This window comes from Malus domestica, chromosome 13, assembly GCF_042453785.1.
Source record: "Malus domestica chromosome 13, GDT2T_hap1".
Lineage (NCBI taxonomy): Eukaryota > Viridiplantae > Streptophyta > Magnoliopsida > Rosales > Rosaceae > Malus > Malus domestica.
This window is the reverse complement of record NC_091673.1, coordinates 11290884-11432186: the sequence shown is the minus strand read 5'-3', so window position 1 is coordinate 11432186 and position 141303 is coordinate 11290884. Positions and strand designations below refer to the sequence as shown.

Genomic DNA, 141303 nt, shown 5'->3' with positions numbered 1-141303 from the left:
TTTTCTTTCCATCTTGTACATTTCCTTACTTCTAGATGTACTTCCTCCACTCTAATACAAAATCTAAAATAAAAATTATTGAACAATATACCGAAAAACATAGCTTTTATTGAATGAATTAATCAGAAACAAAACAAAGAGGTCTTTATATAGAGAAAGACCAAAGCAAACCCTAGACTAAAACCCTAAACCAAATCCTAAACAAACTCAAATACTTAATGGGCAAGTAACTAATCCTTGGCCCGCAAGATAACAACCTAAATTCCAAACTAAATTCCAACACCCCCCGTCAAACTCATGGCGGAACACAGTCATGAGTTTGCAAGGTAGATGTGGATACAAGACTCCAAATTCTAGTGCTAATGCCAATGCGAAAAACACAACCATGCTAATGCCGATGCCAACTTCAAAACACAACCATGTTAATGCTGATGCCAACTTCAAACTACCATGTCCAATCATCCTTCCTAGATTCAGATTTTGAATCAGTTCCAATATGCAAAACAGCAGCTGCTCCTCCTTTCTGTGGAAGTTCATGTTGCTGAGACAACTTAGGACATTGGGATTTCCAATGCCCTTTCCCTTTACAATAAGAACACTCATCCATAGCAACCCTACGAGACCTTGCTGCAGCAAATGCTGAAGTATTTGACGACGATGAAGAGAGCCTATGCGACTGCACACGAACTTCTTCTGCTTGTAACTCATTAAGAACAGAATCAACAGATGGAAGAGGAGTTCGATGAAGGATGGAGCTACGGAGTGTCTCGAACTCATCCCGAAGAGGCATTAGAAACTGAACAAGACGTTGTTCTTCTCTATATTTACAATAGAGCTTGACAATGCCGAGTTCTTCAGGCTCAGTTAATGCAAGTTGATCCCAAAGATTAGTCAGTTCATTGTAAAACACTTGAATACTCTTATCACCTTGCTGGATTGTACGAATCTCCATTTCCAATTGATACCTCTTAGCAAAATTGGCCTTGGTATACAACTTTGCCAAGTGATCCCAAACTTCCTTAGACGTTGAGAACTTAGCCAGTTGCATTCCAATAGCCAAATCAACAGAATTATTAATCCACGTAATAATCTTTGCATTATTCATCTCCCATGCAGCAACCAATTCAACATGTTTCTCATCTTTAGGGTTATTTGGAATAGAAATCATTCCAGAAACATAGCCCCACAAACCTTTTCCAATCAAAAAATTCTTCATCACATATGCCCAATACACATAATTATTTCCATTCAATTTCACACCAATAGCTTGTAAGGAATCATCCTTTGCAAATGCCATGACAATACTGAGGAACAAGGAGCACGATACCTGGTGCAGATGCGACTGATGCAAACTGATGCAGATTGATGCAGATTGAAGCAGTGCGGCAGATGGTGGGTGCGGTGTGGCGGTGGTCCAGTTGGCTGGATGATTGCAGCGATCTGAGCAGATGCAAATTCAAGTCGGTGCAGCAGGTTGCAGTCAAATAAATTCCAGTCGGTGTAGCAGGTTGCAGTCGGAAGCGTCCAGTGGTGCAAGGTGATCCGGTGCTGGTGGTAGACTCACGAGTTCATGAATCACTCAGACAGACGGCACCGAGACAGGTCCAGCTAACCCGCTCTTGATACCATATTGAACAATATACCGAAAAAACATAGCTTTTATTGAATGAATTAATCGGAAACAAAACAAAGAGGTCTTTATATAGAGAAAGACCAAAGCAAACCCTAGACTAAAACCCTAAACCAAATCCTAAACAAACTCAAATACTTAATGGGCAAGTAACTAATCCTTGGCCCGCAAGATAACAACCTAAATTCCAAACTAAATTCCAACGAAACAAACAAAGAGGAATGAATGAAAAACAATCTTGAAAGTGAAACCAATTAGTTTAATACAGTTTTTTCTTTCCATCTTGTACATTTCCTTACTTCTAGATGTACTTCCTCCACTCTAATACAAAATCTAAAATAAAAATAAAATGATTATCAAACGAATTCTTTAAGGGTTAGGTTTCATGTCCCCTTTCCCTCATCTCTTACTTGTATCTTTTTTATTTTCGTTTCTAGAAGGTTAAGGTGACTCTTAAAGTTTAAATACATCGATCCGCATATAATAACAAGTGAAAAATGAAAACACATAGCATTGGTTAATTTTCATACCATAATTTCTTCTAATATATTGTATGATTCTGTTAGGATGCGTTTGTTTGGCTTCCTTAGGATTCACTGGATTGGACTGGCTTATAAGTCCATGTTTGGTGCAGAAAGGGATTAAGTTTAATGGGACTAAGTCGGACTCGTGCCGACTAAGTCCTTCGCTAGCTGTTCTTAGCGAGACCCTCTACAAACTAGGGGATTTCTAATCCCATCTTCACCACCAACGTCTCACCAGTCACCAAAATCCTTCTTTCTTGCCGATCTCCATCATCCCGCAAACCTAGTCACCAAAATCCTACTTTCTCACTGATCTCCATCATCCTGTGAACCCAATCCCTAATTTGCTTCCCAACAAACCCACAACCCAAATTTCTCCTTTTTGCTTCACGAAAGAACACCTGATCTCCACTTGAAAGACTTAGGATCTGTGAACGATCTTCGCTACTCTGCTGCTTCAGCTCCCGCGCCAGGCGTTTCCTTTGAGGCGAAACAAAATAAATACAAAGGGACAAGAGAGGGGACAGTGGTACAAAGGTGAAATGGGAGAAGAAAAGAAGGGGATGGAGACACTGGTACAGAGAAAATGAAGGAGAAAAGAGGTAGATGGGAGGGATGCAGTGGGCGGAGAGAAAAATGGAGGTATAGAGAGAAGATGAGGCGGAGGAGGGATGAAGTGGGCGGAGAGAAGAGGTATACACGAGATGATTCTTGAAATTATAAGTAATAATAAAATATTAATTCATATAGATTAAAAAAATATTTTGGGCTCTAAAATAATTTTAGTCCATAAATTAGTCCGACATTGCACCAAACGCTTCATTAAGCTATTCCAACTTAGTCTAGTCTAAGCCAATCTAGCTTAGTCCCTGCAGCTAATCCAGTCCGAGACAGTCCGGTGCAACAAACGCACCCTTAGAATTTGAGCTCACATTTTTATTTTATAGAGAAGACCCTATATATATATATTCACCAGGAATTAGTGATATTTTTCTTCAATTTATAGTATTCAATCTGGATTATTGGGATCGCCAATTGATTTCGGAATTATTAAAGGAATAAAACAAGAGAAGAATGTTCCTAGCTAGAAATGATGAATTTATTAAAGGGAATTTTATCGAAACATTTCTGGTACTGTTCACTTTTAACGTAAAACCACATTTTTACCTTTTCTTGGTACTATTCACTACACCTTAATTTGTCATTTTTCATTAAAACTAAATTTTTTTTGGACTTTTCATTAGTTTTACTTTTATTAAACCCATATGGCGATGATTAATTACTAAAACTATACTAAATAGTAACTCCAATTATTGTATATGGAGTATGGAGGGCAATTTCTTGTAAATTAGAGCACTTCTAATAGGGTCGACAATCGAGTAGACAAATTTATTTTGATGAGCTACATACGCAAAAACTACGTTTAATGGTATAGGCAATTAAGTTTGCAAATGGATAGTGATTTTAACACACTCTTTTTATTTTATACACACCCCTTGTTAATCATAATTATTGAATTTACTTTAATTGTTCAATCTAACGGCTACAAAACATGTATATGAGGTGAGAAAATGTGTGTAAAAAGCACTAACCTTCATAGATTTTGCCTATTCTCCCAAAGTACGTAGGCAATGTTGCCTACAATACCATGAGCAGGCAAATGGGGCCTCACATATCCTTTTATAGTAAAATATTCTATCACAAAACTAAAAGGTAAAAATTATAGATGAAAGAAAATAATAAATATAATTTTGCCTATTTGGTTTGTCTAAACTATTGGAGTGACAAACTTTTTCAATGAAGCAATTGAGTATGCAACATGTCACGTAAGCCTTTATAATACAAGTTTGCCTACTTTCATTGCATATACCATTGGAGATGCAATTAGGATTGGCCACATTAATAATATCGACCATGGAAATAAGCTCAAGTTGAGGAGAAAGATTTAACTAATACATGTACATTGTCATCATAGTTTCTCGTGCTATATAAAGATATATTTAAAATTTTCTTCATATAACGTTGACAAAAAATGCCACGATAACGGGATTTCCATATCATACATAAGTTGCTTCCCAAGTTGAGAAGCTGGTTGTACTCTTCTTTTATCTGGTGCAGGGCTACATTAATTTAGGTGACCTTTTATATTGTCTATGTCATATTACTAATTGATTGGATTTGACAAGTCTTTTTCTTTAGTGGGTGACAAGTTTTTTCACAAGCTTTCAAAGGTTTATGCATTCCGCTCAATTAATACAATGTGCTAGAAACTAAAAACTGATCATGCATGGCTTATGATTTGATCGATATTGGGCATGAAGATGCCAATTTGGCTTAACATCTCAAAAGCTAATAATACTATTAATCTTCCGAGATTAGCTAACTAATGTGTGGTTTTAGACTTTTATTAGTTTATGAATTATCACAGTATAGTTAATAAACTAAATCCAACGAAAAATTGCTAACAGAGCAATTTAGTTTTAAAGGAAAAAAAATAAGGACAAAAAGGAGTATGATGAGGGTTTTCATCTAGCTAGCAGTAGCAAGAGCAGCCATGCAAAGCACGTATGTTTTGATGAGGAAATTTCATTTGCTTTTCGTAAATGGATGCATCATGCATGCATGCACAGATCTGCCAAATTGTTTTTTACCTTCGGAATTCGGATACAAGAAAGATGGGTGGGTGATTCACTTAAATGGATCGGGGACCAAGCTAGACATTTCTGCAGGTATCATATGCATGTATAATTAAGTCACATTTTTCTGCCAAAATATGTCAAACTTTAAAGCATGTATATATGTACGAGATATCGAGTCTCCATATTTAGGCTTTGTGCATTTATTTGCATTTTATTCTATCTACGTCATTATATCAAATCTAACGATTTAAAACTTGACACACTAGATATATATATAGGTTAAAATTTTAACCGTAATTTTGTATAACGGGAAAATATTTCTCTTTTAATGTGTGTTTCACTGATCTGTCTTAGAAGAAAGAAGGTATGCTGTTTTCATTGAAAAGCATTCGTTCACGTCAGGGGCCGAAGGGCTTGTACTTAATTTTGTCGAGATTTAGTTGGTGATATGGCTCTTTATTTTACTTACCAAACATCTATTTGAAAAAATAAAATAAAATAAATAAAGAGATGACAATGATCGATGCCGATTGCAATGCATAATTTAATTCGAATATCTGAGCCCCAAAAAAGATCTCCGCTCATTCAACTTGGTAGGTGCTTGCCACTCCTCAAGGGCTATGATTGCCTATACTCTATAGTCTCTGGTTCTCTGTGTGTGTAGTTTGTCATTTGGCCTGCTGGAATTTTTCTATATATCTTATTAGTTTCGGACTTGGATCCCCTCCAGATCTTTTGTACGGAGCCTGCAGACCAACTAATCTCATCCATTGACGTTAATCGTGCAGTTCTATATAAGCTCACGCCAAACAACACCTACACCGGAAAAACATAGCTTTATTGATGGATAATCAGAAACAAAACAAAGAGGTCTTTATATAGAGAAAGACCAAAGCAAACCCTAGACTAAAACCCTAATACTAATCCGAGACAAACTCAAATACTTAATGGGCAAGTAACTAATCCTTGGCCCGCAAGATAACTAATAACAATCTAAATTCCAACACCCCCCGTCAAACTCATGGCGGAACACAGACATGAGTTTGCCAAAGAAGATGTGGATGCAAGACTCCAAATTCCAGTGCTAATGCTAATGCGAATGCCACTACCATGTTGATGCCGATGCCAACTTCAAACTACCATGCCAATGCAGATGCCAACTTCAAACTACCACGTCCAATCATCCTTCCTAGATTCAGATTTTGAATCAGTTTCAATATGCAAAACAGCAGCTGTTCCTCCTTTCTGTGGAAGTTCATGTTGCTGAGACAACTTAGGGCATTGGGATTTCCAATGCCCTTTCCCTTTACAATAAGAACACTCATCCATAGCAACCCTACGAAACCTTGCCGCAGAACCCATCCATAGCAATCCATAGCATCCCTTTACAATAAGAACACTCATCCATAGCAATCCTTGGCCCATAAGATAACTAATAACAAACTAAATTCCAACAGTTTCCTCTCCCTCACCATGCGTGCTGTATCTCCCCTTCTCTCTCGAGGGCTCTGATGCCCTTTCCCTTTACTAGATATCTTATTAGTTTCATGTTATGGGTAAAAGTAAAAAAGAATTGTTTTCTTACGAGTAGTTTTCGCATGGTCTAATTGCGGTCAAACATAACATCAACAATAATTGGAGTAATGTTGTCGTAATTAATCGGTTTAGTTGTCATGCACATAGATAATTATATTCAATATCTTCTTGCGGGGACCAAACAAGTGTGTGATACAGTGACACAGCAGCTACCTTGTCAAAGAGATGAGAGAACGCTCAAGAAACGATGCCAAATTTTCTCGCTTTTAAACTCTCATCTTATAAATTAGTCTTCAGTTGAAAAGAATCTGGACTGGAAATTTGAGTTTAATTCCTACAAATTGTAACCAAGTTCGCATAGTAAGTTGGAGAATCTGAGTTCTACAGGGGTTGAGTCTGATTGTTTAGATACAAAATATATTGTTTAGTTTAAACTCATATAAACCGTTGTTAAAGACTTTAATGAGGAGATAATTTAACCATCTCAACTCTTCAAAGGCTATATATACATATCATTAGTATCTTCTTTTTTTCTTTTCCAATTTAAGTTTTTTTTTATGCATCTATGTTGCATAAACCAATCCTATTACATTGCATGCAACGATAGCCGATAAATGAATATTGTGCAAACAATTCTATGGTGCTTCAGAGTATATTACTTCAAACATTTTAATCATTGAATACTCCAAAATACCAGAAAAATTCCTCTAATGCGTTATCAAAGTGCCCTAGCTGCCGTTGACCAATATATATGATATTGTTACGTAGTCTTCCGGTTGAGCCAACTTTGACTTACTTCGAAGCTTTGAGAAAATTAGAAAGTAAGACAATGTCACAAGCAAAGAATGTTATTGTTCTATCATGACCACATATATATAAACTAAACCCACCATACGATTCTAAGACTAGTGTCGTATTCTAGTTATCCCCAATTCATTCAAACTACACACACACACACACACACACACAATATATATATATATATATATATATATATATTCACTAAATTTGATAAAAGATGGGAATAATCTATCTTGTCTTCGATGCTTTACAAAAATCTCTAGTATTAAGCTTGCGGAGCTCATGCATTTCATCTCCATTTTTCTTCACTTGGAACGCTTCAAGTAGATTTTTTCACCTTGAAGTTTATGTCACATTTGACGAAATGGAACTCTTAACCTATATATCATCAATGGTCAAAGGTAGTTTTAAGCTGGCATGGGTTGTATCCCAATGCAACTTTATATATGGAAAATAAAATTACCCTTTCGCTCGATCTAGCATAAATTATCCCACTCTACACTAGCCTCTATCGTGACAAAACTCAAGTCAATCATCCACACACTATGAACCAGGAAAAGAAAAAAAATCCCTCCTTTAAAAGTTCCCTCGTCGTAAATTGTCCTACTCATGTCCTTCTCTCTCATAATTCGGGCTGGTTCAGAGGACTATGCATTTATTTAGAGTTTTGATATTGGAGGAAAGTCAAAAGTTCCCTACAAAAAGAAGTTCGGAAATTAGGGGAAATGACAAATCCTCATTATCGATCAAATATTGACAACATAAACATATCAACAGAATCTGAAAAATGGTCATTTTAATAAAGGAAAACTAATGAAAATGGCTTGAAAACTTTGAGTTTTAACGATAAAGATAAAATAAAGGGTAAAGTGAATGGTACCAAGATTGACTTTTTAGTGTAAAAATATGGTTTTTCGTTAAAATGAACAGTACCAGGAGCTTTTCGTTGAAGTTTCTTTTTAATAACTGAAATTTTCCAAATGGGCTTAGAATTGGAATGTCTTTCGGGTGCTGCAACATGCAATAAGTAAGATGATTGGATAGAGCCGCAAATGCAAAATCCTCTCAAGTTGGCCCAATATCTTTTAAACCCTACTAACGGGCTTTTGAAATATTGAATTATGGACTTTTTGTTTACTAATCCCACCGGCCCACACTCGACTCGAAGATTGCAGTCCAATAACACACACCCTAAACCAAAAGTGACGTCGTTTTTCGGTCTCCCTCTCCATCCCTGCACTTGTTCTCAGCTCGGTCAAAACTGTGGAGGCATCCACAACTACAAGTCGTTTCTCCGTCTGAAATTGCAATTATCCTGAGAGTGAGAGAGAGAGAAGAGAGAGAGGGAATGGCTACGGAATCGCCATCATCGTCGTCTGCGGCGGTGACAGAGCGGAGAGGAATACCAGGAGCGCAGTTCGTAGAGGACGTGCAGACCTATCTCACCCAGTTAGGCCTCGACGTCAACTCTGCCCTCGCCTTTCTCCAAGAAAGGTTCTGCCCATTTCGATTCACTCCTTTTTCTATTGACCCTTTAAAGTAATTTTAATTCTGTGATCGGATTTTTGATTCGTACGTTTTAAATTTGGATTGAAATATATGGAAAGAGCTATTTTTCCGGTACTTTTTTGCTTCAAGGAATAAAAACTGTTAAAATGGATGCTTGTTAATGTTTTTTTTCCCTGTGTGATTGTTGCTTGCAGACTTCAGCAGTACAAATTGGTTGAAATGAAGCTTCAAGCTCAGCAGAGAGATCTTCAGGTTTTGTCGGCAAAGCCCTTTCTTTAGATCATAGCATTGTGTTCTTTGTTATTCGATTAGTCTACGTGGCTCGTGTGTTGTTTCGAAAAGCACCCAGCTACAAGTGATTATTAGACAGTCTGTCTACAGACTCAACACCATTGTATCTGACTTTGTTTTTACCCCATTTATAGCTTTCGCCGGTACTTATGAAATTTGATGCTACTTGGCACAGTGGCACGTTGGAGTTTGCCTTTAGACCTTGAGTCTAATCTGCAGCTATATTGGACTTTGGCTCTAAAAAACAAAAAAAACCAAGTTTTCGTAGTTAACTTGACCCCAATTCTAGGTGTGAGAGAAAATGATTGTAGTGATTTTTCATATTCTGTTTATATAAATACATGTTATGGAATTGCTTCACTCATGATTGTACCTGACCTGTGACTTCAGTATCTGAAAAATCGGATTGATGTGTTTTATATCAACTTATACTGTTTCTCCAATGTTTTTTTTTCCCATGTAGTAATATTGGATTCCTTCCTTTTGATTATTAGGCAAAGATCCCTGATATTGAGAAGTGCTTAGACGTTGTTGCCACGTTGCAAGCCAAGAAGGGTACTGGTGAGGTTCGTTTTTTGAGATTCTCCACCCTTTGCAGTATGTGTAATACTATACTTGTTCTATCTCTATTTGTATTTGATGGACCTGTTTAGCAGCATGATTTTCCCTAGTGATGTCCCATTTGCGAAGCATGTTTTCTCGTAACACATGCAGTTTTACTCAATTCATGGTTTGAATTTTACTCTCATACATGAGCTTAGTGATGGTAAAAATTAAATTATTGGCGTATGATTAATTCTTTTTCTTTTTTCCATCTCCTATAACTTACTTATCTTCTTCCATTTCCGCTTGTTTCTCATTTCTTTCTTTCTCAGTGAGGATCTACCTTGCAATTCCTGTTTAGGACTAAATGGTTTAAATATTTTTTCCTTCCTTACTGTGAATTTTGTACGGTCCCTTTAGGTTCTCAAAAAGGTGTTATTGTTTAATTAACTACAAACTATGCTATGTAATTGAGAAGTTTATAGGTTTTTCTTACATCTTTTAGGATTGGAGTTGTGTTTAGACTTAGTAAAAGTGCTTTAGAGACTTTGTGTGTGAATGTGTTTTGAGAGGTGGGTGGGTTCTGGGGGTTAGGAGAGGAATGATATTTCCATACTTTATGTAACCAGCAGTTAAAGCAGTATCTCAATATGGCAGATTCTGTGTGTCTTACTGAAATACAAGATAATTAGTTCTAAAATTACAGATTACAGAATACCGTTGCACTCTGCCTTGTGATTGCGATTACCATCGGGATAGTTGAAGTTGTAGTCATGGGTCATTAAACATAAAATTAGGCGTCTACTCAGGTAACATGTTGATGATGCCAACTGATCACAAATGTAGAGTACACACCATTTGCCCATATATCAAAATTTCAGCTTTGAATTACTTGGATCATGTTTTTTCTTCACACTGTATTCGGGATGCAGGAACTTATTACAGATTTTGAGGTATCTGAAGGGATATATTCACGAGCTAGCATTGACGATACTGAGTCAGTCTGTTTATGGCTGGGTGCAAATGTCATGTTGGAGTATTCTTGTGAAGAGGTAAGCCACTTCTTATATTAGCTGCTTTTTGCTTTCGAGTTTAGAATACTTGCATCAGTTCTGTAATATTTTGATGCAGGCTACTGCTCTTCTCCGAAAGAATTTAGACAATGCTAGAGCCAGTTTAGAAGTTCTTCTTGCTGATCTACAATTCTTGAGAGATCAAGTGACAATAACCCAGGTACTGAATTTGAAAGAATAAGTTCATGGATTCTGTGCTTTTTATGTGTGGATGCTGTACATTGTTTAATTATTGGCATTAAAGAGTATGAAACTTGCTAAAGTCTAAGGTCTATAATTACCAAAAGAACAAATGTGAAGGAAAAAATCTAAGGTCTATAACAGCGGTAGTGGCTGATGAAAGCAATTACTTCTCTAACTTGTAATGCTTATATGTCTCTGTTTAGTAACCAGTATATATTACTCATTGCTGGAAAGCATAACGCTTTGACTACTATTAATCAGGTAACAATTGCTCGGGTGTACAACTGGGATGTTCATCAGCGCAGACTTCGACAATCTTCCCCTAAAGATTCGTGAAATGAATTTTCACCACCAGCCGGTTGGGAATATGGTTCAGTTTTAAGTTCTCTAGTGACTATTTATTTGCGAGAATCATACACGCTCTCTTCATATTCGTGCTTCAAGTTCGTGTTCTGCTTAGTTAGAGAACATTTGTTCGTGGCAGAGGATGTTATATTTATTTAGGACCAGTTTTGATACGTGATGGAATATTTGTGCTTGTTCTGTAACGTGTGAAATTGCTACAACATTAAATTGATAGGGCGTGCTTTGTTGTGAAATACATATTCAGTACCTTGATTAACTCTTTTAAGTTTTGTTTTGATGTTATGGAACTCGGGTGCACTCGTAAATGAATGCTCTTAATTAACGGGCAGGAATCTATGATTTAAATTTGAAACTTTGGGAAGGAAAATTATGTTATGGACCCACGGAAACTTCGATGTGAAAGAAATTTGTCTGCAGACCGCAAAAATTGAGGTGCTATGTGTTGCTGGGTCTGGGTGATGTCAGTGCCCATCTTATCCTTTCTCAAAAGGGTCAGAGATCTGGATGGTTGCTGATATAATATTCGCAGTCCTACACTTTTAGTCAGAAATGACATGATGTTAACACCTTAATGTGTGATTAAGTCAACTAATACAATGATTTGATTTTTGAACAAGACCCTAGTTGTTGCCTTTGAAAGGGGGATAATTATCTTCCTGTTTGTATATTGTAGGAAATGTTATATTTTCGAGCAATTCCAGTTTAATTATCGAGTTAATACCGTTTCTGTTCTTGACCGAGTTCGATTAAGTTGGTGGGATTGCACTTAATGATCGCTTAGCTTGACACAATCAAAGAAAGTTCGAATATAAAAGATTTGTGTTAGTATCAATCGTAGTGCAATATTTGCCATTAATTTGCGTGGGACTCACATTAATTAATAGTAAATACGGTACACCGTGCTTTTATGTGCGACTGCTGCTAGCATATTTTGCAATGTAGTATTTCTCAGTGATTTGTGTGAGAGTCGTATTAACTAACAGTAAACATTTCACTGCACTTCTAAACGCGAATAATGCTAGCATCTTTCATCATGAAATAGGGAGGCGGAAGCCAGACTGCTGTTCTTTTTGACCTTCGTGAAGCATACAATATAAGCATGTCATTAAGCACCTAATGTAAAAAGCATTAGCAGTTCTTTTTATTTTTTGGCAAATCAAGCCACACTTCAGTTACTGTTTTATACATGAGAGTTTGAGATGGGATTTTTTCTCTTTTATATGGGTTTGAGTTTTTGCACTTTGCGTAAAGAGTTGGCTAATAATAAGCCCATAAAGTTCATTGCCCATCTTTTTTGTCAAACAAGTTCATTGCCTATCTGGGGTTTTTCTGTTCATATTGTAATTCTCCAACATTTCGAAGTCCTTGTAATAGAGGATTAGAATTTGAAAAGCCAAACTATTTCAAACATGGTGTGTTCCGTAATGCTTTTAAAATCAATAAAAGCGTTTTTAGATAATGAAAAGCGTTTATAACAATATTTTGCAGAATCAACCAAAAAGATTAATTCTCAATTGTAAAACATCTTCCATCACAAAACAAAAAGAGTTTAGGAAGCAATTCCAAATATTTTTTAATAAGCATTATTTTTGTTGTGTTTCTTATTAAAATGGCACATGAGTCATTTCTTACAAAAAAAAACAATCATACACAAGTCAGTGGAGATTTTTTAAATTAATTAACACGACTTAGCTTGTACTCAGCAGTGATCAACCAACAAGAAAAGTTTATTGCTATACTAATACAAAGATATCAGAAAAAACTTTTGGTGGTCTTGTGGATTAGTTTAGTTTAGGTTGAGGATAAACAAAACCAAGAGGACCTACACAAAATCCAACGGATCACACAGTTTAGTTCCCGTGAACCACCACCACCACCACTTACAACTCAAATTAAACAACCTTCATATGTTTATTTAGTCCAAGTCAAGATTCCATGTCCATATAACTAAGAACTTAATTAAATTTGATTTTTCTTTCATTTTTTAGGGTGACAAATTAACTAATAAATTGATCGTTTCCGGTTGATCAGAATAATCCACCAACCAACTAACAACACAAATCTCACATTTTTCTTCTAACATTCTCATCCATATATCCACCTCCTTGCTTAATTGTATTTATGTTTCTATTGTTTATAAGAAACTCTATATATAATAAATATAGATGGTCCATTCATTGGACTAAAACACAAGTTGATCCTTTAATTGGTTTTGACTCCATCAAAATAGCATTGCGGCACGGCTTAAAAGTTTTCCTTCTCTTTCCTTTTTCAGGAAAACAAGTTGCAAGTTAATGGATTGTTCTTGCGAGACTTTCGTTTTCTATCATGACTTTGACTTTTTATATCAATTAATCCTTGTTTCATTTATTATTATATCAGAAATTTGAAATCACATTAGAATTAATGCAAGGTGGACTCTAACATGAATATTGTGAAATAGAAGTTAGATATATAACCAATAATGCAAAAAAAAAAAAAAGGTTAAGATATATAACCTAATCACACTGTTCTAAAAGTCTCCTAGGCGCTAGACGGCTATCCACCACTCCGATTAATCCTTATATGTTTGAAAATTAAGAAATGATGCCTAGACCTACTTAAGCGCTCGCTAAGCCTATCTAGGTGCCCGCTTAGGTCACGACTCTCACTTATACAAAAAATAGATAACTTTCATTTTGCATTCTATTTTCTCAATAAATTGTAAGAGACTTGTTGAATACTTGGATGAACACTCATTATATGTTTGTTCTCCATGTTTTCAATATGTTCTAATACTTTATAATCTACATGCCATTTTAATTTTGCAAATTTATATACAGTTATTTATTTATTTTTACTATAAGTAGACATTTATTTATATATTATATAACAAATTTAATTAAAACTTAAAAAATCACCTAGACCTCTGCCTAGACGCCTAGGCGCTAGGTCCCCTACCCACTGTCCGACTAGCACCTAACGCCTTTTAGAACCTTGCCTAATCATACAAATTTATTCACAGTGCAAAACAAGCACCTCAAGTTTCACCCACAAATAAATTAAAGGCCACTCATAGATAAAAATCTCAAGATCTCATCAAGTAAAAATGATGGAGAATATATACATGGAGAAATGGACCAAAGAACAACTTGACATAGTAAAAATAACTTAATATATTTAGTTTATAGTTTAAACTCTAATCAAATACATAGCTATACTATTAAATTATTATGTTTACTAGGTCAAAATGTATTTTTAGGTTTTAGGCGTATATTTGGAACTTGGATGTATATTATGGTATTTTTCTTTGAGGAATCTTATCGAGTCTAGAGTTGAGATAGGTAGGTATAAAAGGATATTTTATCATACCAACAAGTTTTGAGGTTCTCATATTTTATAGTGAACTGGAGACTTTGGTTCTTATAAAATCATCCTTTTAAAATCATCGTTAGATTATATATATATATATCCATGTTATCATAAATTTAAGAAATTATGCACAATTACGCAGTTTATACCAGTAGCAATTGCCCAGAGTAAAATATCTTTCATACCCTAGTTAGTTTTTTATTAACTTTTTTTGTGGTCAATAACCTTAAAAATCTAATTTCCAATATCATTTGGTCTGTAGTTTTTATATTTTTCTGGGTTAATTTCCGAGTTGAAAATTTGGAACCAAGTGTAAAAAGAAATTTACAAGAAGATAGAAAAAGAGCGGGAAAACAAGTAGGGTTTTACGTGAGGGTGCGTAAATATGCAATCATGGCTCGAAAAGGAAAAGGAATCACACACAAATATTTTATAGAGCCGTGCACGCAAATCCATGCGGGTTTGTCTTTATTGCCTAGTAATTAAAGTCACTTTGTCGTTTTGTTTCTTTAAACGCGTTTTAGCATTGTTGCAATTAGAATAACTTAATACATTTAGTTTATAGTTAAACAAAGAAAACTGTTGACTTTGACCTCCCATGTGCGGCCAAGATGTTAAAATCACAAGATGGAGTCTAAAAATAATGTTATTAAAAATTGGGTCTCAAAGTGAGTGATTAAAAAAATAGCAAAGAGGGATTAGAGTAACTTTAATTCGCCGCAATCATCGTTGGGGTGTTCACTCATCAAACGTCTAGAAGTATTAGACAGTCAAGGGCTTGGAATTGGCTACACACACGGTATATGTCACCCAATCATATAACTATACATGATATATTAGATAGATTATGATATAAATATGGTAATATTTGTTAAAATTTAGCTTGCATTAGCTTCAATGGTTTTTCTTTGCAGTATTTTCCGCTGCATTAGCTTCAATGGTTGAGTTGAACACTTTGTACTTTGTACTATTCGTTGGGCAAAATCTACTACGACGATGTTTGTATGACGAACATTGCCTGATGGAATATTGTCGAGCAAGATTATTGGCGACGAAACTTTATTTGGTCTGACAAAATAATTTCGTCTGAAAATGATCTTCTTTTGTAGTGAATATGAGTTTAACTTACATCATTTGTCTTTTTCAGCATTTTTTATCAAGCTTAAAAACATGATCACTTTTTTATACATTTATAATAAGAGTTTGACTCTCGTTATTCTTCTTTTTCACCATTTCATATCAAGCTTAAAAGAGTAATGCTATTCATACCATGTTTTTATACCACATTTCTATACCACCTTAGGTAACATTTGATGTGGACAGCCACATCATTTGAAAATTTTACAAAACCCAAGGAAATGAAGGAGAAAGACTTTTCATATACCACAATCGTCATTTAATTAACTAGTTTTTCTTCATTATTAGTTTATTAAATAATGAACTAAATTCAAAAATATGATTAATTCAAATGATGTGGCTGTCCACATCAAATGCCACCTAAGGTGGTATAAAAATGTGGTATAAAAACGTAGTATGAATAACATTACTCAGCTTAAAAATACAATGTTTTTTAGCCATTTATGCAATTTAATAGAGGTTTTGAGTCTATTTCTTAATTCGATATATAATGCACTAAGAAGAGTTTTTGTATGATATACAACTAAAAGAAGGGTATTTCTCTTCTACAATGTTCAAAAGGTCTCAAGTTAGAATAATTCACCCTGCTTAATGAAAACAGAAAAATGAGGGTTTTCTATTACCATCGATGATTAATTTGTTATATATATATATATATATATATATATATGGCTTTTAAATATGATATGTACTGTGTCTTTTAGTATGATCTTAGCATCTTAATTTCTCAACGGTTTTAAATTTTAACATTGCATCACCGTTGGTCCCAAAAAATGGAGATAACTTATTTGTGGATGTCTACAGAAAAAAATATTATATTGTTGGTCAAGGGTCATTAGGTCGACCATCAAGACCTTTAAACGTCTTATTGTGGTATTGGAGGGATTGGAGAAGAGAGACTTCTAACTTCTAAGAAGGTATTGACCTAGTGAAAGGATAAGTTCAGGGGTCCACAACTATGACTTTAATATTCGTAATAATTAAATTAAAATATAATATGTTTTTTTTTAACGAAAGGGTTAATAGGTTTAACCTTTTGAGTTGAAGGTTAAATTGTTAGTTGTTAGGGAAGAGGAGGATTGGTGATGATCGAACTTGTACCAGAGTGCATTGACATCATTATTTTATCCACTATGGTAAAATGTCACCTGTATATATAATATATATATGTTAATTAATAAAAGAAAATCTTTCAGGATCCTGCTTAAGCTTAACTAATCAATATATATAATGAAGGAAGAATAAATGGTAGTTCGCTATATAGTTTTTAAAAATTGCTTTCTGTAGAACCTAAGCTCCAATTTCATTTTGCACCATATAATATTAATAAATGATGTCAACATTAATCTAGAAAACGAATCCTAGAAAGCGACTTCTAAACCAAATAAATTTGATTTGCGTTATGCTAATTAAATGATCAGCATTAGTCATATTTAAACTTGTTTTTGAAGCACCAAAATGATTTTACTTTCACATTTTTTTATTCTGTCAAAATGGGAATCAAATGGGCATTCAGAAAATTCTAAACTAATTTGATAGACGTCGACATAGTAAACCTAATTTAGTAAGCCGATTCCAAACATTTGGTTTTGAAGTTTGCTTTGTGACTGTTTACCAGAAAAATCCAAAGGCAATAGAAATGTCGAATGCATGCACCAGAAGGTCCACAACCATTCATTATTTCCAAAATATATTTTGTTTGTAAAATAATTATAAAGATATTCAAACTGTAGGTTGACTATATGCATGTCAATAATTCGGTCCAATCTATCTGCATACCTAAAATTTTAGAAGACAGTTGAAGCCATCTAAAACTTATGAAAATTCACACTTTAGATTCTGAAACATATATGTAAAAATATGAAGTATATAATAAAGTGGTCGGTGATAAGATATATATATATATATATATATGTGTGCGCGCGCGCGCGTGTGCTAGCAGGCTTGATAGAGCTCGAATAGGGCAGTTGGAAGTTGTAATTTTTAGGGTTTGATCGGTCGATGCTGCCTATAATAAAGCAAGTTTGCACCAAGACAGCAGCCACTAATGATTCCTCTGCTTTTATAAGCAATAATGTGGAAGAGAAGAGAATCTTAGCCCTTTTAGTTTATTGAGAATGCACTATAAAAGGTGCTACCGAATCGTTCTTATTCAAACGGCCAACTGCATGAAATATCTTGATGCCTTTTAGTTCAAGATATTAAAAAGAATTTTCTGAAAAAAAATTAGGGTTTGTTAATTTATTGAAGTTGCATTCATTCAAGGTACAATGAATTATATACCCTGTGTATCAATTAATTTATACGTGAACATTGTTCATGGTATATATTCAGGTTTGAATTTATAATTTTATTGTTGGAGGTATTAATTAAGTAAAAAACATACATACAAGGCTATATTGGGCAATTTGGGCTGCCACATAATCTAAAAATATAATTTTCCTTCAAGACTGTCCTTTGTATCACATCCTATTGCATTATACATGCATGCAATCGAATGAACAAATTAAATGATGTCACATCAACTTTTAGAGGTTTATCTCTCCTTTTCATGTCTGATGTGGAACAAATTTTAATCACACAAACAAATATTATGAACACTATTAGAAGATGCATTATTCTTATTCGTTTGTTTCAAAATTTTCTCTTTTTTTTCTAAAACTTAAGTTGTATTTGGAGCATTTTGTTTCATGGAATGCAAAATCATTTTCATGCACTTTTATTGTCCTTCAACACATCCTTGGTTATTTATTTTTTATTGATTTTCTGTTAATTTATTCAATTGTAAAGCTAAAAATAAACATGAGTATGCATAGAAGAAAGTGTTGCGTAGATAAAATTTCTCAAACTAATTAACATTACTAAATATGTGTAATTAATCATGTTGGATAATTTTTTTTTTTTGACAAATCATGTTGGATAACTTGACACTATCAAAATGCTTTAACTTACCAACTCCGTATTGGTTTTGAGACGTCATATAATAAAATGTGGTCACCACTAACTTTATATTCCTCAACCTCTTTCATTTTCCTAGTAACTTGCTCATTGACTTCTGGTTTAAAAACAAACCAAAAGAATACAATGCAACAGAGATGTAAAAGGCATGCAATATTGTTATCCCCATCAATGCATATTAGAAGCCTTTTAAGTTTTAAGGAAAGTTTAAGCCACCCCAAACCCCACATGTAATTAAAAGGGCTCGCAACCAAAGCTGTTTTGAGTGTATTCTGTGCAGCAAACAAGAAAAATTAAAAAGGAAAAGATAAAACTTCGCTGTTTTGGTGTCGTTGAAGAAACAAATATTCAAAGATTTGACTATTGACCTATGCGTTTTGAGTTTTTCAGATCCCCACACACGACATGCATATCGGCCGGTACAGCATCTGACTCGGAAACCCTTTAGTCAAACGTAAATTATGGGTCACCTTCGATGTGTCCTAGGGAGTCTAATACGAACATGTATCAGATCATCATCCGTCAGTCACCACGCCCCCAATGCATATCGTGCTTTACACGGTCTCCAAATAGTAGGGTTTGTGTTTATTTGGTGCTGTTGAATGCATGTGAAAGGAATATATGTGAAAACCCTGGCTACGCTTTAGGAATTTACCCTTTGTTTTTCGGTCTGATCTCACGTTCTCCCAAAAGCTTACCTACTAAGCAAAACAGAGTCAACTAGGTCTCGAATACGAAGTAGGATTCTCGTTATTTCTCTTTCTATTTTTTGCTCTCACATTTTGTTTTATGTCTTTATAAGAAATTAATATAAAATGTAACTTAACTGTAGCCGTTCATATAGGAGGGGAGGGAAGGAGAAAGAAATTAGGATGAGAAAGAATCTTCCACCCTATAAAATATAACTTTTCACAATGGTGTGATGTACTTCTGAAAAAACATTGTACAATTAGCAAGATAATCTTACTTGCAACAGATATTATATAAACTAGCCTTCATACACACGCTCACGCGTGCATAAAACATTTTTTGAATCACGGCGTGCTACGTGTGACTTACACGTTTTGAATGTATTTATATTAGGGATGGGCATGGGTCGAGTTGGGCCTAAATTTGGAGGAACCTGGCCCTACCCGTTTTAAAATGTAACAAGCTAGGCTGGGTTAGGTAGAAGGATTTTGAGTTTGGGAACCGGACCTAAACGGGTTGGTTTGGGACTGGTCCACGGGTCCAATTACTTTTTTTTTTTACGGTTTTGGAACAGCGCCAATCTGCTGAGCAAAAGCAGAAGCAAAACCAACCATTTTAGACACTCATTTGCAGTTTGCACTACTCATAACACGGAAAAACAAATCCTACAAACATTTCTGCACTGCATGTGTTTAAACACAACCAAATCAATGTATATACTCCGCACATGTTAACGATTCTTCCATGCATGTCTCGAAATAAGTAAACCATGAAATCCCATATCCATAGTTTCTAATAGAACCCATTACTCTTACACACAAAACTACATCAAATCAATCTCACAAATAACCAAATTGTTCAAATCGGCAAATTGAACCAGAGACGTCGTCTTCCTCACAGATCCAAGACCTCCACCCTCGTCTTACACTAGTTGATGAATCAAAACAAAATCAGAAACCTACAAAATTCCTAAATCATAAACCCTAATTCATAAATTACCTAGGGATTTGTTGGATGATGGTGGTGTTCGGCGAGGACGATAGTGATGGTAGTTGGCTGCTGTGATGTCGACACATTCGAGGTCGACTCAATCACTACGGGTGGGAGGGAGAACGAGAAAGTGTGGAGAGTCGATGTACCGCGTACAAAGATGGAATCCTGGGCTTGAGATTGAGGTCTGAGACGAGAGAGGAAAGGAGATTCAAAGGAGGAGAGATCGAGGGAGGAGACTCGGAGTGGTGTTGGAGAGATCAAAGGTAAGGGCAGAGTTGACAGTTGAGTGAATGGGTAGAGAGATAGAGGGTTATTCATTTAGGTAGGCAATGAACGGTCCGGGCCGGGGGCTCGTTTTCTCCAATTTTTATAACCAGCTCGCCCCGCCCTGTTTGTATTTATAATTTTTGGACCCGCCCATAACCTCATGGATCCGCCCCGACCTGCGGGTCCAAGATACGTTTGCCCACCCCTAATTTATATGCGTAAATTGACAAAAGGAAAGTCAATTAAATGAAGTAAATGAATAATTTTATATCATGCTAGAAGAAACCATTCTTAAACCAATTAAAGTAGCTGAATTCATATAATAAAATCGGTCTCTATAAAATTTACATTAAGAATAGAGAAAATAATGTTTAATAAACAATTGATTGAATCACTTATTGCTAACCCATTATGAAGGTAAGTCCACCCCTCCCCCTAATATAGTTTGTTAAAAAAAAAAACAATCATTTGACAATTAATTTAATCACATTATTATCCGCATGCGAAAGACATTTTTTATAACCAGCATTACACGCTTCTTAAGATTTTTAACGTGTTTAAAAATAGAGAAAATATAATAAACAACTGATTGAATCACATTATTGTTAGCCCATTGTGAGGCTAAGCCCACCCTCTCCCCTTTAGTGTAGATTATATCGTTTGTTAAAAAAAATCATTGGACAACTTATTTAATCACATTATTATCCGCGTGTGAAATACTTTTTTTTATAACTGGCATTACACGCCTCTTAAGATGTTTTGAACGTGTTTAAAAATACAGCAATTAAATCACATTATTGCTAGCCTATTGTGAGATACTAATTTTAAAAAAAATTGTACCAAAAATTAATTATTAAAAAATGCACTGTTAAAATGAAAAAAATGCCCATGCCTTATTTGATGCATTATTTTAGGACGCCCTTGAAGTGTTTTGTCTTGGGGGCATTTTTGTTCAAATGTTTTTGCTTGGTGACACCAAAAGCACTGTTCACATTTTGTGTTCTCTCTTAACGAAGTTAAGGAGAGTTATGTTTATTAACATGGATCAATTAAGAATAGAGACTACACATAAAATGAACGCAAAAGATTTAAACTCGTTTGTGTCAACCCCAAACTTGAAAACACACAAAGCGATAGAAAAATATAATAATTCAATAACTCATATTTTATATTTATACGAGAAATGTGATCTTTTGTTGATACAATATTAGTAAAAGTGTTAATCGTGTTGTAGTATTCTGTAAATTGAGTTTTATGTTTATGCAAGTTTCAAGTCATATAATGTGTTATAAAAGAAAATGTCGGAGCTTCCACCTATGAACATGGAAGGAAGGATCACGTTGGAGTGTAATCTTTGCCGTCCATTAATGTTAAAAAAAAAAATCATTTGATAACTAATTTAATCACATTATTATCCGAGTGCGAAAAACTTTTTTTAGAACCGGCATTACACGCATCTTAAGATATTTTAAACGTGTTTAAAATAGAGAAAATAATATTTAATAAACAACTGATTGAATCACATTATTGCTAGTCCATTATGAGGCTAAGCTCACCCCCTCCCCCTTAGTATAGATAATATAATTTGTTAAAATAAAAAAAAAACAAAAAAAAACAATCATTTGACAACTAATTTAATCACATTATTATCCACGTGCGAATAACCTTTTTTATAACCGGCATTACACGCCTCTTAAGATGTTCTGAATGTGTTTAAAAATAGAGAAATTGAATCACATTATTACTAGCCTATTGTGAGGTACTAATTAAAAAAACCCACAAAAAAATTAATTATTAAAAAAATACTATTAAAATAACGAAAATGCCCTTGCCTTATTTGATGCATTATTTTTGGGATGCCTTTGAAGTTTTTTGTCTTGGGGGCATTTCTATCCAATTTTTTTTGTTGACGCTTGGTGACATCAAAATCACTATTCATCTTTTCCATTGGCTTTATATATAGAAGATTTGTGATTGTTTAACGTATCACGCAGTCACATAAAAAAAAGATAAATACAAACTGTTAAACAACTCGTTGCGGTAAAGTTATTCGTAGCAGCTCCTTGCTCCTTAGCAAGACACCACAAAAGGAGGAAAAGAGCGCGCACACATATTACCCAATAGTTTTATGATATGCATACCTCAAATCTCGTGGAATATTGCAAGTTTGGAAAACTTGTTCAGTAAACTAGGTGGTATATAGTGAGGGTACATATCTTAGCTAGCTATATTTCAATCGTAATATCGACCTTTTTGTTGCATGAAGCCCCAAGAAAGCACCACACCTTTTCTATCTCATGTGTTAACTTTTGAGCTTAGCCAAAAAGATGGCATGCATGAAGAACCTCGCAATCATTTACAACTGAAATTAATCCACCATAAAAGGTTTGTTTTTGGAGTGTCTTTGTACATATCAATTTTTCTTGGTCAGGTGTGTTTTAACAGGTATGTTTTAGGTGTTTATTTGTCAATGTAAAATGTTCATCTTAATGTAAACATCAATCTTATTACAGTATTACCATTGTCATTCTATGTTGTTAACTTTAACATTTTTATTACCATATAACATTTTGCGATCGTAGAGTTGTGTAATATTACATTTATTGTAATTCATATATTGATGTTAAACATGAAAGTATTGAATCCAGAAGTAAATAATGATTATAACGTCCTCTAATAAACAAAGGTACCAATACCTTCTTTTTTTCTGTAAATGATCCAATGAAAAATAATGCTTTTTTGGTTATTTCTAAACTTCCAAAACACACCCTAAGTCGAATTAGCAATCTAAGATAAGTGTTTCTAGGAAGCTTAACACAACAAGTCACTCGAATATGCACATGAGAATAAACATTATTTAATTACATAATAATAAGTTAATAGGAAAATTCTAACAACGGTCAGTTAATTTGAGGAAAGGATGATGCATCATTAAATATTAATGACATTTGAGATAGATCCATTACTTCCAAAACGTAGCTGGACCATAAAGAAAACCACAATAGTCATTGGTGTAATATTGCTACGAAATTGATGTACGGAAAAGAAATTTCCCAGAAGACCAAGAACAACAAGAAAATATATGACATTTCAGATAGATCCATTACTACCATTTGATGTGATAAATGATGTTTACATATCATGTTAATTAATAAATTTATATGATTAAATGTTGGCTGTATGCATCACTTATTAGTATATGAGATAATATACCAATATGGTAAGAGAAATGCTAAGAAGACTCTCGCAAAATGAGACTCTCCATGAATTCTCTGCATCTAAAATATTATGCAAAAAAACATAAAGTAATAAAAAGTTAATCACTGTTTAGAGTTTTCTTAAAATTTCTCATACACTAAAAATATGATCTTTCTAATATCAAAAAAGAAAAGAAATGAATAAAATAATAAAATAATAAAAATAAAGTAAAATAAAAAAAGGAAAAGACAGTGTAGACAATAGAGGGCGTGTAATGGAAGCAATCGTAGAATATATTTTACTGAAACCGCGTAAAGTGCATGTGCTTTGAAACTCGAAAGCCTGATCAGATAAAGGTGAACCTTTCGATTTGACACGTGGGATCCCTTAGCTTCCCCTCGATTTCCTTATTATTTATGCTCCACAACTTTAATATACATAAAGAAATAAGTTGTTTTTTACTTGCATAAATAAATAAGTACGTATGAATCGTTACATGTATTCTGTGTTTTACATTTGATAAATTTAAATCTCTGTGTCAAAGAAAATCCAATATATCTTAAAACTTGCTTTATTCTGCTTATTCATGTAATTAATTCACATATGAAGAGGCAGAACTGGCCTCCATTGTCCCACATCGAGTTCTGGAAAAATGAGGACTTGGGTGCCAATGTCGTAGCAAAGGTGGGTTATATGAAAATAAATTACAGTAAATTCCTTTTTTTTTTAGAGTATGATTACAGTAATATTTTTTTTGCCGAAGTATGATTACAGTAATTAATTTCAGTTAAAATTCAAAATTGTCTTTAACAAAATTAATTGTGACGTCCAGTAAGTGTGAGGTTGAAGAGAAATTTATTTTGTTTCGAGAGACCTTCATAGATGGAATCATGTTGAGGCTGAATGATTGTTTAATACTTTTGTTTCTAATGTAAACGTTCATGCTTCAACAATTTGCTCGGATAAAAATATACATATCCTTTTCATTTGAAAAAAAGTAAGCGTGAGGTTGAAGAGAAATTTTTATCAAGTTACAAACTTCAACAATTTGCTGGAATAAAAATATACATATCCTTTTCGATAAAAATCTACATATCCTTTTCATTGAGATTACGACACTTTTTGAAGCTCCAGCTATTTCATTGCAGGACGATATATATGTCCAAAGGATACACTTATCTTGATGAAAAGAATTTATTGACTGAAACAAATTATGGAAAATATTTTCTCCTTCAAATAAAATGAAAAAATGGTCGCATACAGAAAACAAAACAATCTTCAACTTTGTCTTTTAATAAACTAGACAACAAATGGATTCATATAAAAAAGTTACAGGTTTTCATTTTGTCATAAATGTCATATAAACAAAATAATTTCACGTTTACTGTATTATTGACAGTCTGTTTAAATTTGAAAATTTTCCACACCACTTCAGATATTAACGGTGATAAATACATAAATTTAAGAGAAAAATAATTTCCGAAGTATAAAGAGAAAAAAGAAAAACTTACTTTGTCTTGTAGTCAGCGGCAATCTCTGTTTGACCTTTTTTTTGTTGTGAGGATGTGAAGGTAAAAGAGTTTAAGAGGTTGGATTACTCTTCATATTGCCAATTAGTTTTATGGTGAAACTTCAACCTTCTTTATTTCTCTCTTTCCTTTCATGTTTTTTCTTTCCTCTAATCATCTTGATCCACCGTTATGTCAATCTTTTTACTCCCGCGAGAAGAGTTTCGATCGTTCTCTCACTTTGTTGAGAAGAGCTTTTGTATAACGGCTCTGACTTGGTAGTCATAATCGAAGCTTTGAGGGGTGATTGTTGTTCAAAGTTGAGGTGGTGGATTAAGTTTTTCTTGTGGTTTGGTGCATGAAAAATGACTATGAGGATTTCTTCGAGTCGACTTATTGTAGTGCATCAAAGGGTAGTGTGGTCTTTTCCTCGTGTTGCCTTTTCGATGGTTTTCGATGGTTCTACAACTTGCAACTTGCAAGTTTCTTTAGATATGGGCCGTGATTGGAATTGCATCGTGCTTTAATGAGTTTTTACTTGTTAATTTATGTTGTTTCTTTTGATCTATGCGATCGCTTAGTTCTTTTTGACCTTCTTACTCTATATATATTATGGATCGTTACTACTAAAATTACATTTTATTTCTAAGAAAATAAATCAATTTCAAATTTTAAAGTATGATATCTTTAAATCTTAAAGTGTAAGTTTAGGTTTTTTATCGTACATTTTGATTTGTGGGGAGAGATGAGAGACACATGGCCCATGCGGTTTATATAAAAGATACATAACAATTGATGGCGTGAGCCATGAAGAAAGTGACATTCATCGAAAATAATTATTCAAAACAACTCCATAACGAAAAAGACATGCATATATTAATAAAAATATTTTTACCAAAAATAAGGAAGTCATTTTACTTCATTCGTTAATTTCTCACAAGCGATCATTTAGTGAATGTGCAAAAGCAGGGTATCAACCATTGAGTCTAAATACAAAGCTTAACATTAACCCCAAAAAGACATATGCTAATAAATTGAACTTGAACTTAAGTTTAATATCGATCATTAGATTACTTTTATATAATGATCAACGGTGATGGATTCTTGTGATCAGGTGATTCGAACTTATCACATAAGGCTGCTTATTGAGCAAAAAGAAAAGACAAGAAAAACTCATATGGTTTCTTTAAGCTTAAAGATTCGAAAGTAATTTTAGCAATCCAATTTTATTTTCATGCACTCTTCTTTTTTTCTACCTCTTACAATCTTACTTGGTTCAGCATGTTGTGCACGTCCATAACATACTGTTGAAATTATTTTTTAATACAAGTAACTTGATAAAAAAAAGGAGTTTTCTGTTTCATTTTTTGTTGTTAGAGTAGGTTTTGCCGATTGAAAGTTAAAACCTAAAAGGCAAAAGCCGCGAAAGAAACTTGAAAATGGTTTCGAGATAGCTGCACATGCATGCAGAGAAGTGAAGCCTTTTTGATAGCCCACGTGTACCTGCAGAGGCCAAAGCCCCCGTCCACATTCCTACGGACTCGGCCGGTTTCCCACCAGTCAAAATCCCGCGTTAAGAAACGACTGTGGGCCCTCCTCCGCTCCGAAGGGGTCCACGCAGCATCCATTAATGCTCGGCCACCGTCCCGTCGACAAGCTCCGTCCGCTCTAAACCCACCGACACGTGTCGGTTTGGGTGGGAAAGGTCTCCGAGCCAAGCTGTTCTCCAAAATCCCTGCCCAAGTCCTTTCACACTTTAAAAAATAAGAAAAACATTTCTTTTTTTTCTTCTTTTATATTTTGGTTTTTATATAATAAAGCAAATAAAAATCACTTTCTCTCTATCCTCCTTTCGACATTTCTCTCTCTCTCTCTCTCTCTCTCTCCTCTTCCCTCTCTCTCTATATCTCAATATCTGAGAGACTTGGAGAACAAGTTCAAATGGGGAATATGTGCTTCTGATTTTTAAAAACAATCCATGGATGGTAGAGAAGAAGAACTAAAGACCACCGATCGTAGCCACAGCATGGCAAATTCGGCAGTTTTCTCCGACGAGATTCCGACCAACTTTCCTTCCTTTTCCGGCATATTCGACATGCCATCTTCGTGCGAAGATCAGAAGGGTTCTCTTGGAGGGTTCATGGACTTGCTCGTAATCCCAGACTACGCTCCTTCTCTATTCGATTTCCCTCAAACTACGTCGTCGCTCATGATGATGCCACCTCACCACAATCAGCAACGATCACTTCCCGCTCCAGCATCTACTTCTACAGTAGTAGCGATGCCGGAGAGGGAGAGTGCTACTACTACTAATACAACCTCGGAGGTTTTGAACAGCAGTACGGCTCCGACGACGCCGAACTCGTCTTCGATCTCTTCGTCGTCGAATGAAGCTGCGGCGAATAATAATGAGGGCCAAATGAAAAAAGTGCAGGAAGAGGAAGCCGATGAGCAAGATCCGGAGAAAACCCAGAAACAGTATGACCTACTTGCTAATTATTCATTTGATTTTTTCTAAGGTTTTTTGTGTATGTTTTGTCCTGTCTAATATAGTGCAGACAGCTAACATATAGCAAGTATAGTTTCTGATTTTTTTAATTTCTTTTTATAATCAACTTTTTTTGTAAGATTTTTCTTTGTTGATGGGTCATTGGAAGTTGTTGTTTCCTTTTCTGATTTTTGTGATGGGAAAGTTGAGTACTAACAAGTTGATTGATGATGTAAATACAGATTGAAACCGAAAAAGAAGAACCAAAAAAGGCAGAGGGAGCCGAGATTTGCGTTCATGACAAAGAGTGAGGTTGATAACCTAGATGATGGCTACCGATGGCGAAAATACGGCCAAAAAGCTGTCAAAAATAGTCCTTATCCCAGGTATACATATTTTCTCAAAACCCTCGACGGAAATCAGGCAACTTGAGCTTAGTCAAGTTGACTAAAAATTTGTGCTTTACATCCAAGTTTGAAATTTAGATTAATTTGAGAGTAGACTACCGGTTGTTTAAAACAAAAATCTCTCCAAACCCCTCACCTTCATTCTCAACCCCCGATTTCAATCATTCACTCATTTGTTCAGTATACTTATAGGTACTATACATGCATTTGTGTATCAATTGAATTTCACCCTCAATTTCTTATGGGGCACGTAATGAGTAATAATGTTAATTAATTTATAATGTATGTATGTCTACGCAGGAGCTATTATCGTTGCACCACTGCGGGCTGTGGTGTGAAGAAGAGGGTGGAGAGGTCGTCCGACGACCCGTCCACTGTGGTCACCACATACGAAGGCCAACACACGCATCCAAGTCCCATTACACCGCGTGGCACAATGGGAATTGCACCACTGCCGCATCAGTCTACTGGGTTTATATCTGCTGCGGAGGCATCATCAAATCCCTTTGGAGTTCAGCAGTTTTTACCTCATCATCATCACTATCAACAACAGCAGCAACAGCAATATGCCTATATGTATCAATCCTCCCCTTCTTTGAATATCAGCTCTTCCACCTACGGTGGTGGTGCTGGTGGCGGTCCTTTTAATCCCTCCTCATTTTCTACTAGTTTACTTCAAGAGAGATATAATTTTGAAGGACCCCCTTCTTCTTCGGCTACCAATTTTCTTAGAGACCATGGACTTCTTCAGGATATCGTGCCGCAGATTCGAAAGGAGCCCAAAGAAGAAGATCATCATCATCAACATCAATAGAATGGATCATAATATTGATTATTGTTTTATGTGTTAATTGCTGCCATGGTATTTAATTCGATCTCTAACTGAATAGCTAGCTAGTGTACCTTCAGATTCTCAGTCGTACGTGCTTGAACTTTTAATGTTATTCTTTGGACTTAGAGAGAGATTTATATCGTCGTGGAGATATTACTTTAATTTATTATGTATTTATATGCTTTTGTACATAATTTTTCTTTTTGTTTCTCTTCTCATTAGCTTTTCATCATCTTCTTCTTCCTCTTCTTCCTAGTCTTCGTTTTCTTTCGTGTTTAATTTCGTAGGACCTTTGCATCCGTATAATGAAGGGGACGGAGGTGGAGGGTGAATTTATAACAATTATAAATAACTAGGTTTTGGTTTTCATATTAATCAGCAAAGTGATCAGGTTTGGAAATCTTTACCTTGTATTTCCATGCCTACTATCCGTAGGACTTTATGGGGAAAAGGTGGAATCTAGAATGAACATGGGAACTTGATCCTATACTTTTCGGTCAGTAATGGTAGGAAACCCTAAAAGGTTATAGTATACATTGGTTATGAAAATTCATTCTACATAGCCAATTAAATGCAATACCTTAGGGCATGCATTGATAGATATATGAGAAATGATTTTCAAACACTTATTTTCTTACTCTTGTTTGTTTTTGTCTAGTGATTCTCTTTTGATTTATTCAATTCAATAGCCAACAATTAATAAAGGTGTGTAAGGAGAGAAAAAGATTGTGTGGAAATTACTTCCGTAGATGAATGGATGTGTAATATATGTGTGTATCATTAACATTACTTGACTGCCATACACCAGTACTAACTTTTTTCTTAGTGACATTCTCTTCCTCTTTGAGTAGGCGATCGATATGGGGTTTGTTTTTCATTTAAGAATGGAGTGAGCTTCTTGGCAAGGAAATAGGATTGGGTTCTTGATTTTAGAGGATGGTGTAAGATTTTGGTGTGCAAGTGCAATGTGGATTGCTTTTAGGATTGTTGAAGATAATATGGGTTTTCTTACCCATTGGAGATCATGAAGTCTTCCATATCGTGCTGTTTTCGCTAGCTAGGGGATGGTATTAAATTCTTGTGCCACTTAAAGCCATACAGGACTTTAAGCCACATAATCTATGTGTAAGCTATATATATATATGAGAGATAAGCATTAGATGCAAGCTTTCAGAATTGCACCATGCATGCATGTGTAGCTAGCCATATCCCTATTATTCCTCGGATATACTTTTATGAGTTTAAGTATTTATGTATGTGTAATACATAGATTAAATTCCACTTATCTGATGAAAATCAATATGGTGATGAATTGAGGATGCTCACTACTAATTTAGGACGGTCTGCAAAATTGCACTGCTAATGTTTTCTATTTTGGTACTACGTACCAATTAACTATCAATACAAGTGATTCTGAATAAAACTATATAAAAATGTATATATAGTAATAAGTAAATGTAAGAAGGATTAAGAGTATGTTTTAAACTTAACCTTTTCTTAGTAGGATTAGTGCATCAGATAAACTGGGGAACCGTACGTGTGTAGCAGGATTCATGTTGAAAATTTGTAAAGTTCTTGGAGGTAAGTTCTTGGCGGTCGTTTTGTGCACAATGTCTTGCTCGTGCTTTTCTCAGTGTCCACACCAAAGGGATCTAATAACCATGGAAAAAGTTTGTCAAATTAACTATAGCTTTTCTACCATTTCAAGTTTCGAGTTTTTGTTTCTTCAACAACTGCATTTTGCACTAGATTGTCTGCACGCATTTGTTCATATATACAGGGATTTCGTGGGTCCAAAAGTAGAATCAAATCTAATATTTATAGAAGTAAACCAACAACTGTATATATTCTGTGTTTGCAATTGCGAGATATGGGTGGATTGCTTAATGTACAATGTATACATATATATAGTATGTTGAAAGGTTTTTGTTAATTTGTTTGTTACATTCGAGGGTTACAAATCCTGGACTTATCACCCCACCACTTGGCTAACCCTAGTGGCTTAAATAGGTTTTTCAGTCAAACGGAAATTATGAAACATGTGGCCAAATTGCAATTTCAAATTAACCGTTGAGCACATAAACTACATATATATATATATATATATATATATATATATTCAGAAAAGTTTAAATATTGGTTCCACATGCAGCAGTGCAGTAAGTTTAATGCTACCCAGATAATCAGATGCCTAAAGGATCGAACTCCAAAAGTGTCTCTATATAATCAGAAAAAAGGCGTAATAATATTTGGAGATTCTTCGTGTAAATTTGATTCAAACAGCAGAGAAATATGCTTTTAAATATGACTGGTTCGATTCCCATTAATTCACTGCTGCATGCCACCTTACTGTTAGACCAAAGTCTTTCTAGCTGTACAAAATCTCTGTAAAAAGGGGAGCCAATATCATATCAGATGCCCGTCATGCATGACATTCTTTTAATTTCATAAGAGTTAGAAATTAGGGAAAAGGAAACAAATTATAATGCTTTTCAAGTTACCAATTAGTCAAAAGTAGATCCCTTATGCAAAATTGGTTTGCAGTTTATTATTAATTTTGAAAATAGACGAGGACCAATATATACACCTGCAGCGATATAGCAACAAAAGGCAGCTGTGCTCCATCACTTGATGTTTGTGATAAACATATAATCTAGGTCTAGGTTACATATATAATATTTGTGCTTTATGGTGCAGCATGACAAAGAGAAGAATAAATAACATTATTCTTGAAAGAACATAAACTACGAAATCCACCGGAAATATGAGAAACTTCAAAATTATAATTGAATAATATGAAAGATTGTCAAAATACAACCCTAAAAGTTGTTTATATAATCTTAGAAAACCCTAACTTCAAAAGGAAAATAAAATAGGAAATAATTAAAAACCAAAGATTTCCTAAAACATGAAAAAATGTGAAATAAAGATTTCTGCCAAAAAGGTCTCAAGGCTTGGGGGGTATTCAATTGAGATTTTAAGGGATTTTAATTCTTTTAATGAATCTACTGGTATTCAATCAAGATTTTAAGTGATTTTCTGAAATTCAAGGTGTATTCAATTAGAATTTTAAGATAGTTTATTAAAATACTTAGAAATTCGGATGTATTTAATTAGAATTTTAAAAAAGTTTATAACATTCCAGGTGTATTGAATTAGAAATTGATTTTAAAGAATTTGAGAAAGTTGAGGAATTAGAGGGAATTGGAGAGATTTCGTAGTGTATTTTAAACATCCATAAATCTCACCTCTCCCCATGAGATTTCGAGGGAATTAAATCAAAATTTTATATGAAATCTCTACAAATAAATTAAGGTGGGTGTATTCAATTGAGAATTTTAGAGACTTTAATGGATTTATAAATCCACGAATTTTTATGGAGTTTAATTGATTTGTAGAGATTTCATATAAAATTTTGATTAAATTCCCTCGAAATCCCATGTGGAGAGGTGAGATTTATGGATGCTTAAAATACACTACGAAATCTCTCAAATTCCCTCTAATTCCTCAACTTTCTCAAATTCTTTAAAATTAATTTCTAATTAAATACACCTGGAATGTTATAAACTTCTTTAAAATCCTAATCGAATACATCCGGATTTCTAAGGATTTTAATAAACTATCTTAAAATTCTAATTGAATACACCTTGAATTTCAAAAACTCACTTAAAATCCTGATTGAATACCCCTATATTCATTAAAAGAATTAAAATCCCTCAAAATCTCAATTGAATACACTCCCCTAAACTTCATAAAAATCCATGGATTTATAAATCCGTTAAAGTCTTTCAAATTCTCAATTGAATACACCCCCCTTAAGGTAACGGAATTAGACCCCTATTTTTTGGAAAACGAGTCTCAAAATCATTAATACAAAACTAGATCCCTAGTTTCTGGAAAACGAGCTTGAGGCTAAAATAGCATAACTTCGTCAAGACCGAGTTTTCTTGGATTTACGCTTGTCAAGTTGCTCCATGAATGCCTGTGCTAGCTATTCTACATCTATCTCCTCCACTTCAGAAGAACTTAACCTGATGCTATCATCTAGATTCAATGACTCATCATTAAACATATGAAGATCTACAACACTAAAGGTCTAGGAAATTCCCATAACATTTGCCAAATCCACAACATAAGCATTATCGTTGATCTTCTTCATAATTTTGTAAGGGCCATACTTTCGTGGCAATTTGTTGTAGGTACCAACTGGGAACCTTTCTTTCCGCATAAACACCATGATTAAGTCATCCTTGAAAACCTATGTTTGTCAGCAGCAACCTTGTACCTTGCATTTATTAACCATAGTGACATATGTCAATCTAGAAACGGTTTGAGTTATCATAAGGTTGTTATAAGTGTAGTGACATGTGTCAACATTAGAGTTGTTAAGGTAGTTATAAGGAATAAGTTGGTTAAAGAGTAATATAGTAAATACATCATGTATTGGTTACTATATAACCAAAGTTCTCAAGACATATTGTACTAAGGTGTAATAATTTCATTTCAAAGATATCAAAAACTCTCTTATCTCCCGCTCATTACTTTCAGCTTCTTCTTTCTCTTAAGCGTTTCAGTTCAGAGTTTTAGTATAGTTAATATGGTATCATCGTTGGCAAAGGCTAGCTACCATTTCTGATCCTTGGAGTATTCCGCTGTACAATTCCGCTTTTGGGGTCTTCGATCTTGGATGAGCTTTCGGTTGTTGAGTTTCTACAAAAAGGGTTTTCAGATGATTCTCTCAACAAGTCTGAGATTAAAAAGCGAAGCAGTTTTCAGGTGAAATTGTTCTTGTTTTCTTCAGTATTCATGTAGCAATTGATGTGATTCTTGATTTGGGAAAATTCTAATTGGTTGTTCAAAGATTAAAGATGTTAAATTTCATGTGCAAATTTAGAGGTTTTGCAGTTTCCAGCTCATTTACATGATTTCCTATTAATTTCTGATTTAGAATTGATTTGTGAAAGAAGTATTTTCAAGAAAGTGTCAATCCTTCTTAGAATATAAGAAAGTGTCAATCTTTCTTGATCAATCGGCAAGTGTCATTCTTTCGAGATAGTAAACAGTTTCTGTGAGAAAGTATCAATCTTTCTTAAATTTTGAATTTTCTTGAAAGTGTCATTGTTTCTTGAATTTCTTTGTGTTAATCTGAAAGCAATTTGATCATGGCTACTATAAATATCAAAGTTGAGAGTCTTTTGGGTATGCTCACTATAAAGCTGAGGGATGATAACTTTGCAAAATAGGCATGTCAGTTTCAGTCAATTTTGAAAGGTTATAAGATGTTTGGTCACTTTGATGGAATACCGTTTGTCCACTTTGATGGAATACTGTTTGTCTACCAAAGTGTGTAATTGAAACTAAAAAAGGTGTTACTGCTAAGATTACTTTTGCATATATTGAATGAAAGTCTACAGATATGGCATTACTAAGTTTATTGTTGGCTATACTTTCTGATGAAGCTATTGAATATGTTCTTGGATGTAAAATTGCATTTGAAGCAAATCTTATGGATCGATATGCTTATGTGTCTAAGTCTAAAGTAAACAATTTGAAAACTGAATTGCATACAATACAAAAAGGGAGTGATTTAATTAGTAAGTATCTGTTAAAGTTGAAAAGCATCAAGGATAGTTAACTGCAGCAAGGAAATCTGTGTCAGATAATGATATGATCATAGCAAGTCTTGTAGGATTACCAAAAGAGTATGTCCTAATTAGAACTGTAATCTTGGCTAGGGAATCATCCATAACTCTTAAAGAGTTTAGAGCTCAGTTCTTAGGTGTTGAAGAGATAGGAGAAATAAATGTAATGTCTCATAATTTATTTGCATTGTATATTCAAGGTTCTAACTCTTATCAAGGATCATCTTCTGCTTCTGGATCCGATCTTGGACACAATCATTTGTCAACCACTATGGGAGGTACTATTGCTCCATCACCATATAACAATTCATCCCAATTTCAGTATCCACATGAGCCTTACAATTCATAATTCCCTCAACAACATCATTCTGCACAGCCTTCCTTTTATCCTTGATCACCCTATGATTTTGGATTCTTGGGAAACATTTCTAATTCAGATGCAAGACCTCAATTTGGACAAAATGATGGTAACAACTACAAATCAAATTATGGTAACAAATCAAATGGTGGCAACAACTACAGATCCAATGGTGGTTTCAAATGGAAGAATTTCAATGTAGGGTCTTCTGGTTTCTCATCTAGTAATTCAAGACAAAATGGTTATGGTATATGGTCTAGCAACACTAAGAACAGGTCTAATGTGGTAATAGAGTGTCAAATATGCAATAAAAGAGTTAACACAACTGTGAATTGTTTCCATAAGAACTCAAATTCTCCATCTACTGGTTATATGCTTGAGTGCCAAATCTATGAAAAAAGAAGGCATTCAGCTCTTGAGTGCTATCATATGGGAATTATGCACTTCAAGGTCAACCTCCACCTCCATCTCTGAATGTAACGGCTGCATAGCAAACATCCTAATATGTACCTTGGGATTTTTGGATAGTTGATAATAATGCATCACACCATATTACTGCAGATGTGGATGCTTTGAATCATGGCATACATTTTGAAGGTTCTGAAAGAATTACAATTGGAAATGGCACAGGTTTAAACATTGAAAATATTGGTTTTACAACTCTCAAAACCAATTTTCAAGCTCTTATTCTTAAAAATGTGATGCATGTTCCTAAAATTGCAAGAAGCTTATTATTTGTGCAATAGTTATGTACTGACAACCATAGCTGGTTTATCTATGATGAAAATGAATTCTTTGTGCAGGACAAGAAGACAATTGAGGTTTTGTAACAAGGAAAGGGTAGGCCTAAAACACTATTTCAAATTCCAGTAGTCAAGAGTTCAAAAGGAATGCAATTTATGGTTTAAAGTTCAGCTGCTTATCTTGGACAAATGGTAAAATCAAGTCTACGGCATCAAAGATTAGGCCATCCAACTACTGAAATAATGCATGTCATGTTGAAGCAATCTTGGTTAGACAATCAACATAGTATATGTACTCAATGTATCAAAGGGAAGATGTCTAGGGTTCATTTTCCTTCTAGGATTGATAGGTCTTCTTTACCTTTTGAGAAGGTTCATGCTGATATATGAGGACCATCTCCTGTAAAGTCTCTAGAAGGGCACATATACTATATATGTAACCATTGTTGATGAATATAAAAGATATGTTTGGATATTTCCAATGTGCAATAAATCGGATGTCTATGCAATCTTTGTGAAATTCTATGCCTTTGTAATTCAGTTTGGTATCTCTATTAAGTGTTTGCAATCTGATGGTGGTGGTGAATATACAAGTCATTCACTTAAGTCATTTCTTGCTGCAAAAGGAATACAATAGTTGATTTCATGTCTATGCACTCCACAACAGAATGGATTGGTTGAAAGAAAACACAGACATATTGTAGAAACTGCAATCACTTTGCTTACCACAACTGGATTACCAAGTTATTTTTGGTACTTGTCACCGACCACGAACAGCCCCTTTGCATACGCCGAAGATGAAACCCAACCAAGCCCCGCAACAAAAAAAGAAGCAAACTCCCACCATATTATCTAACAATCCAAACATTTGATCAGTCATGTACATTGGAGGGAAATAAATCTACGAGTCATATACCCATTTTTACCCAAATACATACATACACATATAATGGCCTTTTGGGACATGCTGAGGTGACAAATCCTTAAATCATTTATCCTTAACTCATCAAATTAAAACCCCTCATAAAACCCCTCATAAAATGGCATCAGAGAAATATAAAATGGCATATCCCTCATAAAACCCCACCATATCCCTCGGGTTTACAATACTAATTAAAACCCCTCATAAAATGGCATCAGAGAAATATAAACACCATGGGCATGCATGGATCATTTAAATCATTGAGTACAAGCGAACAGTCACTTTCTTTGCTCATGGAACATTATTCTACACCTGCCTTTAAGGCCTTAAGCTAAGAAATTGCACAAAATTATTCCACCTATCCAATTGGAATGCATGATTTACAACAAAATCTATCGTTTGAAAAAAAAAAAAAAACATGATTTCTTTCTAGTTAATGATATTAATTCTATCAATGGGATTAGAATGATCTACACTCAAATACCATATTCGTTAAATTGAAAACCAAAATATGGTATATTTCTAGGTAATGCTAGGGAGACTAAATTTGTAAACAAAATTTGCAAACTAAATGATGTGTTACTAATAGGAATAAGTATGTTTATCAACACTTAAGTAATAATTCAATCATCAACTTCCAAGTCATTTAATTTACAAAATTTAGTCCACAAATTTAGTCTCTCTAGCATTACCCATATTTCTATTATCCCAAATATTGCTAAGCAAATGGTCCAATTACAAAATTCATACTAAAATCTAAATGAGTGCATGTTTGCTCACCATTCTAAAGTGGTGATGATGCTCACCACCATATTAATTATCAATTGATTAATGTAAATTTCGTGATTTTGTATTGTAGATAGATCAAATCAAATTCATCCAACGATAATTAATGGGGTTGTAAGCATCACCATCACTTTAGGATGGTGAGCAAAAATATTTCATTCTAAACAAACCCACTTAGACGATTAAGGAAACTCTTACCACACTTAGTGTAATGATCATATCTATGAATGTCACAGAGAGGCCGAAAAGAGTGAAGAAGCACATGGTATTAGGTAGCATATATGTGCTCATCAAACAATGATATCTTCTAAAAGCATTTAATTGACTATGTCTCTTATTAACTACCCTCTGAACATGATTGATTCTTTATATGCAAAGAACCATTATTCTTTATCTGCGAGTCACAATTTGACACATAAAAATCAGAATATTGTTTGACTCTGTCTTAGGAAGGCAACAATCCTCACATTTCTGCAAATCACAGTCTAACACATATGCAAAAATACTCATCAAAACACAAAATAGAAATTTTCCGCACACATGCCAAACTATGATTGAAATGTTTTGGAATGACTACTTCCAATGGAATAAGCCAAGTGTCAACCTAAAAACTAACTCATATAAAATCACAAAAGAAAAGATTATGCACATATCAAACCAATGAGGAACGAATCTTTACACTTAAACAGCCAATTACCCCTTTTTGCCCATTAGACCTCTTTCACATGCTCAAACACCAAACCTCAGTGACCAAGTCTGCTCATTGTTACTAAACCACTCCAATCGAACTTCTATATAATAGAGAAACTTCTACCACCCAACTCACTTCTTCACTGCATGCCAAGAGACGAGAGTAGAGAATAGAACACGAGAGATGGCCATGAACTTAGCTTTGTTTTCACTATTTCTGGGCGTTGCGATTGTTTTTGCAATCGTACCGACAATCATAGGAGGAGGATATGGTGATGAGGATTGTGGTGACCTCTTGGGAAACGATGTGTACAAAGATAGATGCCCAGAGACGGAGGCCATAATATATGCCGGGGTCAGGCTGGCTGTGTTTGAAGACCCAAGAATGGCAGCCTCTCTCCTTCGTCTCCATTTCCACGACTGCTTTGTTAATGCACGTCATTTATTTTTCACTATTTATATGTGTGTGTGTGTGTGTGTTTGTGTGTGTGTGTTACGTTATTTTTCACTATTTATATATATAATATGATGTGAACTGTTCAGGGCTGCGATGCTTCAGTGTTGCTAGATGACAATGATAACTTTGTTGGGGAAAAAACAGCAGCGCCTAACTTAAACTCTCTGAGAGGTTTTGAAGTGATTGATGCAATAAAACAGGATCTTGAAATTGTTTGCCCTCAAACAGTTTCCTGTGCTGACATTCTTGCAGTTGCTGCCCGAGACTCCGTTGTTGTGGTGTGTGTGCTAAGAGCTACATAGTTCTTTCTTTTTTCATTGTTAACAAGAAGGGGATGCAACATGAAGACTTCTCGGGAGGTCTAAATATACTTCATTCGAATTTTGACTAATAATTTGATTTTTAATCTGCAGTCTGGTGGACCTAGCTGGGATGTTCAAATGGGAAGGAAGGACAGCTTCACTGCTAGCAAATCGTTAGCAAATAACAACATTCCAGGCCCAAATTCTACTGTTGCAACACTGGTTTCCAAGTTCCAAAATGTAAACCTTAGCTTGAAGGACATGGTTGCACTCTCTGGTACTCTCAACTTTGCTTCCACTGATGTCTTGTATTGTGCTTGATTAGAGTGAGACTTAAGACTAATAATTTGCTCTCCTCTCCGGCAGGTGCACACACGATGGGAAAAGCACGCTGCACCACCTTCACTGCCCGCCTACAAGGCTCCACTAATCCAAATGGTCCGGAGGCGTCTCTTGAATACGTTCAGTCGCTGCAGCAGCTGTGCTCAGATTCTGATGGCAACACGCTGGCAAACCTTGACCTAGCAACCCCAGCAACGTTTGATAACCAGTACTATCTTAACCTTCTCTCCGGGGAGGGTTTGCTTCTGTCCGACCAGAATCTCGCAACCGGAGATGATCAAACGCGTGAACTGGTAGAAACCTACGCACAAGACCCGTCCGCCTTCTTCGAAGACTTCAAAGATTCCATGGTAAAAATGGGAAGCTTGGGAGCAGTTACCGCGATGAATGGAGAGATTCGCAGGGACTGTCGAAGTGTCAATTGATCTTTTAGCCTAATGTGGTAAGCCACTTTCCAACGGTGGAGTGGAAGGCTCAATTAGGAAGCTTTGTATTGCTAATTATGGATGGCAATGCTAATAACATATTACTTTAGGTTTTAATACAAGCTAAACTAATATTTATCTGATAATTATCGGATTTCTATGTTTTACAATTATATCGTACAACTCGATTTTAGGCAATTGGTTGCCCGGTCCTAATGGTACTGAAAATGCTCACAAAAAAGGAACTAAGAGCTGAAGAACGTTTCCACTACACATCCTACTGAGCATTTTCAAGCTCTAGCAAGGACCATTGGCTGCGTCGTGATCAAAATTGATAGAAATACACTAACGTTTGGCTTCCTCCCAGCATCTGTTCTTTTGCTGATGACGTGCCACCTTACACTCTACCACTTCAAGCCCCTGGAGATTGAAAAAATGTTCAATTTAGAAAGGGGTAAATACAGTAGACAAATGCCAAGTGCATACGAAGCGAACTGAGTGTCGGTTTGTGACCATGCACAAGACCATACAGCCATGAAGGAACATTTGACATTTCTTCTCATTCTAAACAAACCCAAACCGACATCAGAATTTGAACGAAAATAATTGATTAGAACCTGTTGGTTTATTCTTCCACGTCCACTCCTGAGCAGCCTGAAGCCCCTTGGCCGAAAAGGAGAACTAAATTTAATTCGTGATACTTAAAACTTTAATAAACTGAGCAGCCGAATTTAAAAATTGAATACCTGTTGGAAGCGTGAAGGATCACCAACTGAACTAGGTGTAGGTAATTGTGAATAACTTCCATCCTGGAGACACAGATGACGAAAATAACCAATTAAAAATGGACTGGTTAGGGAAAACATTATATATTTTTAATTTTATTGTGAATCTGAATTATCTGGGTACTAGTGAGTGCGAAATTTACCTGAACATTTTGGTGACCCATAATTCCAGAGGCCAGATACTGTAATTCAAATTAATGAGTTAGTAACCACAATCAAATCATTAACATACCAGGAACCATTAGGAAACACTGACCGATGAAGAAAATGAGGGCTGTTGTAACTGCAAGTTGTTCCGGAACTGTGGTTGAAGCTGAGATTGATGATGCAGTTGTTGGGTTTGAGAAATTTGCTGCACAGACCGATTTGGAGGGAGTGATTGGGCATGAGGCTGCTGAACTGATGCTTTTTGTTGCTGCTGCTGTTGCTCAAACAATATAAGTTCGGCAGGTTTCTCCCACTACAAGTTCACATAAGCAGCATTAATCAAGTTGAAGACAAAAGGCCAAAACGAGGGAATCTGAGTGACAAAATCTTTACCCTGCTTTCACCAGTTGCATTATTATAATAGTACTTGTATCCATCGGGTGAGGTGTGCTCTGTCCAAATGCATTTTGCAGGAGCTATAGCCTGGGTTCCAGGAACAGCTGGAGCAACAGATGTGACTGAAGGCACATCCACCGCTGGTGTGGGAGCAGTGGTGCTGGCAACTGTATGTGGTGCAACACCAGTCCACTGGGACTGCAGGAACAAAAATAATATTCAGCTTACAAGGTAAGGGTTGGTAAAGACAACTAGAACTAGAAACAATAGAGCATCACAGACAAATCCACTTGATAGGCAACCAACATCCACGTCTGGGACAAACGCATGCAGAAGCTAAAATGCACGGCTTACTAACCACAGTTACAAATACGACCAAATCAAAAAACAGAATGGCTAAAAAAAGGCGTGTGTGTGTGTGGGTGGACCGTGGAATGAACCACACAAAAAACAGAATGCATCCCAACCTAAGGCCAACGCTGTGAATGCACAATAAATTCGACTTCCAAATTATCGTCTAATTAATTAGTCATATTTTGGCAATCAAAACATGGTTTCTACAGTTCTAGAGCCACAAGTCGTGCAATTGATCCATTTAGCAACTAAAGTTACATCCTCACGGTAGCCCATCCGGCACTTCCAATTACGACATACTCCTACAAGATAACAATTGACTAATCTTCAAATACCTGTTGCTGTTTGGTAGCCAGGGGATTCTGATGCACTGCCAAACCCTGATTTGATGGTTGCATTTGCTGCAATTGTTGTTGGAGCTGGGAGAACGCCTGCTGAGATGATTGAAAGCTCGCTTGCAGAGTTTGTGTCTGCTGCGACAGCATCTGAGCTAATGGAGAGGGTGACTGCTGAAGAGGCTGAATCAGTTGTTGCTGACCAGGAGCAGAACCAAGCTGCTGTTGATTTGCTGCGGTGGGCATGGATCGAGGTTGTAAGCTGATATTCAAAGGGGCTGGTAGTGCTGTAGCAGAAGATGAACTTTTCTGAACCTCAGGCTGAGGAACAGACAACTGTCCACCCAAGCCAATAAACTGTTGTGACGGTAATGCTTGACTAAATGGTGCTTGACCAGCAGAATGAGGAAGTTGAGCCTGACCAAGCTCCCGCACTGTTTGTGTGTGTGAGTTTGATGCCGAAGTTTGAGGGTGCTGTTCAAGGGATGGTGGCAAATGCTGAGGTGACGGAAAACACTTCTGTAATGGAGATATCTGCTGGCCGACATGTGGCATAGAATGGTTAAAACTCTGAAACATATCCAATCAAGCTATTATTTTCACTGTGAAATACGGGTAAATAAGAAATAATTGTTTCGACTTTAGACTACCATGTGATTAAAACAAAGTTAGAGCACCTTGTACCTTTTGTGATGTTAAAGAAGATGAAACTTGCATTCCAGGAAGAGGACCCTCTGCAGAGCCGCCATGGCCACCCTTAAATTTAAGGAGCAAATCATTAGACTTTTAAAGGCATAAAACACACTTATAACAAAAAACCCTAATAAGAAACTAGAAAATATGGATCATAAAATAAACAATAAAAGCACAATGCCCCTGCAGCCACCCTTTCATCTTCAGCTGCAGACGACGTGACAAGGTTACGGTAAAACCATCCAATCAAGAATCATTACAGATGCACTAACTACAGCATCTGCATGCCTTTCATGGATGTCTTACATGAACACAGGAAAAGGGACATTTCTTACTGGAGCAATGTTGCAAAATAGCTGAACTATTCTTACCGAATTCAAGGGCAACGACATGTCTCCTGACCTAGGAAGCAAATTGCCCACCAAGCCAGGACTGGGGGATGGTCCTAAGTTTGCTGGACTCATTGGATGCCAAACATTAGTTGGAATTTGATCACGTATAGTATTGCCAAAGTTAGGCATTGGTCTGTTTGGAGTAAGTTACAAACAGAGAATGTAAATGACTACAACGAAGAAAACTCCAGACAAAAAACTTCATAGAAATATTCAGAAAATGGTGGGAATTACCTTGCCCCTGGGGCTTGAAATCGAGGACCAAAACCTGGACCCCCAAATGAAGGACCCCTAAACAGAACAGTGTCAAAAACATTTAGGAATCTGTAACAAAAATTTATACTTCAAGAAGATTAAACCACAGCGGCCAAAGAAAATAAGAAGGCACAATGAGGAAGAAACCTTGAATCTCCAAGCCTAGGCCTTTTGGGATCAGCAAACCGGACAGTTAGTGGTTGATCACAACCCTGATGTGCAGGAAAAGAAATATGTGTGATATAATTGGATAGCATTTGATAACAGGATATTACACTAAAGTTAATCCCAAGGAAAAAAAAGACAACAAAACACTCACTCTCATTTTATAGAACCCATTAAGACCATTTATAGCTGCCAATGCCATATCTCTCTGAGAGTACTTTACAAATCCACATCCTAAACATGAATGGTTCAAAGAATGCATAAATCTCATATAGAGCACTTTCCTTATATTTCGAAATTTTAAATATGAATGAGAAACACACCACGACTCTGCTTCAATTCATCACGCATGAGGTAAACATCTTCAACTCGACCATATGGTGAAAAAATCTGCAAACAGAAAACAGTAATTGGAACATTTTCCTTTTTCCAGCTGCATTTACAACTTCAAACAGTAAATTTGCACTATACTATAATAAACAGAAGTTAAGAGTTTTATGCTTTAAGTTAAGAGTATATATATATCTCCTCTGAATTACAAAAGAACGTGTCTATAAAGGAAAAGTAAGATTGTGGTTCTAAAATAAAGAGAACAGCTAATTTGTTTCCAGATGAGATAAGAAGACTGAAAAATACTAATCCTAGAAGATAACAGATAATTGGGTTACAACATACTTCCTCAACTTCCTTTTCAGTAGCTTGTTTGTTCAGTGATCCCACAAATAATTTGTACTCAACCGCACCTACCATAAAAAAGGGTTGGCATCAACAATGGAAAAACTATATATTAATTAGACATGTGCGTTGAAATACAGAGGATTGAAATACAAAAGTCCCCCCCCCCCCCGCCACCCTCTTCCCCCAAATGGATACCGCCCCATTCACACTATGGTCTTGATGAAAAAATATAAAACGAAAGGTACGAGCATAATTGGTTGAGGACCACTCATAGGTGAATAAGGGCTTAAGAGATCAAGGAAAATCAAGCACAAGATTACTGTCTGTTGAATGAGGTTTTTTCTCACATATCATGTCCTCTCATAAATGGCTCCAACTCAAGCCAAGATTTGACTGACCATTGAACCAGCAGTATATCTAATCTTTTGGAAAGAGTTGTAAAAAAGGCTATACACATGTCATGATACAATTTGCACATAAAATGGAACAATCAAACATTCACGCTGAGATGAAAATTACCAAGGCGTTCTCGTTCCCCATCAGCATATCTGACTTGGATAGGACCTGCTCCCTGGAGTAAAAAGAGTGAAACAACAATAAATTAGTTACATGACAATTGAAAATCAAACAGTAAAACAAACTCACCCCAGGAAGAGTATGTTGATTATGCAGAGCTCTAATTGCCCTACCAGCTTCTTCTGAGGTTGCATATTTTATAAAACAACAACCTGCATATGCAACTTATACCCTTGTAAAAAAACAACGATAGGCAGCTTGGTCCATATCCATAATAAACTCACATTAAAAGTTTCTCAAACCAGACAAACACACATGAAACCTCGTATTTACAAACTAATATGCTAGCAAAACAAACTTTTTCAAAAGAAACAACTAAAAATAAAATGATAAATCACACACATCGTATTCCTTAGTGCATGTACAAGCAAAGGGAGAGCATTGACTAGAAAAATGGTGCGAGCACCCATAACCTTAAGCCACACATCTAGGAACAGCCCCAAAACATAAACATTCCATGGTTGTGGCGTCTCAAAACTATATCAGTATAAAAGAAAGGTATTTGTCAAACCCTTTCTTGCCAAATAACATAAGTTTTCAGTACGCTTCTCATAAATTTGGCACATACTGGTGGGAAGCTTGAGGAGCCAAAAGAAACCATAACATCAAAAAGGGACAACAATTCAAACTTGATTTCAGGATCATTGTCCTGTAATTGGAATAAAAGCACAAAAATGAACATCAAAGTAACATGCATATGCCATCAAAATACACCATTCATCAAAAGTTTCGTAAATCCCAGAGATGGATGAATATCAAATCCCAAGCATTCCACATCACATAGCTTCCTACAAAGAAATATCCTGAAAAAACAGCCACCACACTAGCCATCCCCAGCAGCTTGGCTGTCTCAAAAGTAAACTCTTTCATCTGACACACCTTTCAGATTTAGTTAAATTTCAACAAATCAACAAAAAGTTGATTTCAGAAGTATCCTATATAAGAAATATCACTGCTTATTCAACATCCTATTTAGTCATTATAAACAAGTATTTAAACGCCCCTATTTAGTACACCATAAACTATCTGCCAATGTAAAGTCCCCTACTTAGTATATAATGAACTGACAGACGTCCAGGAAAAATCAAACCTGAGGAACTTTCCATAGAATAGTTCAGAACAATCAATCACAAGTCTAGAACGAATATACGCACGTGTTCATACCATGACAGTTCATTACAATTGGGGACTTCAGAGGCCACAAATACCACCTTCAGAAGCCAAACCATGGAAATTATATGAGGTTTGCATAAAAACTAGTTGAGTTTGCCCTTGTTACTATGATTCTGGATGTGAAAACTTGGATTAAGTTCCACCTCCCAGGCCACACTACAAGTCAAATCTCAAGACAAGCCAAGAGTCCACTATACTAATATTGTGTGTGCTAAACATCAGCACATTAAAGGATGATCAGATCATTCAAGCAAACCAATAATTGAAGGAAAAAGTAACTATTTTTCTGCCATAGACAACACTGTATTCTATGATACCACCAATCCTAGAGAAAGACTGTTTAGCTGCACCATAACCAAAGACATATATCATAAGTCTACCATTGCATCACAAACTTCACCAAATACATGATGAACTTTCACCTTATCAAAAAGTCGATGAATGAGATTGTATTGCCCAATGCAAATCTTGATATTTAGAACCACATAGATACATAAAACAAAACAAAAAATCAGCCTGATTGATGGCTGAATTTTCACAAACTCAAAAAATAACTCATATTCACCCACACAAACAGAAAGGGAAAACTGTCAACTCAAGATACCATAGCATCTGAAAGTGTAGAAGATTTGACGCAATATTCCTAGATACCAAAACTTCAGAGTTGTTTCTCCAACACTTTCATGCATTTACAAGGGAGGTATGTTTCAATATAAAACTAAGGAAATTATAGATATTACTAATCTATGAAGATACAAAACAAAGGCAATACTTGCTCAGCGCCCCCTATCACTGGGGAGTGGGAACAAGATCAGCTCTAAAGTTGAAAACCCCCAGCTAGAGATGGAATTCCATAACCAAAAGCTCAGTTGAACTTCACAATAAGATCCCTGAATTCTACAAAGTAAACTTACTACAAGGACAGATAAAACTAATATAAAAATCCACAAGGCCAAACAAAATACTTGCCCTAGAAATATTACATATCTCAACCACACATAACCTCACAAGCATTAAACATCAGTCCGGTACTGAACACTACTCAAAACATGAGCCTACTCCAGATTACCAACTTCAAATAAGATAACAAAATAAGATAACAACACACAACCACATCTTCCTTATGGTGACACATTAGCATCATAAAGAGACAAATGAGTCAACTTTTCAACTAACACATCCAAATGCAAATCAGACCCTATGCTCCAAAGAGGTATTAGCCATGCAGACAACGATCCTGAGACCGTACAAGGAATAAACAAATAAAAAAAGCTCGTTCCACCACATTTTGATAGCTTAAAATGTGTACAAAGATAGGGGCATAAACACCATATCAAAATATCCAGCCCCATGAACACATCATGATAATACGCGAAACTTAAAGTGAGAGTCATAAAACCAACAAACTCACTCAAGCCATCCAACAATTATCCATCTCTCTCAGAACATCTAACTTCACATCCATGACATCCTGTCAATCTTATAAAGTGACACATGACATTCCAAGTCATTCACACAAAGCACTCCAGCATTCACCAAGATAAGATAAACCAAAGGAATCCTCCATATTACATTGTGATTAAAACTATTCAAAAGCAAGAATCCATGTATGTCTGAGTAAATTTTCTGTACAAAAGTTGCACTTCTAAAACTCCTAATATAAAGAAGCTACAGTTATGGCTACAGACACTCCCATTACAAATAATTTGTTGGGTAATGCCCCCACTGCTGCAGCCACTATCAGAAGCGCAGGACCTAAGTGTCTTCCAAGATCCCAACTGCTATTCAGAAACTGGTTTTTAGTTGGTTTACATGTCTTGCCTTCTTCTTCTTTGAAAGGACGGACATGAATAAAAGGTTGCAAGCAAAACCAACAAGTGTTAAACTTGTTGCGAAAACAAAGTGAGATGAAAGATGAGCTTTGGCATGCTCCCATCTGCCTCTCAGAGCACCTGAAATAAGACATTCCTGATAACAATTATATCATAAAATTAGTGCGCACGTACCCTGCTGCTGTCCTGTTTTCTTATCTTTGATCAGAGCAACCTCTATCACTTCTCCATGTTCTTCAAACACAGGGCGAATCTAACATCATATAAAACTAACATGCATAAACACCATGACATAAATGTTTCAATTTAAACCAGCACCATTTCATGGATGAAAAAGGTCCAACAACATACATCTAGCATTTGTGTACAGTAATAATTAGGCTGACTTACATCTTCCTCGGTAGCTGTCCTAGGAACTGATCCAATAAATAGTTTGGCAAAGCTGCCTCTATCGAAACAATCTGAAAGATAATCAAACTCATGATCAACGCAGAAAGTAACCACAGCATAATCGAAACAAAAAGATATTGCCTTTTAGCCAAAAGTTTACTTGGGGTAAGATTTAAGGCAAACACCAAAATATTAATTGCTATTGACTAACATTACAATCTATCTTCCTACGAATGAAGTACATTGAAACTGCTTAAATGACTTAGCTCAAGCAAAACACAACATAACTGCAACAAAATTCATCAAAGCTGCAGTAAATGAATTTCATTTTCATAAGCTATATGAAATCCCAATTAAAGAAAATCACAACAGCGCACCTGGAGAACCTCGTTTCTGACCCGATATCGGGGGCGGGTCCTGGTAGTTCGGACCAAACCCTCCACCACCGGCACCGGCACCGGCACCGGCACCCCCAAATGGCCGGAACCCACCGGGAGTCTCCCGCGGCGGGATGTCGAAGCCACGGTGTGGACCGCGACCACCACCTCCACCATGATAGTTAGGGGGGCTGCGGCGAGTGTGGTGGCTCTGCTGGTTCATGGGCGCGTCGGAGAAACGAGAGGGTCGACGGTAGGGGACCGAGTCGTAGTGGTCGTCTCCGTCGTCGTCGTTGTTGCCGTAGCGGTCTATTCTGTAGCTATCCAGCTTTGCGAAGTTTTAGGTGCCGTCCCCGAACCCTAAACCTAACCCTAGCTCGCGCCAAGACTGGAGCTTGAATTTTCGGAAGAGGAAGACTTGGAGGTTGACGAAGACAAAGTGGAGTCCCTTCGCTGCGACAGCGTAATAAGTAAAACTCGGAGGGAAGTACCAAGCAAAGAGAATCAATTTCCTGTTTGCTGCCTCGAGGCGTCCGACTTTCAGTTCTAATCGGATCCAAACGGACTTACGCGGGTATGATTGGGCCGCATTGGCGGGCTTCCCCTGGCCTTTTATTACTTTAGCCATTTGATTTTTTTTTTTTTAACTAATGAAAAAGATTTGAAAATTTTGAATTTTAACGATCAAGAAAATAAAGGATAAGGTGAATAGTACCAAGATTGACTTTTTAGTTTAAAATTGTAGTTTTTCGTTAAAATGAATGATATCGGGAGTTTTTCGTTAAAATTCCTTTTTTTATAGTTAATTTTGTAGCTACAAGATAATTGATCTAAAGGGATTTAATGGCTCTAATTAACTTAAATGTGCACTTTTAATATGCATCGGAGAAATTGCACAATGTTTAAGTTGATGTTTCCTTGAAGACTTTGTATTTATGGAGCTGGTTTTATGGGTTTTTTTCTCGATTCAGTGTGAGAGTATCGAGGCGTTTCATTTTTTATTCAACATAGAGCTTTTGTTTCTAATATTTCACGCTTAGGTAGATCGTGATAGACCGCTTTGGGCTATCTTTTGTATTATCATAATCATATTGTGTGTTAATAAAGCATCGTATCATAATCATGTAGCCATTTTTTTTTCTTTTTTTTTTTCGACAAAAAAAACCCCAAGGATTTGGTCATTGGAAAGCTAGGTTTGAAACCTACAACTTCAGTTCAACTCACATGGATGCATTTTTTGGGGTCACCAGTTTTGCTTGTATCGTTTAACTCGAGGAAGCCAAAAGTACAATGTCGTCTCATGTGGTACCAGGACAATTTAAAAAATTTGAATTAGTATATCATCAATGTATGGTGGGATACTAGGCACAATCACTACCATATTAATATCAGTCAACACTCATGTGATTTTATTTAATTTATTCAATACAAGTGATATTTTATAATTTTTTTTTCCCATTAGATGATAAAAAATAAAAAGGAAACGAAGGGAGCTGATAATGGATATAATGTGTGAGAGTAATACCCTATATATTGTAAACATTTTCTATTCAACATCTCCGGATCCTTCTCGGTAATTTACGTTTCTTGTAGTATAGGGTATTCCTACCACTTATGAGCCAAGTAATACCCTATATACTGTAAACATTGTATACGCACATTCGTTTAAGGAATAAAATTTCTACAATATCCCACATTAAAACAAAAATATTTCATATTTTTTAGAAGAATAATACTTCATATTTGGCAGGACCCATTAATTTTATGTTAAATGAGAATTAATGGACCAAACCCTAATTCTATACCGTTTCATATAAATGTGCTCACACCCAGTGGCGGATCTACAGAGGGACCTGGGAGGTCCCAGGACCCCTCGGCGATCCTAAATTGCTGCTAGAAATTTTCCGGAGGACCCCTCGTACTCGACATGAGGTCTGTGCTGCGGGTTGGAGTTGCAGGTTCTAATGGAGAAGAAGACAGCGGGGAGGGGAAGAAGAAAGAAAACAGGGCCTTTTAACAATTGGTCCAAACCGGCATAGTTTTGGCCAATTGTTTTAATTTAAAAAAAAAAATCAATGAGACAAACTCTGCCGTTTGTCCATGATGTTCCATATTCTTTTACAGCCTAGCCCCACATGGGCCACATCTTTCCCGAGAGTCCCTCCCGTTTCCTTTCCCCACTCCTCTGCTTTTTCCCCCTAATCCCCATCTTTCTTATATTCACCCAAAACCCAATTTCTAATCCCACCCAATTCCATATTATAATTACATTACTCCAATATCATACATCCACTTGTTTCAATTCACCAAGCCACCACTATTTGGTTCAAAGTTCAAGTATGTTTTTGGGTATTCTAATCTAATCTCAATTAAATTATATTAGATATTGGTAGAGATTTTTAGTCTATTATTGATATGGTTGTTGATATGTTTTATGTTTGTATACTCATTTTATCATTGCAATTTAGATGGAATTTTTGTTTATTGGTTGATTGGTATATATTTTGTGTTTTTGGTTAAATGTGTAGTTTAGAAATGAGAAATATGGAAAGATTTTTCAAGCCAAAGCAAATAGCACCATCTAATTTTTGAATGAAGTGTATTATATTTAACTTTTCAATGTTATTTTTATCTATAAATTTTTTTACCTTTATTATTGGGACACCCTGAATTTAAAATCCTGGATCCGCCACTGCTCACACCTTAGCGAATATGCATATCATTTACAAAATATGAACAACTCAACATGTCACATTCTACTAGTTTGTCTAATTCTAGTCTTTCTTCCACTAAGCCATTGCAGCAGGGCTGCGAAGATCTTGCAAATGGAAGTTGATCTCATCGACCAAACCTGCAAAGTAACACCAAACTACGATCTCTGCGTCTCCTCTCTCGAATCAGACCCTCGAAGCGCGTACGCCGACGTTGCAGGCTTAGGCCTCATTATAGTTAACGTAGCCACTGTTAAGGCAACAGATGTTGTGAACAAAATCGAGGAGCTGCTTAAGCAGAACCCTGAAGAAAAACCCTTAAAGTATTGTACTCGCTATTACCGTAAAGTTTTGGAAGCTGACATCCCGGAAGCCAGTCAAGGTTTTCGTTCGGGTAACCCTAAGTTTGCAGAGGAAGGCATGATCGGCGCCACTGGCGAGGCTGAATCATGTCAGAGTAGTTTTTCTGGCAAGTCTCCTTTGACAGATATGAACAAAGGTTTCCAGGATGTTTCGAATATAGCTGCAGCAATTGCTAGAATTTTGATTTAATATATTAATGGACATGTTCTTGTTGTTTTACCTTCGAAGTTATAACACAGTTTGAATTGCAAGTGAATGTTTGTTTCAAATCATTTATATTGTGGACGCTAAAGTTGTCATATTTTAAAATTGCAAGTGAATGTTTGTTTCAAATCATTTCATTTTATAGTATGTTTGGAATGCCATTTAAATGAGAAAAGGTGTCATGTTGTTATTATATATCCTATCTTTTTACCTCGCTAAAACGTTTATTTGTTGTAGAGGTGAACTCGAAAGACCGAAAAACGGAACCAAAACAAAAAAAAAAAAAAAATCCAAATTGAACCAAAAACCATTGTTCGGTTTTGATTTGGTGGTTCAAAAACCAAACATAACCGAACCTAATGAGATATAAATTAATATTTTATTTACTTATCTATCTTGGGTATTCAATTTCCAAGCTCAATTCTGAGTAAATTATTAGCCAAATTTTAATCCAAAACTAGGTAAACCTAACTTAAAGCCCAAAAATGTTAAAGTCTTATTCACTATATTTTTTTTTTCTTCATTTTCTTTCCAATGTATAGGTTATCAAATAAAAAACAAAATGAAAAAAAAAAAAACTGAAACTGAACCAAATGAAAAAATAAAAAAATAAACCAAAATAATTCGGTTTCTCCATTACAAATTGAAAAACCAAACCGAATAGTACTTTCAGTTTTGGCAAAAAACCTAGACCACCCCTCATTTGTTGTAACGGGCAAAGCATGTAGCTTTTATTTACGGTAATTTCATTTAATTTGTTTGCAACATGTGCTGTGGCTATTGCAATGAGATTTTTAGTAGTGTGTTTCCAAACGGTAAGTTTTTTGTTTTTTAGTTACAGGAAGTGAGATTGACAATGAGTTAGTAATAATATGGTTTAGATTTGTCTTTGGCGAAAATCGAACATAAGACCTCTCACTTACAAGTGAAGAGGAATATCATTAGACTACAGTACTAAGTGATTCCAAACAGTAAGTTAAGAAGCAACATAAAGTTTAACCAGCCTCATCAACTAGTAATATTTCAGTGTGATCGTAGCGCGAATAGAGATTTGAACTTCATGTCTACTTAATTGAGGACGAAGTAAGGAAAGCATGGTTAATATGGTAGCAACATCTAATCTTTTTTGTTAATGAAATTAACTGATTTTTTGCATAAAAAAAATGTAAAATCAAATTGGTTTATTAAAAATGGAATGTTAGGCAGGATTTTGATTTCTTTATATGTATTGGACTATATTAGAATCAAATCGTAGGTACATCGTATGTATAGTTCATCCCTCAATATTTATCTTAAATATAGAAGTACAATGATAAATAAAAAGGATTACTCGTTTTTGGTAAGTTATCTGCGAAAGAAAGTTAGCAATATATACTCGCGTCATGATCTCTTTGTCATGGTCATCAAACATTGAATTTGATATCAAGGGTGAAGAATGAATGAACACACTTTTAATGTTTTAATCTCAACCCTTAATATCAAATTCAAAAATAATAATTATACATTTTTTCATGACCTGGTGACCAAAAGAACATTTTGGATACCTATCCATTTATCATTTATTGTTTTAGCTAGGTCACTTACCATTTACGTCCATTTACCAAATTTCACCCGTAATTTCCCATTAATTCCTTTCCACATAATGAAACGGGGCCTAGAAGTGAGTTGGAGACAACCATTCAACTCTGTCTAGTCTTGTATAAATAAGTTCACACCTTGTTAGCATATATTAGTGGTCAGGATTGTGACATGTGTCACTGGATTGTATAAGTTGAGTTAGTTATGCTGACATGTATTTATAGTGAAATAAACCCTTGTAATAATTCATTAATGGTAATGAGAAAAGTTTGTTGCAGATTTTCTTTCTCTCTCTCCGAGCTATCTCTCTAGATTTCTAAGTTTTCATCTTCCATAGCTAGTGTTGACATGGTATCATCACCAATCACGGGTAACACCATTGGTTGACGATCCTCTGCTTCCGATCACTAGTATCTCTATACTGATTGTTGTCGTCGTTGTTGGTGTTGAAGCTCATCGTTGTTGTCTGTGGTTGAAGTTTGTCGGTGTTGTCGTTCGTCAGTGATCGTCGCGAACCCTAATTTTTGGGATTCTTCATTTCATAGCTGGTTTTCGGCTGTGCTCATTCATCTTTGTGCTTCAGGAAGGTGATATTGTTCATCCTCATATCTCACATATTGTTGTTGTGATCTTGATTTCTTGATAAAATCTTGTCTGAAACCCTAGCTTTTGGGAATTTGTTCTCTTGGAAATTGTTGTTAATTAAAAGATTGTAGCATAATTTGTGGTGTGAATTGTTCTACTCCGCTGTAGTCTGTGGATTGATTCCGTTTGTGAATTCTTTATATTTGCGTTGCATGGATTGTGATTTTTCTCTTTGAAAATGGTTACCTCTTCTCAATTAGCACTTACACAATTGCCAATTTCGTCTCTAATTCCTACTATGGGTAATAATGTTACTGTCAAACTTAATGACTCTAACTATGTGACTTGGAATTTCCAAATGGAGTTACTACTTGATGAAAATGGCATTTTTGGGTTTCTTGATGGTTCCATTCTATGTCCTGATAAGCCTGAGTTGGATTTTGATGCCTATACTGTTTGGAAGATACATGATAAGGCATTAATGACACTCATTACTGCTACTTTGTCAACTACTGTGTTGTCCTGTGTTATTGGCTGCAAAAGTTCTAAAGAAATGTGGACTAGTCTTCGAGAAAGGTTTGCAACTATGACTAGGACTAGTATTGTTCAGATGAAGATTGATCTTCAAATATTAGAAAATGACATGAATCCATTGATGCATATCTTCAGAGGATTAAAGATGCTATGGATCATTTAGCTATTGTTGGGGTTGTTATTTCTGATGAAGACATTGCTATTGTTGCATTGCGGGGTTTACCTCCTGAATATAACATTATCAAGTCTATCATTCGTGGAAGAGAAACTTTGGTGTTTTTAAAGGAACTGAGATCTCAATTGAAAGCTAAAGAAGACTCATTGAATGAAGTCACTAAACAAGTTCCTCTAATGTATGCTATGATGGCTCATAGTTCTCCTTTTACATATGACACTGGTGGTACCTGTGGTACAAAGGCAAATTCTTTTGGAAATGACTCAGGTGATTATTTTGGACACACTTCTAGTCCTCAGTTATCCTATTCCCCTATATGCAATTTCATCAAGTTCCTCAGTTCTCACCTATACAATTTCCACAACCCTTTTCCACAACAACAACTACCCTTTCCTCCGTCTCAACAACTTCCTTTTCCTGGACCATTGGCTTTTGTCTCTCAAAGTGGTTCTGATACATACAATAATTTCAAAGGAAATAATTCAAACAAAAGGGTAAAGGCAAGAAGTTCTTTTCTAGTAATCAAGGACAGTATCCACAACAGTTCTCATATGGTGGAAATCAATTTTCACCATAGTCACAACCTTATTCAGCACCAGGACAACAACAAATGATATCTCCACAGAGTTATCAACCATTGCATAAATGTCAACTCTGTGACAAAAATGGACACTCTACTATCAATTGCTTTCAACATGGCTGTCAAATATGTCATAGAGTAGGACATACGGCTGCTAATTGTTTTGACATAAATAATTCTTCATCTCAAGGTTATCAGCCATCATAGTCTTATTAAAGTTATCAGCCACCACAGTCTTATCAACAACAATTCTCATAGTCCTATCATCAACAATCTCAGGCTTCACGACAACTTATCAATTCAAATGGTCAACCATCTGGCATGTCTTATCAGAATTCAAGTAGTGTGCTTCCTCCATTTAATTCCTCTGTTGATATGACTGCTCAAGCTAATACAAGTCCATCTGCACCTCAGCATAAGTATTGGCTTCTTGACTCATGAGCTACTCATCATATGACTTTGGATATTTCTAATCTTCAGATGTCATCTCCTTATCCTAATATAGATATTGTCACTGGTGCTAGTGGTAAAGGTTTGATCATTGCTCGTATTGGCAAATCTAACCTTCCTAAAATGTCTCACAATTTTAAACTTAATTTTATACTGCATGTATCTCGATTGTCACAACACTTGTTGTCTATGTATCACTTATATAAAGACAATAATTGTAGATGTATCATTGATGAGTTGTCTCTCTGTATACATGACAAGGTCATTGAGAGAATATTGTTTAAATGATTGAGTAATCATCCAATTTATCCCCTACCTGTGCTCAAACAACAAAAGACCTTACCAGCAGCATTTATTGGTCAAAAGGTGTCTTGTACATTGTGGCATTGTCAAATGGGTCACAACACTTAGTAAGTCTTCAATTCCTTATCATTGTAACTCACAACCTCAGTATTGTGCTCCTTGTTTAGAAGGCAAATTCACCAAACTTCCATTCCCTTTACATGCTTCAAATTTTGTAATTACATTCGAAATAATACATACAGATGTATGGGGGCCAGCACTTGTATGTCAATTAAGGGGTATAGATATTGTGTCTTTTTCATAGACAAATGTACTAGGTATACATGGATTTTTCCAATAACCAATAAAGCTGTTGTGTTTGGTCACTTTGTTCCATTTCATTCCTTTGTACTAAACTCTTTTGTTGCTCACATTAAGATTCTACAGAATGCTGGGGGTGGGGAATACATTGGTGACATTTTTCAATCTTTTCTTAGGGAGAAAGGTATAACACATAAAAAATCTTGCCTTATACCCCTGAGCAAAATAGGTTAGCAGAGAGAAAAAACAGGCATATTGTAGAAACTGTAATTACTTTATTGCAACAAACTTCCTTACCTTTTAAGTTTTGGTACCATGCATGTGCTACTGCCACTCATCTCATAAATAGGATGCCAACCTCTACATTACTAATGAGATCTCATTTTGAAACTTTGTATCAATCAGCTACAAGACTTGATCACTTACTAATGTTTGGCTGTGCTTGTTTTCCATCTTTAAAACCCCATAGAACAACCAAACTTGATCCCTAGACCATTGTTTGCATTTTTTTAGGTTATGCATCTCAGTACAAAGGTTATATTTTTTACTCTGTCAAAGATAACAAATTAATTGTGTCAAGGCATGTATTATTTGATAAAAGTCAATTCCTTGGTTCAACTAAGCTACAACACATAAAGTCTAGTTCATCTTTGTCCTCAGTTGTACCAACATTTGTGTCTTATACAAATTCATTTGAGCATCCTTCCATAGTTCCAATTCCATTATCAAGTGTCTTTGTACCTGCATCCACACCCATTACCAGTCATGTTACTCAATCCATTATTCTCAATCAAGGTGATTTTGTCTCCACATCTCCTACATCTCTAATTCAACCTCAGATTCTTCCATGAGTTTAGATTCATCAATGGGTTCGGTTTCAAATTTTTCCATGGGTTCAGACTTGCATCCAGATACTACTACTTCTCAAGCCACTAAGTTATAACTTGTACCACTACAGTCTCAGAATTTACACCCAATGCAGACACAATCTAAATCTGGTATCTCTAAGAAGAAGTAGGTCTTTTATACTACAATTCATTCTGATTCCATTAAAGAACCACCGTCTTATACTGCAACTTCTAAGTCTCCACAGTAGAAAACAGCTATGCAGGAAGAAATGGATGCATTAGTGCAGCAACGCACATGGCAACTTGTTCCATTGCTTGCAAATAAAAATCCGGTGGGTTGTAAATGGATATAAAAGGTCAAAAGACATCCAGATGAGTCGGTTGCAAGATATAAGGCTAGATTAGTGGCCAAAGAATTTTCTCAAGAGGCTGGATTAGATTATTATGAAACATTTAGTCCAGTGGTGAAACCAACCACTGTGAGACTCATACTATCTTTAGCAGCAACTCAGAGATGAAAACTTAAGCAACTTGAGGTCAAGAATGCATTTTTACATGGGTTTCTTGAGGAAAAGGTATATATGTCCCAGCCCCAAGGTTTTGTTGACAAGATCCACCCAGAGTATGTTTGCAAATTAGAAAGGTCACTTTATGGTCTCAAACAAGCTCCTAGAGCTTGGAATGAAAGGTTCACTACTTTCTTACTTTCAAATTAAATTATCTTATGTCGATCTTTCATTGTTTATCAAGCATGATGGTAAATAGTTATGTTTCTTTTATATGTGGATGATATCATCCTTACTGGAGATAATGATACTTGTGTTCAATCTATTATATCTCAGTTAACCACAAAGTTTGACATGAAGGATTTGGGGATTTTACACTATTTTCTTGGCTTGGAAAGTAACTATCAGTCTCAAAGGCTATTTGTACACCAGTCAAAGTATGTCCAAGATTTGTTACAAAAGATAGATATGCTATAATGTAAGCCTTGTATCACACAATGTTATCCTAATCTAAAACTCTTGAACCATGGTAGCCCTAGTTACTCGAATCCTACAAATTACAAGAGCATTGTAAGAGCCCTATAATACTAACCTTTACAAGACCTGACATTGCCTATTCTGTGAATCAAGTGTGCCAATTTATGCATTTTCCTCTGGAATCTCATTATGTTGATGTCAAGAGAATTTTACAACATCTCAGAGGTACTTTAGGCTGGGGCATTTCTTTTAGACCTGGTTCATTAGTTTTAAAAGCATACACAGATGCTGATTGGGCTGGTGATCCCAATGATAAGCATTCTACTACATGTTTTGTTGTATTCTTAGGCTTCAATCCAGTTTCATGGAGTTCTAAGAAACAACACACAATTAGCAGATCCTCGACAAAGGCTGAATACATGGCTATGCCAACCACCACTGCCGAAATTGTTTGGCTTCAACAACTTCTAAAAGACCTTCATATTAACACTTCTTCTCATCCATTCTTACATATTAACAACATCTCAGCCATGGCTTTAGCTACTAATCCTATCTTGCACTTTAAAACCAAACACATAGAGGTGGATTGTCATTTTGTTAGAGAAAGAGTTCAACAAGGTGTCATTTCTTTGCAATTTGTTTCTTTAACAGACCAATATGCAGACATTTTCACAAAAGGCTTATGTTCTCCTTTGTTTACAACACAGTGTTCCAATCTTATGCTTGGTTCCACTAAGACATAAGATTGAGGGGGAATGTTAGCATATATTAGTGGTCAGGATTATGACATGTGTCACTGGATTGTATAAGTTGAGTTAGTTATGCTGACATGTACTTATAGTGAAATAAACCCTTGTAATAATTCATTAATGGTAATGAGAAAAGTTTGTTGCAGATTTTCTTTCTCTCTCTTCGAGCTCTCTCTCTCTCTTTAGATTTCTAAGCTTTCATCTTCCAAAGCTAGTGTTGACACACCTTACTAGATGTACTCTCTTAAATAAGCATCAACAAACTTCTTAAACCCTTTTGTCTTTGCCAAGATGAAGAACTCAACGTGTCTCATTCAACTAGTTTGTCTAGTTCTAGTAGTCTTTCTTCCCCTAAGCCATTGCAGCAGGGATGTGATCTTCCCAATGGATGCCAATATCATTGACCAAATCTGCAAAAAAACACCAGACTACAATCTCTGCGTCTCTTCTCTCAACTCAGACCCTCGAAGCGCGATAGCAGACGTTGCAGTCTTAGGGCTCGTAATGGTTGACATAGCCAAGACTAAAGCAACTGACGTTGCGAAGAAAATTAACGAGCTGCTTAAGCAGAGCCCTAGTGACCCCTGCACTCACTTTTACAAAACAATTCTGGAAGCTGATATCCCAGAAGCCGCTAAGGCTTTTATAGGTAACCCCAAGTTTGCAGAACAAGGCATGAACAACGCTGCCGGCGAGGCCCAAACATGTGAGGATGGTTTCTCTGGCAAATCTCCTCTGATTAATGAAAACAAAGCTGCCATGATGTTTGTGAAATAGTTGTAGCAATTGCTAGAATTTTGCTTTGATACATTAATTAATGTGTCTTGTTGTTTTATTTCTGAAAAAAATCATGTTACTTGATAATCAATAAGTATTTTAGTTTAATTACTTATCATCCAATCTTCATGTTGTTATACTTGTTGGACTATAGCATTGCCATACTAAATTACGTTGTCCATTGTGTGGTTTAACCGAACTCCTCAAATGTTTTATTCCTTTAGTGTAAAAATATATCATTGTACTAAAAATAAAAAAGTTATATTCTACCCAATTGTTTAACATACAACAATATTTTATTACACACTAATATTTTACATTAAGAGATAAAGAATAAATTGGTACGAACTCTTGTCATCCATGAGATTAATTTTCATGAGATTTGATTTATTTGAACTTAAAACCTCTCACTTACTAATTACTAGATTGTAGTATGTGTATATTAAGTGATAGTATACATGGTTGATGACTGTTGGTATACATTTGCGACTTATTCTCTTTCAACACAAATCATATATGATCATCTACCATTAAATTTGATATGATCCATATGATACTACAGACGAAAAATGAATTAATGCACTTTAATATTTTAATATTAACTCTTAGTATTAAATTTAAAGATAAATAGCCATGCCCAGGTACTTTATGCAAAGGGATTTCCATTTTTTCAAAAAAAAAATGGGGACTAGATATGGGGCTCACTTCACATCGAACTTGAACGATCTGAACCGTCTAGTTTGTAAGTTTCGATTCATAGATCATTCTTACAAAACTTCAATTCAATCCAAAATCATTTGTCTATTTAATTATCAAGATAAAATTTCATTGTTTCTTGTATAACAAAGTATTTATTTATTTTTTAACCCAATTATATGTCTTAAATATTTTCGATTTGGTTGATATTTTGCAAGGACGATTTATGAGGTGCAACTTGAAAAATAAACGGTTCAGATCGTTAAAATTCGATGTCGTGTGAATCTTACAACTAATCCCTATTTTTATGAAAAAATGAAAATCTGTTCTCTTAAAGGCTTCCTAGCCATCCGTATATAACAATTTTGATGTATATTCATTTACCATTAATTGTTTTAATGAGGTCACTTGTCATTTACACCATCGACCAAATTCCGCACTTGATTTATCATCAATTCCTTTATGCGAATCGAACGGCCTAGGATTGAGTTAGAGATAAGCATCCAAATTAAACTCTGGACAATCTTATCTAAATGAGGTCACACAGTAGCATATATGTGTGCACCTTTCAGTTTCTCAACATCATCAACTCTTACATAAGCATCAACAAACTTCTGAAAACATTTTTTGTCTTGCGAAAAATGAGGTACTCAGCATGTCTCATCCAACTAATTTGTCTAGTTCTAGTGTTTCTTCCCCTAAGCCATTGCAGAAGGGCTGTGATCTTTCCAATGGATGCCAATCTAATCGATCAAACCTGCAAAAAAACACCAAACTACAATCTCTGCGTCTCTTCTCTCAAATCGGACCCTCGAAGTGTGAAAGCGGACGTGGCTGGATTAGGGTTCATAACGGTTGACATAGCCAAGGATAAAGCAACTGACACGGCGAACAGAATCAACGAGCTGCTTAAGCAAAGCCCTAGTGACCAACGTTTAAAAACTTGCGCTACCTTTTACCATACAATTCTGGTTGCTGATGTCCCAGAAGCCAGTCAAGGTTTTAAGTTGGGTAACCCTAAGTTTGCAGAGCAAGGCATGAACGACGCTGCCGATGCGACTGAAGCATGTGAAAAGGAATTTTCCAGCAAATCTCCTCTGACCGATAAGAACAAAGTTGTCCATGACCTTAGCAGTATAGCTGCAGCAATTGCTAGGCTTTTGCTTTGATATATTAACAAAAATCATGTTACCTTGATAATCAATCATTTGTTCTGGCTTTATATTCTAAATTTGATTCTCGTTCGTTTGAGAAGCTGCCGTTTTATCTTATCATTCTTCAGTATATGCATATATATATAGACGAGTGAAATCTCCCATACACGCACAAATTAGAAAACTCCCTGTTCCTATGTAATTACATCTCAATTTTTTCTCCTTTTTGCACAAAATTATTTGGATGTAACGACAATACAAAAGGGGGGTTGCATTTGGGAAAATGTGTATTGCTCTGTCAAGGGACAAAAAGAGAACAACAATGATCACATTCTCATCTCCAAGGGTATGGTGGGATTTATTAGATGTGTGAGCGTGACTGTGAATACATGAGTGATGACCGTTGGGATTAAAAGATGATATTGAAACTCCTAAAAGATTATCACACACTATTTGATTTGGAGGTCAGAAAGTATGTTTTCGCTTCAGGTGATAGTGGATCACATGAAGAGTTAAATTAATCTGTCATCAATGTGTGATGGGATTTTTCTATATTCAAAATAAAATAAAATTAGCTAGCTATTTTAACTTTTGCAATCATAAGCTATTTTAGCAAAAATTGAACTTCATTGTTGGAGATGCTCTTTGGAGAATCTTTAAAAACATGAGTCACTAATTCAAAGTCACAATCCATCTTTACAAACTTATTCGGGGTTTTTTTATTGAAGTTTTTGTATTGAATCGTTGTTCTATAACTTGTTTGATTAAATTGGGCATTTATTTTTTGGATTAAGTTGGGATTTGATTGATTTTGTTCTGAAGAGTAAGGGCAAAGAAGACTAGAAACTTACTAACTCGATGAAGAAAATGCAAGTTGAGGAATCATCGTCAAGGTAGTCCGGGACAATTTCAAGAGAAAACCTGTTATTGTATTTGTTGTGGACATGGCAAGTAATTTCATTGAATTTAATCGGGTTTTCTTTGTTTATTGTAGCAATGTGGTTGTTCTACTTGATTCATTTCATTGATGATTGAAATGTGGTGTGGATTTTGATTAGGAAGTGGTAAAACAACCTTTATGCGGCAGTTGGTTTCACACACTTACGAATCTCACATTCGTGGCTATGTGATGAACCTCGACTCAGCTGTGATGACTTTACCGTTTGATGCAAATATTGACATAAGGGATACCGTTCGGTACAAGGAAGTGATGAAACAGATCAATCTTGGACCAAATGAGGGGACGCTTGCCTGTGAATCTGTACCTTGATCATTTCATTCTGCTGGTGCTTAATGTATCGGATTAATTATTACGAGTACTGATTCTATACGTTCAATTTGTTTCCAAATGCATGGCAATTTTGGCTTGATCCACTTGACTAAGCTCTCTCAATGTGGTTATTGTCGCTCATGCTTTGTGTTGTATCCTTCTTTGTTTTCCCCACTTTATTCAGAACAAACCTATCATGATAATCTCCAATTTCAGGTTGTCTCAGTCATTGGGAAGTGAGCGCATCAACTTGATTATGTTCTCGTATACGTGGATACTCCCGGTCAGATTGAGATATTCTCTTGATCCGTCTCTGGTGCTATCATCACAGAAGCATTTGCATCCACATTTCCTACTGTAATCGCTTACGTGGTACATACACCTCGTTCAGCTAGCCCAGGTACTTTCATGAGTAATATGCTGTATGCTTGTGGTATTCTTTACAAGACATGGTTGCCTTTTGTGTTTGCAATGTTTTAAAAAACACGCCCCAAGGCGCACCTAGGCGGCTTTGGAGGCGGAGCTGGGGTGAAAACGCCTCTGCTCAGTGGGAGAAGGCGAAACATTTAGACGTGGTTGATGCGCACCTAGGCAGTTGAGGCGTGCCTTAGGTCATTCTGTGCCTTTTTTTATATACAACTTCTCCACAGCCTTCTTTATTCGACACTCAAGTCCTCGACAACCCCACATTCTTCTTCTTCTGTGTGAAACACTGAAACCCTCCTTTCTCTTCTTCGTGCGACACTACCAACTGAGCAGGACCGCCACCACCCAGCAAAAAGGAAAGTGAGAGTGAGAAAGAAGAGGGAAAGTGAGGGAGAGTGTACCGAGTGAAACAGAGTGGGTGGGGATGTATGTTTGACTATTTTAATGTTCAAATTAATGGATATTAGAGAGAGAGAGAGAGAGAGAGAGAGAGAGAGAGAGAGGGAGAGAAGAGGGAAAGTGAGAGTGCATGGAGGGAAAAAGAATAAGTGGGTCATGTATATGGATCATATTAATGTCGTAAAATGAGTAGATATTAACGAGGAATTATCATTTTATTATTTTTTGATGTATGTGGACCACATTTGGATGAGTGATTTCCTTTTTGTTTGTATGCTTGTGAGTTAAAATTGTTTGTCTTGTGCAATTTTGAATGACAAAGGATATTTAAAGTACTATATATTACACACACAAGTATATGTATATATTAAATATTAAAAATTTTAGATCATGTCAAATTTTGTCTCATGTCTTAAGGCTTCCGCCTAAGCGAGGATATCTAAAACATGTCTCGCGTATAAAATATTGGTTTGCATTCAACAAGATTGACGTTGCTCAACATCAGTTTGTTTGGAGGTATGCCTTTATAAATTGTAATATGTGTGTGAATGCAGGCACAGGCCGACACACATTTTCATTAGCACTTTGCTGACATACACACACGTCGTTGAATATACTTCCTAACCATTTTGATTGTGATCATCTAAATTACGGTCACGGACTCAAAATGCAGCAGTTTTACCCTTATCTTGAGTTTTATAATTTTCCCCTTTTCACTGTAAACTCCAATATGTAATACGCACTTTGAGGTTTTTCCTTTAATCCGTTGTCTTGAAAACTGCTGTTTATGCAGTGGATGAAAGATTTTGAGACATTTCAAGCAGCAGTGAGTAGAGATATAGTTCATACTCTTCAAATTTAGCTCAGAGCCTCTTCCTTGTGTTGGATGAATTCTATAAAAACTTGCGGTCTGTTGGAGTGTCTTCGGTTTCTGGTGCTGGAATGAAGGATTTCTTTAAAGCCGTTGAAGCAAGTGCTGAAGAGTACATGGAAAGCTATAAGTAATGCCTGAATTCCAACAAATCTATATATATTGAAATGCTACTGAATAGGGATGTGTATACTTGATCTAGTCTTCACAATTTTCTGCTTCTTGTTGCTTTTGTAGGGTTGATCTGGACAAGAGACCGGCGGAGAAGCAACGTTTAGAGGAGGAACACAGAAGGGAGAACATGGAGAAGTTGAGGAAGGATATGGAGAAGTCTGGGGGAGAAACTGTGGTCGTGAGCACTGGTTTGAAGGACAAAATAAGAGGGGCAAAGCCATGATGGATGAGGACGATGAAGATGAATAAGTCGGCACGTTTGCATTTTAGTGATGCTTTGTTAAGTATTAACTCACTAGTTACCAAAAGGGGCTTGGAAGATATCACTCGGGGCGGGCATCGATGAAGATTAGAGTAATTTGATCTACGTGTTTGGATGGATTATGAATCGTAGTTTTCGGATATATTCTTAATCAGAAGAAAAAAAAAAAAAGGTTTGTGTGTCGTCCTATTAAGTTTGAGTGCTACTGCTAGCAGTCTTGTTAATATGAAATTTATAAATTTTTACGTAAATTCATACATGTAGCAGCTGACAATTAAGTGCTACGCATTAATCATTCCAATTTGGGGTTGCAAAGCTAATGATAAGAGTAAGTAATTTCCTCCTAAACTTTTAATTACAAGTAAAAAAGAGACTGGCAAACAAAAGAGAAGCTTACTAGTTATCACTGGTACTCTTAAGTCTTGACCAACTAATGGTCGCGTCAGTACTTATCAACATCAAATTTTTATTCTGGAATATCATGAAAGCGAAGGTGTATGACCTAGACCGCCAGGTCCACCACCCAACCTCAATAAAAAAAAAAAAAAAAAAAACTTCGGAATTTATTCTCCTTAGCTTCTAGCCACTACGTGATTGGATTAGTGAACATAAGTTTAGTCAAGTTAGGTAGAGCAGTGTGTTACCTATCCTTTTATGCATTCAATCTCAAATTCCTCTTCCGTCTCACGTTGTAATTAATTTTGTGTTCCACGTCTATTGTACTAAAAAAAAGATTAATATGAATAAATGCGTTATTAACAATTTATCCAGTTAGAGATACATTTAAAATATGTTATATAGTTACTCTTATCAAATGCATTTAGCTAACTTGCAGACTCGCAACTTTGTAAACAAATTAACATGAGATCGTATACAGATTATTGGATCTAACTTGTTTATCAATGGTAGATAAACATCTAATCAAACTCGGAATGAGATCGAAATGAATCGAATTTAAAAGACTATATTATCATATGCATTTAACTTTACGAATAAGATAATTCATTAGTTTCACCAACTATATTTACGTTTAATTATTATCATCACGCTTGTTTTTTGCCCGCCACTCCTCTGCGCCACCGCACTGGCCGCGCCTCACCGCCCACAAAGCATACCGGCAGCAGTTACACTTAACCCACGTACTGTAACTGTAAGTCTGTAACTGCAAAATAAAATATAAAAAAAAATCTAAATAAATTCAGAAAACGAGTAAACCAATCCAAAACGACAACGCACACTCCTGTATCTGAATTCGAATTATCCAACGTCGAACGTAACTACCTACCACGTCTCGGATTCCCGCTGTAAAATCCGTTGTAAAGGTAAAAACGAAGTGGATAGAAAGTAGATAGAAAGAGGTTTATCGGAATCTTAATCCTACTAGGATGTTCTCCTTCCTTAATTCTCGTAAAAAAATATATATAAGTTCTTCCTTAATTTGCTGTTTAATTTATAAAACTCTCTCCTCCGACTCCTCTAATTTCTTTATCGAAACAGTGTCCTAAATTATTGTCTAATTATTTAGGATTCGACAATAATTGAAGAAGATCAGATTTTGTTCGCTTGCGTCAACGTCACCGTCACGGGGGCTTTGAGTTTTCTTTTAAGTAGTTGCAGAGGGTTCAGTTAATCCAGCAGATGGTACAAATGGCAAAACACGAAGAACTTCCGATTCCAATCCACGACACCCTCGACGCCGTCTACGGCAACTCCTCCCAACTCGACGAGGCCCAGCTCCGATTCAACCGCCTGAAGTCCAAGTTCCAGCAGGTTTTCGGTCACCCCCCTCAACTCTTCGCTCGCTCTCCAGGTGGGTCCCTCTCTCTCTCTCTCTGGGATTTTTCAAGTTTCGATTTTGTGCTCGTGTTTGAATTTGTGATCGGACAGGGAGGGTGAACTTGGTCGGAGAGCACATAGACTACGAGGGCTACTCGGTGCTGCCGATGGCCATACGACAGGACACCATTGTCGCAATTCGGAAGCACGACGACGGAGACGCCGAGAAAGTTCTCAGAATTGCCAATGTCAACGACAAGTACCAAATTTGTACTTACCCCGCCGACCCGACCCAGGTACCAAATTGTTTGACTTGATCATCATTCGTTTAACTACAACGTTATCCAGTTGCTATCGGAGTTCAATTTCGGTCAAAGTTTTTGACTTTTTTTTTGGTTGAAGGAAATTGACTTGAAGAATCACAAATGGGGGCATTATTTCATTTGTGGGTAAGACATAAAAATCCATGCTTTGATCTGTATGTTGACTAAATTTTAGATTTTTTTTTTGTTTCTTTTTGTTTGATGATGAAACATTTGGATAGTCAAACGTTAAAACTATGGATTTCTGATGTACGGCAGAAAGTGATGGATTATGTTGTTGTTCAGGTACAAAGGTTTTTATGAGTTTGCCAAATCCAAGGGAGAAAATGTTGGACCAGTTGGACTTGATGTTCTTATTGATGGAACAGTTCCTACAGGTGTAGTTCCCACCAATTAATATCAAATAAAACAACCTTAATGTTGTCAATTTTAAGGTTAATTAGTTTGGTATTAACTATTTATAAGTACAGAGGCAACTAGTTTATCATATGGTGGAGTAAAATCCGAGACGCTACTTATTGATTTTTTTGTTGTTTCGTTTAGGCTCTGGACTATCTAGCTCTGCTGCATTAGTTTGTGCTTCTACGATTGCGATAATGGCTGCTTTTGGTTTGAATTTCCCCAAGGTATATTATATGTCTGTGTTCCGGTGATCTACAGATTGTATAGATAAGTTTCAAATGCTGACATTCCTTATTGTGAGCAGAAAGAAATTGCCCAACTTACATGCGAGTGTGAGCGACACATTGGCACACAATCTGGTGGAATGGATCAGGTCCGATTATTTTCTCATTCCTGATTAATTTGAGTTTGATAGCCAACTGCCTGTTTGTCCTGATATTGGTTTAAATTGCAGGCAATCTCGGTGATGGCCAAGCCTGGGTTTGCAGAACTTATTGATTTCAACCCAATTCGTGCTACTGATGTGCAACTTCCGGCTGGTGGAACTTTTGTTGTGGCCCATTCTTTGGCAGATTCTCAGAAAGCAGTAACTGCTGCCACAAATTACAATAACCGAGTTGTTGAGTGTCGCCTGGCTGCTGTAAGTTTCGAATCCTAAATCCAATTTCCGAGCTACTAATGCAGGGGATAAGTATCAACCTGAGAAGGGTTTAGTAATTTTATGGTCGGAAATATTATGTACTCACAACGTGGGCTTGGAAAATTTTTTAGATTGTGCTTGGTATAAAGTTGGGGATGAAACCGCAAGAGGCAATTTCAAGTGTCAAAACTCTTTCTGATGTTGAAGGCTTGTGCATGTCATTTGCTAGTACTCGTGGGTCTTCGGATCCAATCGTGGCTGTAAAGGTAGTTTTAATCGTTTCCTGCCAACATTTTGTCGATCAACGTTTTATAAATTTGATTATTTTCATTTTAGGTTAATATTAATCGCTTCCCTATCTATATCAATTAAATAACACTTTGTCTTTGCTACAGGAGAATTTAAAAGAAGAACCTTATACAGCTGGGGAAATAGAGAAAATCATTGGGGAGAGCTTACCCTCTATCTTGAGAGATTCTCCGTCTTCTTTGAATGTTTTGAAAGCTGCAAAGCACTTCAAGTTATCCCAGGTACTTCCTTGGTTGTTAGCTATCTTGTGTCATTGCTAATTGTGTTGATTTTTTCTTTGAATTTGGAAATTTTGTTTTAATGTTGAAAAACTATTGTCTACCAGAGGGCCGCCCATGTGTATTCTGAAGCCAAGCGGGTATATGCTTTCAAGGATGCCGTATCATCAACAGTAAGGTGCGTATATAGTTGTGGAAGTGCAATCTGTTGGTTACAAGAAGGGGATATCCTTCCCCTCCTACCCCTCTCAGGGGTTAAACTCAAGACTTACCGCTCTTTATTAAGTACGGAGAGATACCATATGTGCTACTCCAGCCAGTGGTGTCCTATCTTAGTTCATATGAACTCTTTTCCCCCTCCCCATGCAGTAAAAGTAAATATGGTTTAAGATATAGAATGGAATTGGCATATCGTTACTAAACCAAACTACATGTTCTCCGTAGTAAACATGAAAATTTATATAGGGTTGCTTGGGGAGCGCTTAATGGTGTGAACAAATAAAAGATTTTATGCTAACGCTGGAACTGTTTTTGCAGTGATGAGGATAAGCTAAAGAGGCTTGGTGATCTTATGAATGATAGCCACTACAGCTGCAGTGTGTTGTACGAGTGCAGGTACAAATTTATATTGTCGACCTCCCTTGAATTTAAACATGCACACAACTGACGCTCTCGCAATAATAATTGAACACATCACGAAGAGCTTAATGTAGGGACATGGTATTGTCCGGCGTTGGAAGATCTTGTAATTTTTGTCACTCTTATCTTTACCATCGTTCTTTTTCACTCAACCAGCTGTCCGGAGTTGGAAGAACTTGTAAATATTTGTCGGGAGAATGGTGCTCTTGGGGCAAGGCTTACGGGAGCTGGATGGGGTGGCTGTGCAGTTGCATTGGTAAAAGATAGTATTGTCCCACAATTCATCCTCAATTTAAAGGTTTCCACATCTCCTAACATCCTTAATGGTACTCTCCCTCCGCTGTCAATTTTGTTTGAGTTGCTGGACCTAAATATCGTTTGTGGTGTATCAGGAACGCTTTTACCAGTCACGAATTGACAGAGGCGTCATCAACAACAACGATCTCGGCCTCTATGTTTTTGCGTCCAAGCCCTCCAGCGGTGCTGCTGTCTTCAAGTTTTAGTCCAAGTCATTGTGCAGTGCTTTTAGATTTCGGCTTGAACTGTAGTGTACTCTGTTTTTAGTAAATTTACGTCGATAGACCGACATGAATTTCTGTTTCAGTGTAATAAACCTGCTGCGTTCCATTAGAGTTAAGAGTTCTCTCCAAGGTTTGGAAGTTGATTAATTTCCAATGTCAAAGGATGTCATAACAGTTGAACAGTTAAACTTTCAATTGTGTTTTCCTACTCCTTTTTTCTTGATGGGCCCATCCTCCTTTGTAAGGTTACAAATATGTCCGAGCTAGTTGGACTTGGGCTGAGAGGCCCAAACTCGATATATTCATGGGCCATGGAATGTGTATTGACCGGCGTTCATATGGGTGTTCATACGAGGGTTACTCTTTTTATCACGAATCTAGTCATACTGGATAAGAGTTGGAGACATCAAATGTTTACGTATTAATAAACGTGTCAGCGTTTTATTAGTTTAAAATCTGCTTTAGGATTGTTTAATTTCTTTTTAAAAGTAGCTTTTTAAAAAGTTAGGCTAAATTTGTGCTTCCTAAATAAATTAAAAAAAAAAGTTTTTTTTCTTCCAAAATCATGGTTTAAAAAAGCAGAAAGCAAAATCAGCTCTATCCATATTTCTTAAAAAAATATTTTTTTATAGGAGATTGGCGAACATTACCAATTAGTAAACTTTTATATTGACAATCCTACTCTAGTCTATTTTTTTGCTAAAAGCACTTTTAGCATTATAGTTTACCAAATATTTACATGTCTCTTCTCACAGTACAGTAGAAGCAGTTTTGAAAAAAAACCCACAAGAATTCCAAATTAGCCTTTCGTCTTGTGGACCCTTTTCACTTAAAATAACTTGCTACATCATTTGATTACGTGAATTTGGAAAATTATATGACTTGTTAAGCGTTAACATGACATTAACGTCTAACATTACGGTCTATTTTACCTCTACTTGCAAATGAGAGATTTTAAATTCAACTTATAAATTCGAAGTTTTAAGTTCGAATTGTATAAATCACGTGAGTATGACTAACTCATTGTATGAATAAAACAAATAATCAATAAATGAGCTGGATTATTGTAGGGTTATCTTACCTTAAGAAAAAACAAATTTAAGTTTTTATAGTATTTGATCCAAATCGAAAAAATACGCATGACTTGTCATCTTCTTTCTCTCCTTGTGAGAGACTTTCTCTCTGCTTGAGAGACATTTCTCACCACCGCTTGTGTGAGGGTTCCACTTTCGATCAACTCCAATGCCGCCCACCCTAGCTGTTGCTGGGGTCGGTGGTTGTGCTTTCTTTGTTCTGTTATCTTCCTTGTTGCTGTTTTTCCCCTGCTCTCCTTTCTGATCTGCCCATTTCTTCATACCCCCATCGGCGTTACTCCTTGCTCATCTCTGCTCCGATTTGCAGCTGCTTCATAACCGCTTTTTGTTGCGGTACTTCAAGATGGTGTGTAGAGTTCCGGTGTTCCCACCGGCTCAGGTGTTCAACACCACCACCTTCTCACTGTCTGCCTTTGTTGGCAGTGTTGCTCATGGAATCCCACATGCTTCCTTTACATGGTTCTTGGTTTTCGTCTATGTGGATGTGTTTGGACAGGTGCTCGTGGTTAGATGTTGCAACGGCACAACGTTGATTGGTTGGTGGCGAGGGTTTGTGCTGGTAGGGATGCTCAGTGGCGGGTGTAGCAAGGGAAGCCTTGGGTTTATGTTGTTGTGTTTTAGGGTTTGGGCCTTTACTATTTGTTGGGTCTTTTGGGCTAATTTGGCAGGTCCTGTTTTGTTTGTTTATGCTTTTGTATCTTTGGACCTTGTACTATTCCTTTGTGTTTGGTAATGAATTTGACCCACTTCCAAAAAAAAAAAAACGCATAACTTGTCTTGTATTGCCAACTATACCTGTAAACGGGTCGGGTTTATTGAGTTTGGGTCAGGTTGAACCCGACCCGTTAAGTTAACGGGTCACCTGAACCCAACCCGTTAAGCTAACGGGTCATCCAAACCCGACCCGTTAAGCTAACGGGTCACCCGTTAAGCTAACGGGTCACCCGTTATCACCCGTTAACAATTATTATTATTATTTTTTTTGCATAAAGTTTATTTTTTGTTATTAAGACTTAACTAAAATTACTAAAATATCTTCAACTAACGGGTGCTAACGGGTCCTAGGGTCTAACGGGTTGACCCAAAGTGACCCGTTATTTAACGGGTTGTTAACGGGTTCACCCGTTAGCGACCCGACCCGTTAAGCATCCACCCAAATACAAATATTAAAGGGTTGGGTCGGGTCAGATTAACGGGTTGGGTCCAAAATGCCAGGCCTATTGCCAACTCAATACTCTATATTATTTTTACCGCCGAATCATGTTCTTGAGGATCTTAAGGATTCCATGATTGTGATCGGTCATCATATATTGTGCAAACAATTTTCGTTATGTACTATTTATAATTAATTTTAAATTTTAAAATAATTTCTAACCGCAGAATATATGAACAATTACGATCATGAAATTCTAAGAATCCTAGAAAAATAATCTAGTGAGGATCTTTTTCCATTTGTACTTCCAAGAGCAAAGAATGGACCAAACTTTGATGACCAGCGAACGTGCCTAACTCGTTACGTGTCATCCTCAGGGGCCCTGACACATATGTACCATTGATTGTGCAGTTCTAACAGAATCTTGCGTGGTCCCTTTGACTCCGTAGGGGCTAGACCCAAAAAATATCAAAACTCAGAAAAAAAGAAAATAAAAAAATAATAAGAGGAAGAGGACGACAACCATTTTATTCTTTAACCTTTCCATATCATAATATCGAGTTTAAGTTCCTGTGCTTTCTTGGAGAAGCAAAATTATGAACTTCCACAACAAAAGCACTTTGGAAAAAAGCAGCTTGTAGTACAAAACTTATAATCAACCACTACATATATAAGTTGTTTTGGAACAAAGTTAGGAACTGATGAGAAATTTATAAGCTTAATTAGTTGTGTACATTTACACTTAGGAGTATGATTGAAGTTGAGAAATAAACTCATCTCGACCCCCTTTCTCCCCTCCCAAGTTTCCCATTTCCCCCTCCTAAATTCTTCCTTTATCACGTCTCAAAAAATATATTTTCTCTCATCACGTGATTAGTTATATCATAAGAAAAATAAATTTATGACCATACACAAATTAGACCTGTATTTTAGATGATTAAACTCATAATTATAGTATAATATAAAAGATTTTCTCGTTACCTGCCCAAAGGATGCATGCACCATACATAAGGGAGAGATTTTTCAGTGTGACTGACACTCGAGGTGGTACATCACATGTTACTATACAAATAATGGGATATGTATGTTAAAAAGTTAATAATTTAAAAAATAAAAATTTTCACCGCTTGTATAAAAACACATGATGTACCACTTATGTTTATGTTACAATCAACCATTTCTCTACACCGGGGGAGCACGATACCCATATGAACGTGTCAAATCTTTACTAATGGGTCCTCAATGTTAAAACGATGGCACATAAACTCAATTATCAACAAATCAACTTCATATAATTTACCAAATAAAATGATAAAATAAGAAAACATGGGTGGGGTCCAGAGAAGTCCCCTACCAACGAAGCATCAAAATCCATTTTATTAAATTCATGTCACCATTTTTAATTCACGTGGAGGTCCTGGGCTGTGGAGTAAGTGAAGGTGAGTGACTGAGACAGATGGTTCATGGTTGCCATACCCCAACCCCATAACCCCTCCCTCCCTCCTCCATTTTTTTTCCTTTTCCGGTTAAGAAGTTTTGCCCTCTTTATCATCAACATCACAGAAGAACTTATGTGAAACGGAGACGTTAGTTCTTTTAAATTAACCATACAATATCGTAAGAAAAACTTAAAATAAGTAGAATTGTACTAATTGGTTCGAGAGGTAATGTTGACGTAGTTTCTAAGGGGTAGGTAAGTCATTCTCGAATAAAATAAGAAGAACTTAAGCTCGTTTTCAAATTTTTGGACATGAGTATTGTTTAACTTAAGCTCGTTTTCAAAATTTTGGACATGAGTATTGTTTTGAAGTGTTAAATGGTATTTTAATAGCTACCCCTACTATAACTTAATGTGCATTTCTTCTCATTTGCACGTCGGTGTATAATAAATAAATAATACTTAGTCATCCACAAAAAAAAATAATTTTCATTAACAAATAAATAATACTTAGTCATCCACAAAAATAAATAATTTTCATTAAGAAAATGTTTATATCTTCATAGTTGCAGACACCATTTTTGACGCGGTATGTGAAAGTGAAACACCTAGTTGAATTAATATTATAAAATCAAATTAAAACGGTCACGTTAGTTAGGGAAAGTTAACAATATTATAATTGTATTAAGAAAATGATAATGTGAAATAAATGATTGAAATTTTATTGCATGTGATTCAATATCTTAGTGAATAGTATGTTGTGTTTTCAATCCATGCGATCTAGGTTTGAAACTTTCTGGTCTCCTACATTATTGTACCAGTTTTGAATCTTCTCCAAATTCCCTTATTACTAATAATCAAAATAATGACTGAGATTTTACCATTAAAAAGATGAATTGTAAAAAAAATAGAAGATTAAGGATGTGTTGCAGATAAAGTTACATAACTTCTTAATCCTAACTTAACATTACAAGAATATTCGTACTCTTGATATGTTATATCGTTAAAACAATATCATAACGACTAATTATGCATAAACATAAACTCAATTGAATTTCTAACAAAAGAATATTCCACAAACGTGGTATAGCATTACTCACTTCCACAATGTAAAAACTTTTTCTATAATCTTATATGACCATCACTCACGTCGTCTAGAAATTAGAAGTGTGTTTACCGTTAATCACAAAGGTCAAACCCTAATTAGCCAATTGAAGCCAAAAGGCGATTTTAAATAAAATAAAATTCATAAAAAAAAAAACCCACACCAAAGTCAAAAACTCAACCAAAAAAAAATGCCATGCAAGTGTCGGTGGGGCTGCCGAGGAAGGGGAAGAAGAAAACATCAGACTCGAGTCATTGGCGGTGGTATTTATCCGACGAAGATATAGCGCCACAATTTTAATCAGAATTCAAAAAATTGATTGATTTATTTATATAAAAGCCCTGCACTTTCTCGGTGATTCTCCTAAAACCCCTCCTGTCCATTCCCTTCTTCCTCTCTCTCTCCTCTCCCCCCCCCCCTCTCTCTCTCTCTCTTCTCACTCTGACTCTCTTTAATTAGCACTTGAAGCTTCCATATATGACGCTAGCTTCGCTGTGAGCTCTTTCTCCGCATCGGATCTGGGGCTTCTTCGCTTTCTTTTGAAGGTTTCTACTTTCCCTTTTCCTCTTTTTCTTTAAATTGTGCATTTGTTTAGATCATTTCTTAAATTTTTGAGTTTTGGGTTTTCGAAAACAATGTTAAATTTCATGGCGATGCGTATTAAAGGGGGTCGAGTGCTCTAGTTTTGATGGGTTTTGCTTAATCTTTCATGTTCTAGTTTTGTTTGATCAGGTTTGTTTCAATTTGGCATTGCTTTTTGTGCTCTGAATTTGTTATACATTTTAGTAATTGTAAGCTGAAATATGCAATCACATTGAATAAAGTTGACTAATTTCTTGATTTTCTACACGTTTTGATGCACATTGCAATCGGGTTTTTTGTGGATTGTATTGGTTTTTGCTTGTATCGTTATTAATGGTTGAAGGGTTTTGTTGACTGACAGGAAGGGGAGGAAAAAAGAAGGGAGGCACTGTTGTTTATTGGTTGATTATTCTTTGGGAAAGCGGTGAGCCGTGTCAAACAAGTTAAATTGCATTCAATTAAGCTGTCTCCGATTTAATTGCAAGTTAAGTTCGAAAGTGCTGTGTATTTGAGGAAGCTAGATATATTTCTCATCAAGTTTCACCTGTGAATATAATATATATTGCAAAGAGGCCATTCCTTCTAAGTGGTTGACTCCAAAGATTCAAAATTTGGTTTTTTCCATTTGGGAGGGGTGTAACGTAGCTTTGATCATTTGGAGTCCGGGGAGGGAGGGAGTAATTAGCTGGAGTTTGGTTCGTTGTAATGGATCAAAAGAGTCCGAGGGAAAAGGACTTTGAAGTTGATCTTGAAAGTGCGGTGGTAGTTAGTGAAGAGGATTCAAGCGATAGCCCTGTTTTGTGTGCTAAGAAACAGGCAAAGACATTGATTGCTAAGGTTTGTGGCGGTCTGTTGGATGGAACAGTTAAAGTTGAAGATAGAACTGGTTTGTGTGGCAATGGATCCAACTCCAATGTAGTGTGCCCTGATAACTTGAAGGTGGCAACAAACAAGGTGCTGGAGGGGAATGAGTGCATAGATCATGTAGAGAAGACACGGGTGAAGGACAAGCGGAAGAAGACGAGCAATAAAAAGCCTCCTAAACCTCCCAGACCTCCAAGAGGTCCATCATTGGATGCGGCAGACCAGAAGTTAATCAAGGAACTCTCTGAGATTGCCATGTGGAAACGTGCAAGGATTGAGCGGATGAAAGCATTGAAGAAGATGAAAGCTGCTAAGGCGTCTTCCAATAGCGGCACATTTGCCATGCTGTTCACCATTCTCTTCTGTCTTGTGCTAATCTTTCAGGGTAATAATTCTTTTATTGAACTAGAGGTTATAGTTATTGAATCTGTGGTATTTGATAGTTCTTAACTCGTTTGTCTGTTGTTTTATGATTTTAAATGATTCCAAACTGTTTTGGTGAACTTGCGATGTGCGTATCACTTTTGCTTTATGTGATTGACAATTTCAAATTTGGGATCTCATTAATTCTTACTTTAACTTTTCTTTTGGTTGTTCCCAAAAGAATAAATGGGTTTACTTCTGAATAGCATGTTTTAGGTTTAAGGGAGACTCACGGGACAGTTCGTATTTGTTTCTTATTATAATTGAATATGTTTATTAAACTATGCTTACCTTCAATAAGTTTCTCAACACATATTGTTCACAGAGATCCCTAAAGTCCAAGACTTTTCATTCATCTTCCGTATTGGCATTCACATTCTATTGTCGTTTATATGCAGGAATTTCGTCTAGAAGAAGCTCACCTGTAAACATTAAGGGATCTCCATTGTCTGCTGGACGAACAGAGGGCAATTTGATCTCAGTTCAGTACTATCCAAATCTGTCATCAAAGGGACCTGGTTCTGCGTCCCCCAAGTATGTTAAATTCATTTTAGCTTTATAAATATCTTGTAAAAAATGCTTCTTATTTTTTTTTTTGGTTTTTATGGCATCTTCATGTATGGGAATAAACAACCGATATATATATACACTTTTCTAACTTGATGACCAATGTTGGTTTCACTGTCTGAAATAAAATGTTCCACTTTGATTGCACCTTGCAGTATCGTAGAGCAGGTTGCTGGTTTGGATCCGCCGGAGAAGCTGAAAAGATGGGCTGGGTGATATTACAATGTGGTTGCCTAGTCGTTGTTGAGGAACAAATTCCACATGCCTTTTGAATCCTCGTGCAAACAGTCGATGCTTGCACTTTTTTGTATGCATGATTACCGAAGCTGTTGATCCCCTGTATGTACAGAAATGGGGGAGAGCAAGAGACTCAGAGAGAGAAAGAGAGTGGTTACGGTACAATTTTTAGTGTTCTGTTGGTGATGTCAAATGCCTACTGATAAGTTGCCTTCCTTGCAACTGGTTTGGCCTCTAATAAAGTTGTGGTAATTATACCACTAGAAAATCATCCAAATCTGCTCCTTCTTCATTTCAAATGCTGTATAAGTTTGGCTGAAATTGGAAGTGAGATGTTATTCGCGTTCGATATCGCTGGGTTTTGTATCCAAAGCTGCAAATGTTTCCTGTATGAATGGAATGCCATAAATGTAGGATGGAGACGTCAATTTTGCTTCTTTGAGGTATGCTTTGTTCATGTGTGGATTAGGCGAGTTGGACACGCCAGCGTGCCTCTTTTTGCACCCAAATGCGAATCCCTTTATTGTTCGGTATTTTTAGTAAGGGAAATATTGTGCAAACTTGGCAATAGAAGACCCCATTTGAGTGGAAGGGCTTGCATACACCGTCATTGACATTCCGGCCAATAATACAATGTTTTGTGTTGCGTTCTATTCCGGCGTTTAGGTTAATAATGCAGTGTCACATGTTGCATTTCTTAGGGTGCATGCAGCATGCTAAATAGAAAGTGCTTCTGGCATCCTCATTCAAGGCATCCTCATTTCATTTTTCTTTTGATGGATGTGCTTCTGGCCAGGGTGTGCTTTTAAGTTTAACATGCTTTGAGGCATTGGTGCCATACATAACATGTGATTTCACATGGTGTTGCCTTCTTCTTGCAGTCAAGCGGCTCTCAGTTATATTTGCTCCGTGAGATTCCAGAGCCTTCGCCTCCACTACAAATCTACGAATAGTTGTAACTAAATAGAAAGGGTCCGTTTGACCAACAAAAAAAAAGGAAGGGTCCCAGTTGATCACAAGATACCATTTTCCTTCACATGTATACAGTAACCAAATCTTTTAATTTGGAAATCTTTCAAATGATAGAACATGTCTACACGCAAATCACATAAGATTGTAAAGGTTGTGGCCAATGTTGATCGAGATAAGTAGAAAATTAAGCCATGATTTACAAGAGCGTTTACTTTTTCACCTGATGTTTGAATTCTCGATACTTTAATATCGACCATGTCACGGATTAACAAAAGTGAGCAAAAGTTCTATTGCCTCTACCATTCTCTGTGTATCTTTCTTTTTGCGTATGGCATTGCCACTTGTGTTGGCATCATCTACTAACTTAATTTGAAAACCATATTTCAATTGTTGCCTCTAAAGTGACAATGAAAATTTTAATTTCACTTTCTAGCAAGATATTGCCCGCTTTGAATCTATCTATTAAGAAGTCTTCAAGCTCAAAACACACCTAATACGGATATGGGGGTTTGCACATATAAGAGCATCTCCAACTATACTAGCTAAATTTTTGTTGACGTAGCTAGTTAGATGACCCAAATGTTAATTTGGCTAGCCGCCACTTCCAACAATATTAGCTATTTAGCTTAAGTTAAAATTTTATTTTATCTAAACTTAACAACCCAAGTCCTTTTTCTTCTCTTGAAGCCAACAAATAATGCAATTTTATGGTTTTTACTGTTTAGCAAAAAAATTAGCTTTCTCTCTCCTCCTCGCTAAATTTAGCTATTTATTATTCACTAAGTTAAACTAGTTAGTCATTTACCTGGCCAATTGGAGCATTATTTTTCTGCATTTTTTGTTGAAGTAACCAAAAATCTCGTTTAGCTAGGCTGCTAGAGATGCTATAAGACACTTTCTTTTCCTCACTCGGGCGATGTAATATTCAGCACCTGATAGCCTGCCAGTGTCCTCGCATCTGACTGCATAGGGTCACCATGGAAAACTTGATCTGGCCCAAGCCAATCCCAAACCTACCCTTCAAAACAGTTAAAACAAGGTGCATCTCCTCATCTTAGGGAGAGAGGGGATGTGAGAGGAGAGATTCCAAGTCCCCCCTCTTATACCACAAAGGAACATGAAGAGAACAAACCTTAATTTCAGTGGCTGAAACAGCTGCTACAAGTACAAGTATCTAAAGCCAAAAAAGCTGAAAACTTTCACAAATAAAAACTACAGAAGAAAAGCAACATCACACAATACTCACTAACTATAATACTAGAGAGGTGATTTCCGCACTCTTTCTCCTTCTGCACACTCCTTTTTATTGTTGGCCTTTGAATTGAGCAAATCAAAGAAGACATACAGAAAACCAAATTGTGCAAAAGGAGAAAATGAACGTGCGGTTATCATTTTCCTAATAATAAGATAGGGAAAAATCAACCCTTTAATAAGTTGAGAATGGCGACAGCCACACCAGAAAGATCATTCACAAGAGCATTCCTATCAGTGAGAGGAGACTCAACTCCTCCAAAACCCTTCTCACATGCCTCAGCCTCCTTTGCAGCATCAGAAATCCCATACTTTGCAAACCCAAAGTGCCCATTTCGCAAAGCTTCAATTGCCTGCGGCAGGCTAAACTTCACAATTGGGATGTACAGCTCAGCACAGTTTGCCAATGCCTTCTGTAAATGTACTTCCGGGGATTGCTTCAGCAGGCCGTGGATGTAGTCCAGTGTGTCACTTGCATTTGCCAGGAGAGCGTCGGATGCTATCAGGGCCAATCCCGGCACATCTGCGTTTGAGCTGTCGGGGTTTGATTGGAGGGTTGAGAGGCAGAGATTATAGTGGGGTGTTTTTTTGCATGTTGTTTGTATCAGATCACTGCCTTTGGCTAATGGAAGAAAAAAAAATTGGGTTGTTGGCGGTGCAATGAGTAAAGCAACGTGGAGAAAAAGAAGAAGAGTTGAGAATCTTGAGAGTGAGCTACTCATTTTCTGAGATGGGAAGAGAAACTTTGTTGGGATTGTTTGATCTGATTCTTTTGGCAGTTAATTTATACTCATGTTTCAAATTCATGGATTGGCAGATTGATTGCCACTTATTACCACTGTGTTCACTAATTGTAGGCGCTTTTTGTAATCATGTGCTATGAGTTTCAATTGCGTCTACATTTCGTGTTGGTTCACAAGTCTAAATATTTTGGATACCATTCTGGTGTTGCCAACCATTTTCAAGATAAACTTATCTACATCTGAAATGTTACTGAGACGGTATATGAAGTCAATCACAAACAAATATGTATTTTTAACTTTGTTCCGTAATAGTGCACCATTGATTTGAAATACTATTACCGCGATATTTCAGAAGAAGTTATTCTTCCTTTTTGATGCTCAAGTAACGAGAAAATTGGAGGAATATTCAATATGATTCAGTTATTAGCACCATTTTAATTTCCTCAAATTTTGGCCTCTATAGTAAAATTGGGAACAAATTGCAAAACAACATGCAGAAAAACCAGAAACCAGAAACCAGAAACAAAAGTTCAAAAAGAGTAGATGTGGTAGGTCTTCTTGTCTCGATGCATATGCAAGGGCATAAAGATGGAGAGATTCTCTTTTGCAGAAGACCCTTATGTGAGCATTATTGTGCCACGTGTACAACAAATTACATCAGCACTAAAGGGTTTCTTGGACGTGAAATCACAGTAAACTCACTTCGTCGCTGATTTAGTATCATATATTTTCCCAACTTCAAAAGTATGTTAACTACTATTATCAATGCTTTGCAAGTCCGAGTGATGCAGATTCTTTTTGCATGATGTCTGTTTTTCATGTAAAAGTATATTAATAATTTGTGGAATATTTTTTTTGATGATCCATTGATGTCTATTCTATAGTTGGATTAGTTAAAGTAATAGAACATATGTCCGTTCTTTAATAAACTCAATTCATCAGTATCATATATTTTTACAGTTTAAAAGCATGTTCTAACCAATGTATTTTTCATGTAGGCATAACAAATCCACGTTGAAAGAGGCATGTTGAGAGCATCCCACATCAAAGAATGGAAGTCTAGCATAAGAGCCTAAACTTGTTGGGATATTCAACTCGTTGCCACTTGAGTTTTAATTGGATGCTCACATTCTAACATAAAGTTATGTGTTTAGAAAATTGTATTTGGCACAACTGAATAATTCCATTGATTTGTCAATGATATGTACAAGAGTTTTCCTTTGAACAATAAGAAATCCGATAATGTAGGAATAATAATATAGTAGATACATAATCAGTTGCATAAAAACTTCCTAACTAAGAACATTGACTTTCTAACAATTTGCATGCCCTGGAATGCAATTTTGGTTATCAAATTAATATGTAATGAGAGGTATAAAAAAGCGAAGAAGGAGGCGGAGAAAGTTGTGGCAACTCGTCCCTAATTTTAAGTTTTATAAATTTTAAATTAGTGATTTTATGAAAATACCCCTTTGAGGCAAAGATTTTGAGCTTCGTTGACCATGGGTTAGAGAGACGTGGAATGTATTTTTTTTTTAGCATAACCTTGTAGTACTCGTCACTATGAACGTATAGACGAAAGCCGTTTGCGAGTCCGAATTATAACGATATAGTTACAGACGTTTGAAATTGGTTATTTAAAGTTTAGTTATAAATTAATTCAAACTTCCCACCATGTGGGAGTGGTAACCAATCAGTTTTAAGGGAAGAAAGGAGTGACCAATCAAAAAATTTAGAAAAGAAGTCAACCAATTAGGAGAGGGGAGATAAGCCTCAGCTCTTCCTTCCCGTGAACGTGCACACCAAACTCGATGGGGATCCAAGTTGTTCCGGCCAAATTCCACCATTTTTCAAGCAATTTGCATCCATTCTCCACCTGTAACTTCTTCCTCAACCTCTCTTCTTCCATCTCCACCAAAGATCAAGGGTTTTTAAGGCCTAAACCGTGAGGAACTACACCGGAGCACCGGAGGTGCATGACGGTGATTCCCCCAATCCGGTGAGTTCCACCACCTAAAACTACCCTTAATCAACTTCCCTTTAACCCAGGAACAAGACCCAACCAGTGGTAGAGATGTTGGAACACCGAGGAAGGAGAATCGAAGTTCACCCATTTTAGGGTTCTAGCGGGTTTGAGTGAAATTGGAGCCTTTCCAGGCCAAATTGGACTTGGCCACATGTATAAAACTTGCTCTACTCTTGGAGATCTTCATTTCTATAGAATTTGAGAATTTTTGGAGATAGTTAAATTTTCCGGCGAATCGGGAGGCTGGCCGCTGTGTGCAGCGGCGCATGAGCCGAGTCACCCCCTGATCTTCCTAAGCTAAGTTTGACACCCCAATTCCATGTGTGAAGTATGATTGATGAAATCTTATCGTTTGAATATAGTTTTGTTAAAGACTGCTGCTTGAACATTATGTGAATTGACGATCCGACCATTTGATCGTCACCAAACTTTAATACATTATAGTATGTAATATTTGAGGATATTAGAAACTTAAGAATTGGGAATCTGACGTACGAATCTTCCCAAAGTAGATTTGTAAGTTTGTAAAATAAAACGTTGACTGCCACTTGAATAAGCAATTGGCGGAGATCCAACCGTTGGATCGTAATGAAACTTTAGTATGATGTTCTAGAAGTATAATGTGTATCTTTAGAAGTTACAGATCGGAAATCCGAGATGTAGATCTTCTAGATTGAGTTATTTAGAGTTGTGGACCCTACCGTTGATCTTTGACCGACTGTTGACTTTTGGTCAATGGGTCTCAAATCATTCTAGAATCAATGTCCTTAGGATGCATTTTATGTAAGTTATGTGTTATATTGATAAGAGTTCTGAGATGTGATTGAATATTTGTTTTAGGTGATGATCGTTCGTGACGTCTCGATATTCGTGCTAGGGAGTCATAGCTCGGATCTCTGGTGAATGGGTCTTTTCCTTTTTATCGTATATATATAACTGATAGTTTCACAAACGTTTTTAAATTGATTTATGCATTTTATGCCAATAGCAATTCCCTTTATATATTCTAAAATACTATGATATGGTTGAGTTTTAGATTGCATCATGGCATATCCATATGCATATTACCTATATATAATTGTTGTGAATCCTTTGAAGTGCTAAGGTGAACGCGTGACGTGCAGGTAAGTTCAGGTGAGTTTATGGTGTTATCTGAAATGGTTGAGATATGGTATGACTATATTTGTGTTTTAATAATAGGCAACTCCGACACTGTCGTACAAGTTGCAATACTAGGCAACTTCGACACTGTCGTACAGGTTGCAATACTAGACAACTCCGACATTGTCGTACAGGTTGCAATAGGTAACTCTGACACTGTCGTACAAGTTGCCTATAAGTCGTACAGGTTGCATTAGACAACTCCGACTCATGTGTTATCATAGATTGATTTATGAGTCATACAGGTTGCGTTAGGCAACTCCGACTCGTGTGTTATCATAGATTGATAAGCACCTGATTTTTTTTATGCTGATGCCGATATGTAGTGATTTGGAATATTTCTGGATTTACTGTTGATTTGCATTTGATTTCATACTTATACGTAGTATGATTTCTTGGAAATTATACAGGTATTACAACGAGGGATTATAACATTTAGAAGGTTTTTATTAAAGCGTTATTTTCAGGCTCACCCACTCTTGTTTTTTTTTTATCCCTCCAGGTTCTAGTAGTAGAGTTTTCGTATCGACGAGGATTCGTGGCAAATCTTGGTATTAGAGATTACCTTCGATGGTATGATTTTCAATCCACTCTACTGTACTTTATTTATGCTCTGACGTCACGTGTGAAATGAGTTCATTTCTGCTCACAGCGCACTCTCGTATTTAGGCACTCTTATGTTTAAATTTATTCATATATTCCACGTTACTATACTTTATGACTTTGTCACCTTCCAGGTGTCGGCCAACACAACTCGATTCGAAGTCCTAGTGGACAATCCAGGTCGGGATGTGTCAAAGTCGTGAGAAAAGGGGAAGAAAACCTGCAATGGAGCAATATTGGAAGAAGGGCAACTTGAATGAGAAGTATGATCAATGTTTGAGATCTGAAACTCGTCATCTTCGGGAGCAGGAAAAAGGGTTTGCGAGAATTTGGGCTGATGTTTTTGCTCGAGATATATCAATGAGTTCTACACATAAAATGCAAAGGTTTGAGTCCCATTATAGATAGGGAGTGTGAGACTTGTTGGCTATTTATTTTGTACAGCTGGTGCAATGCAAATATTGGCAGAAAAAAAAAACAGAAAAGAAAAATAGCAGGCTTCCAAATTCTTGCTGCTGGCAAATACTGTATATGAACCATGCCTTAACATGGTTCAAAACAGTAAAGAAATTGCCATCGAGTATAGGTTTCTCGATTTAGTCATATATATATGATATTGTGGAATATACTATCTAAGCAAACTTGACAGGAGAGAAACTTACCTTTTCCTGCATGGCAGTGCGTTTGGTTTGGGATAGGAGAAGCTTCAGAGAGATGTCAATTACAAAATTTTAAAAGATTTGATGCCTGCGAAGCGACTTAACAAAAAAATACTTAATTCCACCCGGAATGTCAAGCTTCTTATTATTTCGTCATTACTTTAAAAGCAAGCGTTGTTGAATGTGAATTTGAACAGAAAATAAATAAGCCAGATTATCTTAGCTCTCTTTTTTGGTCAGAAAGAAAGTTTCAGTATAATAAGAAGGGAAATTACACACAACACAAAAAGCCCAAGCAAAAGCAGAATTATAGAAGAGAAAACAACATTAAATTTAAGAGGGAAGATTAATTTATTAAAAAAAATTGAGAGTGTATGTATATTCATAATGGCCATACATCTCCTAAGTACTCTTCCGCTGCGTAACATCAACTCATAAACAAAAAGTGCTACTAATATAAAGGCTAATAATTTCCATCAAAATTCTTCTTAAACTAGTTTTTCCTTGACCTTCACGGCAACTTATCTGCGATTGCTGCAGCTATACTTGCAGCATCATGAACATCTTTATTGACATCTTTGAGAGGGTTAGAGAGCCCTGAAAATTGCTTGTCACACAAGTCAACCTCAAACGTAATGTCCTTCAACCGGTCTTCTGCAGTAATATTATCATCATTACTGAAAGCTTCGGAGGCTTGAGGAATATCATCATCTATGATAGTGTTGTAATTGTCAATGCAAGAGGTGAACAAGGCCTGGTTTTTTACGGGGCTCTTATTAAGCAGATCGTTGATTTTGTCCATGCTTTTGGTTGCCTTGGCCTGAACTATGTCGACCATAATGGAGGCTAGCCCTTTGGCATCTTCGGCGTTGAGACTCCGAGGGTCGGATCGCAGAAGAGTCTCGCAGAGATCGAAGTTTGGTGTTTGCTTGCATGTTTGGTCAACGAGGGCAGCATCCATTGGGAAGATGATCCTGCAATGGATTATTGGAAGAAGGATAATTTGAACGACGAAGATCAGGGTTAGAGATATCAAAGATTTCTTCATCTTTAAAGCTGAAAGCTGGACAAGTAGGTTGAAGGTTGGGGCTAGATGGGAGAAACTGAACCCTACATGTACCTTTTATATGATGGGAGTAATTAAGGGTCAAACTAACTTGGTTTTTAGGGGATCTTTTCAGAAAACTTCGTAGGATTTGATTTTCTTACCATTTATGTTGGAAAGCTAGTTACTGTTCACACACCAATTCTTACTTCTCACACAATTCTTTTAATTTTCAGCCGTCGGATCAAATGAATTGAAGAAGATCCAAGGCCAAAAATTAACAAGAGTGTGTAGTCAAATTAGGATATGATAGGATTTTAATAGGCTTTAAAATCCGATTGTAGTCAATTACGATTTTAAATGAAAATTTTGAAATAATAATATAGTCAAATTAGGATTTTAAAGGATTTTAAAGAATCCATCCAAATTAAAATCCTAAGGTAGTTGATTATGATTTTAAAAAAGTCAACACAAGTTTAGGTGTAGTGAAAATTCTAGAGATTTGCTAGGATTTTAAGGGAAGAGAGATTTTGATGAATTTAAGGGTAAGAAGTATATATAACCAAGATAAAAAAGAATCTCACCTCACCCCTTAGGATTTAATGTCAGCGATGGCTGGGAAGAATTTTTTGTTTACAAGTTTTATATATATATATATATATATTTTTTTTTTCGTATTTTGAAACAATTGAAGTTGTTTTTATTGTCTTTTCATATGAGCGCATAATTGGAAATAAGAATGTCAGTAATCTGTTGGTTGTCCAGAGAAAAAAAAAAGGTGTGGTATCCACATACCCCATTTTATTTCTCACACACCCCTTAATAGTTTATGTCCATTGATCTTCTTCAATTTATCCGATCCGACGGTCGAAAATTAAAAAAATGTGTAAGAAGTAAAATGAGGTGTGTGGATATCACACCCCAAAAAAAATTAGGTAAGACTAGAAGCTCCCCTCGAAGTAATCGGGGCAGCTTAATATTTGACAATACGATTCACCCACCTTTTAGCTCTGAAGTTGGAATTCAATCTCCATTCCCACAAATTCGATTAAGTTTATGAGTAATGCTAAAGAGACTAAATTTGTAAATACAATTTTGTAAACTAAATGATATAGAAGTTGATGATTAGATTATTACTTAAGTATTGATAAACGTGCTCATTTTTTATTAGTGGCATATCATTTTATTTACAAGTTTTATCTACAAATTTAGTCTTCCTAGCATTACTAAGTTTCTTATTTGGTGTCGTGCCTAATCTTTTACTTCATTTGATTAACTAATCTTAGTTGAGATATGTAGAACCATTTTGGCTTATGTACACTAGCATATTTTGAGCCCTCCCTAACAACTGCATGATGGATATTGAGATTTGATTTCGTTGGAGTCAAATGTCCCGCGACCCGTTGAGTCAATCAATAATTCATATATTTTACAAGGAATCAAGCAGAGTAGAAATGTTCAATGCTAAACCTGTGACTTATGTTACCTTCATAACTATAAATTGGTTCAAATTCTAAAGCCAATTTTCATTGTAACAAAAGAAACTATTACCTCAGCCACATTGATTGCTTCGAGTAGAAAAGAAAGGGCTCAAAATGTGTTTAGAAAACATTATTCTTAATGTGGTTACATTTAATTGTTGACATAGTTTCTGAACCTACAGTCCCGGAAGCATGAACAGCTTTGTAGAAACCTGGCAGAGGATTGGAGGATCCAGCAAATTGTTCGTCGCATAAATCAGCCTCGTGGATGGTGTTTAGTAAGCGGTCGTGAGCACTGCGAGGATCGCCATTGATCAAAGCTGAAGAGGCTGCTTCCGTATCTTCTATAACATTTTGGTAGTTTTTATCTCAAGAGTTTAGTTGGTCTGTTGGCGCTCCTGGGGCCTGAAGTAGCAGCTGGATTTGTATCTTACCTTCTCCCGCTTTAAGCTGAGGCATATCGATCATGATGAAGGCTAATTCCGTGACATCTTTTGCATCGAGACTTGGATTGTCTGATCGAACTAAAAACCCTCGCAAAGACTGGGGTTTTTGGTTTTCTGGCATGTTTGGGGTGATGAGATTGGCATCCATTGGCAAGAAAACCCTGCAATGGAGCAACATTGGAAGAAGGGCAACTTGAATGAGAAGTATGATCAGTGTTTGAGATGTGAAACTTCAAACTCGTCATCTTCACGAGCAGGAAAAATAGTTTGTGAGAATTCGGGCAGATGTTTTTGATAGAGATCAATGCGTTCTACACATGCGAGTCCTCTGTCCGGGAGTGACAGATTTGTTGGCTATTTAGTTTTGTACAGAGACAATGCAAATATTGGCAGAAAATAGAAAAATATCAGGCTCTTAAAATCTTGCAGATTTCGGCTAAATAGTAAATACTATACCTTATATGTATGAACCATGCTTTCTTTGGTGAACTTTCTGTGTCCCGGAAATTGCTTGGTGAGCAATAATTTCTGTCTTAGAATGGTTGAAAACAGATGTACACAGATTGTCATTGAGTATATAGGAGAAAAACTTTCCTTTTCCAACACGGCAGTTCCTTTGGTTTGGGATACAATAACATCCCCTTTGTCGGAGAAGCTCCAGTTATGTCAAAAACAAAATTTTAAAAAGATTTGAGCATGAATGGTGATTTTTTTTTTTTTTTTTAACAAACGATATTATTTACATTAAGACCAACTCCAACCATGACTTATAACCTAAAATTCCGCTTCCCCCCCCCCTAAAACCCACTCCAACCTATGATCTAAAATAAACCTAAAACCTAAAACCCAAATGGGAGCCAAATTCCGGTCACATTTTAAGCCACAAAGTAAAATGGGCCCCACATTTCTGCTGAAGAAAAGCAACCCCACCTGGGGGTGTTCCCCTAGCTTTCAATGCAAAAAGTAGTTGTTGGCTACTTTATATCATCAGCCCCATGCAAAAAATAGTCGTTGGCTACTTTATATCATCCAAGTTCAAATTATTTTTTTTATAGTTTTTTATGTATATATATTGAATCAAACGGCTTAGATCGGATATAATCAAATCTAACGGTAAAAAAAAGATCTAACGGTCCAAATTTAAATCCAACGGCTAAAATAATTAAAAAAAATTATTTGACTTAAAATTCAACCAAAAACTCTATAAATACCTATGTATTTGTTCAAACATCCACACAAAACTCAAAATTTATCGGAATTTAAATATTTTTAGGTTAAAATGTTCATAAAATTAATTTAGGATAGTCTACATAATTTTTTAAAAAAAGTTAATTTAAAAAAAATTAGCTTTAATTCATTTTTTGATAATCTGGGGTTAAAATTTTAGGCCAAAAGGGTTGAAGTAGAAAAACTGTTTATGGGCTAAAACTTAAATTTTCTGGGCTAAATATTTTTAGGTTTTAGGTCAGGATTGGAAATGGTTTAAGGGGAGGGGGTAGGCTTAGCCACACAATGGGCTAGTAATAACATGGTTCAAATTCATGTTTGGTGAGAATCAAATCTAAGACCTCTCACATACAAATAAAGAAGAATACACTAGATCGTAGTACCAAATGGCGAGCTTGCGCGACGAATTGCTTTCAAGAAAACTTTGAAGCCACCCAAAATGTTAATCTTCATATTATTTTTTTATAATTTTAAAGGCAAGTGGGATGTTAATTTAGCCTTCTCCTAAGAACATGAACTGCTTTAATAGAAAGATTTACACGCTACTTTCCTTTCTATATGCTTGAGAGCCTTTATCAAGTCCGGTGTATCGTATTCCGGTGTTCTCACTGATTCGGGTGTTATTTACACGACCACTTTCTCTCTCTGCCTTTGGCAGCGTTGCATTTGAATCTCCACAGGCTTCATGGCTGGTTTTTCCCAGCTTGTGGTTGCGATTGAAGAGCTATTCTCAACTAACGAAGGCGAGAAGCAGGCTGCTGGATGGGATTTTTTGGTGTGGAAATGGCTGCAGCAGAGATCTAGTTGTTCTTGGTTTTTTCTGGTTTGGGCTCAAGCTCAACCTATGGTTGGGCTTTTTCTGTTTTTTGGGCTGGTTCTTTTTTAAATGTATATTTTGTCTGTAGGCCAATAGTTTGTAAATTTATGTTGTGTGTTTAATAAAGGTTCATGCCTTTAGTTGACCAAAAAAAAAAGATTTAATGGTCACTACTAATTAACAAAAGGTCCTACTAATATGGTCACTACTAATATAGAGGCTAATAATTTGCATGAAATTCTTCTCAACCTAGTGGTACGTTGTGGTGCGTCTAATTTGAGATGAGTAGGGAAATCAACGGCCAAGATTAACCCAAAGCCAAAAAATAAAAATAAAGGATTTTTTTAATTCAATAAATACCTAACCATCTTCTTCATTGGCCGCACCACAACTCAATATTTAGTTTTACTACAATCTCTTAGGTTGTAACGCTAGTTGCTTTGTATTGTATTTGAAATTAAATTATTGGAGTTACATGGAGTTTTATTGTTTTCAAAGAAAAAATTTACAAAGTTCACACTTAAACACACTTACAAGACATAAAAAAGTATGTTGTGAATTGTAATCACTCTTGTTTTGCCCTTCCTCTTGCCCAACGGTCGAGTTGCACAAAGGCAATTGTTTTTCAGAGAGCAATTTACAGAGCTTTGCCGTTACCCTTCTCCAACTGGTGAAATTGCTCTAAGGAGTACAAAGTAAATAATATGATTGGCATAACCATGGCTCTTAGAGATGGTAGCAGGACTGCTTCGCAAATGTATAATATTTGGTCGAAAGAGAATCAAATTGGGTATTGAATACAAACTTAAACAGTGCCCCATGCCTTGAAAGACGCTGAATGAAGATGTCAGGAAGCGGATGGAAGTTTAATCTTATTTCTTGGCGACGTATTTTCTGGGAAGCAGATTTTGTACAAACCATGTGCATCGATCAGTTGTTATGCTATTGTTTTTTATTGCAATAAATTTGTAGCTCAAGTAATTAATGTAAGACTCATGTTGAGATTAATGTAAGACTCATATTAAGTTGTCAATTATTATGAATCGAATTACTTAAAAGGTGAATAACTTGATCTTCAAGATATTTGACTTTTGACGTGATACAATATTAGTTTGCAAGAATCATGAAACCAAGATTTGAAACCCTAATTAAATAAGACATATTGTATATGTGTGGGCAAACATTTTGATTTAATATTGATTATGTGTCTCTCTCTATTAACTATAATAGATTGTTTTAGAGGAACCCTAATCACTGTATTAAGAGTGTCCCTGCTTTCACAAAATACACCTTCCATTCTGAGCAAACCTTATTATTGCTGAAACATTTCCGCTTGCTGAAAGTAGAAGACTCATTTGTCATCTGTAAGTGTTAAGTGTGGAGCAAAAAATAATCACAAGACGACACGTGAATTTTTGGACAAAAAAGGACAAAAATACCTTGCGGTACAACGGGATTCCTCCGCATGAGCAGCGGGCAACCCTCCTTCAACCAAGTCAAAAGTGCCCAAAATAGGTAACAATTTAAAGCCTATTTCATCAAATCATTTCTATAAGGTAATTCCCAAAACCTAATTTATTCCATATATTTTCTATTTCATTATTTAGCTAATCAGTTGGCTAAATAATATATTCCTTTCATATTTCCTAAAATCTTCCTTTAAAAACATAATAATTGACTAATTAAGGGATTAATTGCCTAATCAATCCCCTAATTGTCAATTAAATCACCCATTCAACCACAAAAACAAGTCAAAGGCCGGCCATCCCCATTCAAAAAGGAGTCCACCATACTTTCTACCCTTTTTTTTTTAATCATTTCTCCCTTTTAATTACACTAATTAGCTAACCAATTAATTTCATAACCACCAAAACATTCCCTATATGTTTAAGTAGCCAATTAATCATAATAAATTGGCTAATTAAACCAAAATTAAACCCAAAAACCTTACCTAATGGCCGGCCACTCTTTCTCTAAAGAGGACCGGCCTATCCCTATAAATAGACTCCCATTTTCACCAAAAGATCATTCTAACACACTTGCAAAATTCCAAAAACTCTCTAAACACTTTTTCTCTCTAAATTCTAACTTTGGCATCGGAGGTTCTTCAACTAAAGCCCCCCATTCATCGTGAGCGTGCGAGGCTCTTGGCCTTGACCTAAGGTGTTAATTGTTTTGTAGGTGCAATTTTGTCCAAGATTAAGGAGGAAGAAATTTGCATCCACATTAAGTCTTTCGTATTCTACAAATAAGTAAACTATAATTGGTTTTATTGTAATATATGTTTATCAAATATGTGATCCTAATGTGTTGTTCTTATGATTTCAAAAAGAAAACTTTAACGAAAAACTCTCGGTACTGTTCACTTTAATGAAAAACCATATTTTTACATTAAAAAGTCAATCATAGTAATATTCACTTTACCATTAATTTTATCATTTTTGTTAAAACTCAAAATTTTCAAACATTTTTCATTAGTTTTCCTTTTAAAAAAAAAAGTATTCTTTCGAATCTAAGAATAGGTTTGATTTATCCCCTTCCCAATATCATATGAACGATGAGTTAATTTATCAACTTATGAGTTCACATAGAAATACTTAGATGGAGGGCAGACAATCTTTGTCCCTCGAGTTAATCCTACGGAAGAGTTCTTTTCGTCAAGTAGCCCTAGGGAAGTATCGTGATTTTACTGCCAGTAGGCCGCCATGGCATTAACAGGGAAAAGTAATTTTTCTTTTTTCCCCTGTTTTTGAACTTTTAACTTTCGAGATATTTTTCACAAAAAATAAAAAATAAAAAAAGTGAGATGCTTGATGGCAACTTGGTGATCTGCATTACAGCTAACTTAACCACACCACCGCATATCACCAGAGGGTTATCGAACATACAGAAATAGTCATCAAAATTTATATAGTACCAAAATCGCTGATGTCAGCTTGATGTATGATTTTTGGTTACGATAGACGGAATCGAACTTGAAACTATCTTAATCCTAACGCATTATCCGACCTCTAATCGCTTGAGTTAACCCTAACCACGTAATGGACTCAGAATTTGAGTTTACAGGAAGTTTATCTTAGCTAGGAATTAAGAAATGTAAAATCAAATTCCACAATTAACTCATATCAACCAAATATCACAAAATTTTATCGATTAATCAATTTAATTTCGCCGACGAACCCAACATATCTCTGCAAATTCCAACAAGTTAATTATATATACTAACATATTCACAACCTACATATCTGATATCTTTATATCTAAGAAATAATCAAGAAATTAATATTGATATTAATCAAAGGGTACAACCACAAAAGAGAAAGAAGAAGCAAAGCATACAGGCCAAGGCAAAAGACTCCACCACAGTTATCAACGTCCACACCACATCATCGAGTATCGAGAAGCTGAACCCTCCGACGCTCTGCAAGTTCAAACTCCACCCAGAAGTGAAGTACGAGAGGTCGAATATTCCGGTCCACGACCACCGGAATATTCCTAACCAGGGCATGGAGAAATCGAAATCCAGCCAGCTGAAAGCCGAGGAGTACCACCTCGCTGCGCACATGAGGAATCAATATATGATCTCTCAAGTATTTCTTTGTGCTGGCGGAGAGCTCTCTGGCACATTCATAACACAAAGTTGGACTTGGAGGAATAGTAAATGGGACATATATCATATATTAGATGCTTTTTATATATAATTATTTATTTATCTGGGTCAAGGGAAATATGGTTAATTGGGTAAATATCTATCAAGTACACGTGTTCCAGCTATGATTAGCTGACTAGATTAATTGGGTGGTGTCCCGACAGGATCAGTGAATTATATTCGTTCATCGTACATTATATAATCAGTTTTTATCAGGTACTGTTTGTGTTTAATTTAAAATAAAAATATTTAAAATAATTTCTGACTACACGATGTACAATAAACGGATATGATTAATGGATTCCCGAGACCCTCACAAAGAGGAGTCGGCAAGGATCCTGGTTCGGGTGGTGACAAGCATTTGATGTGGGGTTACGTTACATACGTACCAATCTTAACATATAGTTACATAGATTCTACGCTTGTGTTCTAAATGCCCGGGAATGTAGTTTTCATTTGCATCTTTTTCAAAGAGATAAAATGAAAATAGTTCCTAGCCATACACGGTAAATGCTCTCACGGTATGCTACATGCAATTTTGCATGGACGGACGTGAGTTTAATTACAAAAGTATAAGAATCGAATTATTGTCGTGAATACTGGTGAAATATGCACACAAAAAAAAGAGCTTAACCTCATAATAAACTAATAATTATTTACTGTTTTTAAATAAAAGAAGTTTTACGATGAGTTTTATTTTATTGTTTTTTCTTCAAATAAACCGAAGAATTACTATACAATTTGAATCCATTCTTTATCCACCATACCCTGTCATTCTCAGTCTCAACAGTATTCCACCTAACTTTTATTTTATTTTAGTCTATTTTTTTAATTTTTTTTTCTTTACTTGACAAAGAAATTTGAAATTCCCCCTTGATCGGGTTTGAATGGCCGGGGACATTTTATCCAAAAACCTTCCCTTATAAAGAAACCAATCTCATTGATTTTAAACTTTGATGGTTAATTTTTTTTTTCAAACAACCAAAAACGCTTGTAAAACAATTTAATAACAAATGTTAAAATTACCAAAGAGCAATGATATTTAAAAAAAAAAAGCATTTCCTGTCATAATATCTTCACTATTAATTATTCTAGTGTTTAGTCTTTTCGTCGTGTGTTTATGTGGCTATGACCAAAGCAACAATTAAAATTTTGGCCATGTTTCCACAAAAAAGCCAAATTATGCAATTATTAATTAGTTTGGCATGATTTTGCAAGCTAGAAAAAGGACACCAACATGTGCCTCGTTGGGCCTCTATGTCTAGTAAGGTGTAAACCTAAAGAGACTAACAAGCGACATCATCCACCAAAGTTTACCAAAAGTTCAATAACACATGAAAAACATTGAGTGATATAATGTAAATGCCCAAAATGTAATTTGCAATTATTAGCCAAACGATAATATATGATTTTTCATAAACAACAACATGAAGACCAAGTGTCATTCATATATAACTCCACCTATGTTGAGTTGAATAAAGCTATAGTGTAGTTGCAGGTGGTCTTGCCTAGAGTGTTCTAGTCCTCCATTGAGATTAGGAGATCGGTGGATTCTATTCTTGAATTAGTGTTGGTTTTGTTTGTGCCGCGTTTGGTTGATGAAGTGGTCTCGTCTTCGAGAGATGATTTTGTGGTCTCATTTTTCAACTGTGATTTTATGTGATCTTGCTCTCCGGTTATGACGTTATGTGGGCTTGCTCATCAGTGAAGATCGGTATGTGCATTGTTATAGGTTTGTTACATCTATCGTTCTTGTAACAAATTTGTATTAGTGCACTTGTACCTGTGGTAGTCGCGTATAAATTTTTAATTAATTGCTTATTTGTATAAATTCACTTCAAATCAATTCGTTGGTCACTAAAATAATATATCTAATTGACATCTTTGTGTTTATTTATGATGATCAATAAAATACCGCTGCCAAAAAGCTTCCTCAACTACGAAGTTGTGGTCAACAAAATTATTACCCTATGTCGGTTAATGTACACACTCCGCCAGTCCCCCAATTCCGGCCCCTAAAAAGAAACAACGAGAAGAAGGTGGGGCCTACACATCTTATGATCCACTGAAAATAATGGGCCGTATTTTTGGGTCTTCACACATCAATCAAGAACCTTGATCCAACCTGGCCCAATAACATGGGCCCAGAATCTGGAGAACCCGAAGAGAAACCCTAACCCTAGTGACCTCAGACTACGCCCTCCCTTGCACGTGACAAATCATCTAATTACCTTATTACCTAAGCGAATATGAAGCGCCGCAGGAAACCCTATTAGAACAGAAGTACAAGTTGGCTCACCAGGACCGTCCGATTTTCCGCCACGTCACCTGTCCGCGTGAACCCGCGTTTCAGTGGCTCAGATCGCTGGTTGCAGAGCTACTGCTAGAGCGAACCAAGCAGCTCCTCTCTCGTCCCTCCCTCCCTCTATCTCACTCCCTCTCCCAAATCCAATCCCAATTCGTTTCCTTGAGAACAGAAAGGGGAGATTTTCTCTGCAAATTTGTGTGAGCTTGGAGAGGATGAAGGCTATGGAGGAAGTTGTGGAGGAAAACGAGGTTAAGCCTTTGACCGCCGAGCAATTGGAGCTCTACGAGTCGCAGTCCCAGTCTGAGTCCGAGTCCGAGTCCGACGACAGCGTAGACGAAGAGGAGGAGGACGCCGACGAGGATGAGGACGACGACGACGACGACGATGCGGATGACGACGAAGAGGACGACGATGACGAAGAAGAGGACGACGACGACGATGTTCAGGAGGTCGTACAGTCGTCTGGTGGCCCTCCGATTCACTCGGTAGACGACGAAGACGATGAGGACGAGGACGACGAAGGCGGTGAAGGCGGTGACGACGATGACGATGGCGAGGGAGATGACGACGACGACGATGATGAGGGCGAGCCTGATGAAGAGGTAATCAACTCAAACTTTACCTTTTCCCGAATTTTCTATTTTTTATTATTTAGTTTTGGTGTGGATTCAACAGATCTGGTCATTTTTATATGTTTTTGTTGTGTTTATGTGAAGAAATAATTTTTGATATTATTTAATCTGATTTTCCTAGCGTTCTGGTCCCGGAATTCAAGGTAGATTTGAATTTTCTTCTGGTTTTTTTCTATATTTTTTTTAATTGTAATTAGATTTGAAATATTTTTCTGTGATCTGTTAGTCTGTAGATTTGCAGTTCGCATTTATAATTTGCAGTCAAGCACGTAGCTATAGTGTTTATTACTTTTTATTTTTCTAAATATTTATTTTTCATGTAGCAAAATTTAGAGAAAAGTCCTCCATCGGATTTTCTTTTAGCTTTTTCATCTGTGCCTCTGCTAAGACTTGTCATAAAACTTTTTGAAATTATTCTTTAAACCTTTTATTAATTTGGCTTCTTTGTTGTTTGTTGATTTCATCCTTTATTTTGATTAGATTAAAGCCGGCTGCTTTGAGGTTTTCCTTTTTCCCTTCTGTAAATTTGGCATGTAGTTTCTTGTTGATGTGGCTACTGTTTACTTTTAAATCGAAAAGATTTTCGGCCTAAACCCCGTCTGTGATTACTTTTCTTCGCTGACATATGTTGAGGGCGAGCGTTGAACGTAACAGAAATGTTAATGAGATCGAGTCGTGGAAACAGGATCAGGATCCTCTCCTGAGCTAAGGATGAGGATCCTCCTCATCAATTGGTGTAGGCTGTCGGATGAAAATCCAACGGCTACAAACAGGGGGTCCTTTTAAAGTTATAATAATTGTAGCCGTTGGATTTTCATCCAACGGCTCATATCCCTTGATGAGGAGGATCCTCATCCTTAGCTCAGGAGAGGATCCTGGTATGTGGAAACAGTCTCTTTGTAAAGAAAAGGGTAATGTTGTGTATAATAGATGTTTACCAGACCCTTGCAAAGCGAGGAGCCTTATAGGCATGAGGTTTCCCTGACGTCTACTTTTTGTAGTTACCCGGTGTCTGCATTTGACAGCGACAAGCCTTACGGATCTCTGAGCTGTGTTTACGTCTACTTTAATTGTTATTCCTTTATTGCGATTGTTTGAATGGTGGCTTATGTTATCAATTCATTTGTTCATTGTGGATGGTTCTGTTTTGTTATGGTATCTGATGGTTAAACAGTGGCTGACATATTTTGAAAATCTGTAGGATGAGCTAGGAACTGAGTACCTCGTCCGCCCGGTAGGTCGTGCTGAGGATGAGGAAGATGCGAGTGATTTTGAGCCTGAAGAGAATGGAGACGATGAAGATGTTGAAGATGGAGACGAGGGCGATGATGCTGGTGGGAAGGTGGAGGCTCCCCCAAAGAGAAAGAGATCGGACAAAGATGACTCAGACGATGACGACGATGATGGAGGAGAGGATGACGAGAGACCCTCCAAACGATAGGGGTTAGAGTACCGACCATTAACACATAGGTCATTCGCTCTCTCATAAACTCATCGTCCCGTTTGTAGAAAGAAGGATAGGATGATTTCGGAATTCTGTGGCGCTGTTGTTCTTGCTGTAGTAGTATGAAGGTGGAGTAAATTTCGTAGGTTTACAAGAAGCTTGTCATATCTTGTTAATGCTTAGTTGATGTCAGTCAGTCAATGTGTTGAGGAACTTGAAAGAGGTTGGTTTTAGAGAAGTTAATGTAAGTTTTAAGGAACTTGATTAAGCTTGTAGCCTTTTCAGTATTCTCCTTTTGTTATCTGGTAGGGTTGGTTGCAGGATTACTAGGGTAGGACCCTTTGAACAATTCAATTTTGGTTGGTTGAAAACTCGGAAGTTTGGTAAATCAACATCCGATGATGATTGATTCTATTTTTATATAATGGTGGAATGGAATGAGATACTTTCTTGGGTACTCGGTATTCGGGACTCTGGATATTTTGACTGTTGGATTATTCTAAAAATATAAAATTTAATATTTAACGGTTAAAATGTAACATTCCACATCGTTTAGGGGAGTTGATATTTTAAGTGTTATATGTATATTCCCATCTCTACCTAGCACGAGGTCTTTTGGGAGCTCATTGGCTTAGGTTTCCATCGGAACTCGAAGTTAAGTGAGTTATTACGAGAGCAATCCCAGGATGGGTGATCCATTGGGAAGTTCTTGTGTGAGTTCTCAAAAACAAAACTGTGAGGGCGTAGTTGTTGCCCAAAGCGGACAATATCGTGCTACGGCAGAATCAGGCTCGGGATGTGACAATTTGGTATCATAGTCAATCCCTAGCAGGAAGTATGCTGATGAGAACATCGGGTCCACTGGGAAGTTCTCGTGTGAGTTCCTAGAAACAAAACCGTCAGGGCATAGTTGTGGCCCAAAACGGACAATATCGTGCTACAGCGGAGTCGGGCCCGAGATGTGATGGGGGGCCGTGTCGGATGTGACAATTTGGTATCGGAGCCAATGTTTGGTCGGAAATGTGCTGACGAGAACATCAGGCCCATAAGAGGAGTATATTGTAACATTCCACATCGTCCAAGGGAGTGAATCCTCTAAGTCTTATATATATATATTCTCATCTCTACTTAGCACGAAGTCTTTTGGGAGCTTATTGGTTTCGGGTTCTATCGGAACTCCGAAGTTAAGCGAGTTCGCCCGAGAGCAATCCTAGGATGGGTGATTCATTGAAAAGTTTTTGTGTGAGTTTCCAGAAACAAAACCGTGAGAGCATGGTTGAGGCCCAAAGTAGATAATATCGTGCTACTGTGAAGTCGGACCAGGAATATGATAGAGGCCCAGACCAGGATATGACATAAAACATCTGAACTATCTTAATACTCCAGAGCACCAAATTTTTTTTGTGAAATTGAAGGATCAATCCCCACCTAATTCATGCACTCTCAAGTTTTTGCACTTCACTTTTAAATAAAAAAATGGAAAATCAATGAACAGAAAATACTGGCGTCTATCTCTGGTGCGACCTCTTCGTCCACTCATTTCAAAATGCTAAATAATTTTTAAATGCAGATTTAAATTCTTGGAGCATCAATAACACGTTCTATTTTATTTTGGTAGATTAATTGTTGGGCGAGGTGAGGGCCTTTGCATCAGCAAACTCTGGTCGAAGCAAACTCTTCAAAATCTGCCGACAAAATTTATCAGACCAAATAAAATAGAAAAATGCAAAGTAATAAAAACACGGTGTTATCTACACATTATTTTTATTGCTTACACAAGCATTGCTTACTACTTCTCGAATGGAAACGAAGATTTAGGATGGTCAGTTGTTAGAATCATAGGAAAGGGATTCTCTCCAGATTATTTATTCCTAATTCACCAAATCAGGGGATCTGTGCCGTTGAAAATTGATCAATCGACTGAAGTTATTATAACTTTTAAAATGAACCCTATTTGTAATCGTTTGATTAAATTTCAAAGACACGAATCCTCTAATTTGGTAGATTAAGAGAAAGGGATCCAAAGAGGACCCCTTTCGAGAATCATACAATCAAATTTGTATTAAAATGTGTTTTAACAATGTTATTTTAGATCATATTGCTTAAAAAACCTCTCTCTGAATTATAAAAGTATAAAAATAGGATAGACTATATAAAAAGAAAATGATAGGACAATTTTGATAGGTGGGGGTAGACCCCAAAATTGGAAATATTATTTATAAGCAATAAGGTCCCATAACTATTCCATTTACTTGCATCAAGTATCATTCTCAAACTAAATAGATAATAGAATTTTGTGGATATTGCCCAATTTACAAGATTGGATGTTACAAGTTTGGTGTTGCATCTCTCTCTCTCTCTCTCTCTCTCTCTCTCTCTCTCTCTCTCTATTTTAAATTGAAGACATATATTATCCCTCATTTATTCCAAATAAGGCAACCAATACAAAAGAATGAAATTTAGGGTCCATTTGAAAATCTTGTTTTCAATCCGATCCATCTGAAAATTCTCTCCTAGCTCATTCGGTGCAATGTAAAATCAAATCTAGATCAAATTTGATAGACTACGTCAACCAGTATGTTTCTGGTGTGGTTTAATAATCGAAGATTAATGGGGTGGATTTTATTGATTTAAGTTGTGCATTGTTAATTTTTGTTTGTTGTTTAGTTATCGTTGTAGTTTGCAGTAATTATAGAAGCTCAATATGAGTTGTTCGACCTCATTCTAGGTGAGTTTGGTCAATATGAGGTCGATTTGGTAGTTCTCCACCAGAGTAATGAAGGTGAGTGGATCGAGTTTGGTACACCTACTACTAAACAGTGTTTGTGTTATAAAAAAATGTTTGTGATATAATTTGCAGCCTTGATATCTTTGTTTACAATGTTTGTACAGAAGCATGACGTTTTTCATATCATGATTGTTTTAAGAGTTTTTATTTCTTGCATGATAAGAGTTTTCATCTCTCGTATGATCTTACAACAATGAACACTGCCATCACTTTTAACATTATTATTACACGTTTAGGCAGAATCCATAAAAATCAGAACTGAGAACCGTGGATCCACATCCACACCGTCGGATCCAAATCCAACGCCCCATAAAAAACGAAGGTCTATCCCCATTAAGTTGAAATTAATGACACGATTTAAATAACAGTTAAAAGAAATGGCGCTATCACAAAAAATGGAAAAAAAAAAAAAAAAAAAAAAATTCTAACCATATATGGTTGTCTCTCTCTCACGGCGTCTCTGTTCCCCACTCGTTTCCCACCTTCTCCTTCCCTCCGACGCTCTCTCTCTCTCTCTCTCTCTCTTTCTCTCTCTCTCCTCTCTCCTCTCGCTTTCTCTCTCTAAATTGAATACTCTGCAGTGCGGCGTATATTACCACACAGACATTGCATTTCGTCCTCCAGATTCAGCAGCTGATCGAATCCGATCTGTGAAATGCTTGCTCATTGATCCCTCCTCTCAGTCCGATCCGCTGCTTTCCAAAGATGATGATCTTTAGCCCTGTAACTGCCGCCCAGGTACTCGATTCCTCAGCTTCTACTGTTTTCTTCCAGATCTTGCTCGAATTCGGGCCCTTGCTTCCCGAATTTGTGTAATTTTGTCAATGATTTAGGTATAAAGTGGTGAATTTTGTTGAAAGATAGTGAGGATTTAGTTCCTTGTGGTTTCAGGTTTCATTCTTGCTCGGAGTTATTCCGATAATCGCAGCTTGGATTTATGCCGAGTTCTTGGAGTACAAGAAGAATTCACTTTCTTCCAAATTGTGAGTTGAACAATTTCACTTTAGCTCAGTTAATTTATATGTATTGAAGCATTGCAACACTGAAAGCTCGAACTTCGTATGTATATCTATGTGTAAGTATTTGCGTATGTGAGTGATAGAAATGAGCTTGTTCGGGTTTGTGCTGAGTGAGATTGGTTTTTGACATTAGCAGGTACTCCGAGGTGAATTTGGTTGAATTGGAAAAAGAGGTGGTTAAAGAGGATGATAGAGCTGTTTTGTTGGAGGGAGGAGGTCTACAATCCGCCTCCCCGAAAGCTCGAATTCCATCTGGCTATTCGCCTATTTTCAGGTTTCTAAATGATACTCTTTGGGCTCTGAGTTGTTGGTTAATGATTGCTTAAGCCATGTGCTTACGGTTAATATGTGTTTAGGTTCATGTTGATGGATTCGTCTTTCTTGCTTGATAATCGGCTGACGCTTAGGGCAATGTAAGTGAATTTTTTCATGGGTTGAATAAAATGTGTATTCATTTTTAGTGTATCAGAATGATGACCTTTGCCTCTCTTTGTGTCTCTCTTACAGATCTGAATTTAGTATCCTGTTAGCGTACTTATACTTATGCGATCGTACGGATTTCTTCAATGCATCAACAAAGGTGATATTGATAACTTAGTCATAGTATATTTACATTTCAGTCTTCATTATTAGCAATGTTTAGTGTTCGACGAAGCAATGTCACTGCACAAGTATTTGATTGAAAAACACTAGAATTTAAATGGTAAAACACGAAAACAAAATAACAAAGAAAGTAATAGGGAAGTCCATCTATTTTTTCATTTAATTTTTTTTATATCTTTCTATATTGAGAGCCTTATATTCTTGAACGTCATCTGTTTGTGCAGAGTTACAATCGGGATCTTTTCATATTTCTATACTTCCTTCTCATCATAGTTTCAGCAATGACTTCTTTCACGGTACATAATGAGAAGTCTCCGTTAACCGGGAAAGCCATACTTTATTTGAATAGGCATCAAACTGAGGAGTGGAAAGGCTGGATGCAGGTTGGTCATTTTGCAATCTTTTATGACAAATGCTTGTCTATGTGCATTTCATTGGTACCAATGTTCAATGTATAAACCGTTAGGTCTTTAAGTATGTTCACAATCCATGCTTCTGTCATAGAGAATAATAATACTAGGCATCTGGCTTTCCATTGAGGTCTTACTCTTCTTTGCTCTATGTTACAGGTGTTATTTTTGTTGTACCACTATTTTGCTGCAACAGAAATTTATAATGCAATTCGAGTATTTATTGCTGCATATGTCTGGATGACTGGATTTGGAAACTTTTCTTATTATTATGTCCGCAAAGATTTCAGCCTAGCAAGGTTTGCACAGGTATGGGGTTTCCTAGATCTCTAAGATTGCGTGGGTGAGTTTGCCATATTTAGTGTATATATAACTCAACTCATTCCTTTTTATGTGTAGATGATGTGGCGGCTTAATTTCTTGGTACTTTTTTGCTGTGTTATCCTTAACAACAGTTACGTGCTGTACTACATCTGTCCAATGCACACTCTATTCACTCTTATGGTTTATGGGGCACTTGGTATTATGAACAAATACAATGAAACTGGGTCAGTGATAGCTGTGAAAATCGCCGGTTGCTTCTTGGTTGTTATCTTGGTGTGGGAAATACCTGGAGTGTTTGAATTGCTTTGGTGGCCATTTACATTCCTCCTTGGTAAGTAACTGGTACAGCTTTATTTACCATGTCAAACATTGCAGACTACTGACCCAAATTGCCAAATTGCTAAACAAATTTGCAGGCTACACAGATCCTGCGAAACCTGGTTTACCCCTCTTGCATGAATGGCATTTCCGCTCAGGCCTGGATCGATATATATGGATAATTGGAATGATTTATGCTTATTATCATCCAACTGTAAGGCTTGATAAAAATCCCATCCATTTACACCCATTTTCCAGTCCAATTTTGTCTTTGGTGTATTTTTTGTACTTGACTGGTGGATTTAATATGAGAGCTTCTGTTTAGGTTTTGTCATTCTTTTGAGTCAGTAGCTAACCAATTGGCAAATATCTTTATAGGTTGAAAGATGGATGGAGAAACTGGAGGAATCAGAATGGAAGCGTAAAACATCAATCAAATCAGCAGTTTCCTTGATAGCCTTAATGGTATTATGACTATCATATTCAGGAAAATCCCGCTTCTTAAACATTGATCTCTAACAGTCTGAATTTCCAGGTGGGATATCTATGGTTTGAGTATATATACAAGATGGACAAGCTTACTTACAATAAATATCATCCCTATACCTCATGGATTCCAATAACGTATGGTATCTCTCCTTGAATGTTTTAACAAATTGGACTGTATGTAACTTATCCTATTGACTAATATAGCATCTTGTTCTTGTTTACCAGGGTCTACATATGTTTGCGAAATGTCACACAACAATTCCGCAGCTACTCTTTAACCCTTTTTGCGTGAGTGGCCGTCTTGTGATATCTCTGTTTTAATCTATCTAATCTCACGTGTTAGAGTTGTATCATTTGCTTTGGACAGCATTCGGTTTAACTTTGAAAGATTGTGGTAGCTGTAGTTGTTTTAGTTTTGGTTAAAAGTTATGCTTTATCTGTAATTCTTAAAGATTCTTTGATATTGAAAACATTTTTTCCCCCTCCTTACATTGTCTTTGGTTTACCAGGTGGCTTGGAAAGATCACACTGGAGACTTACATCTTGCAATTCCACGTCTGGTTAAGGTAAGCTTATAGTTGTTCCTGCAGCACGTTTAAGGTTTCACTAATAAGACCGGCTTTGCAAATTTTTTAAGCACCTTCTGTTAGCAAATATTTGGTCAATGAGAACTGGTGGCACATTGTATACGTATTTCCTGATTACGTACATACACATATGTATTCAGATACCTTTCTTACTCTGGTTTCTGTGAGAATTTGCAGGTCAAGTACCCCTGATGCTCAGCCGAAGTTGTTGCTTTCTATGATCCCGGATTACCCAATGTTGAACTTCATGCTCACTTCTGCCATATACGTTGCTGTAAGTAAAGGACGTTAATTGCTGTAATCCGAAGATACTCTTTTTCTCATTGTTGAAACTTTGCTATATTGCAGATCTCTTGCAGGCTCTTCGACCTGACAAATACTTTGAAAATAGCATTTGTACCCAGTAAAGATAACAAGCGCCTCGTCTCCAACATAGTTACAGCCACAGCAGTTTCATGTGGATTATACTTCATCTCTTTTGTCTTCCTAAAAGTCCCCCAAATGATGGTAAGTTTAATGCATCTGAATTGGTTAGTTAAAGTCCGAGTCCGTTTCACATTGTTCAAAATGAGTAGTGACTTCGGGCATTTCCCTGCTTCATCTGTTCACATGGTTCTCATCTCACTCTGCAATTTTGTCGACTCTTAAAACTCCACAGGCTTGAGAATTCAAATATGTAGAAGACATAGAACACAATAAGGCCAGTTGCTTGTCAAAGTTTATGCGACACCGGAGAATACTGTTCCACTGCAAGAAATCTTGTCTCCGTAACCCAATTGGGATATCGAATCATCTGCTGCTCATCACAAATCACTCGGTTATTAATCGAATTGTAGATCATTGTATTAGTTCTTTTGTCAACATTGTATTAGCATTAGGTGTCGGGACGTACGTTGCATAGGGAAGGGTGGGTACTTAGCATTACATACTAAATATTTGGTGTTTTAAAGATTTTAAACAACTGCAAACTAATTAGGCCCTGTTTGGAATTGCTCATGTAAGTACTTTTTTTTGTTATTAAAGTTTAGGGAGAGAGGAGGCTACGCCATCTCAAGACCAGAGCATACCACAAGCTTCTTTGAAGACTACATAGGGGGTCGTAGCTTCTTTTTATTTTATTTTTATAGATCGTCCACCAATATAAATTGTCGACAACAAAGCTTGAACCTAAGCCTTAGTCTAACAAAGATGACAATTCTTACCAAACTTAACCAACCCTCCTCGTTAACCATGTAAGAAGCACTTTTACCTTTCATTATAAACAAGTCAAAATTTCTATTAAAAACTCAATGTGCTTTATGAACTCACTTCTATAACTCATAAAAGTAGTTTTTTCATCTTTTCTGCTGAAGTAAAAAACATTTTTTATTAGCAAAAAGCGCAAAAATCTCAAACAAACCCTTGGTCCTAAAGAATTCATAAATTGCACTTTGGCATGCTGTCACCGATATCTCACCCGTGAAAGGTTACTGCTGTACTCTCAACATAGCTGCCTCAACCTCAATATATAAAAAAATGATTTCATTACCTCTGTCCAACATTCAAATTGGTTAAGAAAAAAACATGTGCGACAGTAATCCAAAGAGCAAAACAGCTCCGGATACCGCCAACAAGCCTGTGTATGTTATCCTTTCAGCTAAGCAGCATTCATCGGAAAAAAAATAGCGGTGGACAAAGCCAACGACGACATTCGTTTGGTTTCAAATCGGCAGCAAAAGACTACATTGCAGGAAGCAGCAACGGGTTCAGACCTTTCTTGAAATAGTAAATAGTTAGCAGCACCAAAGGCCCCCTTTCATTCGAGACGTAGCAGATAATCCCTCAGAATATATGCACAAGGTCATATGCGAATGTCCAGAACAGCACGAATGACAAAAGCCCACCCAGAAAGCCGTCGAGTATAATCTGGCTCCAGCTATCAAAATATGAATAAACTGTAAACCCCGTCTTGGCAATGAGTCCAACTGAAGTGACGGTCATGATAAGAAAATAAAAAATAAATCCGGTGAGGCCAGTGAACCCCAAAATTCCAGCAATGACACCACCGATGATAGACATGAATGTTCGGCTGCACAAAGGACAAATGCAGACATTTTAGTATTAAGCCAGAAAGTTATAAGAACGTAATTTCTAGCATGAAAACATTTTGAAGATATCAAATCATTTGGTGTGACATCTTCCCGCATGCTATCTTATGATTCATCCAAAAGGTCATTACGCGACAGTTAAGCTAGCCTGATGTGTGATATAGTAACCGACATGAGTAAATACATGGAACTGTGATCCCTCCCAACATTTAGCAAGATAATTTATCATCGATTACAGGAGGATCGACAAGTCCACATAAGAACACATGGGAAACATAGAATAAGTTTTCATGATGGGCCATGAGGTTGTCAAAACAAACCTGTAATATATAACTTTCATGTTACTTTGCAAATTCTCAGCGTTGAGGGTTGGCACATCAAATGCGGCCTCGCTAGATTTCTTCTCAGACACACCCATACCTTTTTCTTTCTATGAGCTGAGAAATAATTCCTGAAGAAAAAGAAAAAACAAACCGACAGTCCCTCAGTTTTGTATAAAACATCACCCTAATGTCATTGGACTAAATAACTAATGCAAGTTCAATCAGGCAGCTAGTCCAAAAAAAGGCAAACCATAGCGTAATAGGGAAAAAGAACAGGAAATCAAACAGGTAAAGCTGTGGAGGAAGCAAATATACACAAAACTTTCAGAACACAGTGAATGGAACTCCTAGGCATTCACTAGACTCATAGTCATATGGCATATCTGAAATTTCCACCAGAGGGAAAATCTATAGAGTACAAGGTGAAAGACTCAAATGGGTTTGCAACTTTGCATGAAGTTCTACAATCACATAGAAGACTCGTTTCTGCTTTAAGAAATTACGATGAACTAAATTATCGAGATTTCAATGTATAAACAGCACATGACCGGCTAAAACAAGTCACACAAATTGCCAACCTTCGCGTCTGAAATCCAAATCACACGCTTGATATTTATCACTCAGCAGAAACTGAACTGGGTTCTTATAATGGCGTGTTTACTAAGGAGGAATGGAATGGGTAAAAAATGGAACTGCACGCTGTTCACGGATTCAGGTGTTTACTAATGGGTAGGAAACGATACACGGGCGGGATCCACCCTAATTCCTCCTTATAGTGATTACGAATTAGTAAACGAGCTATCAGTGTCCTGAAGATTTCTAGGTCTAAGGTTTTTCATAGTATGGGCACAGTAGAGTAACCTGACTACAAACAAGTCTATCACTAACACATCTCACATCATGAAAATTACATACCAACACAAACAGAATTATACAAACTCCAAACCATTACCCTGAACTTCTACAAATTCAAAAACCACACCCCTTTTCTGGAATTAAAATTTACAAAAAAAATTAAAATCTTGCCCCGCAAATTTCAGATTCAGTGTAATCATCGGAAATCTAGTAGTACAAGATCTGTAATTTGGAAATATATCATAAAGCTCGATGAAATCCAAAACAAAGAAATTGAAGAAATTGCAGGGATGAACTTACAGTGAGGAGCGATCGGAGGCCTCTGCTCTTCCAGTCTGCAGAGCGAATGAGCTTTGTTTGTGCGTAATTGGGTTTATGGGTCTTAGAAGGAAACCGAGTCCGAGTCGAAGTACCCAACCCGCCGATCCAGTTTACCAAATGTTTGTATTTCGCCCCGAAAGTTTAATTCGTTTCACATTTTTGCCCCTATCCTGAACCTGAAAACCCATTTCTGTCCTCCCCTTCTTCACTTGGACTGTACTTTCTTTTACTCGGACTGTAATTTCTCTGCAACCCAAACCCTAAAAACCCTTCAAATTCTTCAACTTTGATTGGATATCAAGCGTCCCAGAACACAAAAAATTGATCTTTCATTGATTAGGTTTTGAAATTTGCTTCAGCTAGGGTTTTGAAATCTCTAATTTGATGAGCAAAATTTGAGCTGGTTTTCCGATGTATTTGAAGGAAGGACGCTCCTTGCTGCTGAAAGTTCACAAACCATCAGTCCCATTTGTGCTCAATACAACAAACCCAATTCTCGGTTCAAACCCTAAACCCCAAATCGAACCCAATCAAGATCAACCCTTTCTCAAAGAGTCTGATGTGTTGCAGAGGTTGAAATCCGAGCACCATTTGGGCTCTGCGTTAGAGTATTTCAGGTCAATTGCCAATTCCAGAGCTTTTGAGCATACCCCATTGACGTACCATGCCATGATTGAGAAGCTTGGGAGGCAATGTGAGATGGATGGTGTGCAGTACTTGTTGAACCAGATGAAATTGGAGGGAGTTGGGTGCTCTGAGGAGCTGTTTATATGTGTGATCAGCTCGTATCGGCGAGCTGGGTTGGCTGAGCAGGCCTTGAAGATGTTCTATAGGATTAGGGAATTTGGGTGCAAATCCACTGTCAAGATTTACAATCACCTCTTGGATGCTCTGCTTAGCGAAAATCGGTTTCAGATGATTAACCCGATATATAGCAATATGAAGAAAGATGGGATGGAGCCAAATGTATATACTTATAACATTCTGTTGAAGGCATTGTGTAAGAATGATAGGGTTGATGGTGCTCACAAACTGCTTGTTGAAATGTCTAAGAAGGGGTGTTTGCCGGACGCAGTGAGCTATACCACTGTAGTGTCTGCATTATGTAGACTTGGGAAGGTAGAGGAAGCTAGGGAGCTTGCTGGTAGGTTTGAACCCATTGTGCCTGTTTATAATGCTTTGGTGAATGGGGTGTGCAAGGAGAACAAAATTGAGGCGGCTTTGAAGTTGTTGGTTGAAATGGTGGATAAGGGTATAAACCCTAATGTTATCACATACTCAACGATTATTAATTCACTTTCTGATACGAGGAATGTTGAGTCTGCTCTTGCAGTTTTGGCTCAAATGATTGTGAGAGGATGTAGCCCTAATGTTCACACCTTTACTTCCTTGATAAAGGGCTATTTTGTGGAAGGGAGAGTACACGAAGCTCTTGACTTGTGGAATCGGATGATTCTCGAGGAATTTAAGCCAAATATTATTGCATACACTACTCTGGTACATGGTCTCTGCACTAATGGAAAAATGGGGGATGCTGTATCTGTTTGCCATGAGATGGACAAAAATGGTTGCCCTCCAAATGTGACCACATATAGCACTCTGATTGATGGCTTTGCCAAAGTTGGTGACCTTGTTGGTGCATCTGACACTTGGAACAATATGATGAACCGTGGTTGCCGCCCTAATGTTATAGCATATACTTGCATGGTGGATGTTCTCTGTAGGAATTTTATGTTTCATCAAGCTCGTAGTCTTGTAGAAAATATGGCTGCTGAAGGTTGTCCTCCGAATACAGTTACATTTAACACATTTATCAAAGGGTTATGTGCTGATGGAAAGGTAGATTGGGCTGTCAACATGCTCGATAAAATGGAGAAAAATGGGTGTTTGCCTAACATTACAACATATAATGAGTTACTGGATGGTCTCTTCAAGGCGAACAGATTTGAAGAAGCTTATGGAATTGTTAGGGAGATAGAAGAAAGAGGGATGATGATGAATTTGGTAACTTACAATACCATTTTGAATGGTTTTTGTCATGTAGGAATGACCAAGGAGGCTATGCAGCTTTTAGGAAAGATGCTGGTAAGGGGAACGAAGCCTGATGCGATCACATATAACACGATTATATATGCCAATTGTAAGGAAGGTACGATAAGCACTGCGATTCAGCTTTTCGACAGAATTGGTGCAGAAAAGCAGTGGCGACCAGATGTAGTAGCATATACTAGTCTTGTGTGGGGGATTTGTAATTGGGTAGGTTTAGATGAGGCCATGATTTATCTAAATAAGATGGTAAGTGAAGGGATCTGCCCCAACACGGGCACATGGAATTCGTTGGTGCGGTGTTTCTTTAGCAGTTTAGGTCATTTGGGGCCAATCTACATGCTGGACGATATAGTTCGCAATCGATAAGAAAACTGAGTTAGATGCTCTTATGGAGAATCATCTATTTCTGCGATGAGCCTACAGACATGCTTACACATTAAAGTCCGGTTACCTGTGAATATCTAAAGTAGCTCCTACACTCATCCCTTGCTTCCAGAAGTCTGAGCAAGCTGTTAGTGCAGTTGTACACCTTGGAGGCCATGGAAAAATGATGCAGCAGCAATTTTCGGTCTGCACTGGAACTATTGCACTGCTTGAAACCTGATGGAGGCAAAAGCCAACGCACCATGCTCCCCAGAAATGCTGCAAGATGTCACTGATCTTTAACTCTTTTTCTTATGGCATGTCGCTTTGCGCTCTTGTTGTAGCAATGTGCTAGTGTTTTTCTGCATGTAATCTCCATAGTTTCGTACTCTTTTTTGGTCGAAAATGTAATCCGTGTTATTTGCTCACTTATGTATGAATCATGTTCGTGAGTTGTGAATAGAAAATTTTGGCTGCAGATGCAAGTATTGCAACATATCATAAGAGTGTTTTCTTCATTTTCCGTGCTGTCTACTTTGTCAAGTTCCCGTGTAACCCGTTTTTATGCGAAGAAAAATCGAAGAATTTATGCGAACAAAATGAAACCTGTAAAGATTCCTTAGATCAAATTATTTAAGAACGTGATTTATTTTTTATTTAAAAAAAAAGAAGACATTCTGAACAGGGTAAATTAAATGTCAACCAAACAAGTCCTATTTGTTCATGTTCTATTCCTTTTTCAAATAAGATTTAGCAATCCGGCCGTCAGCTCCTTTAGGGTAGATACCGCCAGTGACACGTTCATCGCCGCTACCATATACGATCCTTAGGATCTCCTCTGGAGTCCTGTCATATGCAACCGAGTACTTGTCTCCGGCGAGAATGTTGCCGCTAATTTTTCCCTCAGCGCCTATGTATTCGTGAACCACAAGGCCTTCATCTTTCAAACCTGTGCGTCCTAGCTTATTCCTTAGATCCGAAAGACGATTTGTGAACTCGGCCACTGTAATGCCATACGGTTTCACTATCAGGTTCGCGTGCTCGTATAGCAGTGCTCGAATCACTGCATCTTGCCCTGATTCCACGCCCAAAAGACCTGCAACTAGCTGAACAGGACCAACATGCACATTCAGGTTCACAATAGTATGTGATAGAGAGTAACAAATTTGGTTATGCTTTTAAGGTAACGTTCTCTCGCCAAACTTATTTTCTGGATAAATGCCAGGACTATAAGTTTGGACGATGAATCATGTTGATTCTTGTCACAATATGCGGTCGAGATTGATCACATTCTAAAACACTTATATAACATAATACTTTCAGTTCTTGGTATTGTGTTTGAAGCTTACCCTTTTGGAAGCAGCACCTTGGAGCTTAGGGCTTGCACCAACATAGCCAGTGAGACCAACATAAGGAATCAAATAGGATGCAAGGAGATAGTTGATTGAATTGGCATAAGGGTCAAATGGTGGATTTAAGGGACTCCCAAATGCAGAATCAAACACATGGGCAAATGATTCTGCACTTTAATTCAACAATGGCCTTGGGAAACCCTTCACTGTTTTCTTAATGGCTCTGCACAAGAAAACACATAATTACGTTAGAAAAACTTTCTATTATGTAGCATTTGTAAACAAGAAATGATTTGTGCACGCTCATTTTCTCCTTCAAACATCATGTTCATTTTTGTTTCCTAATTCTTCTTTGATTCATTGGATCCAAATGCTAAAAATAAAATATGTCGGATATACAGAAGTTAAAATGAAGTGTGCGGAAATCACTTCTCTAGTAAATTAAGAAAATTACGAGGAAAAATATATAGAAAATTGAACCTCAAATGTCCAACTTCTTGCCATCCAAATTGCTCGATGACATCCCTAGTGAAGTGGTCCAACTGTGCCCTTTTAGCACCAATGGGAGTTGGACCTCCTAGGGTTAAGCTCGGATCAACTGTATCCAAGCCATGCCCGAAAGCACCATACAAAAAGAACTCAGCTTCCAAATACTCTAAATTCAAAGGAAACTCCAAAAGATCGACATCCGATTGCGGGATGGAGGAGGAGTCGTGATGGTGGTCCAATATCGATTCGGAATAGCAAGATAGTGGAAGGAGGATGAGGAAGGCAGCAATGGCTGTGGCATAAGCAAATGTAGCCATGTTTGTTACAGCTTTGAGTGTGTCTTAGCAAGTGATGGACTTGTTCATCTTATATAGCATTCTGACGAGCTCATGAGTTTAATGCACATTTAAAAACAATAAGAAAAATAAGAAAGAAAAATCTGATGAGAACGTCTTTTTTTGCATGCCTGCTGGGTGTACGTGGACGACGATCGGGGATGATTCATGATCCATAAGAGATAACAACGATTTCATGTTGCAATATTTTATGTTCGACATCGTTTGGAATGAATATTAACAAATATAAATATTTAGATTTTGTATGATTAGTATGGACAATTCATTATATTCGATTTTTTATTTAGAGAAAATTGAAAGGTGGATTAGACATTAAGGAAACTTATCATTTTAGTTCTACTTTTTTAGGAGAAATGGAATTGTAAAGGCTTTATTTTTATTTTTTTATGAGTAATTTATTTTCTCCTTCCAGTTGTACACACTGTTTTCATTTTTCACTTCGGTGTACGTTATATGTAATAGGATTGTAGGTTTTCTATTCCAATCCAACTGGACACCAAACAAAGCCTTATACACATAAAATTTAACCACACCTTTGACATTCACTAATGCAGGTATGTTCCACATATATTGTATGACCAAACTTAGTTAGAGAGTGTCAGCTTAATTTTGTGTCTAAACTTAATGAGGTTGTATCATAAAATATTTTATGATACACAATAAACAAGATTTTATGAATAGGATTTAAAGATTTGTAGAATGACTTAATATCCAGAGTTAGTGATATTATATGCCATGTTGTAATTAAAATTTCACATAGTGTGATTGTGATAAGGGCACTAGACATGAGAAATATATCTCTCTCTATCGTTTCTCTACCTAAGTTTTAGGTCACAACATCGAACCCATATCAGGGTACATAAACATGATTATTTTTCACGCGTTAATAGGTTAAATAGTTAGTTCTTAGGCAGGAGATGAATCAATGAGGATCTAACCCACACAGAGTACATAAGCATGATTTTTTTCGCTGCTACAGTAAAACAATATCCGCTTGTATGCGAGCCTCTTAAATGGGAATCAAATCAATAATTTTAGCTAAAACATTTTGAATAAATAAAATAACCTAAAAGACAAATCCAAACAAAGATTTTATATGCTACCATCTATTTACATTTAATCTATGGTTTTAAACATTACACAAATTTATACAAAAGCATTTCTCACTTTCTCTGCCCACAGTTTTCTTATCCATCCTGTTTTTCCTGCACTGGTTGTTCTACCCTTCCTTGTTCCCTATCTTCTTCTCTATCATCATTGTCAGATGATTAATCCGATATATAGCAGTATGAACAACGATGGGATGGAGCCAAATGTGTATACTTGTAAGTTGTAACACTCCGTTGAAGGCATTAATTGTGTAAGAATAATAGGGAGGATGGTGCCCACAAACTGAAAAAAAAAATACGTTTTTCAAATGAAATGCTAATTCTTATGTGGCATGACGTAGAATAGCAGTAGACAGAGTTGTTGTCAAATTACTTCAAATAATTTTTAATTAATTAATAAATAATTTTTATTAAATTTTTATTGGTTTAATCTGGATTAATATCACATCTTGAAGCAAGATGAAAGGTGTGAATGTCCATCATGGATACTGTCTTCTTGACATCAATAGAAGGCGATTAGTTTTAGTAATGGATTATTTATATTTAAAACTTAAAATATAAAACAGAAATTAAGAAAAGAAAACAATGTAATAAAATAATACTTTAATTTGACATATCGGGTAGAGACCAAAACTTTAAAATTTAACATCTCCATTATCATCTGTGTTCCAATCACAATAAAAAATTTCTCGTCTTAGAGTGTTTCCTTACTGCGTTTTCTGCCGTATCTATTTTGTCAAGTTCCCTTGTAATCTGATATTATGCGAACAAAATGAAGCCTGAAACAATTCCTTAGATCAAATTATTTAAGAACACGATTTATTCTGTCTAGCTAGGAAAAAAAACTTTCTGAACAGGGTAAACTGAATGGGAATCAAACTAGTTCTATTCCTTTTTCAAATAAGATTTAGCAATCCGGCCGTCAGCTCCCTTAGGGTAGATACCGCCAGTGACACCTTCATCGCCACTACCATATACAATCCTTAATATCTCCTCTGGAGTCCTGTCATATGCAACTGAGTACTTGTCTCCGGCGAGAATGTTGCCGCTACTTCTTCCCTCAGCACCTATGTATTCGTGAACCACAAGGCCTTCATCTTTCAAACCTGTGCGTCCTAGCTTATTCCTTAGAACCGAAATACGATTTGTGAACTCAGCCACTGTAATACCATACGGTTTCACTATCAGGTTCGCGTGCTCGTATAGCAATGTTCGAATCACTGCATCTTGCCCTGATTCCACGCCCAAAAGACCTGCAACTAGATGAACAGGACCAACATGCACATTCAGTTCACGATAGTATGTGAAGAGTAACAAATTAGGTTATGCTTTTAAGGTAACGTTCTCTCGCCAGACTTATTTTTCTGGACAAATGTCAAGACTATAAATCTGGAGGATGAATCATGTTGATTCTTGTCATAATGTGAGGTCAAGATTCACATTCTAAAAACACGATAATTATCTGACATAATACTTTCAATTCATGGTATTGTGTTTGAAGCTTACTCTTTTGGAAGTAGCCCCTTGGAGCTTAGGGCTTGCACCAACATAGCCAGTGAGACCAACTTAAGGAATCAAATAGGATGCAAGGAGATAGTTGATTGAATTGGTCAAGTGGTGGATTTAAGGGACTCCCAAATGCAGAATCAAACACATGAGCAAATGATTCTGCACTTAAATTCAACAATGGCCTTGGGAAACCCTCAACAGTTTTCTTAATGGCTCTGCACAATAAAAAGCATATAATTATGTTAGAAAAGCTTTCTAATTATGTAGCATTTGTAAAAGAAAAATGATTTATGCACGCTCATTTCTCCTTCTATATACATCTTGTTATTTTTGTTTCCTAATTATTTTTTTATCCATCGGATCTAAATGCTAAAAATAAACATGGTTGGATATACAAAAGTTAAAAAGAAGTGTGTGGAAATCACTTCTCTCGTAAATTATGAAAATTACGGGGGAAAATATGGATAGAAGATTGAACCTCAAGTGTCTACTTCTTGCCATCCAAATTGCTCGATGACATCCCTGGTGAACTGGTCCAAATGTTCCCTTTTAGCACCAATGGGAGTTGGACCTCCTAGGGTTAGGCTCGGATCAACTGTATCCAAGCCTTGCCCGAAAGCACCATACAAAAGAACTCAGCTTCCAAATACTCTAAATTCAATGGAAACTCCAGAAGATCGACATCCGATTGCGGGACAGTGGAGGATCTATCGATCGTGATGGTGGTGGTGGTCCAATATCGATTCGGAAGAGCAAGATAGTGGGAGGAGGATGAGGAAGGCAGCAATGGCGATGGTGGCACAAACAAATGTAGCCATGTTTGATACAGCTTTGAGCCCTTGAGTGTGTCTCAGTAAGTGATGGACTTGTTCATTTATATAGCATTCTGTTGAGCTCATGAGTTCAATGCACATTTAAAATAAAGAAAAAAAAAGAAAGAAAAATCTCATGAGAACGTCTGTCTTTCCTTGCATGGTGGGTGTACGTGGCTGATAATCGGGGGATGATTTTGTTGTGCTAGGATAGCATCAAACCCGTTGGAACCAACTCAAGCTAACCCACAGGAAATATATCAAATGGAATGCAAGAACAAAATATAAAAGACATCAAGATTTTAACAAGATTCCTCAACAGTTAGTGTAACTGGAGTACGTCCTCGGAGCAGTAGGAGCTCACCCAATAATCCACTATCAACCAAATGGGAGTTTACAAAGTGTTGGCAAGCTCACAACCCAAAACCCCAATACAACCAATAGCTCTCACACACCAAAGAAACAAATAGAGAGAAATATAATGAATAATTTCCTCTCTATACAAAGCTCAAAGCTATTATAACAACAATTACCTTGGTGGATGATTACTAATCAAAGAGAGGAGCACTTTCTTCTTCTCTTCAAAGAGGGGCTGTTGCACTTCTATTTTTTCTTCTTTGTTTTTCTGGTGCACTCTACAACTACCTTCATAAAATGCTTTCTACTTTCTGCACCTTTTACAACTCTCCTTCTGTTTCTCTCATTTCCAAAAAGGCAACAAGTGGGGGGACGAAAGCTGAATTTTCTACCTTTGAAAAGCCAAAGCAAAGGTAAACATAATCATTTGTCTCCTCATAATGATGTTCCCACATCATTATGTCCATAATTTTTTATTATATGCTTTTGGTCACTTGGCCACTAATTCAACAATCTCCACATTGGCCAAGTTCCAAAAACGCCATGATAAGCCAACCAACACAATCAACACAAAAAATCACTCCAAACACTAGCAAGAGAACAACTCATGCTGAGCCAAATGATCCAAAACTCCTACTGCTCAACGCCTTCTTTATATAGGCATAATATGAGCCAAGTTCAAACAGTGAACAAATTTGGCTACACCAACAACCTTAGTCAACATATCAGCGGGGTTGTCTTTAGTTGGAATCTTCTGGAGAATGATTTCCCATTCACTAACAATTTCACGAACAAAGTGATAACGCACATCTATGTGCTTGGTCATCGCATGATGAACCTGATACTTAGACAAATAAATGGCACTCTGACTATCACAATGTACCTCCATCTGCTTCTGATCAACCCCTAAATCTCTAATCAGCCCATGTATCTAAATGATCTCCTTTATAGCTTCAGCAACTGCCATATATTCAGCATCTGTAGTAGACAAGGCAACAGACGACTGCAAAATGGACCTTCAACAAACTGGCCCTTTAGCCATAGTAAACACATAGCCTGTAGTAGACTTCATTCCATCCAAATCACCTGCATAATCTGAATCAACATAACCAACTGCAAAATAACCAATACCAGAGTCATCTCTCTCAAAGCATAAACCAACATCTCGAGTACCATGGAGATACCTCAATATCCACTTAGCTGCTTGCTAATGCTCTTTACCTGGATTATGCATGTATCGACTCACTATGCCAACTACATGAGCAATATCCGGTCTAGAGCATACCATTACATACATCAAACTACCAAACAAATTTGCATATGGTATATTTTTCATTTGCAGCTTCTCTTTATCAGTTTTAGGACATTGTAGAGAACTCAATTTAAAATGAGGAGCCAAAGGGGTACTAACCGGTTTGGTTGAATCATGAACTCCAAACTTCCGAATCAACTTCTCAAGGTATTGTCTTTGATTCAAACTGACCAAACCCTTCTCTCTATCTCTAGTGATCTCCATGCCAAGGATCTTCCTCGCTTCATCAAGATCCTTTATCTCAAGCTCATTCTTCATTTGCTTCTTCAATTTTTCAATCTCTTCAACATTCTTTGAGGAGATCAACATATCATCAACATATATCAACAAATAAATGAAAGACCCATCTTGCAACTTTTTGAAGTACACACAATGATCATATTGACTTCTAGAATAATTTTGGCCTCTCATAAATTTATCAAACCTCAAATACCATTGCCTTGGAGATTGTTTCAAGCCATAAAGTGATTTCTTCAATTTGCAAAACAAATTCTTCTTCCCTTTCACTGTATACCCATTCGGTTGACACATATAGATCTTTTCATTCAAATCACCATGTAGGAAAGCCGTCTTCACATCAAGTTGCACAAGCTCAAGATCATACTGTGCAACAAGAGCTAACATAATGCGAATTGAGGAGTGCTTCACAACCGGAGAAAAGATTTCATTGTAGTCAATGCCCTCCTTTTGTGCATACCATTTAGCAACTAATCTTACTTTGAATCTCACATTGATTTTCTCATTAGCATCTTCTTTCTTGGCATACACCCATTTGCAACCGATAGCTTTCTTGCCCTTAGACAATTTAGCTAACTCCCAAGTCTTGTTCTTCAAGAGAGAATTCATCTCATCACCCATGACATTGCACCACCTCTCATTCTCCTCACTCTCAATGGCTTCCTCGAAATTGGATGGAATATCATCAATGATAATAGGGAGAGCAAAAGTAACATAGTCACTATACCAAGCTGGCTTGGTAATTTGTCTCTTTCTTCTGTTCTTGGCAATAGATTCTTGAGGTGAAACTTGCTCTTCAACTTGAATAGAATCTTCAAGTTCAACTTCTTTAACATTCTCATGGTCTCCAACTTCTTCACTTGCAGTGGCTTCGACATTAGCGAAAATAGGATTTGAAGTACCAGAGGCAACTTTCTTAAGCTCCACTTGTTGGACATCTTTCACATTCTTCTCAGAGTCTTTGTACATATTTTCTTCATCAAATGCCACATCTCTACTGATTACAAGTTTCTTCATCTCTGGGCACCACAACCGGTAACCTTTGACACCACTACTAAAACCAAGAAAGATAGCCTTTTTGGCTCTAGGATCAAGTTTATTTTCAGTTACATGAAAATAAGCGGGTGAACCAAAAATATGAATATAATCATAATCAGTAGAAGGTTTTCCAGTCCATACCTCCATTGGTGTCTTACCCTGAACAGCAGTTGAGGGTAATCGGTTGATGATGTGACATGCATAATTAACTGCCTCTGCCCAAAACGACTTGCTCAAACACGACTGAGACAACATGCATCTAACCTTCTCAAGCAAGGTTCGATTCAATCTTTCTGCAACTCCATTTTGTTGTGGAGTTCTCCGGACACTAAAATGTCTCACAATCCCTTCCTCTTTGCAAACTATAAAGAAAGGGTCGGATGTGTATTCACCACCATTATCCGATCTCAAAATCTTAATCTTTCTCCCAATCTGGTTCTCAACCATTTTCTTCCAACTCAAGAAAATGCTCAACATCTCACTTTTGTGCTTCATACTGTAGACCCAAGACCTTCTAGAATTATCATCTACAAAGGTCACGAACCAATGTCTACCACTCAAAGAGGGAGTCTTTGTAGGACCCTAAACATCCGAATGCACATAATCAAGAATGCCCTTCGTCTGATGTACTGCAGTACCAAACTTCACTCTAGTTTATTTTCCCAAGACACAATGCTCGCAGAAATCAAGCTTACAAGTCGTGGCACCTTTTAGAAGACCTTTTTTCACAAGCCCTTATAGAGCTTTCTCACCGGCATGGCTTAATCTTATATGCCACAATCTAGTAATATCTGAATCAGATGTGCCCATATTTTCTGAGACTAAAGACGCTTTACCTATCACGGTGCTTCCTTGTAATAGATACAAATGACCACATCGAGGAGCTTTCATCACAACAAGTGCACCATAAGTAACTTTCAATGTATGCCCATCTGAATGAAACTTGAAGCCCTTGGCTTCTAAAGTTCCTAAAGAAACAAGATTTTTCTTCAAATTCGGTACATACCGAACACCTGTCAACTCTTTAACCATGTCATCATGCAACTTCAAACGAACTGTACCAATCCCTTTTGTTGTGCAAGGATTGTCATCTCCCATGAACACAACACCACCATCAAACTCTTTCAAGCTTGAACACCAATCTTTGTGATGAGTCATATGATGAGTACAACCCGTATCCAACACCCACTTAGTAGCACAATTAAATGATGAGGAAGTGGTTAAAGCAAAATCAAAAAAATATGTTTCAACCTCAGCAACATTAGCTTCAGAACTTTCTTTGCCTTTGGTCTTCAACCTAGGACAATCTTTCTTCCAATGACCCTTATTATGACAAAAGACACATACATCCCTTTCCAAGGTTTTTCTACCTTTAGAGTTTCCTCTAGGTCGAGAGTGATTTTTTCCTACTAGAAGAGGATCTCTTCTCCAATGATATACCTCTAACAAATAAAGTTTCAGAGGTACTATCATGATTTTTATCTCTATGCCTCATTTCATAATTCATCAAGGCATTTGACACTTCTTCAAATTTCACAGTTTTTTTACCATGCATAATAGTGGTAACAAAATGCTTATAAAAGTCTGGCAAGGAATTTAACAATATTAAGGCCTTATCTTCATCTTTAATATCTTCATCTAAATTTAACAAGTCGGCAATCAACTTATTAAAAGCATCAAGGTGTCTAATCATTTTTGTACCTTCTTTGTATTGGAAGTGGTAGAGTTTTTTCTTCAAGTGTAGCCGGTTCTCTGCACTCTTTGTCATATACTTGTCTTCTAATTTTTGCCACAACACACTTGCTACTGTCTCCCGCATCACAAAATACTTCTAAGTTTTTGCAAGGCACAACCGAATCGAAGAGCAAGCCCACAAATTTAATTTCTCCCATTCCGACTTCGACATAGCTTCCGGCTTCTCTCTCAAAGCAGTAAGTAGATCTTGTTGAGCCAACACATCTTTGACCTCACATTGCCAGATCCTGAAGTTGTTTGTGCTATCAAACTTTTCCATTTCGAACTTTGCATTTTGCACTATAGTTCTTGCAAACCCGGAGTTGCTTCCAAAAGGATTCTCATCTTGCCCGTTTGACATCTTTGGCAACTAGACAGTACCCAAGAGCAACCAGTACTCTGATACCAATTGTTGTGCTAGGATAGCACCAAACCCGTTGGAACCAACTCAAGCTAACCCACAGGAAATATATCAAATGGAATGCAAGAAAAAAAATATAAAAGACATCAAGATTTTAACGAGGTTCCTCAACAGTTAGTGTAACTGGAGTACGTCCTCGGAGCAGTAGGAACTCACCCAATAATCCACTATCAACCAAATGGGAGTTTACAAAGTGTTGGCAAGCTCACAACCCAAAACCCCAATACAACCAATAGCTCACACACACCAAAGAAACAAATAGAGAAAAATATAATGAATAATTTTCTCTCTATACAAAGCTCAAAGCTATTACAACAACAATTACCTTGGTGGATGATTACTAACCAAAGAGATGAGCACTTTCTTCTTCTCTTTAAAGAGGGGTTGCTGCACTTCTATTTTTTCTTCTTTGTTTTTCTGGTGCACTCTACAACTACCTTCAGAAAATGCTCTCTATTTTATGTACCTTTCACAATTCTCATTCCATTTCTCTCATTTCCAAAAAGGCAAGAAGTGGGGGGACAAAAGCTGAATTTTCTATCTTTGAAAAAGCCAAAGCAAAATGAAACATAATCATTTGTCTCCTTATAATGATGTTCCCACATCATTATGTCCATCATTTTTTATTATATGCTTTTGGCCACTTAGGCCACTAATTCAATAGATTCATGATCCATAAGAAATAGCAAGGATTTCATGTTGAAAGATTAGCTACAAATTACTTCCTTAAGTAATATTTTATGTTCGAAATCGTATGAATAGAATATTAACAAATATAAATATTTGGTTTTTATACGAATAGGAAGTCAAATAGATAAATATAAGTTTATTTCAAGTAATGTTATTTTGGCTCAAGAATCAAATTAGAATGGACAACTCATTATATTTGATTTTCATTTAGAGGAGATTGATAGGAGGGAAATTTGGAAATATAGCTATTTTAGAGATCATCTGTTGGAATATAACCTACAATTTTCATTTATTATAAAACTAACCAAAATTGAAGTTAAAAAGTCTTATTGCCCTTTAGTTTAAAACCTTCCCTGATTCTAGAATCGTGGTGTTTCTTTTCTAAATCTTCGTCCCTGTTGTTTTTTTTTTTATTAAACAAAATTTCCTCCACAAAACGCTCCAAACTAGTTTTGAATAAAATATAAACAGTCCAAACACGGCAAAATAGAAAAAGTCGAAAATGTAATCTCGTCACTTGTCTGCCTTAGAGACGTTTGCAGCAACTTGTCCTCTGAGACCACCAGTCCACCTAGCAGCAATGAAACCAACCTTCTTCCCAGGAGAAGCGTTACGCCATACTATTGTAGCCGATCCAATATGTGGTGATTACCTCCTCCGTGAGGATGCTCGACTGGGTTCATAGCCACACCACGAATAAGTTTTCAGAAAACTTTTGTTAGTTTTGACTGTTTCTTCATCTAGTATTGTAGTTACTGCTTGGCGGGATCACTTGGTTCAATCACATTTGGGTAAAGAGAAGTTTGGTGGTGGTGTTTCAATGGAGATGAGGAGTCTAAAGACAGCACATGAGTGTTAAGAGAAGGTTAAGGGTAATTATGTCTTTTTAATTGTAATTTTGGTTAGTTTTATAAAATTAGAAAATGTAGGTTATATTTCAACAAGTGATTTAAAAAATGGCTATATTTCCAAATATCCCCTTGATAGGTGGATTAGATAATAATGAAACTTATCGTTTTAGTTTTACTATTTGAGGAGAATTGGAATTGAAAGGTATTTTTATGAGTAATTCATCTTTTATCTTTAAGTTGTACACAATGTTTTCATTTATCCCTTTTTCATATCTTAAACATAAAATTAAGGGTAAATTATTGTTTGATCTTTTGAACTCTTACTCTAGTTGAAATTGACCCCTAAATGGTAATTAACCCCTGGATGTTTGAAACAAGCCAATTTCCCCTTGCCATTAGATTTCGTCCACTATTCTATCAAATTCATGGGCAAATTAGTCTTTTTATCATTAATTCTTACATGTCACTTATAACTACCAATAAAATTATGATATGTGGACACATAATAAAGTTTATTGTACTAAAAAAAGTGTAATGACAATGTGAAATGGTTCGTTGTGTAAAACTGCAGTAATAGTTTAGGGGGATCAAATCGCAATTTACCTAAAAGTTTAACCACTTGTGTTAGTGGACCTTACCTCTATTAGAAAAATGATACAAATAGATGATAAGTGGAAATAAACTTGAGAATTTTGACGAAAGTCAGAATTTAGAAATTAGCATACACTAATTCTCATGTTTGGATTCATAAACATACAAATTTAAAATTTCCGTTTAGAAAAAAAAAACTTGGAATTTGGAAACTCTTCCCAAGTTTAAATTTCATGTAAATAGATGTTATTTCCAAATTTCTGTGAGTGAGAGCTTAAAAATAAAATCCGTTTTCAAATTCCATTTTATTTTAGTTAGCCAAACAAGAAAATTCACAAATTTTAGAAAGAAAAAAAATTCTGTCATTTCTATATATACTTACTTTAAAATTCCTTAGTAATCTTAAATTTCCTCGTCCAAACACAATGTAAAAGATTTCTACAAATTTAAACGTTTTACACAAATTTATACAAAAACATTTGTCAATTTCTCTGCCCTCAGTTTTCTTATCATTCCTGTTTTTCCTACACTAGTTGTTCTACCCTTTCTTCTATATCATCATTGTCAGCGTCGACAATAATAATCCCATCTTCATCTTCATATTCTTCGTCATCATACTCCATATCATCCTCTTCTTCTTCATCAGAATCTGTACCTCCACCGAGGGTGTGAAACTCAGGAGGAGGAGGGCAGTCTTCTGTGATTGCCTCGTCCCTCTTGATCACAAGATGCCGAATGACTCTCTCATCCTTGTCCAGCATGGTCTTGAAGTCATTTATCCATTTGGCTTCCATCTCAAAGTTCATCAAAACATAGTAAGCGTTCTTCGCTTTCTTTATTTGGTATGCTAGTCTTCGCATTCCCCAATCACTCACTCTCCATATCCTGGCTTTTTTCTGCCCTAGAAACTCTGCAAGCAATTCAAATATAAACATCAATAAACATTTGTCGATATATTTCAACTGCAATTCACAAGGGTAAGGGAACTTCATTCTACAAGAATTCCGATAAGTATATGCCCCTTCAGTAGAACGTTAGCATGTTGCTATATGAATGTTCAATCTAAGCAATACTTATAGGTAGATGAAATTATACCAATTACAAGCTCACTTGCCATGTTAGGCGAAAAACCAAATTCTAACGTTAAAAACAAGAAAAGCTATCCATCCAAGTTCATCACCACTCCTCAAAATTCTTCAAATATGATACCTAAAGTTAAATTGCTAAAGATTTTTCAAGGGCCAGCGCTGACATTATTTCAAGGGTAAGCTAAATGTGAGAGATCAACCTTTCAGCAAGGAAAACATTTACACCGAAACATCCAGACATCATCACAGTATCTGTAACCTTATTTCGAACTCTACTTCTGTTTGTCTCTTTATTGTAGAGACAGTACTAAGAGAGTTGGAAGACAAAAATTTAAATAGATCATGGCGAACCTATCATATTCAGTTCAGTAATAACGGAGACATTACTAAGAGAGTTAGAAGGGAAAATTTTGCATACATCAAAATCATGGTGAATATATGATTCACTATTAACAGAGACATTACTAAGAGAGTTGGAAGAAGAAAAAACCTAACCTTCCATTTTCTCCTTGACACTCCCAACCTCTTCCGCATGCTTCTCATGAATCAGATAAACCAGTTCATAGTGGCGCACTGTAACAACGGAAACAGTAAGTCATAACCAGCCCATTGCGGTTAAAACTCAATAACATTTTCCACTTGTTTTATGAATTATCGGAAAGACAATTTCTTTCACCATTTAGATCACACAAGTCAAACCAAGAGACAAACCTACTAGCAAGAAAAATGAGCATGAACCACACTTACTTCGTTCCTCATTCAAATCGCTTTGCAGCTGAAGCTTCAAAAATTCATACACCTTCTCTGCATAGTGACGAAAACAAAATTAATAACTGCAACACCCCAAATCATTCTTCGAAAAAAGGGCAATCGCTACTCCTTTTTTCTAAAAGCAGCAATCACGTTTGAATCATGATGACTCGCCTTCTTCGGCATCAGCAAACTCGGGGACAAGATTACCATCTTCCTGAACTTTCTTCTGCAATTCATAACAAAGTCTCATCCCAAAATCCACCATAATTAAACATAAGCAACCCAAAAAAATATTATCTTATCCACATTCATTTAGTTTTTCAAGAAAAATAAAATCTCTTTCGACGCAAGGCTCACATTTGAGTGGTAAAAGACAATAACCCAAAGAAACAGAACAAACCCACAATTTGAATGTATCAGAAACAATAATTTACTTAGTTTAAATCCCCCATAACAAACTTTGTGCATTCTACAGCAGCCAAAAATTAAAGGGTCGGACTCAAAAGTCCCAATTTTTCAGAAGCCAAAGTTACACAAGTCAAAAAATCAATAAACCCAAAATAAACAAGTGAAAAAAGAGAGAAAAGAGTTTGTGTAGAAATTTAATTAATGGGAACCTGTCTAAGCAGCACAGATTCAGGGAAAGGCCCAGTGGCCTCATCCGGTTTCGATGCAAAGCTGTGATTGTCTTCCTTATTCTTCTCCTTGTTGCTGTTCTTCCTCGCACCAACAATCACCGACCTTCTCACTCCGACTGAGAGCTTCTGAGTGGGAAATGGCCGGCGAGAAGAAAACGACGAGTACCCATCTGAGAATTTCAAGCTCGAATTTTGGTTTCTGGAGGAGGACCCATTCGTGCCGACCGGTTTTAGAGCCGTTGGGGTGAGAGAAACGCCAGAGAAGGAGTATGTGAGTGCCCCCATTCAAGCAGTTTTGGAGCTGAGACTCGGCGAGGATATCCGATTTGCGGTACCAGTAAAAGGAGAGGGGTGGTTTCGTAATTTCCGTAGAGTTATATTACAACGGTAAAATCCTGTCCGTCCATAAGTGGATTCTGGCTCACCGTCCGTTTGATTCGTCTAATAGATTCTGGCCCACCGTCCGTTTGATCCGTCTAATTCTTCGTGGTAGATATCCAACGGTCTCCTAGTTAACTGGTTTTTATACGCCATCACATTTATTTTAATTTTTTGTTATTTTTTGAATCTTAATGTAAAAATATCGATGTATTAAAAAAAAAATTTCGAGTCCCCAATTACTTTTTTTTTTAACGACACTCTAAACTCCTATAATTTATAGAATTTACTTGAAAAAGAATTTATATGTTGACTTATGATTTAGCCAACTGACTTTTGCTCGATAAATACCATGGGCCATAAAAACATCGTATTAATCTTGAAATAAAATGAAACCCTAATTACATGATGACATAACTAACCCCGACGGCGGAACTTGAAATTTCCACCGAGGAGGAATGTAACACTATGTTTAGACGAGGAAAAGAAATTTGGAATTTGGATTAAAGACAGAATTTATAAATTGACATGCATCAATTCTCTTGTTTGGATTCATAAATATAGAAATTTAGAATTTCCACATGAAAAAAACTTGGAATTTGAAACCTCAAATTCCCAAGTTTAAATTCCATATAAATAGGTGTCATTTTCCAATTTCTATGATTAAGAGTTTAAAAACAACAAATTTTGTATTCAATTCCATTGTTCTTTTTCCTCCGTCTACTAGAATAGTGCTATTCACACACCCATTTTACATACCACAAATTCTTGTTAATTTTAATTATTAATCTTCTTCAATTCATTCGACCCGACAACAGACAATTGAGAGGGATGTGTGGATAACACTAACCTCTATTATATGCAGGTGACTAAGTGACTTTGTTTTGAGAGTTGTTAATTGTTTGGATAAAATGAACTAATTTTGCTTGGTGGGATAGGCTAAAGGCTAGTTTAGCCTTGCTGAAATTATTTTAAAAGCAACTAGGACTAAAATTGTGCTCGATAAATGAAAAATAAATTTGTCAAAATCATGGCCCCAAAAGATAAAAGTAGAAGCAGCTCTACCCTTGCTTAAACATCATTTTTTTTTCTTCACAACACATCAACCCCAAACTAACCTTAAGTTCCATAGTTTCCTTCATAAGAATTAACACAATTTATGTATGTCCAAAAAGGGGTACAAAATGGGTTGTTTTTGTACAAAATTTAACTAGCAACAAGGGTGGATTAGTATCAAGACATTTCAATCCCCAATGGCACCTAATTAGGGTACCCTGTCAAGAATCAAATTCAAATCGAGCCACTGGAGATTGAGAAACCATTTCGATACCACAAGTTCAAAGCTGAACCACCAAAGGGATCCTATTGGGAGCATAACAAGGATTAAATCGACTCCGTCGCGGGTTTATCATTTTGAACTTATGATTAATGATGAGACGGTATACAAACTCCGTAGTATTGCAGGCTAATGGTGATTAGATTCTATACTTATGATTAATGATGTCAAACTTTCCTCAGGCCTTCTCTTCTGATAAAAAAAAAAAAAAAAAAAAAAAAAGACAACAGGCCGACATTGAACATATGAACTTTCTTATCAGGAATCAGTATCACTAAGATTAGTACGAAACAAACGGGGACAAATTGGATACTCACCATTTCTTTCCCTTTTTCTTTCTCTTGTTAGCACTGCCACTGGTGCTGCCACCGCTCTTGGTACCAGGTCCAGATTTGGCAGACGGGCTCTCAGTGGAGGTGCCGGCACCAGAATTTTCAAACATGCCAGTTTGCACGGCATTCTGTAACCACTCGAAGAATTCTTCCTCTGTCATGTTCTCTTCCATATTCGATGTTGGCATACGACCTCCTCTTTGCCCTGAACTTGCTCCCTTTCCGGTATTATGCTTATTAGAGGTCACACTAGTGTTCACATGAAAACTTGGCTTGTGAGTGTTGGCTGGACATCTCATTCCCTGCAACAAAACTTAGCTTCATGCACATCTGCTTTCAATGTGACAATAATTGTGTGTAGGTGTTGAAGCCGGCATGCGTGTTTTTCAAAAGGAAAAAGAATATCCATGATAAACTTATAAGAACAATTCAAACTGAATTACCTGGCAAATATACCACTCGGTAGCATTGTATATCTTACTATCGGCACAAATAAATGCGGATGGAGCATCTAACTGCACATACAACATTATTTAAAAAGGGATAATCTCTCATTAGACACATTTCAGGTACTAATAGACAAAGCCTTTAGTCATACTGATGATAATTCTTTTCATTCTCTAAGGTTCTTTTCTTTCAGTTCCTACTCGCAAACAATGAGCAAACTATCAAGACGCAAAATTCTAAAACAACCTTTCTCCGGCATATATAAATGCACGTACCTTCTGCAACATTCCAAAGAAGAAGGGTTGGGAAGATTGTTCAACCCACCCATCACCATCTTTTGCTTGATGAAAATCTTTGCAATCCTTTCAAAAGAGAAATTCCACAATGAAAACAGCAGCACCAGGTGCAAAAATCTCTAGCAGCATCACACTTTAAGGATGCAAAACCTGTAAACTCTTTGACAGATGCAAACTAATAGAACAACATTAAAAGCTTTAAAGGTAAATGAAAACCTGGCACCATCGTGATTGGGATTTTGATTTCCTGGTGAGCACCCAAACATGCAAATTGCCACACTTATTGCAGACGATTCTCCTTGAATCCCCAAATGGGTCCTCGCCATCAGCTTCAGGGTGTGGAAAGCCACGGGGAAAGACACTGTGCCCTCCATTCTAAGAAACATATTGCAATAAAAGCTTAGGTAAGGTGGATAGACAAAAAGACTAAGAACACATAATAAGTGACTTCACTCAGAGCTATATTCAGTAAATGAACAAATAATTCACGGCAATGGTATGTACCCAAAACAACACAAGTTTCTACTAACAATTCCAAAGTTAATCACAAAGTTGAATGATACGACCCCCTTGAATTTCGGGAACTGACTGACAGGTTTCACTATCAAGCTTCAACCTCTTGTCACATTCCTCATGGATATGGAAGAAATTAGTCAAAAGATATCATATTATAAAACCAATTACAAGAAAACATACAAATTAGATATATACTACCTTTTGTGAAGCACTTTGAAATCTACAGAAAATGTCCAGCAGTTCCTCTCTCCTTAATTCGTCGTCATATGTTTTTCGCTTCAGGGAATCAAGTAAAATCTAGAAAAGATGGAGCAAAAAGGGCCAACATACAATCAGAATCAGAATCAGAATCAAATAGACCATAGAAAAAATTTCAATGCATATCAAATTATAACCTCATATGCATTTTGAAGTTTCTTGAAAGCTTCAGCAGCTTTTTCATTTCCCATATTTTTATCAGGATGGACCAACATTGCCTGATAAGAAATATAACAAACTTGTTTAAAGAAAAAGAAACATTTTAACAGAGCAGTATAGCATGTTATCCAGGAGCAGTACTTCTATATGTGTAACCGAATCTCTGGAAAGATAAAAGTCATCATTCACCATAGTAAAACAAAGTTAGATCTCAGACTCAATGCTTGGCCATACAAATCTTGAAACTTCCAAGAGAATAACATAGCAAGAAACAAAGAAGTTGGAAAGGATCCCTTTTCATGCCTATTAGAGCAAACAAATAATGGCACTTACCTTTTTCTTGTACTCCCGCTTCAGTAAAGAAACATCTACATTCTCGTACCGAGAAAATCCCAACGCAGAATAGTGATCTGTACAGTTTAACAGCCGGACTACTTCATCTTCAGAGGTTATCTCAGAATCAGTGCCACTGGTTGAAGGTACTCCAGGGCTACGATCAGCAGAAAACCATGGGCCATTTCCGGAGGATGAAGCATGCGCCTGCTCACTGTTAAAGAAGTCTGGTTGACCTGGCATTCCTGATGTTTGCTCAGATGATCCGTTGGGTCTTCTCTGCTGACTTACATTGTTCTTTAGGAAATATATCAGATAATCACTTGAGATAAAAGATAAATTCAGCCCCAAAAGCAAACCCAGCCATCCAACAGATGTCCAAGCACAATAAATGGAATACAAAGTGGCAATTGACAGGGCAATACGCTCATGGCTCAGTGTGAATGCCAAACCTGAATGTTGAAGAATGTCAAACCTCATCAAGCTGTGATGAAGAAATATGCATACTATAAATAGATGATCTGCACTTGTAAGAAGGTAAAATAATCACCTCCTAAGAAGATTATAAATCCTGTTGTCCAAAAGCTTCCATAGAACCACAAGAAAAGAGCACCACAAAAAGAAACCACCAAAATCGAGAGCATGAACCCAATGAAAAGTCCAATCAAAGCAGCAAAGACCTGGGAATTTATTCAATAGGTATGAGAGCATACTAATGCAAAACTTAACAGTTACTCTTAAACTCACCCATCCGCCTCACCCATTGCAAAAAAAAAAAAAAATAGTAATTATTCATAAGGTCTGGATGTTCAAAAAGTGAGAAATAAACAGAAGGAACCCGGGAGGTTTAAAAGGACAAGGGACTCAAAACAGGGGCATTTTATTGAAAACAAAACAAGTAGAAAAAAATAAGGCCAACTATAATAATAAACATCCCAGCCATAGCAACTATAAATTATAATGAAGTGAGTGTTCAGTAGCGACATAGTAATACTAGGGCTTACCAACACAATCAGAAACTTGAACATCCCGGCCATAGCAACTACTGAGAGAATACTGCACCATATAACTGAAAAGAAGGAAGTTGTCCCCATCCGAACTAAGCTATCAAAGCCCCTTAAGGTGCAATCCAACCAGGCCATTGATAAAAGAAACAATATACTCCCAAACTGCATAAGCCACTTCAAAACGAATGGATATGCCTGCTCAAACTTTGTTTTGACATAATCACGGGCATACAGTGCCTTACTTTTTATGGTAAGAAAGAATGGCTCGTGCCTCTGTAGCCATTCACTAGCCATCTTCAAAAGCGGCAATGCTGATGCCTTCAAGTTTCTAAACAATAGGGTATCTGAAAACTCTAATCGAGCCATCAAAGTTCTCATATGCCATCTATTCAGGGAGGAACCAGATTTTCTTTTTGTGTGTTTTCGGCGTAAGTGGCTCGGAGGTAATGTCCCGTTTTCTTCTCTCCTGCTTGGAGCTTCATTATTCCCATTGTGATCTCCTAAATCACTCCCTAAAGAACTTGACTCCTCTGGACCCTGCCCTGCATCCATACCTTGCTTCTCTTTCCTCAAAGACTTTCCAGACTTTTGTCTGTTTTTATTCTCATCTTCAGGATGATTGGTTTTACTTGCACTGGCTGAAAGAGGACTGCTTGGCTGGTCACCATTTGGCAGTTCTTCTCCAGGAAAAACTTTCACTTCACTTGCCTTCCCATTCCCTTTCGTTTCTCCCAGTGTACACCCTGAATCTGAACCCTTCTTTCTGTGCTTTGATGTCTGCCGATCTACAGCATTCTTCTGTTGATTACCCTTCCGAGCCATAGGGTAAACGACCTTGACGTACTGAAAATTAAGTCAAGCAAGATGACTTACAATCGATTCAAAGCAGCCATTCCAGAAATACAATCTGAAAATAAACAACACACAGTCACAAGGATGCATGTATACATAAAATCAAAACTTTTTATGAAGTACTTCCACAAAGATACGACCATCCATAAATCATCGAAAATCATACTAGCATTTGTTTTGATAAATTGATTACCGAACTGAAAATTGCCAATGACAGTCATATATAAGTGAAAATCTAAGGACTTGTATGGTACTCTACTTGAATCCAACTTTTTAAACTCAAAAATAATTTTCAAGTTTTAGGCCTTAAAAACTTGTTTGGTTTGACTATTTTCAAAAAATGAACTCAAGACTAACTCAAGAATATAGTCTATTCTCTAAAAACATAAAAAGTGAGTTTTTAAACTCAAACTCACTCATTTCTTTTCTCTCCCTTCTCCCCTCTCACTCCAAATCTATCTCTTTTCTTCTTTCTCTCTCTCTCTTTTTTTTTTTTTTTGAATTTATTTTTTATTACCTTTTTCGTCTCTCCTTCAATCCGCTCTCTTCATTCTCTCGGTTCTTTCTCGCACTCGTTCCTCTCTATCTTGTTTGATCCCCTCTCTTGTTTCTCTCTTCAATCATCTCTTACTTTCTTTACTCCTCTCTCCTCTTTCTTCCTCTCCTGCGACCCCTCTTTTTAGATATCTTTATCTAGTTTAAATCGTAAGATTTAAAAGTTTTAAATTGCAAACCAATCAAGTTTTTGAGTTTTAAAATAAAATTATTTTCAAGAAATATTTTGAGAAATGATAAAAAAATTTCAAATAGGATACCAAACATGCTCTAAACTTCCCAACTTTACTGATAACAGGCCTTTGGTTAGAGAATTACTAAAGAGTAGACTTAGGAATCGAAAAAGCGTCATGGACCCCATATCAATATTGGGCAACCTGCATAACTTTTGAGGTGTGAAGTACAACAAAAACCCAAGAATTTCAATCTAACAAATAACCAAAACCTCATGCAAAAACAAACTTACATTGTTCATTTCGCAAGAAACAAAATTCTCAGGAAGAAATACGTATTACACTGTATTGTTATCAACTTATCACCCACGAATCGATATAAATTTCAATATAAAAGTAAAAATCGCAAAACCCCACTTGAGATTAAAAGCCCCAAATGTCAGAAAAATTGATTAGAACCCAGTTTTAATCATTCAGCATTCCAACACACCGAACAAAAATTCGATGAAAGCAATAAAATTGAGCAGAACCCACATCATAAAATCACAGGAAAATTAGTAATTAACATTGACCGATTGGTGCGGACATACCTGGAGCTCGGAGACACACAGAGGGATCACTGAGAGAAGAAACAGAAACCAGAGAGCATCAAATTTCTCTGTTCGGCGAATTGAGTTGTTCTGGAAATGGAGGAGCTGAGCAATCAGCAATCAGCATGCAATCCAAATGTCACAGTTTTTATTTGGGTCTGCAAGAAAAGGTCAGAGAAGCACTCGTGAAGAAGCTCCGTAGGAGTTTTTCTGTTGAATGGGGTCTGTTTGGCTGACTGGATTTCCTCGTTCCGTCTGCGGATTGGGCTTCGCCGCTGAATAACAACAATTGTCGCTTCGCTGGACTACGCAGGGCTCCGGGTCCCACGTGTCCTTTATCTTCAGATTTTCTTTTTGTCTAAAGCCCAAAAAATAAAAAGCCCATAAAGTTTTCTTTTGGTGTGGTGTGAGCCTAGTAAGCACCTCTAGCTTCTTTTAGCAGAATTTCTTACGAGAAGTGCTTTATGGAAAAGCTATTCCAAACAAACTCTTTTTAACATTTTGTACCGTTTGATTAACGAGGTCTGTTTTTTAAATGGCAGCGGGAAGGGAAATTCTTAATTTTCTCTTAATTTTCACAATAATATACTTTTCATGTGAATATATTTCCAAATGCAAGTTTCTTTAGTAAAGCAGTTTTTTTTTTTTTTTTTGAACAAACGATATAATCTACACTAAAGGTGAGATGATTGGTTTAACCTCACAATGAGCTAGCAATAATGTGATTCAAATTCACCAAGTGATAAGATGAGCTGCCAGCCGTGTGGCCGGACCGCCCGCTCTCGGCCAACACTCCTTTGATAGGAACGGCGGCCGTCACGGCCACAATCCTCTTTCTACTATCCAGAAACTAGGAATTACATGATAAAAGGCATTTTAAGAGTAATTGATGTGAGCAAAGGAAGTAGCAGATATATTCCAAAGCCAAAAACACAAGATTACAATTTGTACAGCATAAGTCAAATGTTGATAGCTGTTGACAAGCCCCAATCAGCCAAAACATATACAGATAAATAACTTAAGAAATCTATGTACAGAAGAAGTTCATTACATGTAGTTTCACACCTTACTGACAAGAAAAAATTGTGCCCCGAAATGCATGTGCCGAGTACCACAATGGGAGTGTGGAGCTGTTCTTCACAGAGTACATCTCTTTCCACACACGAGTCTTCCGATAAAACACCAATATCTGCTTGTGGGTTGCCAAGAAAACACATTCACCAGTCTGACATATGGGGAAGATGCCTGGGACAAGTCCTTTGATACATCGAAGACTCACCGTATCCACCAAATGCCATTCCTCACTCTCGTACTCTTTCAACACCCAAGTTTTCATCCAAGCATCTGAAATCTGGATCACCGACAGGCAACCATCCGACTCCAACAAGTAAAACCTATTTCCAGACACACAAGTCACTTGTTCCGGCAATGACATCTTCCTCCAAACATCATACTCCAAATTGAGCGTGAGAATACAGGAACTACCAGTCAACCAATGTAGTGCACCATTAACAAACACGACTTGGTTCTTATTCATATGGGTGAATTGATCACCGTGAAACGAAACAAACTTCCTCCATTTGTTCGACTCAGAATCAAAAATCATACATACAAAAGTTCCATCTGACCTATGACCAAAAGTACGATGATAACCCGCTAAAACAACATTAAACTTCTGAGTAGACAAATTGCAAGCTAATCCCACCAGGGTTGCCTCACCATCAGGATAAAATCGGGTGACATGCCGCTCCCTACTCTTCGGAAGCAACTTGAACTCCCGAGTCATGGGATTACAGAGATAGTAAACATCCTTATCAGGAATGCTAGAGCAACACAACAAGCCATTACAGGAGGCTCTGACCTTAACCCTATCCCTCAAGAAATCTAACGAAAATTCGGAAACACCCCTCCGATTGTCCACAACAATCAAATCAGATTTCGATCCTAACGAGTCGGAGACCTCAACCAATAGCATAGGGTTCTTGGCAGAAGTTTCATTGTACAATTGAATGAAATACTCATCAGAAACCAATCTGTACCAAAGTTTACAAACAGTTTTGCTCCTGAAAAGAGACTTAATGGGCAGTTTTGAGAGGATTTGGAGGACGACTTCGTCCGGGAAAAAAACACGTCTTTGGGAATCCATTATCAAATTCTAATAAATATGAACAGAATTCAAATTACCCAGATGCCTAAATTACGAAAAGGGTGTGGAAATCGCTTACCAGGTGAAGAATTCGAGATGGGTGTTCGATCGAACGCAGTTTGATGCATCGAGATGAAGTGGGATTTCACTTCTGAGTTTCAGAGTTCGCCATTCTTTTACTTTCAAAGAGGAGTTATGAGCAACCGAAACGTAAAGGTTGATAAAAGGTGCATCTTTGATCCTTAATTTGGGGCAAAAAGATGGGGATTGTTTGTAAATTAGGGATTTTGAGAATCGGGAAAGAAAGAATTGATCGAATTTGATTGGATGATGGCCTTTGTGGGCTCCAACCAAGTCGGCCAATGAGAATGGGCCACAGATGTTGAGCACTGAGGAAGTTATCCGAGAAAAAGAGATTCGCGCCAATCGGCGGAATTTTGCAACTAATATATTGTTTAAGTGGTGTTACCGCTAAACGAAAATTAATGAAAATGATTCCAAAATTTTGAGTTTTAGTGATAAGAATAAAATAAAGGGTAAAATAAATAGTATCAAGATTGATTTTTTAGTGTAAAAATATGAAAAGTACCAGAAACTTTTTGTTAAAGTTTCCAACATATAATTGTCATGTGTTATAAAATTGTTATACGCATCACATCGTGTCACCGGTTGTAAGAGAGTTTCCTTCTAAGTGGATGTTAGCCTGACAGTTACTGATTTTTATTATGATTATTTTAAGCTACACTAATGTATACGAAAAAAATTTAATGCAAGAAAACATGCATGTTATTCTTGCCAACTGACCTCACCAGCAAGGGAGCTACAAACTGCCTATGAGGGTCTCACATGACCCCTCAATCCCTTTAGGCGTTCCACTTTTTTTGTTCTTCCCTCTTAGGCCTACACTTTACATGTTACGAGTACCATCGTGATGTCTCGTGTCAATAATACAATGCTTTATGAAAGACACAAGATGTCACAGTAGCACCCGTGACATGTAAGTTGAGCATAACAGCCACGTATTACAATAGCCGGAAAGAAATTTGGTACTACCATGGGGTTACAAGCAGTCAAGCATACAAGACATTCCCAGGTCTTTGTTACCCGACTGGACTTTGGTATAGTTTCCTGCATCTTCATCTCTGCATAAACCACATGTGTAGCTACAAATCACCTGAACTTTCCTGCATTTTATGATTCAAGACACGCAGTGAATGCTCCTGACAACCAAACAATGACATTCGTGATCATGGTCGAGGACCATTACATTTGATAAATTAGGTATAAGCCACGCATAATAAGATAGAATAAATCGGCACAAAACTTAGTGTCGATTCACTAAAAACATATAACATTCTTGCAGTAACGTAGTTATGTGAGAAGAACCTCCAACCAAATAAAAACCGAGTGCTACTAGACTAACTTGATATGTAATACTTTTCACTTGTCTTCACAGATACGATATGAGAGGAAGTACGAAAAAAATAAAACCCTCGATAGGAAGAGCCATGCATGTTAATTAGCATGTCACCCAATGGAGGAAAAAAGCTTGAAAGAAATGGACCCCATGCTGGTGAAAACCAACACAGGGAGTCTCTAGTGGGATATGAAGGAAATGATGAGATTTGCTTCCACCAAGTTTTCTTCTTACTCACTCACACTCATCTCTAATAAGTCTGTAGAAGGTTAAAAAGCAATTTAGCTTTTCAATTTCCACTTGTGGACACCATCATTTTGTACTACAAGTCTCCACCATCCCTCTGACCCTCCTTATAGCACGTAAAAAACTATGCCAACCAACAATTACTACCAAATTTGCTTGTTCAAATCTAAATGCATCACTTCCTTGGCCAAATTCAATTTCATTTATCATTTTAGTTATGTCAATGTCATGCTCATTTGTTCAACTACTTTTTGTTTAGTTTTTAGCTTTTTTCTTACTTATATTTGCTTGGATGTCACTTAAAAGAAGCGTAATCCTTCTTTTAAATTTACTATTATTAGAGGGAGGAGAAGAGTTCGAAACTATTATAATAATTTAGAGGAGGGGGAGAGTTTTAAACTCGGGATACATAGGTAGAAACACAACACCCTATAGGATATTAGACTACATGCAAAGAAACGTAAATAAACCATAAGGGCGTGTTTGCGTATTTAGAATCATAGTCAAAAGAAGTAAGAGTGATTGAATAGGAGTTTGGAATTGAATTGAGCAAGAAGCAGAATTAAGAATGTCCCTCATACTTTCTGATTATTGATTTCTCTCTTATGCAAGATTTCAAATTAAACTCAAAATAAGTTGTGAGAATTGAGAAGTGCTATGTCTTTTTCAACATATAGAGAATCCGAACTTGAAAATTCTTTTGATACTAGAATGAGAAATACTGCTAACTAGATCATGATTTAATTGACAAGAGAAGTAAAATGAAAATTCAAACTAGAGATGTTCTTTTAATATTAGATAGAGAAAATCTGTCATACCTTTAGTTAGAGCATTTCCAGTGGAGATGTCAAAAAAAAAAAAAAAGTCAAATATTAATTTGATGGCTGATGTGGCAATGTCAAATTTCTTTCTCCTCCAACCCAATGTTATATTGTTTTAAATGATATTTGTAGGACCAATTTTTTTTAAATCAATTAAAATAAAATTTCAAGATCTATAGGTGCATTAATGAAACCCACACAAAAATATAATTAAAAAAATTATTTGACATCACATTTTCTCATATATCAATTCACATAGGATTGACATATTGGTTAGAGTTCATTTCTGCCTTTAAATTTAATTACATGACATCTCGCTTAGGATTTAACATCTTATATGGAATTGGTTACTTGGTCAAATCACCTGATTTGAACTCTTTTGGATATTGACAAATATTTCAAATTTTTATGCATTGGAGTCATTTTCTTCTCCCATATCATCATAGTTTAGTCTGCCATTTTCTCCTAATAGATAATTGCATTATAACCTAATTTGTTTGAGAAAATAGAATTTGGAAATTTCACTATAGGAATTATACTACATGCACAGAAATAACAACTAAAATTCCACAGAAACTACAAAAATATCATTTTCGTGACACATCAAAAATTGAAATACACACAAATAGAGAATACAGTAAAACCTTGATAAATGAATATTCGATGAAATAATAACTTTAGTTAAATAATAAATTCTTTTGATCGCGACCGAGGCCAATGTACTAAAGTGCATTTTAAGGTCCAACGAATATATAAATTAATAGTTGACAAAATACATAAATGAAATAACACATAAATATTCATAATACATATCTAGGAATTTTTTTACTTTAACAACTTCTATTTTCTCAATTCAACTCTTTCTCAAAATATACTTCTAAAATACATTTTATCTTCTAGGGCATTAAGTTTGAAAAACACTTGATCTTTTAGTTCTTAAATTACTTAGAAGTTTAAAGTCATATACTCTTTAGACTAGGCACGCTTATAATTGTTGTTTTTATAAGATACATGTATTTTTGTTTAAAAAATAATTGTAATAAAAGTACAAAACAAAAAATATATTTAAATTAATAAATATTCACAAGTGGCCATTTACCATAGTAATGGAAAGAAGTTGAAATCTTGCATGACGGCGTGAGTTCGAACCCCCATCAGTGGTAAATATAACATTTAATCTAACAAAATTTATCATTTGACAAAAAAAATAATAAATATTCATTTGCTGATAAATTAATAAATTATTCATTTATTCATATAACAATAACTTTTCAAATATAATAATTTTTCTTAGTTTCAAGAATATTCAATTATAGAGATTTTACTGTATATACCGTAGCACTTGCCATGAATGATTGATTGATTGTTGGGTCTGGCAAAACCTAAGCGTGGACAAGGCATATAAATTTTTTCAATACATACTGACATATATTCCCAATCTAGTATGGGAATCTCGATCAATAATATCCAATGTTTGGTTCAAGGAAAATAACAGATAAAAAACAATTTGTCTAAAGCTATATATGGTACGTTCATCATTTTCTACCCCGGTTAGGTAAAGGCTTCTCTTAGGTTTGGCCATTGTCGAGGGGAAACAGACATTTCTTAATTACCATACTATGAGCATTATAAATCAATATATAGAGGAGATTCGAACACTATAATATTTTGTGTGTATGAGTAAACGCAATGAATCATTTGAGTTAATTACAAACTTTTTTACTCATGAGACGTATACGTATTTGTGTTGTAAAGTGTCATTACTTGTAGGTCTGACAATTTTTTGCACGACCAGTTAACCCAACAGGAAACAATACAAAAATAATGGGTCCAAGGTCAATCCGTTAACTACTCGGGTCGTTATCGAGTCACCTGTTAAGATAATAGGTTTGACATGACACGACTTGTTACGCTAATGACACAAACACGACTCATTTGCCAAATCTAATTACTTGTTAAGTTCTTTTAAAAAAAATTGGTGCAGGGCTAGCCGTTAAATTCAGCAAACCTTAATTTGAGTTATCAACTACAGTACTCGCAAACCCTAGATTTGGGTGAAAACGCTGCCAACTTGTCCGTTTATTATGACCATGACTTTGACATTTGTGAGTAGATGAATTCATTTGATAACAACTAGCTAATATATAAACAAGAGAAATCACCCCATTTTTGAGCTCATCAGACTCCCAGATCAGCACATTTACGAGGGATAAAATTAACCAAAAAATCAACAAAAACAAAAGGAAAATTAACATAAAGGGGCATCAGCTTTTGGATGAAGAACTTTACTGGCAGTACAGGTTACAAATAAGTCTTTCGAGAAAAAGGAGATAGAAAAAAAAAAACAGCAGTCACGAGTGGGAAGTCTTACACAGATCTGAGAGAATATTTATTCTCCTACTTTCTCAGCCAACATATAAAACAACGAAACTGATGACTGCCAACAGCATATTTCTGTATTTTCTGCCTTCACAGAATAAGTAACAGCTGCAGGCAATTATAACAAAAATAAAGAATAAATAGAATTTTATTTTTATTTATTTCCTACTGAATAAAAACAACATATATGAATGTCACTGCTCATTAATATTTCTGAATTTCTACTTTTTTTTACAACCCTGCTTGGAGGAACACCAGCAAAAGAGTCCTTGCTTTCATGGAAGACTTTGCTATGGTGGGCTTGTAGTTTGAGGTAATTGTGGAACAGCTCAGGAGGGATAGACAAGAAGGAGAAGATGAATTGGGCGGTAACGATGAGGAACAAAGGCCAAGCTCTATATCAGTTAATTCCGATGCAAAACTTGGGGCGAAATGCAAAACAAAGACAACAGACCTGGCATGACATCTTACAAGGTCAAGAAAAGGTCTTACAAGGTCAAGAAAAAGGGAAGGGATCGATGCGAAAGTAGTAGAAGATGAAAGGATATGGTCGTGACGGATGTAGACGGAATAAAAAAAGCTCAGCTAGGATAGCACCAAATCCACATCAAGCACCTCCTCCCTCTAACACCACCACAAAGGTCGTCCCAAAATCGAAGCTCCCGTGTTGGTCTTCGCTTTTTTGAAAGCCTGCGAAAACATACGTACAACAGATCCCATCAAAACTCGAAGGTTAATGCGTGACGTTTTATATATTAGCACAAGATATACAATATATGAAAATGTTTTAGCTTTTTCATACCTTGGATTGGAAATTTGTGTCTAGCTTTCATGTTTGAAGAGAGCTTTTGAGAATCCCACATCGACAGAAAGAAGATTGGAGAAAAAAAGGGGAATATTTGTGCGGAATAAAAGTGAAGGGGTAGTGGCGAGGTTTTATAATGGGCGCAGAGAGAGAGGACTGGCAGTGGGCTGCCCTAATGGACCTGACAGCGACAGGTCCAAGGCCCAGAAAGAATGTAAACGCTAAATGGACTGGGTGACGTCGGCACAAAGTCCGCCAGCGCCGACCCCCACTTTAAAAAAGGTGAAAGGCAAAGTAAATAACGGTCGGTCAATAAGCCAAAATGTGCTTGCCCTCCGAATAAATTATTTTGAAGAGGTCTTTCCAAATTCACTTATTATTTGATTTATAGAATTATGTGTTTATGATTATAACTGTTTATATTAAAAATTATTTAAAAAAATTATTTAATAAGTTCAAAATTAAGATTGTGTCCGCTAATTAATTATAACAATAAATAAATGATTCATAATGTTTTCATCAAATTCGTTAATATATTTTTATACAATTCCATACCAAACGATCTATTTAATTAAAATATTAATAATTTCCATCCTAAATAGTAAGGGGTGGTTTGGGAGTGGGGTGCTTAAAAAAGAGCATCCATGAAAAAAAGCTGTGAGGGTTTTAGGTGTTTGGTAAACTAAAAAAAATAGCTTATTTTGGAAGCTGCTGTGAGAATAAGCTGAAATCAAAGGAAAAAGCTGAAGCTGCTATTTGCAGCTTTGGAAAACTGGCTTTTTTTTCAAAGCACACAGAGCTACATGACTCCTTTAATGAAAAGACCTACTATTAGACTTTTTTTTCTTTCCAAAAGCACTTTTACAAAAAAGTTTACCAAACACTCTGCTGATTTATTTCACAGCCGCTTATTCTCACAGCAGCTTTTTTCAAAGCACAGCAATACCAAACCAACCCTAAATATGAAGTTTTCAAGCCAGTCACATAGTAAATTGAAGATAACTTCTCCTTTTTTTTTCCTTATTTACCCCCGCTATTCCCAGTTTAATAGTTTATGCATGGAGTCATGACCGTACCCAGAGGTCAGAGGGACCATGA

The 141303-nt window shown here is 36.5% G+C and overlaps 19 protein-coding genes, 1 long non-coding RNA gene and 3 pseudogenes across 26 annotated transcripts; 13 read left to right on the top strand and 10 right to left on the bottom strand.

The window, feature by feature from the left end:
• The first annotated feature begins 8342 nt into the window (after positions 1 to 8342).
• Positions 8343 to 11351, top strand: LOC103452668 (prefoldin subunit 3). Its single transcript, XM_008392204.4, has 6 exons — positions 8343 to 8624; positions 8834 to 8891; positions 9425 to 9496; positions 10406 to 10525; positions 10605 to 10706; positions 10991 to 11351. Exons 1-6 carry the CDS (start codon positions 8479 to 8481, stop codon positions 11063 to 11065), a joined length of 573 nt encoding a protein of 190 aa, XP_008390426.1. The 5' UTR covers positions 8343 to 8478; the 3' UTR covers positions 11066 to 11351.
• Positions 11352 to 27155: 15804 nt separating this feature from the next.
• WRKY6 (probable WRKY transcription factor 48) lies at positions 27156 to 29118 on the top strand. The gene is given in 3 exon segments (NM_001294135.1): positions 27156 to 27675; positions 27928 to 28071; positions 28393 to 29118. Coding segments are annotated over 3 exon segments (1158 nt in total). The 5' UTR covers positions 27156 to 27175; the 3' UTR covers positions 28907 to 29118.
• A 9075-nt stretch (positions 29119 to 38193) lies between these two features.
• On the top strand, positions 38194 to 39737 carry LOC103452667 (peroxidase 40-like). The gene is made up of 4 exons (XM_008392203.4): positions 38194 to 38498; positions 38609 to 38800; positions 38936 to 39101; positions 39191 to 39737. The coding sequence occupies exons 1-4, from the start codon at positions 38250 to 38252 to the stop codon at positions 39589 to 39591; spliced, it is 1008 nt and encodes a 335-aa protein (XP_008390425.1). The 5' UTR covers positions 38194 to 38249; the 3' UTR covers positions 39592 to 39737.
• LOC103452666 (flowering time control protein FCA-like) lies at positions 39697 to 48699 on the bottom strand. Of its 4 annotated transcripts, none has more exons than XM_017337020.3 (19): positions 48140 to 48699; positions 47763 to 47833; positions 47547 to 47625; positions 44437 to 44519; positions 44311 to 44362; positions 43789 to 43856; positions 43437 to 43503; positions 43268 to 43347; positions 43096 to 43160; positions 42928 to 42984; positions 42673 to 42826; positions 42293 to 42364; positions 41609 to 42178; positions 40917 to 41117; positions 40633 to 40836; positions 40520 to 40558; positions 40338 to 40400; positions 40209 to 40254; positions 39697 to 40011 (listed from the first exon to the last, which is right to left on the bottom strand). In XM_017337020.3, the coding sequence occupies exons 1-19, from the start codon at positions 48360 to 48362 to the stop codon at positions 40004 to 40006; spliced, it is 2202 nt and encodes a 733-aa protein (XP_017192509.2). In that variant the 5' UTR covers positions 48363 to 48699; the 3' UTR covers positions 39697 to 40003. The 4 variants fall into 4 exon arrangements, with proteins under 4 accessions (XP_017192509.2, XP_008390423.2, XP_017192510.2 ...); XM_008392201.4 differs by having other exon boundaries at positions 40209 to 40245; XM_017337021.3 differs by having other exon boundaries at positions 41609 to 42142.
• Positions 48700 to 50964: 2265 nt separating this feature from the next.
• LOC103452704 (cell wall / vacuolar inhibitor of fructosidase 1-like) lies at positions 50965 to 51402 on the top strand. The gene has a single exon (XM_008392236.1). It carries the CDS (start codon positions 50965 to 50967, stop codon positions 51400 to 51402), a length of 438 nt encoding a protein of 145 aa, XP_008390458.1.
• Positions 51403 to 58886: 7484 nt separating this feature from the next.
• On the top strand, positions 58887 to 59279 carry LOC139190786 (cell wall / vacuolar inhibitor of fructosidase 1-like). Its single transcript, XM_070811263.1, has one exon. The coding sequence runs from the start codon at positions 58887 to 58889 to the stop codon at positions 59277 to 59279; it is 393 nt and encodes a 130-aa protein (XP_070667364.1).
• Positions 59280 to 60706: 1427 nt separating this feature from the next.
• Positions 60707 to 61144, top strand: LOC103452665 (cell wall / vacuolar inhibitor of fructosidase 1-like). The gene has a single exon (XM_070811262.1). It carries the CDS (start codon positions 60707 to 60709, stop codon positions 61142 to 61144), a length of 438 nt encoding a protein of 145 aa, XP_070667363.1.
• A 929-nt stretch (positions 61145 to 62073) lies between these two features.
• On the top strand, positions 62074 to 62760 carry LOC103452703 (GPN-loop GTPase QQT2-like). The gene is made up of 3 exons (XM_070811261.1): positions 62074 to 62080; positions 62188 to 62390; positions 62584 to 62760. Exons 1-3 carry the CDS (start codon positions 62074 to 62076, stop codon positions 62758 to 62760), a joined length of 387 nt encoding a protein of 128 aa, XP_070667362.1.
• A 1125-nt stretch (positions 62761 to 63885) lies between these two features.
• LOC139187577 (GPN-loop GTPase QQT2-like) lies at positions 63886 to 64851 on the top strand (annotated as a pseudogene).
• Positions 64852 to 65904: 1053 nt separating this feature from the next.
• On the top strand, positions 65905 to 69567 carry LOC103452662 (galactokinase-like). Its single transcript, XM_008392195.4, has 13 exons — positions 65905 to 66341; positions 66419 to 66603; positions 66710 to 66756; positions 66916 to 67007; positions 67174 to 67256; positions 67337 to 67405; positions 67487 to 67672; positions 67804 to 67938; positions 68068 to 68202; positions 68307 to 68377; positions 68737 to 68814; positions 68995 to 69136; positions 69231 to 69567. Exons 1-13 carry the CDS (start codon positions 66170 to 66172, stop codon positions 69339 to 69341), a joined length of 1506 nt encoding a protein of 501 aa, XP_008390417.2. The 5' UTR covers positions 65905 to 66169; the 3' UTR covers positions 69342 to 69567.
• A 4766-nt stretch (positions 69568 to 74333) lies between these two features.
• LOC103452663 (uncharacterized) lies at positions 74334 to 77171 on the top strand. Its single transcript, XM_008392197.4, has 4 exons — positions 74334 to 74694; positions 75093 to 75980; positions 76417 to 76552; positions 76741 to 77171. The coding sequence occupies exons 2-4, from the start codon at positions 75437 to 75439 to the stop codon at positions 76799 to 76801; spliced, it is 741 nt and encodes a 246-aa protein (XP_008390419.2). The 5' UTR covers positions 74334 to 74694; positions 75093 to 75436; the 3' UTR covers positions 76802 to 77171.
• Positions 77172 to 78912: 1741 nt separating this feature from the next.
• Positions 78913 to 79978, bottom strand: LOC103452664 (cell wall / vacuolar inhibitor of fructosidase 1-like). Its single transcript, XM_008392198.3, has one exon. The coding sequence runs from the start codon at positions 79765 to 79767 to the stop codon at positions 79213 to 79215; it is 555 nt and encodes a 184-aa protein (XP_008390420.2). The 5' UTR covers positions 79768 to 79978; the 3' UTR covers positions 78913 to 79212.
• Positions 79979 to 84748: 4770 nt separating this feature from the next.
• Positions 84749 to 85198, bottom strand: LOC103414552 (cell wall / vacuolar inhibitor of fructosidase 1-like). The gene has a single exon (XM_008352926.2). It carries the CDS (start codon positions 85196 to 85198, stop codon positions 84749 to 84751), a length of 450 nt encoding a protein of 149 aa, XP_008351148.2.
• A 9920-nt stretch (positions 85199 to 95118) lies between these two features.
• LOC103414541 (acidic leucine-rich nuclear phosphoprotein 32-related protein 1-like) lies at positions 95119 to 97743 on the top strand. The gene is made up of 2 exons (XM_008352917.4): positions 95119 to 95812; positions 97044 to 97743. Exons 1-2 carry the CDS (start codon positions 95423 to 95425, stop codon positions 97281 to 97283), a joined length of 630 nt encoding a protein of 209 aa, XP_008351139.2. The 5' UTR covers positions 95119 to 95422; the 3' UTR covers positions 97284 to 97743.
• Positions 97744 to 100268: 2525 nt separating this feature from the next.
• On the top strand, positions 100269 to 104888 carry LOC103452661 (protein REDUCED WALL ACETYLATION 2-like). Of its 2 annotated transcripts, none has more exons than XM_008392194.4 (16): positions 100269 to 100812; positions 100966 to 101057; positions 101230 to 101367; positions 101450 to 101506; positions 101601 to 101673; positions 101921 to 102079; positions 102266 to 102415; positions 102506 to 102761; positions 102847 to 102962; positions 103127 to 103213; positions 103284 to 103372; positions 103463 to 103525; positions 103747 to 103803; positions 104002 to 104098; positions 104173 to 104331; positions 104483 to 104888. In XM_008392194.4, the coding sequence occupies exons 1-16, from the start codon at positions 100780 to 100782 to the stop codon at positions 104486 to 104488; spliced, it is 1632 nt and encodes a 543-aa protein (XP_008390416.2). In that variant the 5' UTR covers positions 100269 to 100779; the 3' UTR covers positions 104489 to 104888. The 2 variants fall into 2 exon arrangements, with proteins under 2 accessions (XP_008390416.2, XP_008390415.2); XM_008392193.4 differs by having other exon boundaries at positions 100460 to 100812; positions 101227 to 101367.
• Positions 104889 to 105330: 442 nt separating this feature from the next.
• On the bottom strand, positions 105331 to 107522 carry LOC103452660 (uncharacterized). Its single transcript, XM_008392192.4, has 3 exons — positions 107390 to 107522; positions 106232 to 106362; positions 105331 to 105892 (listed from the first exon to the last, which is right to left on the bottom strand). The coding sequence occupies exons 2-3, from the start codon at positions 106327 to 106329 to the stop codon at positions 105646 to 105648; spliced, it is 345 nt and encodes a 114-aa protein (XP_008390414.1). The 5' UTR covers positions 106330 to 106362; positions 107390 to 107522; the 3' UTR covers positions 105331 to 105645.
• Positions 107523 to 107606: 84 nt separating this feature from the next.
• LOC103452659 (pentatricopeptide repeat-containing protein At3g48810) lies at positions 107607 to 110300 on the top strand. The gene has a single exon (XM_008392191.4). The coding sequence runs from the start codon at positions 107822 to 107824 to the stop codon at positions 109823 to 109825; it is 2004 nt and encodes a 667-aa protein (XP_008390413.2). The 5' UTR covers positions 107607 to 107821; the 3' UTR covers positions 109826 to 110300.
• A 250-nt stretch (positions 110301 to 110550) lies between these two features.
• Positions 110551 to 111980, bottom strand: LOC103452698 (desiccation-related protein PCC13-62-like; annotated as a pseudogene).
• Positions 111981 to 114010: 2030 nt separating this feature from the next.
• On the bottom strand, positions 114011 to 115455 carry LOC103414551 (desiccation-related protein PCC13-62-like; annotated as a pseudogene).
• Positions 115456 to 123058: 7603 nt separating this feature from the next.
• Positions 123059 to 125558, bottom strand: LOC103408014 (protein REGULATOR OF FATTY ACID COMPOSITION 3, chloroplastic-like). Its single transcript, XM_017324886.3, has 5 exons — positions 125139 to 125558; positions 124693 to 124747; positions 124516 to 124572; positions 124264 to 124341; positions 123059 to 123590 (listed from the first exon to the last, which is right to left on the bottom strand). The coding sequence occupies exons 1-5, from the start codon at positions 125442 to 125444 to the stop codon at positions 123205 to 123207; spliced, it is 882 nt and encodes a 293-aa protein (XP_017180375.2). The 5' UTR covers positions 125445 to 125558; the 3' UTR covers positions 123059 to 123204.
• Positions 125559 to 126651: 1093 nt separating this feature from the next.
• On the bottom strand, positions 126652 to 132659 carry LOC103407988 (uncharacterized). Of its 3 annotated transcripts, XM_008346861.4 has the most exons (11): positions 132392 to 132650; positions 130219 to 131128; positions 129765 to 129894; positions 129215 to 129666; positions 128860 to 128940; positions 128663 to 128761; positions 128165 to 128323; positions 127928 to 128014; positions 127649 to 127720; positions 127191 to 127507; positions 126652 to 127065 (listed from the first exon to the last, which is right to left on the bottom strand). In XM_008346861.4, coding segments are annotated over exons 2-11 (2223 nt in total). In that variant the 5' UTR covers positions 131044 to 131128; positions 132392 to 132650; the 3' UTR covers positions 126652 to 127064. The 3 variants fall into 3 exon arrangements, with proteins under 3 accessions (XP_008345083.2, XP_028947113.1, XP_008345082.2); XM_029091280.2 differs by lacking the exon at positions 126652 to 127065 and having other exon boundaries at positions 127111 to 127507; positions 130219 to 131064; positions 132392 to 132659; XM_008346860.4 differs by lacking the exon at positions 126652 to 127065 and having other exon boundaries at positions 127111 to 127507.
• Positions 132660 to 133283: 624 nt separating this feature from the next.
• LOC103420915 (F-box protein At5g49610-like) lies at positions 133284 to 134930 on the bottom strand. Its single transcript, XM_008358949.4, has one exon. The coding sequence runs from the start codon at positions 134535 to 134537 to the stop codon at positions 133458 to 133460; it is 1080 nt and encodes a 359-aa protein (XP_008357171.2). The 5' UTR covers positions 134538 to 134930; the 3' UTR covers positions 133284 to 133457.
• A 4607-nt stretch (positions 134931 to 139537) lies between these two features.
• Positions 139538 to 140341, bottom strand: LOC114820739 (uncharacterized). The gene is made up of 2 exons (XR_003768188.2): positions 140203 to 140341; positions 139538 to 140090 (listed from the first exon to the last, which is right to left on the bottom strand). It is a non-coding gene; the product is annotated as an uncharacterized lncRNA (long non-coding RNA).
• Positions 140342 to 141303: the final 962 nt, after the last annotated feature.

Coding starts and splice junctions, on each gene's coding strand:
- LOC103452668 (XM_008392204.4), top strand. CDS start 8,479: ATGGCTACGGAATCGCCATCATCGTCGTCTGCGGCGGTGACAGAGCGG. Junction 9,497..10,405: donor CCAAGAAGGGTACTGGTGAG/GTTCGTTTTTTG, acceptor TTCGGGATGCAG/GAACTTATTACAGATTTTGA. Junction 10,526..10,604: donor TGGAGTATTCTTGTGAAGAG/GTAAGCCACTTC, acceptor ATTTTGATGCAG/GCTACTGCTCTTCTCCGAAA.
- LOC103452667 (XM_008392203.4), top strand. CDS start 38,250: ATGGCCATGAACTTAGCTTTGTTTTCACTATTTCTGGGCGTTGCGATT. Junction 38,499..38,608: donor TCCACGACTGCTTTGTTAAT/GCACGTCATTTA, acceptor TGAACTGTTCAG/GGCTGCGATGCTTCAGTGTT. Junction 39,102..39,190: donor GGACATGGTTGCACTCTCTG/GTACTCTCAACT, acceptor CCTCTCCGGCAG/GTGCACACACGATGGGAAAA.
- LOC103452666 (XM_017337020.3), bottom strand. CDS start 48,362: ATGAACCAGCAGAGCCACCACACTCGCCGCAGCCCCCCTAACTATCAT. Junction 44,363..44,436: donor ATCAACATACTCTTCCTGGG/GTGAGTTTGTTT, acceptor TTTTTACTCCAG/GGAGCAGGTCCTATCCAAGT. Junction 42,985..43,095: donor CCTAGGCTTGGAGATTCAAG/GTTTCTTCCTCA, acceptor TGTTCTGTTTAG/GGGTCCTTCATTTGGGGGTC.
- LOC103452704 (XM_008392236.1), top strand. CDS start 50,965: ATGGAAGTTGATCTCATCGACCAAACCTGCAAAGTAACACCAAACTAC.
- LOC139190786 (XM_070811263.1), top strand. CDS start 58,887: ATGGATGCCAATATCATTGACCAAATCTGCAAAAAAACACCAGACTAC.
- LOC103452665 (XM_070811262.1), top strand. CDS start 60,707: ATGGATGCCAATCTAATCGATCAAACCTGCAAAAAAACACCAAACTAC.
- LOC103452703 (XM_070811261.1), top strand. Junction 62,391..62,583: donor GGACGCTTGCCTGTGAATCT/GTACCTTGATCA, acceptor CACTTTATTCAG/AACAAACCTATCATGATAAT.
- LOC103452662 (XM_008392195.4), top strand. CDS start 66,170: ATGGTACAAATGGCAAAACACGAAGAACTTCCGATTCCAATCCACGAC. Junction 66,757..66,915: donor GGGCATTATTTCATTTGTGG/GTAAGACATAAA, acceptor GTTGTTGTTCAG/GTACAAAGGTTTTTATGAGT. Junction 69,137..69,230: donor AATTCATCCTCAATTTAAAG/GTTTCCACATCT, acceptor GTGGTGTATCAG/GAACGCTTTTACCAGTCACG.
- LOC103452663 (XM_008392197.4), top strand. CDS start 75,437: ATGGATCAAAAGAGTCCGAGGGAAAAGGACTTTGAAGTTGATCTTGAA. Junction 75,981..76,416: donor TCTTGTGCTAATCTTTCAGG/GTAATAATTCTT, acceptor GTTTATATGCAG/GAATTTCGTCTAGAAGAAGC. Junction 76,553..76,740: donor CCTGGTTCTGCGTCCCCCAA/GTATGTTAAATT, acceptor TGCACCTTGCAG/TATCGTAGAGCAGGTTGCTG.
- LOC103452664 (XM_008392198.3), bottom strand. CDS start 79,767: ATGAGTAGCTCACTCTCAAGATTCTCAACTCTTCTTCTTTTTCTCCAC.
- LOC103414552 (XM_008352926.2), bottom strand. CDS start 85,198: ATGGATGCTGCCCTCGTTGACCAAACATGCAAGCAAACACCAAACTTC.
- LOC103414541 (XM_008352917.4), top strand. CDS start 95,423: ATGAAGGCTATGGAGGAAGTTGTGGAGGAAAACGAGGTTAAGCCTTTG. Junction 95,813..97,043: donor AGGGCGAGCCTGATGAAGAG/GTAATCAACTCA, acceptor GAAAATCTGTAG/GATGAGCTAGGAACTGAGTA.
- LOC103452661 (XM_008392193.4), top strand. CDS start 100,780: ATGATGATCTTTAGCCCTGTAACTGCCGCCCAG. Junction 102,080..102,265: donor AGTGGAAAGGCTGGATGCAG/GTTGGTCATTTT, acceptor TCTATGTTACAG/GTGTTATTTTTGTTGTACCA. Junction 103,804..104,001: donor CAATTCCACGTCTGGTTAAG/GTAAGCTTATAG, acceptor GAGAATTTGCAG/GTCAAGTACCCCTGATGCTC.
- LOC103452660 (XM_008392192.4), bottom strand. CDS start 106,329: ATGGGTGTGTCTGAGAAGAAATCTAGCGAGGCCGCATTTGATGTGCCA. Junction 105,893..106,231: donor ATGAAAGTTATATATTACAG/GTTTGTTTTGAC, acceptor TCCTTTGTGCAG/CCGAACATTCATGTCTATCA.
- LOC103452659 (XM_008392191.4), top strand. CDS start 107,822: ATGTATTTGAAGGAAGGACGCTCCTTGCTGCTGAAAGTTCACAAACCA.
- LOC103408014 (XM_017324886.3), bottom strand. CDS start 125,444: ATGGGGGCACTCACATACTCCTTCTCTGGCGTTTCTCTCACCCCAACG. Junction 124,342..124,515: donor CGATTTGAATGAGGAACGAA/GTAAGTGTGGTT, acceptor CCGTTGTTACAG/TGCGCCACTATGAACTGGTT. Junction 123,591..124,263: donor TGTCAAGGAGAAAATGGAAG/GTTAGGTTTTTT, acceptor AATTGCTTGCAG/AGTTTCTAGGGCAGAAAAAA.
- LOC103407988 (XM_029091280.2), bottom strand. CDS start 131,043: ATGGCTCGGAAGGGTAATCAACAGAAGAATGCTGTAGATCGGCAGACA. Junction 129,667..129,764: donor ATTTATAATCTTCTTAGGAG/GTGATTATTTTA, acceptor TTCAACATTCAG/GTTTGGCATTCACACTGAGC. Junction 128,762..128,859: donor AACTTCAAAATGCATATGAG/GTTATAATTTGA, acceptor CATCTTTTCTAG/ATTTTACTTGATTCCCTGAA.
- LOC103420915 (XM_008358949.4), bottom strand. CDS start 134,537: ATGGATTCCCAAAGACGTGTTTTTTTCCCGGACGAAGTCGTCCTCCAA.